We start from the raw sequence: 144,179 nt of genomic DNA, 5'->3' as shown, positions 1-144,179 counted from the left end.
AGTGTTTTGAGTGCATCTAAATGCATCAAAACACCTAATTACATCAAATCTTTCATTAATTTGAGAAATTTAACTCTCTTTGCTTAATTTTATCTTAAAAGAGAAGACCATAATTAAGAGTCTAATTAATCCTCTATTTTTTATTAATTTACACATTTGTTGATGTACAAAGATTAGCATTTTCTTGCTCTATCCATGATGTGCTCAATTGTGTGAATTAATTAGGGATTAATGGTTAATTAGAGTCCTTGATTCGTGTAAAAGAGAGAAAGATTAGTGAAAGAATTAATCTTGGATTAATCTTTAATCACTTTTTTACATAACTCATTAAGGCTAATGAGCAGTTAATGAGTAGATGCTCATGAGTTGTCAATTTGTCCATTTTGGGGGTCATTTATGAAGGGTGTAAGAGGTGTCATTAAAAGGTTGACTTTTTTTATTCCTACTTACCTTTTTGGAAAAATGTCCATATCCCTTTCATTTTAAATTCAAAAAATATCCCCCAAAAAAAGAAATTCGTATTTCCCACTAGACTCTAAAAAAAATAAATTTGAATTTAATATTTTCGTGAAGCTGGTTCATGCCGTGAATCATTTTCTGCAACTTCACGGCCTAAGGGTTCACGCCCTCCTCGGGAACTGCGCCCAAAAAATAATAATCAAATGTGATATTTTACGTGAACCATTTCTTGCAACTTCACGGCCAAAGGGTTCACGTCCTCGAGAACCGTGCAAAAAAAATCAAATCGAATTTAATATTTCTGTGAAGTCCAGTTTTCACAGGGTAAACCATTTTCTACAACTTTACAGCCAAAGGGTTCACGCCCTTGGGAACCGTGCCAAAAAAAAAATCAATCCAAATTTATAAAATCCACTTCATGGAGTGAAAAGGGGTCCGTCGACTTTGGAAAACACCCCCTGTTTGGAGGCCCGTATCTTCTAAACCGTATATCCGATGAAGGCTGCTCATTGGAAAGCTGACATCGAGCTCTTCGACTTTTGGACAAGCCGTACGAAGTCAAAATCAATCATTTTGGCCTCCGACAGCAGTCTCAACATTTGACCAAAAAATCGAGAAAAAAAACCCAAAAACCAGAAAAAAATCACAAAAAACATCGCAACAACGACGACGAGCCATATTTGGCCTACTTTTTGAGGGTCTAAATGACAAAATCATGGACGACTCAGGGAAACAAAATATAGTACTCCAAAAATACTACAACTCCCTCATACAGAGTTTTTCAAAATTCCTTTTAGAACACCTTAAAAAATGTGTTTCGAACCAGGGAAAAAATTCTCAAAATTTTATTTCGTCTTCAGACAGTGATGGAAAATAGGTTTTAGAACTTCCTCTTCCATCTGGGAAGTTACTAGCATATGCTTTTTCCAAAAGATTATCTCAGAGGTTCACGTGCATATAGCGCCTAAGATATTTAGGGCGAACGGACACCCGTTTGACCCAACGAAGAGTACACGAAGCTTCTTGAGGCTGTAAACGGGCTATGGAAGAATATAAAAAGTTTTTAAAAAAAAAACTGTGTTTGCTCATTAAGGAGCATTTAGGCACTTCGACATGGCCATGATAGAGAGATTGCCAAGGAGAGGACTGACCCCAATGGCTGACATCTTCGAGCCATTGAGATCTATGCTGCAAATGTACCTCCCAATACCATTGGCTATGCCTATAACAAGCGTGTCATCGGGTTTTACACCCCCTATCACTTCGATCCCACCGGGCTTTGGTCCCTTACTACCTAACATTCTCGCAAATCCTATAAGTACCAACCCTTTCCTGGATGCCCACACCCTAGACATACTGACTAGTCTAGGAAGGGGGGTAGCCCAAGGACTCAGTGAGTCCTAACAAGAGCACTCACATACGGCCTTAGTGACTCATATAGAAATACGGCCATACAAATTTCTAAAATTATGGGCAAATACGACGGAACAACAGACCTTCTTCAATTCATTCAAAGGTTTGAATAGAGATGTGAATCCTTTGGAAATCCCAACTGTCCCACCAAGGTACATGCGTTAAACCTATGCTTAGAGGGAAAAGCTAGTCAATGGTTCATCACGTTGATACCCGCGAGGTCAAGACCAATTTCAAAACCTTGAAATCAACCTTTATACATAGCTTTTCTAGACAAGGTGATCGGTGGAGTGCAGCAACAGAACTCTATTCAATTGAGTGTCAACCAAATGAATCCATTAGAGATTTTATCCTTCGGATAAAACTCTTGGACTCATGTGAGTCATGGGAAAAATTAAACGATGTTCAATTGAAGAGATGTTTCATGATGGGCTTGAAGAATAACAATTTACACAACTTAATCATTGTATCCAATCCGAAAACATTCGATCAATGTTGTAAAGAAGCAATACATTTAGATGACAACATGCTGGAAGATGATCATGCTACGAGGTATTCCTCATCTAAACCAAGAAAGCAATGGCAAAAGAAAGAATGATCTCGAAATTGACATTCCCCGAACTCTATGTATCCTTGCTTAAAACCTTCCAATCGACATCTATAAGAGAGGATGAGAACCTTCAAAACCTAACATCCTTAATGCCTTTACAAGTGAGGAACAAAATGCCTTGTGTTGAGTGCAATCACTCTACGACCATCCCAATCCCCATTGTACATACAAGACACCTGTTCTTCTATACTGTATATATTCTAAGACCTTTGACCCCACAATACTAAAAGTGTCCCGCTTCATCCACAATTGACTCGAAACCTCCATCTCTCGTGCACTAAACATAAACAGTCCAATGGGTAGAAACTTCTCAGGAAGTAGTTAATCGAACACTTGAGTGTTTCTATTGTTGTGGACCTCACAAGGTGCCAAACTACACAGTTTTGGAATACTTCCATGCCCATAGTCACTGACATCTTGCGACCCATGTGTGAACAATGTGGCATTGAACACATGTTCCAAGATTGCCCAAGACGAGTTGCGTCAATGCAACTCGTCTCACAAAATACAACTCTTAATATCTTAAGTGTACAAAACAGGCAATTGTCCATGGTGCCCTTGAATGTGCTTACACGTTTACAAGCCACAACATGAGAAACAGTCAAAAGGAATGCAAAAGACAGTACCTCAACATGGGTAGAAGAACATGCTTTAAAACAAAACCCAAAACAAAAAAACAAAACCTTCTAAAACTAAGAAAAACAAGGGACAACAAACTATCAAAACCAAGGTTGAATTAAAGGATAGGGAAAAGGAGCCTGTAGAGGACATAATCCCAAAAGAGCCAAAAGCTATACATGATGCAGAAGCATCTATCTCAAAAACCACCACACAAACCATAAAACCCATATGTGCGACACAGGATACAAAAGCCCAAAAGAAAATTCGATTTCGTCGCATGGGTAAATATAATGAAAAACTAACAATCCAAAGAAAGTCAGAAAATGAAACAAGTTCTAGTACATCACTAAGTGAGGATGAAACAAGTTCTTACTCTTCACTCAGTGCATCACATAGACCAATCAAGAAACTAGAACCCACCCAACCACCCCAAATGGATAATAATGATCACATGACATATGCAAAATGCAAAAAGCAAGCTCAAGAAAGCATGCTTAGCTTGGTTGAATGTCTTACGGGGTCACCAGTTGTAATTGAGCCTCATAATGCCAATACTAAAATAGTAACCAAAATACAAAGCCCAGAGGAGTACCGCTTCTCCTTTCAAGAGGAAGACATACTCTCTACAGAAGAGTCATTGGAGATAGATTGCACAAACTATACGCTTGTGAAAGCACGTGAGGAATTCGATAATTCCCTTACAAGATTAAAACAATCTCTCAAAACCTCATTTGGAGGAATGCTCTTCTCTCATTTTTACGAAGCCAGCATAACATCTGTACTTGCACCTTTAAGGGCTCAACCTGTTTTATACCAAGACATAAAGAACTCCATAGAATAGGATTGTGAGAGGATTCACAAGTTTCCAAACAGACCTCATTAAGAATTGTTAGAGGGCCAAGTGTGCCAGTGTACACACTGGGTACTCTTGAAAAAGCTGAGAGCCAAAATGAGGATAAAAGTGAATGGGAGTATGAAACAAAAACAAGATCTAAAGCCAAAACAAAAACTGAAACATCCATGGTTCCTTTGGAAGATTATATCATAGTATGGTTGGATTTCCCTACAGGCAATGATGTTAAGTGCAAACACGCATTGGTTAGCCCTCGAGCTAGTCATAACATCGTTGACAATAGACACTTGTGTGTCATTGGGACAACCTAAACTCATCCCTACAAGAAATAGTCTTGCAAGAGGAGCCAATGGACAAAACATTAAAGTTCTAGGTTACTTTAAATACACTACTCAAACAATCGATGGTGATATGGAATTTACATTCCATGTTACCCTAGATTTCCTTGAGTATGATGTTGTCCTTGGTAAAACTTGGATAGGTGAATCATTGTATTCAATCTCATGAGTTCACGTTTCTCACGACTTACAGTCTCACGGCTTAAGAAACTGTAATTTTACGATTTAAGACTCATCATGGATTAAGCCATATCACGCAATTAACACTTTTCCAACAATATTCAATAACCATTATATATATTTTTAAGCTTATTGCTTACTATTATTTTAGCTAAATTAATGTAGCAGCTGCTCCAGAGTACATATCCATACTCATGCATCGGAGAACATTTACACCAAAGCCTCACCATCGACAACTTCCAAGTACATCTTTGGATGGGGGGGCCATGGTGGACAAAAGCCTGGTCAATGGTACAACCCATCGCCTGGAATTTTCCTTCAAATTACAAACCTCTCTAAATGACGCCACCATCTTCACAAATCAATGATCTTCAATCCTTAGTCAAGATATCTATATTAGCCTTACAAGTCGACGTAATTCTTTCAATCCTCATCAACAAGTGGCTACTTCAACACAGAGCAGTTCAATAAGAGTCTCTATGAATCAAGTCTTGTACTCCATGCATCTTTGCTTCATAAAATATACATAAAAACATAAAAAGCACATGCACAGAAGAAGACAGGAACAGTTCCTAGTCAACAACATTTGACAAGAATCCTTCCACACAAAGGGACATCATCGAAGGCCAATTTCTTCAAATGATGAATGTCGCTTCAATGAATCAAATGAGGAACTGAGAATCACCATCTCGTTTTGATGATTAATTCAACATTCCTCTGGATCCTTCCCTCTCTTCTCTCCCATTATTAACATCTCTTAGCATCCCCACTAACACAAATCACATGTGACATTGCTTATGATTGCCAAAAACAAAGTGAGCAAAAAGCCCAAAAAAACTTTGCTCACAGAAATATACAATCATTCACACCAAACCCCACTCCCCACCCCGTTAGGAATTTCCAATAAACCACTAACCTCTTCATTCATTAACTAGCTTTTCTTATTCCTTTTGGAGAAACAAAGACCATTGAACGTCACTCAAACATCAAAACCATCGACAAAGCTTGTTCATTCTCCCCACACAAAGGTCTTCAACGCGATCACGAGGACATGATTGCCATTAGGAAGGGGGGATAGATCTACTACCATTATCTTACATCAAGGAGTCATGATAGTTACACCAAAGGGTTATACATTCAAGATATGAAGCAATAGTGTCCATAGCTACAACTTGGACAGGTGCCCGTAATGGTGTGACAGAGTATTATGGCAATTCCCACTTCAAGAGCGTGTGGTAGCAAGTTAGGATGAAGTACTAAGTGATGTACTTCATGTTTATATTATGAGAGTAGTCATTGTAATATCATTAGGCCTCGTATGAGCCTAAAGTGCTCGGTTGGCCACAGTTTAAGTGAGTGTGAACACCTATGGCCAGGTATATAAGTGAATTTCTCTCATAACACAACATGCTCTCCCATTGTGCAATTGAGTCTTGGTCTTGCTAATCCTCTTGCTAATATCTCTCCCTTATGCATGCTAGTGAGTGTGTGTGAGTGAAGTGAGATGAGAGGAGGGACGAGTACCCATAGTGCAATGCGACGGTGTGACAACGCTCGCCGGGAAGCACAGTGGAATTGCTTCTCAAGGAGTTGTAGAACTTGGAGACCTCAAGGGTTACAAGATCAGCCATTGGAAAGATCCTCATAACAGTTGCGGTTCACCAGGTAATATCTTTTTGGATGTGTTTCAAGGAGGGTTAGGGTGAGCCTTAACATAGCATAGCTTATCATCCGAGTCCAATGGTCAAATTGAAAGGGTCAAACCGAGAGGTATGAAATTTACTTCTTGATGCTAGACATTGTTCTTCAAAGTAGTTGGAACTTCTCTTAATCTTAGCATAGCTTATCATCCCGAGTCAGATGATGGGCGAACTAAAAGGGTCAATCAAGTTATCAAAGACACCCTTAGGTCTTTGTGTGGACATGAGCTAAAAATATTGTTGAATACCTACATCTGGTAGGATTTTCCCATAATGCCTCTTATCCATGAAGTATTGGTATAAGTCATATCAAAGCTCTATATGGTCAAGATTACCTTACATATTTGCCTTGTTCTGATCCTCTAATTAAGGTAGAAATTTTGAGGTAAATTCTTGATGAAATGGACAATCAGATGTGCAGTCCATTAAGAAAAGATATCAAAGTTACTCTAAGCATTATATAGATCCAAAGAGGTTGAGTCATGATTTTGAAGAAGGTAACATGGTTTTTCTTCGTGTAATACCCAAGTGGAGCAGCTTGTCCTTGGGGAAGTACAAGAAGTTATTGCCCCAAAATATTGTGAACCTGATGTTACCACAAGGAAGATCAGAGATCAGGCTTGTGAGTTGCTTCTTCCTCCACATCTCCAATGTCTTTCATGTCAGCCTACTGAAGAAGTATCATCCAAAACTTAAGCATATTTTAGAGAATGGTCACATCATCATGCCAGCATAAGGACATATGAAGTTATAACCTGAAGAGATCTTGGATGTTCATGAAAACCTCTACGAAATAGGATTCTAAGAGAATGCTTAGTTAAATGGATTTTTTTTCATGTTGAGTGTGCAATTTAGGAAAAAGAGGAAGATCTAGCCAAAGATTATCCTCATTTTATGAGATGAGGACATTTTGATACTTAAGTGGGTGTAATGAAGTAGATTTGGTATGCACATGCACATGGGGAATGGGGCCTAGGAACTTGGCCTTAGGATCATTTACATGTGTACTTTTGGGAGCCTTGGGCTATATTAGGCATAGGGCTCATCAATTTGCACAATACTTTGAGATACTTTCATGAAGTCTTTGTCTAATCTTTGCACAAAACTCTCTATACTTTCCTTCTCTTTGATGTTGGGGAAGAAAAAGGAAAGGTACCAATATCTCTCCATATAACTAGATACAAAGTCCTCGTGTGAAAATATCATGCATCGATCTCTAGAGAACTTTTTCTCTTGGGTGGTCACCAAGTGTTGCACAACATCATATGCCAAATTTGACCAATCCTAACTATATTTGTGCATTTCCTTCAACCACCAAGATCTAGCTATTCACATGAAATGAGAAGTCACTTTCTTCACTTTGTCAAGCTCGCCACAAGGAAAGGCATGAAAATAGGCATCCCAATTATGAATCGAATCCTTGAGTCCCATGGAAGTGACTCTTTCACCCCATCAAATTCAAACAATCTTTGTGCAAGTAAAATGCAAACAATATTTTTGCAAATGGCTCTCCTCTTTTGAGCCATAAACTACCCACATGAGTAGATAGACACCATATACTCAAGAAAATCTTGCACTTTCATCAGTTTCAAAAACCTTGTATGCATAAGTCTATATATCATGGAAAACCTAAATCTTGCTTTTGCATCCATGACCTTTTGACTTTGAACATTACCACCATAATGTTCTATACTCCTTATGTCTTCAAAAGCATATTGTCCTTTGTCTTGACTCTCAATTGATAAAGGCCTTTGATAGGCATTTCCAACCATTGCCCTTGAAGATGAAAAATCTCTGGTTGGCCTTGCTCGAGAGAAGCCTTGTCCTTGTATACCATATATGCTTGAAGAAGGTTTCTTAGTATAAACATTGTTTCTTGCTTGTGTAGCATCAAAATCCTCTTCATCACTATCCTCATCAATTAAGTTCGTAAGATCACTCTCAAGGGTGTTGAGTTGAGACTCACCTCCACTTCCTTGGTTCCAATCACCATTGCTATGAGTAACCTCATAGGAAGAATCATAGCCATCTTGATTGAGTTAAGATTTAACTTCACTTTCATGGATCCAATCATCATCGCTATGTGTGACCTCATAGGAAGAATCATAGCAAACTTGATTCTCATAGGTATAAGCATCTTCCATATCTTCCTAATGGCCTTGAAGATCATACTCATAGTCTTCATCACATAGATCATTATCCATGCATGTTGAATCTTCATGATTATCACTATCCCCATCGGAAGTATCCTCTTCAATGCAATCTTCCTCATTCGTGGTACAACTTCCATTGCAAGTACTATCATTGGTATTATAATCATCTTCATCTCCATAATATCTTTCATCATCCTTACTATCTTAGTCACCCATGACTCCCAAATAGTATACGGGACCCAAAATTGTCCAACTATAACCCCGGTACAAGATTTGATCCAACTAGTGACTCCAAAATCCGATTGACAAGGTTGAAAGCTTATCATGAAGCTTATGGGGTGAGGATTGAAGCCCAATGATTTCTTTTTGAATATCCCTAAGCCCTCTTGACTGAATTAAGGTTTAGCACTCTGCTCTATGCGATCAAAAACTACCAAAACATCAAATAGACCGTATTTGGCTCAAACGGACTCCAAATTTGATGAGCTTTAGTTTTTCATGTCTGTTTTCTACTACACATGAACCCCGATTTGTGTGATCTTTGTTTCATTGGAATGCTCTTGAGGAGTAGATCGAGGATGTATGAAAAAGTTAACTATCCATATTGGCCAAAGTTGCTTTCCCATCAGCTTGATGCATTTATGACTGGGTCAAGGTTTTGTACAATCTACCCCAAAAACAATGCTGTGGAAAATGCCAAAGTTCACCGCCTTTGCAAATTCCGGATTGGGAGTTCTAATGCTTGTTAGAAATTTCTTTAGTAGTGCTATCTAACACTCCAAAACCCTTAAAAACATCCCGCACTGTTTGTGATTGAATTAAGCTTTTCTACACTACTTGCGCATAGTCAAAATTGTCCCACTTGTCTCTCCAATGCATCAAGCTTGACCACAAATGATCTTACCAATGTCAAATAGCATGTATTGACTGAAGATAAGCATTTGGCATTGCATTTTGAAGAAATTTTGGCATGGCCTTTGGCAATTGCTACCGGATCTCAATCCAAAATGTGACCACAAAGAATGCACAAGCATGGGCAATATGCATATACCAAACATTGCAATCCTTTTCACTTTGTTTGTGTCGTTGCTTGCCCCAAATGCAATTACCAAGTTATGCCATGTACCATTCCTTTGCCCAAATGTAATTATCGACGACAAGATGATTGTCAATGAAGTGCATTGAAGCTTGCAAATCTCCCAACCAAGCTCTTCCAACCTCCTTACTCAAGTTTGAAATCAAGAGCAAGGGCTTGGGGCATGTCTTCACCCCCTTGTACCTAGATCCCTTTCTGTATCGCTTTCTCACGGAACTTACGGCATGGAAAGTTCATGAAACACTCCCTCTTGGCCTCTCCTCCAATGCCAAGAGTACTCACACACATCTAGATTTTACAATTAAATATGTAGGAACAATGTGTGTGAGATGTGTAAGCTTCAATTGAAAGATTGTCAAGCTTGCTTACATGTGTGGCACTTATAATTGCATACCCAATCAAAAAATCCAATACAAGAGTTTCATGTTGTTGATGAAGCTCAATAGGTTTCCACTTCCATCTTGCATAGCTCCTACTCCATTGCTTTGTTGATGTCTTTAATTGACTTCTTCAAAGATTCTTGATGCACATTTGAAATGAAATTCTTATGCATTTACGCATAAAGATGCCCAAAATAATTGGAAATTGTTCTCAATGATCATGGATTCATGTAGGATATTCCCAACACATCAAGAAATATATGGAAAGATTAAGGAAATTAAGGGGAATGAGATTATGCAGTGATTTCTATGAAATTCCCAAAACAAACCCTAATCTTGAAGATTTCCCAAAATTCCCATTCTTGTCAATAAGCGCTAATTTCTTTCCCATTGTTGTGTAATGAGGGTATGGATGAGTAGAGGAAAGCCATATGCACTAGTCTAATTCCCTAGATTCCCAAAAGTATGAGTGCAAACCCTAATTTTCAAGCTCATGCAATCTCATGCTTTTGCAACAATTAATCACATGTATTTGTATTGGCTTTCTGTGATGGTGACATTTGTTCATGTATTGGGCTTCTTATATATAGCCTTTGTATTTGTTTTGTGCACGACCACCCTTCAATTTCGAGCACAAAATCATTGTATTTGTATTGGCTCTCTGTGATGGTGACATTTATTCATGTATTGGGCTTCTTGTATATAGCCTTTGTATTTGTTTTGTGCACGACCGCCCTTCGATTTCGAGGACGAAATCATTGTAGGAGGGGATGGTTGGTAATGAAGTAGATTTGGTATGCACATGCACATGGGGGATGGGGCCTTGGAACTTGGGCTTAGAGTCATTTACATGTCTACTTTTGGGGTCCTTGGGCTATATTAGGTATAGGGCTCAAGGAAATTGTATCTTTTTTATCATATTTTACTCTATAGACATCTATGTCTTCTTGGTGCTCATGCTGCCCAAGCTTCCATGTGATGTTCACCCATGTATTGGACTCTATGTAAACAATGTCCCATGTTCTCGAATCCACGTTAACAAGTCATTCTCTTCTTCCTTTCTTTTAGTGGGAGAGAATGTAAGGTTCCTCCTACCCGTGCAAAAATAGAAAATATTAAATAAAAGAAATTTGACCCAAAAATGATAAAATGGTGTGCTGCTGGAGAAGGAAAAAATGTGTAATGAAATGAGCACATGGAGAAATTGATCAAATAAAGTAAAATCCTTTGAAAAATTAAATTTTGACGGGAACCTTGAATTTTTATTAGGTTACATGCCGAGAAAAATTATAAAGGTACACTTGTGCACACGTGTGTGTGTGTGTGTGTGTGTGTGTGTGTGGTACCCCTATGAGAAAGTACTTAAATCACATGTATATGTGTGTGTGTGTGTGTATCCCTATGGCACTTAAATCCCAAAAGAATTTGAAAAATCTAAATCCATAATTAAATTTAGAATGTGGGGTTTACGCTAGGTCTAGGAGCTTGGGCAAAAATATTATTAACACATTAGAAATAAATTAATTAATTAAATAGGCTCAACTTAAGTGTGTGTTCTCTTGGTGGAAATAATAAATTAAATAACCTAAGATTCTAAGGTTTGGGAAAAAACCATGGTTTGAATAAATCAAGTGGAATTGAGGAGGTGGTAAGTGAAAAATGATAAGTGGTAATATGCACATGGTTTTTGTTAGATGGTTTTTGTAAACCATGGATTGGCTAACTAGTAGTTTCTTGCATGAGTGATGTCGGGCTCCCTCAACTCTAGTTGCATTAGTGCATGGTGGGCTCTTGTTTAAGTAAGCCTTAATCTAGCTCCTTTTTCCTGAAGTTATCCCATCTAAAGTGAAGTGCATGATGGTGTCTGTGACTCATGCATGCCAATTTAGGTGAAATCCATACATATGAAGGGACTATCACCTATCTAAAGAAGAGGTTCTTTCTCTCACTTTTACTACATGCCTAGTAGAAGAATCTCATCATTAGCCTTGAAAATATTATTTTATACTTCTGCAGTACTTTTACGATATCTTACACCTAGTAGTACTATCCAAAGTAGTTAGAAAAGGACATTTAAGCCAATTTGGAGAGTGAAAGGGCACTAAATTTCATGCTTGAAGTAGCTATGGATTTTTGAAGGATCAAGAGTGCTTTTTCTCGAACCTATAGTGCAGCAACATCAAGCCAAGCTATTATACAAGTAGGTCTACCTTTTTATATTTTAACTTTTTAAAAATATGTAAGTACATGTCCCTTTCTCGGTGTTTTAAATCATTGTATTTGTGAATTACCATTTATTTAAATATTTGGTTCATAGGACAATAGCTAAACATAGGAAAATGATTTTTTAATTAAAACCTATACACTCTATAGTCTAGATATTACAAAAAGTGACTATATCTCTTTACTATAGTAACTAAAAAGCCTTTAATAAATGGAAGATTAACTTGATGCAAATAAACCCTTACAATTGTATTTTTCTAGTTCTTTGCTTTTCTATAATTTCCAAAAAATAGAAAATTAAGCATTAGTGCTTGTACTTTAACCTTTGATGACCTTTTGATATCCTGAGCTATAAATTGACCTTTCTATAATTAAATAAGCAATCACCCTAAGGTTTTATTTGAGATTTCTTATCACTTTATGAGTGGTATTCGACCTTATGATATAACCTTTGAAGCTTAGCATAGGTGGAAAAATGAGCATTGAACCTTAGTTTAAGTATGGTAATTTTTGATTGGGAGATCTTGGACCATAGTGGCATATACTCATAGCTATATATTTAACCTTAAGAAAGGTTAGAAAAATTCATAGAAATGGTAACCCTTGAGACCATAAATGACTAAATTAAATTGGCATTAAAATAGAAAACTTTATGTGCACACTTATGCACTTAGTTATAGTTGAAGTCATAAGAATTACATAGAAAACCTAGTTTTGAATGAAGGTTCTAAAAATATACGTGATAAGTCCTTACCTAGCATTTAAGGACAATAAATAGAATTGAGGAGATGATATGTAAATTTATATGTATATATGTGCTAATAGTATATTGTGTTTATTCTTAAAAATGGTCATAGATACCTTTTAATGTTGTAAGAAGTAGGTCTTTAACCCTTAAGAAGTGATGGTGAAATAATGAGTTAAATTTACTTAGACTGCAATAAATATGATTCTAACCCTAGAGAAGACTAGTAAATTGTAGAGAGAATGCCATCACTAGTAGGAATTTTCTCCGCACAAAGACTAGAATTATGAAGCAAATTAAGGGTAGAAGTGTCATTGAGAGGGTAGATTTAGAAGAAAATACTGATAAAAGGAAAGGCCCCAATGAAATCCTAGAAGGAATTAGTATTAACCTAGAGAGAGATAAGGGAAAAGTTAGAGAGAAGACAACTAGAGGCCCAGTAAACTAAGGCCAAGAGGAATAGTAGCTTGACTAAATCAAATCAAGGAAGAGCTAGAGTTTAAATTAAGAATTGATAAAGGCTTAAACCATACAAGAGATGATTCAAGAAAAAGTATTTGGTTGAAGCTTAAATAGGATCTATATTAAATTTAGGTGAATCTCTTATTTAGGTGAATCTCTTATAAGATTAGCAAGAAGGCATTTACTTTTCAAGATTACAATGGCAAAAAGGATGCATGGGTAGTACTTGCAAGGCTGAGCCAACTTGATGACTATTTTTTTGGGGGAAATTCTCAAAGAAGGACAAAGTCAAGTGTGCAAGTAACCATTTGATTAGTAGTGGAGCTCTTTAGTGGAATGTCACTAGACAGAGTAGGTGTAAACCTAAGTCAGGAAGCTTTTCATAAGAAAGATTTTCTACCACCATCTTACAAAAAGTAAAGCCAAGTAGTAGTGGGATATCTTTAGGCAACTAAAGGAGAACATATCTACTTATGTAGACAGATTTTGGAAAAGCTTACTACTGCTCTAAGCTTTAGAGAAAGTACGGGAGAAAGAGAAAAGAAGAAAATTTGTAGTAGGGCAAACATTAGAGCCGAAGTGAATATGTTATGCCCTCATTTGCTTAGCACTGCCATATCTTTAGCTATTAATTATGAGAAGAAAAATGGTAGTCCCAAGGAGTTTAAAGTACCAATACGACATTCTGATACCATGAGAAGAATGTGGGGGAGGGATAATGTGCGCTTTTGCCGCACAGGTCGTAGCTGGGGACTTGCCAGACACCGTATGCGAGCCACGAATGGCTACAAGCATACAACCAGGGAAGGAAGCTCAAACAGAATGCCAAAGGGTGTGTCACTCACCGCTTAACTGCTGCCTTGAAGGATTCCCGCGTCGCAGCCATGAAGGAGGAGCCGCCGTCGCCGCTCTACCGCCTCTCCGCCGCCTCGCCGTGCCGCTACACAGTGCGCTCGTTCGCTCTCTCACTCTCTCTCTCTCTCTCTCTCACACACGCAGGAGAAGGAAAACAAGGAGATAAGGCAAGAGCACTCTTCTATTCACAACACATGAGAATGAGGATTTTAGGGTTACATTTGACTCATATAGGTGACTTGGCCGTTCACACTTGGGCGCCCATACATGGCCGGCCGACCCTAACCCTTATCCTACTGATATCCAAGGTGCGCCTCTCATCGGCGATCACCCAATCCCTTCATCCTTAACATATGGTGCCGACAAGCCCGGCCCATGACTCAGAATATTTAAATTAATGACGTAAAATATAGTACGTCGCCATGTCCGCCATGGGTTAACATGCCCCCCTTCCTGATGTAGATTCCGTCCTCGGAAGCTATGGTATGGTAAGCTCAAGAGGGTTGTTGTGGTAGACCGTCTGCAAAACAGGGAAGTAGAGTGAAGGTATGCTAGAATTCAAAAGATATAAAGTGTATAAATTCAAGCATGTGAGACCATAATGGATGTTGCTATGAGAACTTAGTTTAAAAGTCACATGAGTGAGCTAGTGTAGCAAATTAATAGGAGTTTAAAATTATTGAAAGGAATTCAAGAGTTAGCAAGGTGTCACAGGTTAATCAAGGTTTATAACTGGCCTAAGTCAAGGAAAATAACCAAGCTTAATAAATAAACAGATGACCACACTGTGTCTACTCTAAGAACAAGTTAATACCACACGTCTAGGGACACAAGAAACATCACAGTTACAGGAGCCTTTTGCCTCTTTTTTTTTTTTTTAATGCACGTGACAATTTTTACACACAATGGCGACCTTCCTAAGGCAAAACTAACATCGATCCTGGTACCATGTTTAACACAAGGCATTATCCAGGAATCTATTAGCTCACTTTAGGCAAGGCTACCCCCTACCAACCAAGGCATCGGTCTGGAGTAGAATACTCCTCGCCTACCAAGTATCAATAAGGCGATAGGCCAACATTAAAGCACACTAACCCTTGTATTGCCATTTATTGTAGGCTTTTTTTTTTTTAAATCTATTTCTTTTGATCTTTGCTCCTGAACTAAAATGTGTTCTTACATCCTTTCGACAAGGGGTAAAAGCTATGTCCTAGAGGTCAACACACACATGGCCAGGTGTCAAACATTAAGATGGTTTGACCCTAGACCTAAGACAATCGTATTCCAAGGTTAACTAAAGACATCATGCTGCCTAGGAATATTTCCAATAAAGTTAAGCTCATTAATGTTTTACACTAGCATGCAAGCAACTTCAAAAACTAAGTAGTACAATGACAATTTCCATGTGGTCATGCCGTATAGTTTATGAAATTAATTGAACAGAAAAAACGAAAGAGAGTGGGTATGGAAGAATTACACCTGAAATTGGAGATCTCCTTGATTTGATGAGACAGCTTGCAATGTGATGTAGATATATTTTGATGATCGTTGCGGCAGTCTCAAGATATGGAAGCGAACCCACCTCAAACTTTTTAACCTGTACAATCAACTAACAAGCACTATACCTCGAGAGGCACATCAGTGTGAAAATTTCAAGACTCGTTTAAGGAATCTAAACTAGAAAAAACTTGAAAACACTAACCTACCTACCAGTCACCACACTACTACTGAGAATACGGTAAGAGGATGTTGTAGAGTCCTGGCTCTAGTCCTAAGGCTAAGCCTCTATCCGCATCATCCAAACAAATAAAGTCAACCTCAGTAGTGCCATGAGTTTCATCCGTCCATTCATCATTGTCAGATATTTCCTTTTCATTTTCCCATCCACATAAACTCATCAAGAATATAACCATGCGAGGATAGTCATCTTGTGGAAAAGGAAAGCATTGGGCTATCGGGGATATTTCCTCTACGGAGTAGGGGTCAGTCATGGTCAATAGGCGAATTAGCCATTCTAATTCTTCAACATTTTCCTCTCTGGCCAGTACATCTATATGATCCCATTCAGTTTCAATAACAGGATAGCACATGTGAAATATCTGAGAAAGGTACAGATGATACCTCTCATCAAAGGCGGGAGTGGATGAAGTGTATGATGATCGTGCATCTGCCATATCTGCAAACATAGATATAGCATCAGTAGGTTTGTGAGACAGGTCAATCTAGTTCTTGATTGTATACAGATATTTATCCTCTTTTTGTGCTCTTGCTCTTTTTACTATTTTTTTGTTTTTCTTTTCTTTGTTTTTGTTTTTGTTTTTTTTTATTTAAAAATGTATGAAGCTATATATATACATCCCCTTGAATTTGGCAATTACATGGTCAGGGGAGAAGGTTAAGGAGGAAGCATTAGAATGTCGAGCATGAGTACATGCTCCCCCTTTCCTTGGGTAGATCATATTATTTGCAATGATGTTGCAGCCTCTTGGAACCAATTTGTCCAGCGGGTCATAGGTTGTGATGTGGGCAGATAGCTTTTTATGACCCTTGTGGCCACATCCAATTGTAGAGATGGTAGTGTACGCTCCCATTGACGAATGGAGGAAATGGTTTCCGACGATACTATTACAAGGGGAGACGTAGACTCATCAGTTTTTTGTTGGGTGTTGACAAGAGTAGGTGTAGAGCATGTAGAAACTTCTATATCAGCGTGTGCCTGGCATGAGGAGCTAGAAGCTTCATGTGGCTCCCCCCTTCCTGAGCTAGGTGGTAATGATCGATATCGTTTGGGAATCCAAACTAACTCTGGAAGAAGTGGTGTGGAGCACTCTGTTACCTTTCCCTTACCACGATCTTGAATTATCGTTGGGGTGGCAACAATTGGTTTGCAAGGTTTTATAGGTGATGTAGAGGGATTCAGCTTATGTTTAGGGACCCAAATCTGGTCATTTCCCTCATAGTACCCTTGGGCTACTAATAATTTTTTAGGGATCCATCGCGATGTTACATTGCCCTTTCTCGGGTGGGTAGCTGCTTTCCTTTTACGAGGCTTCTTGGTGGCTGAACGAGATTGAGCAGGGGAAGTAGCTGTTAACGAAGCTTTGGGGACCCATTTGTATGTACTCTTTGGCATAGTAAGCGAAGCTTTATGGACCGCCTTGCCTGTTTCCACTCTTGGCGTTGAAGCGTTAGAGGGGTGGCCTACAATCGAAGATGGTTTTGCCACTGGACTTTGTGATTTTTCATTATCTAATATTTGAGTGGATGACTTAGGTGCGGGATTTTGAGCGGTCAGACCTAGTGTTGGTTCTTGCGTTGTGACTTGTCTGGTTGCCCAATCGATATTGCACTTGGTGACCATCATCCATTTGCGCCCTAAGATTACAGTCCCTTCCATGGTGCCAGCAAGCATAACCAAAAAGCTTTGAATTATGGTTCCCTTGTCATAAGCAACCGGAGTGTGCAGAATTCCTGAGACAGGGGTTTTCTTCTTGTTGATTCCTTGGACTTGGATAGAACTCTTGGTTAAAGGTGGTTTTCCCAGTTGACACCACACGCCATATGATAGCAAATTGTGTTGAGCTCCTGTATCCAATAATGTATTATACAGCACCTCCCCGTAAGGACTCTGTAACTCAATTGGGTATCTTAGAGGTGGGTCAGATTCCAGTGCATCCTCCTCTGCTTCCTCGAAAAATACTTGCGTAATTCCCAAGTTGGCTTCTCGTTGTCTCCTAGCACGCTGTTGACGTTCTTTGGCTTCGACTCTTGCTTGTATCTTTTTAAGCTCAGCATGTTCTTTAGCTGCCTTCTTTTGATGGATTGCGTGTAACTCCTCCTGGCTCAGGGGGTCATAGTATCTTTTGAATTTACTCCCATTAAGGAATCCAATGGTTTCAACTCCGTCGAGAGTCTCCACTCTGATGGTACCTTGCGGTGTAATTTCACATACTCTATACGGTCCCTTACCAGCATATTTGAGCTTCTTCTTTTCGTTTCGCACTCCATACATCAGGACTTTATCCCCAACCTTGATGTCCTTGTCCTTTAAATGGCGATCAAACCATTTTTTCCTTCTATCCTTCTCCACAAGGGCATTGTATACAGCCAATTGTCTTTCTTCGTTTAGCCGCTCAAGGATATACAGACGCTCTGCTAAAGGATTACCATCCCATCCCTCTTGAGTAGCAACACGAAGACTAGGAATGACAAATTCCCACGGCATGACTGCTTCTTGGCCATATACCATTTTGAATGGTGTGCAATTAATAGCCACTTTGTACGCAGTACGATAGGCCCATAAAGCTGTCGTAAGCTTTAGATCCCAATCCGTGCGATGAGCTTCAACTGTCTTTGTCAAAATAGAGATTAAAGTCTTGTTGGTACTCTCGGCTTGGCCATTCGCTTGCGGATAATAAGGAGTAGATTTATGATGGGATATCATGAAATTTGTTGTGAGCTCCTTAATCACTTCATTTATAAAATGCGTACCATTGTCGCTCACAAGTTCAAAAGGACAACCGAATCGTGTGATTATATTTTCAAAGAGGAACTTGGCTGTTGTCCTCGCATCTGCCTTACGTGCTGCTTTCGCTTCAGCCCATTTGGTCATATAGTCAGTGGCCACAATAATATAGCGAGATTGTGTGTTTCGGGCCGCTGGACTAATTGGACCTACAAAGTCTAAACCCCACTTTTCAAATGGTTGGTTTACTTTGATCGGATGTAGGGGCATCTGATCTTTCCTCTGGGGTTTCTTATATCGTTGGCATTCATCGCAACCCTTCACAAAGAGTGATGCATCTTGGAACATAGTGGGCCACCAATACCCTGATTGTAAGATCTTTCGCGCAGTTAAGTCTCCTGAGAAGTGACCACCGGCTACGCCCATATGTGCCTCTTGCAAAATGTATAGATATTCATCCTCTCGGGCACAACGCCTAAGAACGTCATCCTTTCCTCTTTTATAAAGAGTCCCTGCTATCAGGCAATAGGGTTCGCATTCTTTGATTAGCTTTCGAGCTAGATCTTTACGAAGCTCCTTGGGTGGAAAGCCATTAACCAAAAAGTTAACAATCTTCTCACTCCATTCAGGCATTGTCTCCACCATAAACAAGGAAGTGTCCGGTAAGTCATCATCAACCCCCGTAGGAGCTTCACCATTAGGTATGCGAGACAAATGATCAGCCATAACATGTTTCTTGCCAGGTCTCACAACAACCGTGAAATCAAATTCAAGAAGAATCAATAGCCATCGTGTGATTCTTCCTGTGGAGCATGGTTTGTTTACCAGATACAACAATGCTTGATGATCCACATAGAAAACAAACTTGGTGGCAAGGAGGTAATAACGAAATTTCCTTACTGCATATATCATTGCCAACCCTTCTCGCTCCGTAGTGGTGTAGTTCATCTCAGCATCGTTCAACTGGCGACTGGCAAAGCTAATGGGGTAGTCTAGCTTGTGTTCTCCAGGTTGAGTTAACACACACCCAATAGCAAAGTTTGATGCATCAATATGCACATGGAAGAGTAAATCCCAGTTAGGCATTCTCAAGATTGGAGCACTCGCCAAGGCCTTCTTTAATAGCTCATAGGCACGGTCACATTCTTCGGTCCAAATAAACTCGATGAGAAGCTTATACAATGGTCGAGCTATCTCGGCGAAGAAGAGAATAAACCTTCGATAATAACCAACGTGGCCCATAAAGCGTTGGACTCCCTTGTAGTTGGTGGGTGGGGGTAATTCCAGAATGACCTTGATTTTACTCTCGTCAGTGGAAATCCCATTTTTGGACACTATATGCCCTAAGATAACTCCGTGTTTAACCCAGAATTGGCATTTGAAAGGATTCAAGGAGATGCGATATAATCTACACCTTTCAAATATTTTTTGTAAACACATCAAGTGCTCGTCCCAAGAGGAATGAACACAAAGATCATCTAAGAAAGCTTCACAGAAGTCCCTTAGATATTCCTTAAAGGCCGTGTTTATCAATCGTTGGAATGTTGCAGGTGCATTGGTCAAGCCAAAAGCCATGACGCGAAAGGCAAACACTCCAAACTCCGTGATAAATGCTGTTTTAGCTTGGTCCTCGACTGCAATTGTGATCTGATTGTAACCCGAGTACCCATCTAAAAAGCTATATGCCTCCTTGCCGGCCACTCTTTCAAGCACATGTTCAGAATACGACAAGGGGTAATGATCCCTTCTGGTGGCTGCATTAACCTTTTTGAGATCAACGCACACTCTGAGTTTCCCATTCTTCTTTGGTACGATGACTATCGGAGAAACCCATTCTGAGTGCTCAATAGGATATATGAATCCACATTTTACCAGCTTTTCAATTTCCTCTTGTACAATCTTTGCGTACTTAGGATTCATTGGGTAGGGACGTTGCTGGACTGGTTTAGCAGTGCTAATCATTGGAATCGTGTGTTGCACCACCGAGGGTGGAACACCCTTCATATCATGATATGTCCAAGCAAATATGTCCTTGAATTCTTTAAGAATCTTCGTAAGTGCAGCTTCTTCCGCCTTGGTGAGGTCTTGAGCAATATAAACTGGTTTAGACTCCTCACCCGGATCTGCTAAGTCTATCTCCTTAACTATCGCAGGGCCATCGTAGACACCGCTACTCCCATTGGTAGGCGTTCGTTGGGCTTTTGTGTAGACTACTTTACGTTCCCCTGTGGTGAATGATTTGAAATGCTCGGGTGCGGGGTGTAAGTCTACTGGTTCCTGTTGTGCCAGACTTTTTTCTTTCAATTCCGCTTCCTTTTGCTGCTGAGCCAACTCTTGGTTTTGTCGCCTTCTTGCAGTACGACTTAGTTTTGGCTTCTCTTCGATTTCTAATTGGGCGACGTCATGAGGTTGCGGAATACACCACATGACACTTTGGAGGTATTGTCCCCAATTATCCGCTATCTTCCGATGAGCATCAATGGCTCCTACATAACTAAGCCATTCTGCAGTGGATCGCTCCTTGTTTATTGCAGTTCGTACCTTAGCTCGATAGCGTTGACGCTTATGTCTCGTTTTCTTCTTACCAAGTTTTTGATTTTTGTTTCTATCAGATTCGAACTCACTTGGTCGATCTTCACTTTCGGATGAACTGCAAGAGGTCACTGTCCTAGGCCTTGAGCACCTTGCTTCCACCTTTGGGTGAATATTTGATTCATTTTTCCCATCAGGCTCAGGGTCAGTTTCTTCTTGAGATTCATACTCAGAGTTGCATTGGTCAGAGTCTTCGCTACTTTCAGTGTCGGTGGAGTTTGCCACGTTCTCGCCATCAGGAGTCAAGTGCATAACACCTATCATGTTTATTGGCACTAACGGTGGCATATCTTGCCCCTCAGGTGTTACCCAACTTATGCCTCTATTTCCCCATGTGTCTATGGTTGCCGCTAGGTGTACCCAATCCACGTTATCCGACTCAGTCATACCCGGTAGGACATCCATATAAGGAGAATCTTTCCCATCATCAGTCTCTTTTTTGCATGTATAGCAATACCTTAATGGGGCGGAGTGAATAGTGGTATCTGATCGATTATCAATGATAACCTTGCTTCCTAAAGGATGTGCACGACCATTCTCAAGGTCAACTCGAATGACAGAGTCCTGGAATTGTAGGTAGACATGGTTTTTCGACCAGTCATGCACCATTTGTGCTTCCCTCATGAAAGGACGTCCTAAGATCATTTGATATGACATAGGATGCTTGGAGAAATCCATTACAATGAAGGTATGTTTTACCTTGTATCCCAGGACCTTGATCTTAAGGTCCCTTAACATTCCAATAGGTTTAGCTATGGTTCCGTTTGCCATCTTAACCACTATGTTTGTGACTTCGAGGTGAGGCCTTCCCATAGATTCCCAACAGTTTTTAGTCACAATGCTCACTCCAGCACCACCATCAAGGATTCCCTTTAGAGTTAATCCCTTGGTAGTAATGGGGAGGGTGGCATTAGATTCGTCACCTTCAAAGTACTGTCCCAACTTGTTCACAGGTATTTCCACGACCGAATCTTCATCAAAGTTGGGTTGTAGATCCCAATGTTCTCCTTCATCTTGAAGCGTGTCGGGTCTATCCATATTTGCAAATTGTGGTAGTCCCGCCTTTAGTTCTCCATTGAGAAATGCCCGAAGAGCTAAGAATAGCTCAGGATCTCCGTATAATTTGGATATGATCGTGGTTCTGATCTCAGAGGACATGAAATCCATTAGCTTGGACACATTCAACGGTACTTTTCGAGACATCGCCCCTTGACTAGGGACTGGTGAAGATGGAATCACTTCCTCTTCGATGGGGTCAGGCATTCCCTCACTAAACATTCTTTCCAGCAAGAAGGGTGTTTGCCCACTTCCGGATGTCCTATCCTCACTTTCTTCCCGAATGATACTCGGTATAGCTAACGGTTTATGGTTCCGGTGAGGCTGAACTTGCGTAGGAAACACTGTGTCTGAAATTTTGACTTTTCTCGGGTTTGGCTCTAGTTCTCTTTGTGTTTCTTCCACCAAACCCCTTAAGTGTTGTACTTGTTCAATCTCCTCAACTGGGTTTAGGTAAGTTCCAATCTTTTTCTTGAGGGTTTTTGGCCCACGTGGCTTGTCTTGGGGAGTCTCAGTCAGTTTGGGTGGTCGAGAGGGCATTAACTGACTTGGTTGTGGGGCCGAGGAAGTTTCCTTCTGTTTTCCCTTATTTATGTACTCGCTTGATTCCCCTTCATTGAGCTCCCGTGTGGGTTCCTCCCTTAAGGTAGTGGCTTTGGTCCCCATGGTTTCTATTGAATCAGAATCGTCTTCAGGATCATTCATATACACGGGGTCGTCTCCTGTCCCTATGTTAGTCTTTGAACTGGGCTTGGAGCTTGTGGCATTAAGCGATCTCTTTCGCCGTGTTTTCTTTTTCTTTGCCTGAGCGATTGATGCAGTATCCCTCTCTCCAAGAATGTAGTTTTGATTTTGAAGCATTGACCGTGTAACTACATTCGCGGGTACAACGGGTGTGGTTCTTCGTGCTTGGTTGGTGACCTCAACCAAATTCAATGGCGTAATCTTGGGTGCATTAGGATTATGTGGACATTGAGCGATCAAATGATCTATGCCACAACGATTACATGTAAGTACCGGCATTCCCGATGTGCCCCCTTGATTTGGTTGCATCTGAGTAGCGATCTTTTGTAACCTATTAGGGCACTCCGCTACACGATGCGGTCCACCACACTCGTAACATTGAAGAGGTGGTCTCCTCGCCATGGTATTAAGGTTTTGCCCTCTTGTGGCAAGAGCAGCCGCTTGATATACAGGCTTGACTTGCCCGAAATGATCCTCCATGTAGTACTGGGGAATCATTTCAAACGTATCAATCCCATATGGAGCAGTGGGGTCTATCTCCTCTTCATAATCCCCACATGCACTATGTGACTCACAACCCATCTGGTTTACAGGGGTAATCCTTGGGTGTGGAGGTTGTGGTCCTAGCACTGGCGGTGGTAATGGCACAGACTGGACTACATTCGGATTCCTTGGAACTATGTGCTGTGATGGTTGCTCGATAGGTTGTGCAGGCATTAGCGCGGGTACTTGAGGTGTGTTTGACCAAGCTAGTGGTGCCTGGTTTGCCAACATTCGCTTAAGTGTTAGGCAATCTTTAGATTGATGGCCATACTTACCACATGCATTGCAATTCCCATTGAATTTGACTCTGAATGTGGGACATTCACTCGTGCTATGTGGTCCTAAGCACACCGAACACCATTGTTGCTCTCTCCTTGGGTACATATGGCTATTCTGAGGAGCTCGATTACCCCTGAAGTATTCTTGGAGAGCCTTAGTAAGGTCGGTCACAGACATTTCAGATATCTTGGGCTCCTTGGCAATTGGTTTTACCGTCATTGGCTCGTGCCCAGATACTTGCGAACTAACGGATTTTGTTTCTGAAGACACCTTTTTACCTGCAATCATCAAGTTGTCTTCTAACTGGATTGCATTGGCAGTGACTGCTTCCCACGTTGTAAGACCTCTAATGACTAGGCCATTGTAAATGTCCTCATGGCACAATCCTCGGATGAATCTATCGAGGAGTTGGTTGTTATTGAAGCGTTCATCGGGAGTGCAGCGAGAATTTAGATGCTTCAATCGACTTATAAAGTCTCTCACTGACTCCCCTTCCTCGCGTTCAGCTTTTTGGAGTTGAGATGCTACCCCCCAAAGCACACCCTCGCGTATGTATTCTTTCAAGAACAATCTCTTGAGAGTGGGGTAGTGAGTGCGCTCTTCAACCCTTAAGGTTCGATACCAATCTCCGGCCTTCCCACTTAAGGTTAAGCCTAAGGCTTTACACTTATGGAGCTCATTGTGCTCTTCCAAGGAATCACACACGTGTTCAAAGACTTCAATGTGCTTCCTAACATCCTCGTTACCACTGAAGTTTTGAGTGAGCTTAGCCACTTGTACTGCCTTGCTTCTAGGTTCTCTCTCAGGCATGCCCCGCATGTTTTCCGCAATGGATCGTCCGATCGTCTGAGCAAATGCTGCGAGATCACCTAAGTGAGCAGGCATAGTTGGTGGAGGCACTTCTGGGATAGCCTGGCTGATAGGAGTTGGCGTTGGTCTGAGTAGGTTGGCAAATGACGTAGGATATGATATGTGGCTAGGCCTAGCTCCTCTTGGATAAGGGTGGTGATAAGGCGGTCGTGGAGCATACGCCATTGGCATACTAGGAGGCGTAGGAGCTACATGGGCATGAGTAGCAATAGGTACATAAGGCCGATAGGCACTACCATGCACTGTTGTAGGTACTGTTCCACTAGGTAGTGGTGTCGTACTAACTACAGTGGTAACAGGTGCACTTTCTGTCATGCTCATCATTGGGATAGGCATTGCGGATTCCCTAATGGAAAGTTGAGCCAAGGTTGGAAAGCTAAAGTTACTACTCGTGGGCTCAACCTGCATTGAGACTCCAGGCGAAACAACATATGAAGGGTCTATGGGACTCACGGAGGGAGTCTCCAATTGTGATAGGGTTGGTTGTTTGGCCTTGCCCGTATCCAAAAATCTCATAGGGCCAGTGGAAACTAGGTTCACTCCCCTATTTTTCCTCTCAATTTGGATAATTCTATGAATCACCTCACATATCATGTGTTGTTGCTCCTCTAGATTAGTGGCGCTAGATGTAGATCGTAGGACTTCTAACCAACCTACATGGTATGTGTAACCCGTGTATAGGTCCGTTAGAGTCTCTGTGTGTAGATCATATTCCCAATTTTCATTGAGAAATGTCCCATCTAGACTTGGTGTGCCAAACGGTTCTCTTGAAGTGGACGCAATGTCACTTCTTATGGATTGGCTTCTAGGGACCTCTACTTTAGGAAGAGCATCGGAATGTGGTAGCTCAGTAGGGCCCTCATTAAACGAAGTGGGTAGAATATCCACATGGACACTCTTTGGGAGGGTAGGGTCTACATAAGATGTGAATGGCGAATCTACTACCCCTCCTTCCTCATTTACTTCGCTTGTCGCATGTTCAGAGCGTGTAGCTCTACTAAAGGTCTCTATTAGACGACTAAACATGCTAGATCCGGGTTGTGGGACCCACACTGGCATGTTTTGGCTTGTCTCCTCAGGGTTCTTGGTAGGGTGTCCTTCCATGGCTTCTGAGTCAGAGGACGAGTCACTATCCACTATTCGTGGATCTTGGGTTGCACTCCCTTGGGTTCCAGCCGAAGGCCAAGATGCCAACGTGGAGGGATGGTGTGAGCCTGCGTAGACTGAAACGCTTTCTAGTGGTTCAGGCTCTAGCACCCGACCAGAGCGTAGATGCATGTGACGTGGGTACCCTACGTGCGTTGGTAACTACCCTTGAAACTCACACAAGTGGTTTCTTAGGTGTTTCGCACCCCGTTTTTACTTGTTTTTGTGTTGTTTTTAACCCGTTTTTGACCCCCTTACTTACGGTCGAACTTGGACTAGGGCGTGTGATAGCTCGAAACGAGCGTATCGTTTAAAGGGTCCTAGTGTGCTTTACAGCACCGTGTTTGCCTATCCAGAGCTCTTGTAGTCCTCAAAACAGTCCGTTTCCTTTGGGGGAAAGGGGCAAAAGCCTATTTGCTTGTGGAGGAAAGGGTGAGGGCTTTATCCCACATGCTCACTTTACTCCTTGGGGAGTGGGCTACATATAGGGCACGACTTCCCATAAGCTCTCACTTGAGAGAAAGCTATGGAGGCTCACTCTCCTATATATATATATCAAAAGACCGAGACCGAGGCCGGGGTCGGGGTCGTGGGTCGTGGGTCAATTGGGGTTCTTTCTTTTCAAAAAATTTTTCTCCAATTAGAAAAGCTTTCCTCTCCACACGTTTGGTTCTTTCTTTGAAAATAAAATTTAATTTTTTCTTTTTTCTTTTTTATAATTTTCTTATTTTTTATTTTCTGTTTTTTTTGTGGGATAAGTTTTCTAGGGTTTCCTTACGGTTCAACCTTGGCCGCGGCGCAGTTCGCACACACAGCACAGATCTGGGGATTCAGAAATCCCTCTCACACGCAGAAACCAGATAACAGAACGTACGCCCACACACGGAGCGAAAATATAACAAAAGAAACAGGAATACAGAAGACAAATTGCAGAAACAGAGATTGAAAACCACAGAAACACCTTAACAGCAACACAGACGCCTTTCCTATAGTGTAGATTAAACTTCACGCAGCAGCCGAGCTGCAAACTGGAGCTTGGTGCAGGGCAACTCCCCGGCAGCGGTGCCAAAAATGTGCGCTTTTGCCGCACAGGTCGTAGCTGGGGACTTGCCAGACACCGTATGCGAGCCACGAATGGCTACAAGCATACTGTGCGCTTTTGCCGCACAGGTCGTAGCTGGGGACTTGCCGGACACCGTATGCGAGCCACGAATGGCTGCAAGCATACAACCAGGGAAGGAAGCTCAAACAGAATGCCAAAGGGTGTGTCACTCACCGCTCAACCGCTGCCTTGAAGGATTCCCGCGTCGTTGCCGTGAAGAAGGAGCCGCCGCCGCCGCTCTACCGCCTCTCCGCCGCCGTGCCGCTACACAGTGCTCGATCGCTCTCTCACTCTCTCTCTCTCTCTCTCACACACGCAGGAGAAGGAAACCAAGAGATAAGGCAAGAGCACTCTTGTATTCACAACACATGAGAATGAGGATTTTAGGGTTACATTTGACTCATATAGGTGACTTGGCCGTTCACACTTGGGCGCCCATACATGGCCGGCCGACCCTAACCCTTATCCTACTGATATCCAAGGTGCGCCTCTCATCGGCGATCACCCAATCCCTTCATCCTTAACATATGGTGCCGACAAGCCCGGCCCATGACTCGGAATATTTAAATTAATGACGTAAAATATAGTATGTCGCAATGTCCGCCATGGGTTAACATGCCCCCCTTCCTGATGTAGATTCCGTCCTCGGAAGCTATGGTATGGTAAGCTCGAGAGGGTTGTTGTGGTAGACCGTCTGCAAAACAGGGAAGTAGAGTGAAGGTATGCTGGAATTCAAAAGATATAAAGTGTATAAATTCAAGCGTGTGAGACCACAATGGATGATGCTATTAGAACTTAGTTTAAGGGTACATGAGTGAGCTAGTGTAGCAAATTAATAGGAGTTTAAAATTATTGAAAGGAATTCAAGAGTTAGCAAGGTGTCAAAGGTTAATCAAGGTTTATAACTGGCCTAAGTCAAGGAAAATAACCAAGCTTAATAAATAAACAGATGACCATACTATGTCTACTCTAAGAACAAGTAGTTACCACGAGCCTAGGGACACAAGAAACATCAGAGTTACAGGAGCCTTTTGCCTTTTTTTTTTTTTTTGCACATGACAATTTTTATACACAATGGCGACCTTCCTAAGGCAAAACTAACATCGATCCTGGTACCATGTTTAACACAAGGCATTATCCAGGAATCTATTAGCTCACTTTAGGCAAGGCTACCCCCTACCAACCAAGGCATCGGTCTGGAGTAGAATACTCCTCGCCTACCAAGTATCAATAAGGCGATAGGCCAACATTAAAGCACATCATAGACTTGTATTGCCATTTATTGTAGGCTTTTTTTTTAAAAAAAAAAGTTTGTTTTGATCTTCGCTCCTGAACTAAAATGTGTTCTTACATCTTTTCGACAAGGGGTAAAATCTATGTCCTAGAGGTCAACACACACACAGCCAGGTGTTCAAACATTAAGATGGTTTGACCCTAGACCTAAGACAATCGTATTCCAAGGTTAACTAAAGACGTCATGCTGCCTAGGAATATTTCCAATAAAGTTAAGCTCATTAATGATTTACACTAGCATGCAAGCAACTTCAAAAACTAAGTAGTACATTGATAATTTCCATGTGGTCATGCATTATAGTTTATGCAATTGATTGAACAGTAAAAACGAAAGAGAGTGGGTATGGAAGAATTACACCTGTAATTGGAGATCTCCTTGATTTGACGAGACAGCTTGCAATTTGATGTAGATATATTTTGATGAACGTTGCGGCAGTCTGTGGACTTGGAAGCGAACCCACCTCAAACTTTTTAACCTGTACAATCAACTAACAAGCACTATACCTCGAGAGGCACATCAGTGTGAAAATTTCAAGACTTGTTTAAGGAATCTAAACTAGAAAAAACTTGGAAACGCTAACCTACCTACCAGTCACCACACTACTACTGAGGATACGGTAAGAGGATGTTGTAGAGTCCTGGCTCTAGCCCTAAGGCTAAGCCTCTATCCGCATCATCCAAATAAATAAAATCAACCTCAGTAGTGCCATGAGTTTCATCCGTCCATTCATCATTGTCAGATATTTCCTTTTCATTTTCCCATCCACATAAACTCATCAAAAATGTAACCATGCGAGGATAGTCATCTTGTGGAAAAGGAAAGCATTGGGCTATCGGGGATATGTCCTCTACGGAGTAGGGGTCGGTCATGGTCAATAGGCAAATTAGCCATTCTAATTCCTCAATATTTTCCTCTCTGGCTAGTACATCTATATGATCCCATTCAGTTTCAATAACAGGATAGCACATGTGAAATATCTGAGAAAGGTACAGATGATACCTCTCATCAAAGGCGGGAGTGGATGAAGTGTATGATGATCGTGCATCTGCCATATCTGCAAACACAGATATAGCATCAGTAGGTTTGTGAGACAGGTCAATCTAGTTCTTGATTGTATACAGATATTTATCCTCTTTTTGTGCTCTTGCTCTTTTTACTATTTTTTGTTTTTCTTTTCTTTGTTTTTGTTTTTTTTTATTTTTTTAAAAATGTATGAAGCTATATATATACATCCCCTTGAATTTGGCAATTACATGGTCAGGGGAGAAGGTTAAGGAGGAAGCATTAGAATGTCGAGCATGAGTACATGCTCCCCCTTTCCTTGGGTAGATCATATTATTTGCAATGATGTTGCAGCCTCTTGGAACCAATTTGTCCAGCGGGTCATAGGTTGTGATGTGGGCAGATAGCTTTTTATGACCCTTGTGGCCACATCCAATTGTAGAGATGGTAGTGTACGCTCCCATTGACGAATGGAGGAAATGGTTTCCGATGATACTATTACAAGGGGAGACGTAGACTCATCGGTTTTTTGTTGGGTGTTGACAAGAGTAGGTGTAGAGCATGTAGAAACTTCTATATGATTGTGTGCCTGGCATGAGGAGCTAGAAGCTTCATGTGGCTCCCCCCTTCCTGAGCTAGGTGGTAATGATCGATATCGTTTGGGAATCCAAACTAACTCTGGAAGAAGTGGTGTGGAGCACTCTGTTACCTTTCCCTTACCACGATCTTGAATTATCGTTGGGGTGGCAACAATTGGTTTGCAAGGTTTTATAGGTGATGTAGAGGGATTCAGCTTATGTTTAGGGACCCAAATCTGGTCATTTCCCTCATAGTACCCTTGAGCTACTAATAATTTTTTAGGGATCCATCGCGATGTTACATTGCCCTTTCTCGGGTGGGTAGCTGCTTTCCTTTTACGAGGCTTCTTGGTGGCTGAACGAGATTGAGCAGGGGAAGTAGCTGTTAACGAAGCTTTGGGGACCCATTTGTATGTACTCTTTGGCATAGTAAGCGAAGCTTTATGGACCGCCTTGCCTGTTTCCACTCTTGGCGTTGAAGCGTTAGAGGGGTGGCCTACAATCGAAGATGGTTTTGCCACTGGACTTTGTGATTTTTCATTATCTAATATTTGAGTGGATGACTTAGGTGCGGGATTTTGAGCGGTCAGACCTAGTGTTGGTTCTTGCGTTGTGACTTGTCTGGTTGCCCAATCGATATTGCACTTGGTGGCCATCATCCATTTGCGCCCTAAGATTACAGTCCCTTCCATGGTACCAGCAGGCATAACCAAAAAGCTTTGAATTATGGTTCCCTTGTCATAAGCAACCGGAGTGTGCAGAATTCCTGAAACAGGGGTTTTCTTCTTGTTGATTCCTTGAACTTGGATAGAACTCTTGGATAAAGGTGGTTTTCCCAGTTGACACCACACGCCATATGATAGCAAATTGTGTTGAGCTCCTGTATCCAATAATGCATTATACAGCACCTCCCCGTAAGGACTCTGTAACTCAATTGGGTATCTTAGAGGTGGGTCAGATTCCAATGCATCCTCCTCTGCTTCCTCGAAAAATACTTGCGTAATTCCCAAGTTGGCTTCTCGTTGTCTCCTAGCACGCTGTTGACGTTCTTTGGCTTCGACTCTTGCTTGTATCTTTTTAAGTTCAGCCTGTTCTTTAGCTGCCTTCTTTTGATGGATTGCGTGTAACTCCTCCTGGCTCAGGGGGTCATAGTATCTTTTGAATTTACTCCCATTAAGGAATCCAATGGTTTCAACTCCGTCGAGAGTCTCCACTCTGATGGTACCTTGCGGTGTAATTTCACATACTCTATATGGTCCCTTACCAGCATATTTGAGCTTCTTCTTTTCGTTTCGCACTCCATACATCAGGACTTTATCCCCAACCTTGATGTCCTTGTCCTTTAGATGGCGATCAAACCATTTTTTCCTTCTATCCTTCTCCACAAGGGCATTGTATACAGCCAATTGTCTTTCTTCGTTTAGTCGCTCAAGGATATACAGACGCTCTGCTAAGGGATTACCATCCCAACCCTCTTGAGTAGCAACACGAAGACTAGGAATGACAAATTCCCACGGCATGACTGCTTCTTGGCCATATACCATTTTGAATGGTGTGCAATTAATAGCCACTTTGTACGCAGTACGATAGGCCCATAAAGCTGTCGTGAGCTTTAGATCCCAATCCGTGCGATGAGCTTCAACTGTCTTTGTCAAAACAGAGATTAATGTCTTGTTTGTACTCTCGGCTTGGCCATTCGCTTGCGGATAATAAGGAGTAGATTTGTGATGGGACATCATGAAATTTGTTGTGAGCTCCTTAATCACGTCATTTATAAAATGCGTTCCATTGTCGCTCACAAGTTCAAAAGGACAACCGAAGCGTGTGATTATATTTTCAAAGAGGAACTTGGCTGTTGTCCTCGCATCTGCCTTACGTGTCGCTTTCGCTTCAGCCCATTTGGTCATATAGTCAGTGGCCACAATAATATAGCGAGATTGTGTGTTTCGGGCCGCTGGGCTAATTGGACCTACAAAGTCTAAACCCCACTTTTCAAATGGTTGGTTTACTTTGATCGGATGTAGGGGCATCTGATCTTTCCTCTGGGGTTTCTTATATCGTTGGCATTCATCGCAACCCTTCACAAAGAGTGATGCATCTTGGAACATAGTGGGCCACCAATACCCTGATTGTAAGATCTTTCGCGCAGTTAAGTCTCCTGAGAAGTGACCACCGGCTACGCCCATATGTGCCTCTTGTAAAATGTATAGATACTCATCTTCTCGGGCACAACGCCTAAGAACGTCATCCTTTCCTCTTTTATAAAGAGTCCCGGCTATCAGGCAATAGGGTTCGCATTCTTTGATCAGCTTCCGAGCTAGATCTTTACGAAGCTCCTTGGGTGGAAAGCCATTAACCAAAAAGTTAACAATTTTCTCACTCCATTCAGGCATTGTCTCCACCATGAACAGGGAAGTGTCAGGTAAGTCATCATCAACCCCCGTAGGAGCCTCACCATTAGGTATGCGAGACAAATGATCAGCCATAACATGTTTCTTGCCAGGTCTCACAACAACCGTGAAATCAAACTCAAGAAGAATCAATAGCCATCGTGTGATTCTTCCTGTGGAGCATGGTTTGTTTACCAGATACAACAATGCTTGATGATCCACATAGAAAACAAACTTGGTGGCAAGGAGGTAATAACGAAATTTCCTTACTGCATATATCATTGCCAACCCTTCTCGCTCCGTAGTGGTGTAGTTCATCTCAGCATCGTTCAACTGGCGACTGGCAAAGCTAATGGGGTAGTCTAGCTTATGTTCTCCAGGTTGAGTTAACACACACCCAATAGCAAAGTTTGATGCATCAATATGCACATGGAAGAGTAAATCCCAGTTAGGCATTCTCAAGATTGGAGCACTCGCCAAGGCCTTCTTTAATAGCTCATAGGCACGGTCACATTCTTCGGTCCAAATAAACTCGATGAGAAGCTTATACAATGGTCGAGCTATCTCGGCGAAGAAGAGAATAAACCTTCGATAATAACCAACGTGGCCCATAAAGCGTTGGACTCCCTTGTAGTTGGTGGGTGGGGGTAATTCCAGAATGACCTTGATTTTACTCTCGTCAGTGGAAATCCCATTTTTGGACACTATATGCCCTAAGATAACTCCGTGTTTAACCCAGAATTGGCATTTGAAAGGATTCAAGGAGATGCGATATAATCTACACCTTTCAAATATTTTTCGTAAACACATCAAGTGCTCGTCCCAAGAGGAATGAACACAAAGATCATCTAAGAAAGCTTCACAGAAGTCCCTTAGATATTCCTTAAAGGCCGTGTTTATCAATCGTTGGAATGTTGCAGGTGCATTGGTCAAGCCAAAAGCCATGACGCGAAAGGCAAACACTCCAAACTCCGTGATAAATGCTGTTTTAGCTTGGTCCTCGACTGCAATTGTGATCTGATTGTAACCCGAGTACCCATCTAAAAAGCTATATGCCTCCTTGCCGGCCACTCTTTCAAGCACATGTTCAGAATACGGCAAGGGGTAATGATCCCTTCTGGTGGCTGCATTAACCTTTTTGAGATCAACGCACACTCTGAGTTTCCCATTCTTCTTTGGCACGATGACTATCGGAGAAACCCATTCTGAGTGCTCAATTGGGTATATGAATCCACATTTTACCAGCTTTTCAATTTCCTCTTGTACAATCTTTGCGTACTTAGGATTCATTGGGTAGGGACGTTGCTGGACTGGTTTAGCAGTACTAATCATTGGAATCGTGTGTTGCACCACCGAGGGTGGAACACCCTTCATATCATGATATGTCCAAGCAAATATGTCCTTGAATTCTTTAAGAAGCTTCGTAAGTGCAGCTTCTTCCGCCTTGGTGAGGTCTTGAGCAATATAAACTGGTTTAGACTCCTCACCCGGATCTGCTAAGTCTATCTCCTTAACTACCACAGGGCCATCGTAGACACCGCTACTCCCATTGGTAGGCGTTCGTTGGGCTTTTGTGTAGACCACTTTACGTTCCCCTGTGGTGAATGATTTGAAATGCTCGGGTGCGGGGTGTAAGTCTACTGGTTCTTGTTGTGCCAGACTTTTTTCTTTCAATTCCGCTTCCTTTTGTTGTTGAGCCAACTCTTGGTTTTGCCGTCTTCTTGCAGTACGACTTAGTTTCGGCTTCTCTTCGATTTCTAATTGGGCGACGTCATGAGGTTGCGGAATACACCACATGACACTTTGGAGGTATTGTCCCCAATTATCCGCTATCTTCCGATGAGCATCAATGGCTCCTACATAACTAAGCCATTCTGCAGTGGATCGCTCCTTGTTTATTGCAGTTCGTACCTTAGCTCGATAGCGTTGGCGCTTATGTCTCGTTTTCTTCTTACCAAGTTTTTGATTTTTGTTTCTATCAGATTCGAACTCACTTGGTCGAACTTCACTTTCGGATGAACTGCAAGAGGTCACTGTCCTAGGCCTTGAGCACCTTGCTTCCACCTTTGGGTGAATATTTGATTCATTTTCCCCATCAGGCTCAGGGTCAGTTTCTTCTTGAGATTCATACTCAGAGTTGCATTGGTCAGAGTCTTCGCTACTTTCAGTGTCGGTGGAGTTTGCCACGTTCTCGCCATCAGGAGTCAAGTGCATAACACCTATCATGTTTATTGGCACTAACGGTGGCATATCTTGCCCCTCAGGTGTTACCCAACTTGTGCCTCTATTTCCCCATGTGTCTATGGTTGCCGCTAGGTGTACCCAATCCACGTTATCCGACTCAGTCATACCCGGTAGGACATCCATATAAGGAGAATCTTTCCCATCATCAGTCTCTTTTTTGCATGTATAGCAATACCTTAATGGGGCAGAGTGAACAGTGGTATCCGATCGATTATCGATGATAACCTTGCTTCCTAAAGGATGTGCACGACCATTCTCAAGATCAACTCGAATGACAGAGTCCTGGAATTGTAGGTAGACATGGTTTTTCGACCAGTCATGTACCATTTGTGCTTCCCTCATGAAAGGACGTCCTAAGATCATTTGATATGACATAGGATGCTTGGAGAAATCCATTACAATGAAGGTATGTTTTACCTTGTATCCTAGGACCTTGATCTTAAGGTCCCTTAACATTCCAATAGGTTTAGCTATGGTTCCGTTTGCCATCTTAACCACTATGTTTGTGACTTCGAGGTGAGGCCTTCCCATAGATTCCCAACAGTTTTTAGTCACAATGCTCACTCCAGCACCACCATCAAGGATTCCCTTTAGAGTTAATCCCTTGGTAGTAATGGGGAGGGTGGCATTAGATTCGTCACCTTCAAAGTACTGTCCCAACTTGTTCACAGGTATTTCCACGACCGAATCTTCATCAAAGTTGGGTTGTAGATCCCAATGCTCCCCTTCATCTTGAAGCGTGTCGGGTCTATCCATATTTGCAAATTGTGGTAGTCCCGCCTTTAGTTCTCCATTGAGAAATGCCCGAAGAGCTAAGAATAGCTCAGGATCTCCGTATAATTTGGATATGATCGTGGTTCTGATCTCAGAGGACATGAAATCCATTAGCTTGGACACATTCAACGGTACTTTTCGAGACATCGCCCCTTGACTAGGGACTGGTGAAGATGGAATCACTTCCTCTTCGATGGGGTCAGGCATTCCCTCACTAAACATTCTTTCCAGCAAGAAGGGTGTTTGCCCACTTCCGGATGTCCTATCCTCACTTTCTTCCCGAATGATACTCGGTATAGCTAACGGTTTATAGTTCCGGTGAGGCTGAACTTGCGTAGGAAACACTGTGTCTGAAATTTTGACTTTTCTCGGGTTTGGCTCTAGTTCTCTTTGTGTTTCTTCCACCAAACCCCTTAAGTGTTGTACTTGTTCAATCTCCTCAACTGGGTTTGGGTAAGTTCCAATCTTTTTCTTGAGGGTTTTTGGCCCACGTGGCTTGTCTTGGGGAGTCTCAGTCAGTTTGGGTGGTCGAGAGGGCATTAACTGACTTGGTTGTGGGGCCGAGGAAGTTTCCTTCTGTTTTCCCTTATTTATGTACTCGCTTGATTCCCCTTCATTGAGCTCCCGTGTGGGTTCCTCCCTTAAGGTAGTGGCTTTGGTCCCCATGGTTTCTATTGAATCAGAATCGTCTTCAGGATCATTCATATACACGGGGTCGTCTCCTGTCCCTATGTTAGTCTTTGAACTGGGCTTGGAGCTTGTGGCATTAAGCGATCTCTTTCGCCGTGTTTTCTTTTTCTTTGCCTGAGCGATTGATGCAGTATCCCTCTCTTCAAGAATGTAGTTTTGATTTTGAAGCATTGACCGTGTAACTACATTCGCGGGTACAATGGGTGTGGTTCTTCGTGCTTGGTTGGTGACCTCAACCAAATTCAATGGCGTAATCTTGGGTGCATTAGGATTATGTGGACATTGAGCGATCAAATGATCTATGCCACAACGATTACATGTAAGTACCGGCATTCCCGATGTGCTCCCTTGATTCGGTTGCATCTGAGTAGCGATCTTTTGTAACCTATTAGGGCACTCCGCTACACGATGCGGTCCACCACACTCGTAACATTGAAGAGGTGGTCTCCTCGCCATGGTATTAAGGTTTTGCCCTCTTGTGGCAAGAGCAGCCGCTTGATATACAGGCTTGACTTGCCCGAAATGATCCTCCATGTAGTACTGGGGAATCATTTCAAACGTATCAATCCCGTATGGAGCAGTGGGGTCTATCTCCTCTTCATAATCCCCACATGCACTATGTGACTCACAACCCATCTGGTTTACAGGGGTAATCCTTGGATATGGAGGTTGTGGTCCTAGCACTGGCGGTGGTAACGGCACAGACTGGACTACATTCGGATTCCTTGGAACTATGTGCTGTGACGGTTGCTCGATAGGTTGTGCAGGCATTAGCGCGGGTACTTGAGGTGTGTTTGACCAAGCTAGTGGTGCCTGGTTTGCCAACATTCGCTTAAGTGTTAGGCAATCTTTAGATTGATGGCCATACTTACCACATGCATTGCAATTCCCATTGAATTTGACTCTGAATGTGGGACATTCACTCGTGCTATGTGGTCCTAAGCACACCGAACACCATTGTTGCTCTCTCCTTGGGTACATATGGCTATTCTGAGGAGCTCGATTACCCCTGAAGTATTCTTGGAGAGCCTTAGTAAGGTCGGTCACAGACATTTCAGATATCTTGGGCTCCTTGGCAATAGGTTTTACCGTCATTGGCTCGTGCCCAGATACTTGCGAACTAACGGATTTTGTTTCTGAAGACACCTTTTTACCTGCAATCATCAAGTTGTCTTCTAACTGGATTGCATTGGCAGTGACTGCTTCCCACGTTGTAAGACCTCTAATGACTAGGCCATTGTAAATGTCCTCGTGGCGCAATCCTCGGATGAATCTATCGAGGAGTTGGTTGTTATTGAAGCGTTCATCGGGAGTACAGCGAGAATTTAGATGCTTCAATCGACTTATAAAGTCTCTCACTGACTCCCCTTCCTCGCGTTCAGCTTTTTGGAGTTGAGATGCTACCCCCCAAAGCACACCCTCGCGTATGTATTCTTTCAAGAACAATCTCTTGAGAGTGGGGTAGTGAGTGCGCTCTTCAACCCTTAAGGTTCGATACCAATCTCCGGCCTTCCCACTCAAGGTTAAGCCTAAGGCTTTACACTTATGCAGCTCATTGTGTTCTTCCAAGGAATCACACACGTGCTCAAAGACTTCAATGTGCTTCCTAACATCCTCGTTACCACTGAAGTTTTGAGTGAGCTTAGCCACTTGTACTGCCTTGCTTCTAGGTTCTCTCTCAGGCATACCCCGCATGTTTTCCGCAATAGATCGTCCGATCGTCTGAGCAAACGCTGCGAGATCACCTAGGTGAGCAGGCATAGTTGGTGGAGGCACTTCTGGGATAGCCTGGCTGATAGGAGTTGGCGTTGGTCTGAGTAGGTTGGCAAATGACGTAGGATATGATATGTGACTAGGCCTAGCTCCCCTTGGATAATGGTTATGATAAGGCGGTCTTGGAGCATACGCCATTGGCATACTAAGAGGCGTAGGAGCTACCTGAGCATGAGTAGCGATAGGTACATAGGGTCGATAGGCACTGGCACGCACTGTTGTAGGTACTGTTCCACTAGGTAGTGGTGTCGTACTAACTACAGCGGCAACAGGTGCACTTTCAGCTATGCTCATCATTGGGGTAGGCATTGCAGATTCCCTAATGGAAAGTTGAGCCAAGGTTGGAAAGCTAAAGTCACTGCTCGTGGGCTCAACCTGCATTGAGACTCCAGGCGAAACAACATATGAAGGGTCTATGGGACTCACCGAGGGAGTCTCCAATTGTGATAGGGTTGGTTGTTTTGCCTTGCCCGTATCCAAAAATCTCATAGGGCCAGTGGAAACTAAGTTCACTCCCCTATTTTGCCTCTCAATTTGGATAATTCTATGAATCACCTCACATATCATGTGTTGTTGCTCCTCTAGATTAGTGGCGCTAGATGTAGATCGTAGGACTTCTAACCAACCTACATGATATGTGTAACCCGTGTATAGGTCCGTTAGAGTCTCTGTGTGTAGATCATATTCCCAATTTTCATTGAGAAATATCCCATCCAGACTTGGTGTGCCAAACGGTTCTCTTGAAGTGGACGCAATGTCACTTCTTATGGATTGGCTCCTAGGGACCTCTACTTTAGGAGGAGCATCGGAATGTGGTAGCTCAGTAGGGCCCTCATTAAACGAAGTGGGTAGAATATCCACATGGACACTCTTTGGGAGGGTAGGGTCTACATAAGATGTGAATGGCGAATCTACTACCCCTCCTTCCTCATTTACTTCGCTTGTCGCATGTTCAGAGCGTGTAGCTCTACTAAAGGTCTCTATTAGACGACTAAACATGCTAGATCCGGGTTGTGGGGCCCACACTGGCATGTTTTGGCTTGTCTCCTCAGGGTTCTTGGTAGGGTGTCCTTCCATGGCTTCTGAGTCAGAGGACGAGTCACTATCCACTATTCGTGGATCTTGGGTTGCACTCCCTTGGGTTCCAGCCGAAGGCCAAGATGCCAACGTGGAGGGATGGTGTGAGCCTGCGTAGACTGAAATGCTTTCTAGTGGTTTCGGCTCTAGCACCCGACCAGAGCGTAGATGCATGTGACGTGGGTACCCTACGTGCGTTGGTAACTACCCTTGAAACTCACACAAGTGGTTTCTTAGGGTATTTTGCACCTCGTTTTTACTTGTTTTTAGATTGTTTTTAACTCGTTTTTGACCCCCTTACTTACGGTCGAACTTGGACTAGGGCGTGTGATAGCTCGAAACGAGCGTATCGTTTAAAGGGTCCTAGTGTGCTTTACAGCACCGTGTTTGCCTATCCAGAGCTCTTGTAGTCCTCAAAACAGTCCGTTTCCTTTGGGGGGAAAGGGGCAAAAGCCTATTTGCTTGTGGAGGAAAGGGTGAGGGCTTTATCCCACATGCTCACTTTACTCCTTGGGGAGTGGGCTACATATAGGGCACGACTTCCCATAAGCTCTCACTTGAGAGAAAGCTATGGAGGCTCACTCTCCTATATATATATATCAAAAGACCGAGACCGAGGCCGGGGTCGTGGGTCGTGGGTCAATTGGGGTTCTTTCTTTTCAAAAAAAAATTTTCCAATTAGAAAAGCTTTCCTCTCCACACGTTTGGTTCTTTCTTTGAAAATAAAATTTAATTTTTTCTTTTTTCTTTTTTATAATTTTCTTATTTTTTATTTTCTGTTTTTTTTTTTTGAGATAAGTTTCCTAGGGTTTCCTTAGGGTTCAGCCTTTGCCGCGGTGCAGTTCGCACACACAGCACAGATCTGGGGATTCAGAAATCCCTCTCACGCGCAGAAACCAGATAACAGAACGTACGCCCACACGCGAAGCAAAAATATAACAAAAGAAACAGGAATACAGAAGACAAATTGCAGAAACAGAAATTGAAAACCACAGAAACACCTCAACAGCAACACAGACGCCTTTCCTACAGTGTAGATTAAACTTCACGCAGTAGCCGAGCTGCAAACTGGAGCTTGGTGCAGGGCAACTCCCCGGCAGCGGCGCCAAAAATGTGCGCTTTTGCCGCACAGGTCGTAGCTGGGGACTTGCCGGACACCGTATGCGAGCCACGAATGGCTGCAAGCATACAACCAGGGAAGGAAGCTCAAACAGAATGCCAAAGGGTGTGTCACTCACCGCTCAACCGCTGCCTTGAAGGATTCCCGCGTCGCAGCCGTGAAGAAGGAGCCGCCGCCGCCGCTCTACCGCCTCTCCGCCGCCGTGCCGCTACACAGTGCTCGATCGCTCTCTCACTCTCTCTCTCTCTCTCTCACACACGCAGGAGAAGGAAACCAAGAGATAAGGCAAGAGCACTCTTGTATTCACAACACATGAGAATGAGGATTTTAGGGTTACATTTGACTCATATAGGTGACTTGGCCGTTCACACTTGGGCGCCCATACATGGCCGGCCGACCCTAACCCTTATCCTACTGATATCCAAGGTGCGCCTCTCATCGGCGATCACCCAATCCCTTCATCCTTAACATATGGTGCCGACAAGCCCGGCCCATGACTCGGAATATTTAAATTAATGACGTAAAATATAGTATGTCGCAATGTCCGCCATGGGTTAACACATACAACCAGGGAAGGAAGCTCAAACAGAATGCCAAAGGGTGTGTCACTCACCGCTTAACTGCTGCCTTGAAGGATTCCCGCGTCGCAGCCGTGAAGGAGGAGCCGCCGTCGCCGCTCTACCGCCTCTCCGCCGCCTCGCCGTGCCGCTACACAGTGCGCTCGTTCGCTCTCTCACTCTCTCTCTCTCTCTCTCTCACACACACACAGGAGAAGGAAAACAAGGAGATAAGGCAAGAGCACTCTTCTATTCACAACACATGAGAATGAGGATTTTAGGGTTACATTTGACTCATATAGGTGACTTGGCCGTTCACACTTGGGCGCCCATACATGGCCGGCCGACCCTAACCCTTATCCTACTGATATCCAAGGTGCGCCTCTCATCGGCGATCACCCAATCTCTTCATCCTTAACATATGGTGCCGACAAGCCCGGCCCATGACTCAGAATATTTAAATTAATGACGTAAAATATAGTACGTCGCCATGTCCGCCATGGGTTAACAGATAACTTGAGCTCCTTGCAAGTAAACACACACACACAAGAGTAGACAAGCACACAAGAGAGATGGATGGCTGAATTTTCTTCTATTCTCTTCTCTACTCTATAACCATAACATAAAGAGATAAGAGTACATACTATAACAGAAATTACTCTCCTACTATAACATATAATAGTCAATCCATAGTGTGAACCCGACTATTTGAGATTGCACTATAACTATGCCATAACTCTTATACACTATAGCTATGTAAAATCATTGGTGGTATATCACCCATAATCTCACCAACCATGCCAATGGCATAAGTGCAGAAGCTACACCCAAGTGGGACATCAATGTCTGCACCACTAGTTGAGCTCAATATCTCAACATGCAAGATGGGCCTCCTTAGCCTATGAGACTCACAAGTTAAACCCATTAGAGATGAATTATAGCACTTATGATAAGGAATTGACTGTTATAGTGCATGCTCTAAATATTTGGAAACACTATTTGATGGGATCAAAATTTCTAATTATTTGGAAACACTACTTGATGGGATCAAAATTTCTAATTATTTGGAAACACTATTTGATGGGATCAAAATTTCTAATTAAGATAGATAAGCAAAGTATAAAGCACTTGCTCTCTTAGCCCCCCTAATCTCATATATCAAATGGACATCATTTATTTAGAGTTTTTAGCCCATGATTGAGTATCAACTTGGGAGAGAAAATGTAGTGGTTGGTTGATGCTCTTAGTATCAGGCCTAGTATTACCATATTTATGCCATTTTAAGAGTGAACCATTTGAAGCTATGAAAGAGACATATGCAAACGATGGAGATTTCTCTGAGGTTTGGGTTAGTATGTAAATGGTTGGAACCCTAAAGGTGACTATTCCCTCAACATGACAGTTATCTCTTTTATGAAAAGAAATTGTGTATAATGTAACCATTTAGACGTATGGTCATGGAAGAGGTGCATCAACCTATGTATATGGGACATAGAGGTGTTTGGTCCACTCTTCAAGTTGTTAGCAAAGAATTCTATTGGCCTTATATAAAGAAAGATATTACTCAATTGTAGTCAAATGCATGGTATGCCAAAATCTTAAGAGCTACAAGGGCAAGACTCATGGACTTTTAATGCCTTTACCCATACCTACTGAGTCTTGGGAACAAATATCTATGGATTTTATTATAGGCTTACCTACTACGGCTGGTCAAAATGATATGATTTGGAAAATAGTGGACCCACCTAAGTAAGAAAGCATATTTTATTCCATGCAAGAAGACTTTATCATCCCAACAAGCCACGAAGATGTTTATTAAACACATTTTTGTACATCACGGCTTGCCAAAAGTGATCGTATCTGACAGAGATTCTAAATTTTGTAGTCACTTTTGGAGAACTTTGTTTGAGAATTTAGGCACTAAGTTGGATTTCACAATTGCATTTCATCCAGAAGCTTGTGGTCACTGAAGTGACCAATAGTACAATACTCAATTTACTTAGAGCAAATACATCATCTCAACTAAAACTTTGGGATCATTAAATTCACCTTCTACAGTTCGCTTATAATCATAGTCTTGGATAAGCACCATTTGAGATTTTTTTAAACCTATTTTGGCTACAAGGCTTTCACATAGGATCTACGTGGCGTTATGTGATTTCACTATTGATTTTGATTCTATTCTTCGAGAGGTGCATACGGCTATTCATATTCCGCACAATAAGGTTATGCTAAACAAGCACACAAGAAACGTAAAGACATATCTTATCTGCACATATATCAAACAACATACAATTAAGATCAATTAAAATCCAAGCAAGAGGGAATGTTGCATGTGACATGTATTCTCTCTCTCTCTCTCTCTCTCTCTCTCTCTCTCTCTCTCTCTCTCTCTCTGTGGTGCACTGGGGATGCCTAGTGTGTCAATGGCATTTAGCTTGATATGATTTGTTGAGCGAGTCCAAATAATTTTGTATTCACATGATAGTAATTGGTTGTGAGTGAGTCAAACAAATTGCTATCACATGCTAGTATTATTTTGTTGAGTGATTTCAATTTAATTGTAACCTATCATTGTGATTACAAATTTAACTGTGACCTAACATTTAATTGTGAGCTAACATTGTGATTACTCTCTCTCTCTCTCTCTCTCTCTCTCTCTCTCTCTCTCTCTCTCTCGTGCACTGGGGATGCCTAGTGTGTCAATGGCATTTAGCTTGATATGATTTGTTGAGCGAGTCCAAATAATTTTGTATTCACATGATAGTAATTGGTTGTGAGTGAGTCAAACAAATTGCTATCACATGCTAGTATTATTTTGTTGAGTGATTTCAAATAAATTGTAACCTAACATTGTGATTACAATTTAACTGTGATCTAACATTGTGATTGCAATTTCATTATTTTTAATTTTTTTTGTCAAGTGTAAGGTTTAATTTTTTGGGCATACTCCCTAGCAACGACACCATTTTTTAACTAAATTAGAGCACTATTCTTGGTTTTAAAAAAATTAGTTGTCATTGGGGACTTCCAATTATGGCACTTGTTATTGCAATGGTGTTGGGTTGTTACCTCCTTGCTCCCCATCCTTATGTTGTCTACCAAGGAAGGCCTCTTAGATCTAGGGAAGCTTGGACATTTTACCAAGAATAGTGCTGTAATTTAGTTTAAAAATGGTGTCTTTGCTAGGGAGTATGACCAAAAAATTAGTTGTCATTGGGGACTTCCAATTATGGCACTTGTTATTGCAATGGTGTTGGGCCGTTACCTCCTTGCTCCCCATCCTTATGTTGTCACCAAGCAAGGCCTAAGATCTAGGGAAGCGTGGCCTCTTGCACCAAGAATGATAGAAGAGGAAAGCAAGCATCTATCTAAACACCTCTCTCACACAAGCAAATGGAAACTCACTATCTCACTCTAGTAAACTAAAGATGGAGTAGCGACCTCAAGCTATGCCTCCAATGCTACCCCCAAAACTTAAGGAATTGATCCCGCACTATAAATTGAATCCTTATATTTAGGTCCCAAGGTCAAAAAAGAACCGTACCTCAAATTGAAACCATGCCATCCATTGCTAAACTAAAGACAGAATGGCAACCTAAATCCATACATCTGATGCCTGCCTTAAAGATTGGGTTTTGCAAAAAATGGTATTCCTCCTCAGATTTCATTCTAAGCACCATAGTCCACTATGTATGTTCGACATCTTATTGACATAAACCAATCAAAAACACAATTTATCTTTAAGCTATATATTTCGCACGTTTTCTATTTTATTCATGTGCACATTGTGGTTGAGGTGACTATTGAGGGGATAATTCATAGCTAATGGATATTTTCCTTGAAAGGTTTATGAAAACGATAAAAAGGTTTGTAAGATAAAAAGTACACATGTATATGTTTGATTTTATTCATGTGCAAAAAAGGAGGATGGAAAGATGTTTTTTTAAAATGAAAACAACATCATGGCTTAGAAAAAGTTTTGGAAAAAAAGGTATTCCTTCTAAGCAATGTAGTCCTCTATATATGTTTGAACTTCTTATTGCCATGCTACCATAAAGTAGTCAAAAACACAATTTGTCTTTAAGGTGTATAATTTGCATGTGTTCTATTTAGTTCGTGTGCACATTGTGGGTTAATAATGGAATGATTTTTAGCTAATTGGTATTTTCTTATGAAAACACAAAGGATTTGTAAGATAGTAAGCAAGGCTAGATTTAAACATGACTAAAGATTCTTTGGTGCAAGATTTACAAGTGCACACCTCAATATATCTTGCTCTACACAATGAGGTTGACAATGGGATTGTTCAAGGTAAGGGACTCACCAATAAAATTAACAAATTTGTAAATGATGCAAGAAGGGTCTTCAAAACAAGGCAAGGAAATTGGCTATACCCATCCGACCTTGGAAATATATTTCACTCACAAAGTTCGCTAATGTCCTTGCACATTGAGGCAGCTCATCACCACTTATGAGAGGGAGTAAAGCAAGAGAGATGATTTTATGTGCAAATGATACACAGTTGGTCTACATTTTGAAACATGTTCTCTTGTTGGCAAAGCAAGAGAGGTGATTTTGTTGCCCACCTGTTAAAAAGCAAAGCCTAGGTACAAAGAAATTTGCAAACAAGCCCCATGCCATGACAAGTAGCATCCCAATGAGTATGTGTTTCATTTATGAAAAAACCATTTGAGGATAAGCCCACTGATCTCTAAATTGGGTGTCACAATAGATTGGATGTAAATATTTGTACAAAAGATGGCCCCCCCTTCACCCACTATCATAGGCACTTCATTTGGGCATTCACTTTTACACAATGGCTGCTATCTTGAAATAAGAAGCAAGGCCTTGCACCCCAAAAAGGTATGGCTAGAACAAGCTCCCATCCACCCAAAACTAGACCCTAATTTTATACATTTGGACATCTAGGAATTTCTATGCTGACTAACAGATAACCATGTGGGCATCATCTGTTGGCATGAGCACATAGTAATGCTGAAGCTCCACCCCAAAAATTTGACACAACCCAATCACACCAGCAAAATTACCATCAATAGATTTGGCTACTTGCTTGCCAATTGCAAGAAATACACAATATTTTCGACTAAACTCGTTTCATCGCCCACATGTACAGGCTCTTTCTCATCTTTTCATTGCATGATCACTCTGATATTACTTGCTATCAAATCCTTGCAAAGAAAAAAGAACAAAAGCCAAAAGTGAATCATCAATCAAGAAGCTTATACATATGGCCATATGCCTAACCATCAAGCTCATTTTTTGATTCAAGCTTCTCCACACTATTGTTCCAATTTAGTCCAAGCTTCCTCATCACCTCTTGCAACCGGCCAGGATTTGTAAGGTATAAATATCCAACCTGCAAAACAGAAAAAGATATTCAAACATATTAGACTTTCTTTCTTTCTTTATTTTTAAGGATTGAGAATTAGAAGAGACATTCAAGACATAAACACACAAAGTTCCAAATTATAACACCTCGAATTTGTCCAACAAAGATACAAAAACCTAAATATGTCATGTCTATTGGGCTGGGGCACACTGGAGTTTGGGTTTGAAAACATGAGAAGCACAAGGTTTAGGTCAAATTGTACCCTCGTAATGGGATCTGCCAAGACCTAAGTACAAGAGTTTTGGCCAGCAAACAAACAGGGCAAAACACAACACAGCCCAAGTGCATGAAAGATCTGACCAGTTGAGAGCAGCTTTGGACCAGGTTTGGTCAGCCAAAACAGCCCAAGCAAGGCAACCAAAGTTTAGAGAGGACCAGCCCACTTTGGTAGCAAGTTCAGCTTTGAATTTAGCAGAAATAGCTGGATTTGGACAATATGTAAAAGAGGGAATCCCCTCCATTTTCCCAACACTCATCTTTTCCAGCTCCATGGCAACCTTGGGTGCAGCAGCCCCGATCCAAGAGTGAAGCAGCCTGAACTGCAGCAGAGACTAGCAAAGCACCTGTAACATGCTACCTAACTGCGCAAGACTTAAGATGAGATTAACCGAATTAATCACAGATGCTTGACCAATATGGTAGACAAGAGAGAGATTTGACCTAATCTACTATGCATCAATATATGAATGCACTTACAATGAATAGAAAAGTAAAACCCTAGAATGGGGCGCTTTCCTGATAATGATGCTGATGATGCAACTCACGGTATGTAGGTCTATTTACAGTATATTATGGGTTGGTTGGCTGCCAACCTAAAATTATAATAAAAAGTGTCCAATAATAAAAACCATGGCCCTCTATACTGGCTAAATGGTAATAAATGGTAAGGACATGTCCTCGTCACACCATCAGAAGGTGTGCACGTGACAGCAACACAACTAACACATGCAGCCAATTCCGAGGCAAGATCTCACATGTTTTTGCTCTATTCCCAACCTGAAAGTTCCTGAAAGCATGTGAGTTGAATATGACACAGCTTTTACCTTGCAAGGGAGATTCCTACAAGCCATTTGGGACCCACACTTTGGCATGTGGATAAATAACAATTCCTTGCTGTTATCTAACCGTGCTCAATCACTGCTTTACAGGCCAGGAAAGGAGAACCACATTGTGAACTCCTCCAAGGTCATGAGTTCTGATGCAAGATATTTGTACTAAGGTTCTCCTACAATATGGTGTCTCTAGGTTGCTTCACGCTGATTCTAAGGCTGAATTCTGTGCACCTGGGCTGTTGAATGAACGGATGGCAAATGAGAGAAGGGGCCTTCATAGGCAAGTTTGCTCCCTTGGCCAGTCAGCCTGCTGTCAGCCAGCCACCACAACCAACCAAATAGGCATGTTTCTCATTGTCAGCTGCCAGACTGGGCCTTGGGCAATTGGCTCGAGTTGTGATAACTTTGCCCAAAACTTGTCCAAACCTCTCCAAACTGGTCGTTGTTGGTCCTCCAACTCCACTGTACACAATCCTCCCTCTGGATTACTAAAGTTGCTGCATTTACTCCAGCCTGATACTCAAATGCCTCTCGGTCCGAAATCCCTTCATACATGTAAATCATATCTAAATCCTCGTGCAAACCCATCATCATAGTCTCTCCCCCCTTTGTGCCAATAGGGCTCACGAAGCATTGTCCTCTGCTAATCACTAACACCCTAGTGTTCCCTTGGTAGACACGACACATGCATATCAATGTATGTATTTGGACACATGCACACAGATACCACATTCATATTTATCACAATTTCAAACGCTTGAAAATATGAAAGCTTATGCTTGCAAACACGGTTGAGTTTGAATAAAACCTTCTGTAAACAACATGTACAAATGCAATTACAGATTTCACTCACTAGTGTTTCTAAAGATGAAGCTCTGCAGTACACAGCAGTCCCGGCACGTTTTGTTGCTCTTTTGTGGTTTGTCTGCACATTCTTTCCCCAACGAACTATATCCCTGGTGAAGCAAAGGCCAAAACTCAGCCAGGAGAGAGAGAACTATTTGCAAGGAAAATAAATATACAAACTAAGATATCGCACCTCTCTTCTTCTGAGAGGAAGTCATCTTTCAACAATGTCTTGAGAAAGACATCCTGCGATGGCATAAGATCCTAAAATGAGTATAAATCTAGAATAGGTGCCTTTTATTTGCTTTGTAAGACTCGGTTCCTTTATATTACCTGTGCTTCGCAGCAAACCAAACCCATTACAAGAGTATTATACTTGTCGATGCTTTGTGGAGGTGTTAAAAAATGGCACCGCACATACAGCTGCAGACCTTCATATGACATCAACAAAGATGAGCAAATGACTTGAAAATTACAAATAAACCCAAATCCATCATCAGGCACTTCTTTCTTCTATGTCCAGAAAGATTAGACATACACATACATAAACACAGCCACAAGTATACACACATAAAAACAGCCACAAGTATGCAAGCTCATGTTCATCATCAAACATTCAAGTAAGATTAAAATGTTGCAAATAACTTTCAAAAAGTACAAGATTGACTTCATCTCAAGTGGTTCTAAGCAGTGTTAATGTTATCCAAATGACATCATTAAGAAGAACGTGGTAAGCACCTCATATATGCAGTCACCTAGATATGCCAATGATGCTGCATTATATGATGCTCTTGGTCGTGGCACGGAGGGAGCATCAGGGAGCCACATACAACATCCCTGCACATCACCCTCTTCTTTACCTGCACTCGAGTTAGAGCAATCCATCAAAATCCAAAACACAAAAAATCCTAAACCAAAACTTTATTCATGGCAGCAAATTCAGAGATTCCAAATGGTAAAACTCTAGAGGTAAAGAAGTGTAAAGTTTCTGTGACATGGGAAAAAATCGGTCGACCGGACCTTATGCTTGCTAATTGAAATCTTTCGGGATAGCAAAATATAGCTATGTCAGAAACCCACAAAAAAAAAACATCAAAATAAAAAATCACGATGATGCCAAATCAGCTTTCCTTGCCATCTGCTTTCATGAAGGTGATAATGAAATAACAAATACAAAGAAAAAGGTCAGGGGGATTGAAGTTTTCTTTCCCTGTATATTTGCACCTATTTACTCCAATCGGTGCAGCTGCACCTACAATGACTCAATGAGCCACAATGACCCTCCTATGGCTATCCCTTTTCACGTCATTTCAACCTTCATTCCTCATCTTAAGATGATTCCTTAACAAATCGCCAATGGCAATAATTCATTACTCGTTATTACCTAACTTTAAACTACGGGAGTTCATAAATAGTTTATGAACCACATCTATTGGTAACTGGTTACTGGCCTTCTCCAGAATGTGAAAAAACTTGCACACTTGGCACAGGCACCTTACCTTAAGAATTATCACATGATATGATAAAGTCACATACACATGCAATAAATGCACTCAATAGCAAACAACCCTTTAGATGGCACAAATAAAACTATAATAAGTGGTGTAAACCTTACACCAATCACTCTTTTTTGGTCCTATTAGACCTGATGTCACCCCTACTCCCTCATTCTGAGCCTTAACTACTTTTTTATGAGCCTTGTAATTTTGGTCCTTAAAAATATCCAACTTTGAAACCTTAAATATTAAATATTTTATAAATTTTTGGATGCAAAAATGCCTAGTTTTGGTTTTCCCTTCAACAATTGCTTGAAATACATATTGTGACAAGAGACTTCGACCTCATTGACTAAAGAAGTCATCTCCTTGCTTGGCCTTGGGCTCACTCAAAGGCCATTGAAACCCTGGAATGCACAGGTCTTCCCATGTAGTTTGGGGTGTTTCATACACCACACAAAATGCACAAGCTTCTGTATAGATTCAGGTGCCCCCTATATGCCTCATCCATGCAGTTTGCATGCATTATGTGTACACAATTGTCTTCAACATGCCATATTAAACTTATGTTACTCAAACTAGAAAAAGAGTGGCGTACTTAACATACCTTATCTTCTTAGCACTTTCCATACTCCTATCGAACACATAATGTACAAATAGTACCTAACATTAAATATGTGTATGTGTGTGTGTGTAACGTTAGGTACTATATGTACATTACGTGTTTGATACGAGGAAGTGTGTATTACTATCTATGTATGTATGTACAACACACACACACACGCACGCACGCACATATATATATATATATATATATATATATATATATATATATATATATATATATATATATATATACATATATATATACACATATGTGTGTGTGTATACACGTGTGTGTGTGTGTGTGTGTGTGTGTGTGTGTGTGTATATACACACACACACACATATATGTGTGTATATGTATACACATGTGTGTGCACTGTGTATGTATATATATATATATGTGTGTGTGTGTGTGTGTGTGTGTGTACATACATGTATGTATGTATGTTATATATACATACATACACATACCGTACGTACGCATGTATATGTTGGAGTATGCACAAGCGAATTTTGAAAGCGTAGACAAAACAAGAGAGAGAGGAGAGAGCAAAGGAAAGAGAGCCTGTGGACAAGATCACCTTTTATAATAGCAAGAAGCTTTACAATAGCAATAGCCAACAAGAGGACTGTTGCATTGTGCTTGGAATGGTTGACTACGAGTGAATATGAGAAGCCCCTTTTATAGTGCAGTGTGGGAGCTGGCCGATAGCTCCACGACCTACAAAAAAGAGAGAAAAAGCATAAAAGCCCATAAAATAGGCAGTCCCATAACACTGAGATGCACAATTATGACACCCCCTCTGCAGCTCATAGTGTGCAAGAATTTGAAGAAGATAAGCTGATGAAGATGCAACCATGAACCCTCCAATACTACAGATACCGGAATCACCTCGGAGAGAGCACCCACCAACCTGTTTCCTCGAAACAAAATGCCACCACGAACAGCAAGGATGATGAGCCGCTGGACACACCACACCCATAATCCCCAACAGTCGACTGTGAACACATCACGTTCCACAAAGCCTCGAACAATGAACTCAGAACAGATCTTGTCCATAATCTCTGTTACACCAAAGATAACCATGTCCTGCCAGAATTTTACTGCTTGGAACTCCAACTTGCACCAGATAATGGAGCTACTACCTGCCCCCTCTCCCGCCCACAAGCCTCCTTTGGCTGGAAGCACATGGGAGAAACTGCATGTATACTAGAGAAGTACACCATCTCGGTCCACCCGAGCCGGAAGCGCCCTGGGAGCCCTAGATGTGTTATTGGAAGTATCTGAGTCACTGTCATGTGTCGTGTCTTTGTCCTTCTTTTGAGATGAAGACTTGCCCTTAGTCTTGTCCTTCTTCTTAGACAGATGTCCCCTCTTCCCACATGAGAAGCAACGACTCCAACCTTTCTTTTGTACTGAAGTAAGTGACTGATCTGAATTGTTAAGAGACACCTTCATCTTACCCTGAGAAACGAGGACGGACTCTTCTTCCAAGAGAAGGGAGCTAAGATCATCAAAATCCAGTTGAGTGGTTCTGACCTGGCACCGCAAAGCTCGAGAAACCACATCATACTCTGGGGGAAGCTTAGTGAGGATAAGTGCAGCCAATTGAGCAGAGGACAAAGCAGCACCCATCGCCAGTAATTGGTCATGGATAACTTTGGCCTTCATCAGAAAGGACTTCATAGAACTGCCAGTAGGAAATAACAAACCGTAGAGTTTCCCTTGCAATGGGCATAGCTCGTTCCGTCCAACTTGTCATCCTTGTTCGTACAAGGGGGAGCCATATTCAACAAAGTACACAAATCTTGGCACTCCAAGACTCCTCTCGACGAGCACTCTCCAACGAAGCGAGGCACCAGGACCAATCAGTCCCCTCTCAAATCAGAGAGAGAAAGAGACTCGACAACAGCGAAACTGTCACGTGCATCCCGCACGTAGACATATCTGTACAGAAGGTGCAGGACCTGGGATGGTAAACTGGTCCATGTGAGCCCACTCCAGGACGAGTCCATAAGGGATCCATCCCAGTCGTCTGAAGTCAGGTGTGCATTGTCCTGCACAGGAGTCCAAGGTCAGGTGTGCACTGTCCTGCACATGAAACAGTGCCAGTCCGCGCTGTGAGTCTCCCTCGGGAATGATGTCAGTGATTATGTGTATCTGGTATGGTACTGGATGCCAGATCATTGAGTAGGTAGTTAGGGTTTGCTTTTAGGAAAAGGGGCCAGCCCATAGGGCTACCCCAAGTCTTAGTGTGGGCATGGGGATGGTGTGAAACCACCCCCATGAGGGCCAGGAAGGCCCTGGCTGAACCCACCAGCCATGGAGGGGCTGTAGGACAGCCCTAAGGGCAGGCTAGGGGAAGCCTACAGGCTGTACAGCTAGTTGTGGCTGTAAGGGCAAGTACGGGGCAGCCCATACAAGCTACCCAATCCCCAAAACGGTCTAAAACAGTGCCCAGCCCTATCCTAAATCAGGCGCCTGATGCCCAGCCAGGAAGAGATGCGCAGCATTTATATTATTTTATTCAGCATTAATACTGACTATTCAGTCGTGGGGCAAGAATAGAACTGGCCGCTCACCGATGCGAGTAATATTGCAATTGGCAGTGTGTTACAACAGAATGGTCATCCAGTAGCTTACATGTCTCGTAAGTTACTTCCCGCAGAGAAAAACTACTCAATCTACGATCGTGAACTCCTAGCAGTTATACAAGCCTTGAAACATTGAAAACATTTTCTTTATGGCCGTGACTTTGAGGTTCGCACTAAGCATCAAGCATTACGCTGGATTCAGACAATGCCAAGTGCACAGTGGAGTGATCGACAACACCGCTGGAGTCGGATATTCCAGCAATTCGGTGGTATGATTGAGTACCTTCCAGGAAAGGCCAATCCAGTGGCCGATGCTTTGAGCAGGAAGGGACAAGTGACTTCGATTCGGACCACTAGACTCGATCTTGTTGGTACAGGACTAGATGACATGAAGCACACGTACGCGGATTCCGAGGAATTCGGTACACAATGGAAACAGGCATTGGAAGCTACAGGACTAGGCCACTTTCTAATACGCGATGGTTGGCTTTTCTACAAAGGCCAACTATGTGTCATGAAGTCGTTCAGGGCAGCGCTTCTCCATGATGCCCATGATGCCATTACTGGTGGTCATAGGGGCATGAATTCGACTCTGGAGAAATTGGAACGGCAATATTATTAGCCAAAGATGAGGCGAGATGTGTTTACATATATATAACGCTGTGATATTTGTCCAAAGGTGAAAGCTCCTCGTGTGGAAAGAAGATAGGGTTGTTACAGCCCTTGCCAATTCTTGAGGGTCCTTTCCAAGATATTTCAATGGACTTTGTTACGAATCTATCTCCCAGTCCGAGTAAGCATAATACACAGTGCTTAACTATTGTTGATAGATTTAGCAAATTTGTTATGCTTATTCCTTGCAGGGCCAATGTGACCGCCGAGGATGTTGCCTAGTTGTTCATTCGGCATTGGTACCCGATTGGCGGGATTCCTAGGAACATAGTGTCAGACCGTGATGCCAAGTTTACCAGTCATTTTTGGAAGGCATTGTTTGATAACTTCGGTACTAAATTGAATTTTTCCAGTGCATTCCACCCACAGACGGATGGCCAGACAGAGATATACAACCAGTTGGCCTTTGATGTGCTGAAGTATTATATCCACGATTAGCAAGCTATTGGCAGGACTCCATATGAGGTAGCATTTGGAAGACCTTTCCAGTCATTGTTGACCAAGACCTCGTCTTCAGTACCTGAAGCGAACAGAGTGACGGAGTCTTACTAGGAGATTTTAGAGTCAATAAAAGACAGATTGGCTAAAGCGCAAGAGGCCTACACTCGACAGGCCAATAAAGACCGAAGGGATATAAAGTTTTCGGAAGGGGATTGGGTTTATCTTCGGATTATGAAGCAAAGGTTGAAACAAGTGAGCAAGCGATGCCCAAAGTTGTCTTTCAGGAGCTTCGGATCTTTTCCCATCCAGAAGAAGATTAATGAGGTGTCTATGCAGTTAAAGCTACCTCCAAGTTGGACTATGCACGATGTGTTTCATGTCAGTTGGTTAAAGCCATATGCAAGTCCAATCCCTTCAAAAGTCAAAGACGAAGCGGAACCAGATATTGTTGATGAAGTAGAAGTTATGGTTTTAGAACAAATCCTTCTGCACCGTTTCAAGCATGGCTCAGGCGGAAGACAAAGACAGTTCCTCACGAAGTTTCAGGACCGAGGAACCCACGAAGCAATATGGCTCGACAAAGAGTTTTTCGAAGACTATCCGGCGTTATTGACGGATTATTTGGAGGCTATGCAGCTTCCGTCAAGTTAAGCAGAAGGGGATGTCACGTGCATCCCGCACTTGGATGCCACATAGACATATCTGTACAGAAGGTGCAGGACTTGGGATGGTAAACTGGTCCCATGTGAGCCCAGTCCGGGACGAGTCAGCCAAGGATCCATCCCAGTCGTCCGAGGTCAGGTGTGCATTGTCCTAGACAGGAGTCCAAGGTCAAGTGTGCGTTGTCCTGCACATGAAACAGTGCCAGTCCGCGTAGTGAGTCTCCCTCTGGAATGATGTCAGTGATTCTATGTATCTGGTATGGTACTAGATGCCAGATCATTGAGTAGGTAGTTAGGGTTTGCTTTTAGGAAAAGGGGCCAGCCCATAGGGCTACCCCAAGTCTTAGTGTGGGCATGGGGATAGAGTGAAACCACCCCCATGAGGGCCAGGAAGGCCCTGGCTGAACCCACCAGCCATGGAGGGGCTGTAGGACAGCCCTAAGGGCAGGCTAGGGGAAGCCTACAGGCTGTACAGCCAGTTATGGCTGTAAGGGCAGGTATGGGGCAGCCCATACAGGCTGCTCAGTCCCCAAAATGGTCTAAAACAGTGCCCAACCCTATCCTAAATCAGGCGCCTGCTGCTCAGCCAGCCAGGAAGAGATGCGCAACATTTATATTATTTTATTCAGCATTAATACTGAATATTCAGTCGTGGGCAAGAAAAGAACTGGCCGCCTGGTTTTAGTACTGGCCGACTGCTTTATCGTATAAGTATAAATAGGAGAGCCACAATCCCATTGTGTTATCTCATAGTTCACCAAGAGCCAAGGCAAACAAGGGCCAAAAAAGCCAAGGAGTTGCTAACGCAAAGGGGTGAAGGACTGCAAGTCAAGGGCAGAGATTTCTTAGCCAAGAAAGGTCAAGATTTCTGTATTTTCTTTTCAGATTTACATCATTCTAATAATGCAAATACACCATTCGTGGTGGGGGCCCTACAGAGGGTATTTGAGACCCAATATTGTGTCCTCTCCTCTCCCTCTCTCTCTCTCTCTATTTTCTACACATCTTCATTCAGTTTGTGCGTTAATTCCGTCGAGAAAAGTGTGCTGATTTCTGAGCATTGAAGTTACCGATCTCCCCCCGAAGCTTCCGCATGTTACAGAAACAGTCCACCAAAACTCACCGGAAACACCACACCCAACCGGAGGCAGGAGAAGCCGGGGAAGAAGCAGAGATGTCAGGGCCGCTTGTCAGGATGCAGCACACGCAAGAAAACACCTTCCACTGCAGTCCACACTGTAAAAACAGCCTGCAGATCTCACACAGCTGCTGTGAATGCTTGTAGAAGCAAAAAAAACAGCCAACATAAGCTTGCAATAGATTCTTGGAAACCAAGCACAGGAGCAAGGCAGCCTTAAAAGGAAAACGAAGATGTGAGAAGCCTCCGGGAGAAGGAAAATGCAGCCACCAGGTTGAACTCCAGAAAACGCAGCCACTGTCCAGAAAAATGCAGCTACTGTTGTGAAATCCAGGAAACGCAGCGAAGGGGAAGGATCAAACTTGTCAGATGATGGCAGCCGGGTACCTAAGAGACTAATACCATGTTGGAGTAACAACTGTTGTTGGCTTGCAAAACAGCTGGCCGACCAGCTCATATGAGGGATATATAAGGGAACACTCTTTCTCCTCATATTTCATTTCATTCTTGCATATATGCTGGAGGTCATTGGTTGTTGCAATAGTCTCTTATGCTTGTAAGCACCTACGGGCTTCCCTCGTGCTCATTTTCAGCAATAATCAACTATTCTCAGCCTTCTACACTTTGACAGTTGACTACAACCTGTGTTTGCTCTTTCTCTCATGGTATCAAAGCCAAACACTGATCTTTTGCTGTTGGAGGCTGAAGCTCTCTTCTAGGTGCTGAGGACACGGTTCCTAAGAGATTTGTTTTCTCTATTTCTCTTTTCCCACCCTCCCTCCCTTTCTTCTCTCTCTCCTCTTGCTGTGCACAACTTGAGAGGAGGCTTTTTGCTTCTTCTTTTTTATACAATCCTCTTTATTTACAGAAGGTTTCTTGTCAGAGGACATGGCTTCAAGAGATTTCCCTACTGTTGCTCCTTCTCCAATTGATACTCCAGCACCTTCACTGCCAAGATCCCCTGCTCCCGCTCCTCAGGTGGTTCCTCTTCCCAATCTTTCTTCTCTAAGTTTCTCTCATCCAACTCTTGCTCCCACCCCTACCCACATACCATCCTACAATCCTCCCCAAGTTAGTGACTCCATGAAGCTTACAGCAACTAACTATCATATTTGGTCTTTCTACACTCAATTATTGCTAGAAGAAGCCGGTGTGTGGATGTCCATTTCCACACCTCACTTGGACAACCTTGCTTTGAGAAGCATATTGGATGCTCGGGCCCGTCTTATCATCATCCATTGCATGACTCCGTCTATACAGGCACAGTTTATCTCTACTCGGAGTAATGCTCATCAGATGTGGACAGAGATCCAGAGGAGGTATGGGAGAGTTTCGAAAGTGAAGGTTGCCAAACTGGAGTCCGATCTCGAGAAGCTTACGATCAATGAGTCCGATAACATGGTTGAGAAGATTGGAGAATTCACCCGTATCAAGCTGCAACGTGAGGAGTACGGGAGCACAATCAACAATCCTATCCATAAACTTCTTGGTAAATTGCCGACTTCCTTTGATTCTTTTAGGAATAATATTTACTTCCGTGATTCTCTTCCCCTTTTGAGGAAGTCATGAGTTATCTCCACGACAAGTGCAAGCTTCGCAGAAAAGGCAAGTTGGAGTTTGCTTTAGTTGCCTCTGACAAGGGCAAAGGCAAAGGTGGAAAAGGAAACTCCAACAACAACAACAAAAACAAAGGCAAAGGCAAGGGTAAAGAGAATTCAAAAGAGTCCAAGGAGAAAAGCGATGAATGTGATTACTATGGTAAGACATGTCATACTGAGGCTCGCTGCTTTGCTCGTCGCGATAGCTCTCGATCAGCTAAAGCCAAGTATAAAGCCCAAGATGCTTCCAAAGCATCTGACAAGGACAACACCAAAGACAAGGACAAGGACAAAGTTTCAGAGGGATCTACCAAATTTGCATACATGGCAGTCTCACAGATTCATCCACTTCTTCACAGAGGATTCACTTCTCGTGATCATAGAGATGACTTCTCCAGAAGAGGTTAGTGCCACACCTGAAGCTGTGGAATGGGTTGGTGATAGTGGTGCTTTTGCCCACATGACCAATCAAGCCCATATCTTGGAGGACTACCAGACTCTCTTCTTCAGTTCGCATCGGTGACAACTTCTCGCTACCTGTCACCGGTGTTGGTAGTGCTTCTTTGGGTTCCTCTGCCACCTTACATGATGTTTTATATGTACCACGGATTTTCCAAAAATCTGTTTTCAATGTACAAAGCATCCCAAAAGGGACTTGGTGTGCACTTTGATGATGAGGTCATTGAAGTGATTGACAGGAAGACTCTCTCAGTTGTTGCCAATGGATTCCATGATGGGGGTCTCTACAAGACCACCGACTTTTCTTCCGAGATCCCTCGCACTGACTCACGTATTCATCAGCTTTTCTCCCCCTTGATGGCCTTGATTTCTAAGGCAGATAATTCTCTGTGGCATTCTCGCTTCAGTCGTGTACTGAGACTGCTCCCAACAGGAAAGACAATATATACATATTTAGAACACTTAATTTAACTGTTATTAAACAATGGAAACAACATCAGCAACACAAAAACTGGAAATACTGAAAATACTGAAAATACAAATGACACCAGCACGGGGCCGGAAAGGGCCGGCCCCCCCCCTCAAAACTTTTTGTATTTCTTGGAGTATTTATATTTGTACAAGTGTCACGGGCCTGACACGTCAGATTTCTCCACAAGGGAGTGAAAACAACCAAAAATGAACGGGTTTAAGTCGATGAAGAGGTGTTGGGCAGAGTAGCCCCAGATCACACGCTCATTCCCACCTTCACTGGGTGGACACTTGCCTTTCACAGGTCTTTCGGGACCGTGCACCAACAGGCACGCCCGTACTGACGCAGGCCAAGGAGTACACCGTGGAGGGAACGTGGCCTGGTTCTCCCCAATGAGCTTTGCTCCCAAATTCCCTGGTGAGTTTAACCTTCACTGGTTCTCAGAAGTTCTGAGAGCGCGGTTAACAACACCACACAGGGAAATACACTAGCCACACCAGGAAGAATTTTCCTGAACATGGCCAGCATATACATGCCGTGCTCCTGCACAACACAACTTAAAGCATTTCCTGAATTTAAATTAGGAATTTTCATATTTATTCAAATGAGAAAAAGAATAAGAGAGCACCTGGTACGGTGAGTACAATAAAGATACAACCGGTACTATTTGTAACAGGTACAATCAAGCACTTTAGGTTCTTCACAAGTGTGCAAGTACAACCAACCAGGTACTATGCAGATACCTGTACTTGCAGTAGGTACAGTAGGTACACCAAGGCAGCCAACAGGTACTGTAGGTAGATCAGGGGCAGCCAGCAGGTACTGTAGGTACTCCAGGGGCAGCCAGCAGGTACTGTAGGTACTGTACTTGTAGTAGGTACAGTAAGTACACCAAGGCAGCCAGCAGGTACTGTAGGTACTCCAGGGGCAGCCAGCATGAAAGAGTGCACAGAGCGGAAGCAGAGTGGCTCTAGAATGTGCTGAACAGAGAGTGCAAGAGAGAGAGAGATATGGAGCAAACTATGCTGAATATACTGAACCAAAACAGTCCCAAGCAAGAGACATTGTTAGTCTCATAAGTGAGGGAGCAAAATATGTACAAGACTGAATGAGAAATGAGAGGCCAGCACCCACTATTTATAGTGGGGAAGTGCTGGCCGACTGGAGCTCATAAACAAGCCGACTGGAGCTGTTGGACATGGCCGACTGGAAAAATGCTAGAATGGCTGGGAAAAATGTCATGTACACAGTGTGTATCTACCGTGTGCTACACGCACGCAAGACTAGTTTCGAGGCTTGGGGAAGCTTGGAGCTAGGCAGGCTGATTGACGAGCTGAGTTAGGGATATACTAACGGGCGGGCACCCAAGTATGGACGGGCGGGCGTCCAAGTGTGGACGCCCGATGACCGGCCAAGAGCCTATAAAAGGGTGGCCAAGGTTAGTTATTGAGATATAGAGAGTCTCGCGAGTTTGTGAAAGCTCTATGGTCTTGGAGCCTGGATCTAGTGCAGACGTGCACCTGCTTTACACAGCCGAGGCCGGCAGCAATCTCGAGGCCCGCGACGGTAGCTTCGTGGCGGTACGGGACGTCGCGAGGAGGAGATTGGTCGGTACGTCAACCTAGTTAGCTCAGCTCGTGGCTCGGAGGGGACAGCCAAGTCTGTGGGCTTGCCCACGGCTGTCATGGTTGGGAGGTGAGTCAGGCCTGCACCCCCTTGTTTGTTTGTTCGTTTTTTTGCAGGATTCGAGTCTCGTACCAAGAACGATCACGAGGAGATCCGTGGGGATTTGACAGTGGTATCAGAGCTGACCTCGTGAACGAGCAAGTCGGTAGGTAGAGAAGATGAGGTCGAAGAAAGGTATGTGTTAAAAAAGCTTGCTGTTTTTTCTGTGCATATTGCTGTTTTCAGAATAGTATGTGTTTTTCTTCATCAAAGAAACCCATGTTGATGGGAGGTGGTAGTCTAAGAAGGGTTGTTTGCTTTGCAAAGAAGAGGAAAGGGCCAGGCCAGGCCAGGCAGGCGCCCAGGCCCATGAGGCCTTATGGCCAGGCCTACGCGGGGGTGGCACAGACCACCTGTGCGCACACAGGCACCGGCAGGAAAGCTAGCGCCGGCAACACTTGACGACAACAGCCGATGGCAGGCTGGCGTGGCGCCGGCAGGAAAGCTAGCGGAAGTAGCTGCGCAGGTGACGACAGCAGTACACCGACGGCTAATCCAGGAGGGATGAGAAAAAAAAAACAAGGAAAGCACTCGTTTTTTTTTGGGCTTTCGTTTTTTTTTTTGGTTAAAATTTTTTTTAAAAAAGTTTAAAAACCCCTCCTCTAAGGTTTCAAGGTGTTTTATTTTTTTTTAAGAAAATAGAATATATATTCATATATATATATATATATATATATATATATATATATATAAACACAAAAGCAAAAGCTAAAGATAGCTTTTGGGGATTTTAGCTTTTGGGGAAACCTTTATAAACCCCCTTAAGTGGGCTTCAGCCTTCTTGCCACACATCTCTCAAGTTTTCAAGCTCTCAAGCTCTCAAGTTCCCTTGCACTTTTATTGTGCAAAGATCGAATTTTTCTTAAGTGGGTTTCAAGATTGTTTTTCCGAGTCATTGCCAGGAGAACTACCTCCTGAGAGGCCAGAAGATCATGCCATAGATCTGATTCTTGGTAGTACTCCACCGAATAGACCGCCGTACCGTGTTAGTGCAGCCCAACAAGAAGAGATTATGAGTCAGGTGCACGAGCTTTTGAATAAAGGGTTGATACAGCCTAGCTCATCACCCTTTTGCTTACCTGTGCTCTTGGTGCAGAGGAAGGATGGTTCTTGGCGCATGTGTATTGATTACAGGGCACTAAACAAGAACACCATCAAGAATCGATTTCCCATACCGAGGATCGATGACATCTTGGACCGCTTACAGGGCTCCACAGTTTTTAGTCGAATTGACTTGAAAAGCGGGTATCATCAGATACGCATTAGACCCGAGGATGTGCATAAGACAGCATTCCGAACCACGTTTGGGTTGTATGAGTTCTTGGTTATGCCCTTTGGTTTGACAAATGCGCCTGCCACATTTAACAGAATGATGGACAGGATTTTCAGACCTCATAGAGAGTTTGTGGGCACATTCTTTGATGATATGATTGTGCATTCACAAACTGAGGAAGAACATAGAAGGCATTTGGCCATTGTGTTTGCAGAACTCAGAAACCATAGGTTGGTTGTTAATGGCAAGAAGAGCGAATTCTTTTTGCAAGAGATACATTTCTTGGGGCATATTGTGTCTGCGCATGGAGTCCGTATGGATCCAGCAAAGGTGGAAGCAATACTTAATTGGCCAGCTTTGAGGACCGTGCATGATGTACGCAATTTTCTAGGATTGTGTTCCTATTACAGGCGTTACATACGGCACTTTGCTGAAATTTCTTCGCCTCTTCATGCTTTGACAAAGAAGGCAACTCCGTTTAGATGGGCTGATCGGGAAATTACAGCATTCAAAAAGCTCAAAGAAAAGCTTACTTCGGACCCAGTATTGGTGTTATCGGACCTCCGAAAGGCTTTTGTTGTCCAGTGTGATGCATGTGGAAGTAGCATTGGTGCAGTTCTCATGCAAGAGGGACATGTCATAGCCTATAAGAGTAGAATATTTCAAGATGCTGAGAAGCATTTACAGGTTTATGAGAAAGAGATGTTGACTTTGAAAGGTTGTATGATCAGATGTCTGAGGGTCCGCGGCATGAGTACTATACTCTTAGAGATGGGTTTTTATTGATGCATGGCAGACTGTGTGTTACCAGGCCATTGCGACTCAAGGTTATGATTGAAAGTCATGCTCCACCGTATGCGGGTCATAGAGGTATTGACGCCACGGTCAAAGCAGTGGAGACTTTCTTTTATTGGCCAACCTTGAGAAGAGATGTTGATGCCTTTGTGAGGCAATGCATCGTATGTCAGAAGGTAAAGTTTGACCGTCAAAAGACACCAGGGTTATTACAGCCTTTACCTATTCCAGATAGACCTTGGGAGAGCATTGCCATGGATTTTGTATTTGATCTTCCACGGACACAAACGGGAAATGATGGCATCTGGACTATCATATGCAGGTTCAGTAAGCAAGCTCATTTCATTCCCGTGCGTAAGACGATCAAAGTGGATCATATGGTGAAGTTGTTCATGGCGAACATCTTCAAGTATCATGGCTTGCCTACGTCTATAATTAGTGACCGTGATCCACGGATGACGAGTTTGTTCTGGAGAGGGTTGTTTGACAACATGGGTACAACTCTCAAGTTTTCATCATCGTTTCATCCACAGACAGATGGTCAGTCAGAAAAGGCTAACTCTACAGTATTGGATCTTCTCAAGTGTTATGTGTCAGAGCACAAGCAACAATGGGAAAAGTATCTTCCTTTGGTGGAGTTTGCATATAACAACACTATACATACCTCGACAGGCAAGGCGCCTTTTGAGATTGTAGAAGGGGGGAAGAAAGTACCACCCATTTTGCATACAAAGGATAAGATCTTTGAGGCTGATCAGTATGTGAAGAGTCTGGATGAAGCTTATCGGAGAGTTAAGTTGGCACTCCAGAAAACTCAACAGAAGCAAAAGAAAGCTGCAGACCGTCACAGACGTGATTTACAGTTTGCATTGGGTGATTGGGTTCTTTTGCGCTTTGAAAAGGCTAGACTCAAGAAGATGAAGGGTACAGAGCGCTTATTCCCTAAATTGAGCATGCGTTATTATGGGCCTTTTCAGGTTTTGGAAAAGATTGGTGAGGTAATCTATCATTTGAAGTTACCAGATCACTAGAGGATTCACAATGCTTTTCACGTGAGTCTTCTTAGACCTTTCCGTGGGGATGTGCCTGAGGATGTATCAGATGAGGCTCAGCCGGAAGTTGAGGAACTTGATGAGGTTCTGATTCCAGAGCAGATACTGGCACATAAAGAAAGGAAGGTACGAGGTAAAGTTTCCCGTCGCTATCTTGTGAAGTTCAAGAACTATTCACCGATGGATGCGAAGTGGATGGAGGAAGGTGACTTAACAGATTCACCTCAGGTTTTGCAGCTTTATCTCGATGCCTTTGAGTTAGAGCCGACTCTTGTTGTGGCTCATTCAGGTTCAGCAGAGCATGGGTCTGGAGCATTACCTGATGCTCAAGAGGGGGGTAGCACCTCCACTCCCTTGATACAGACAGGCTCAGATGACATCTAAAGGTCGCTTGGTGCAGTTTTTATCTCACCCGAAGGTACTGAGGCTGACAGTACATCTGTTTATGGGACTTCTATGATATATGTGTACTAGTCACATGAGATTTTGTGGATATGTATGGTTCACAGTGGTATACAACTTGGACTATTACTACGCCATTGGTTTGCAGTGAATGTTGATACATGTGCATGGCTTAGAGAGATTGGGACGCTGATCTTGCCATACTGTATATTTCACTTTGGATATTTTGATGCATCACCAGAATGCAATCGAGGACGCTTGCCATTTTTCAAGAGGGGGGTATGTCATGGCCCTGTGAAAATGGAACAGCACAAGTGTGGGCATGGTGATTGCAGAGTCAGAATATTGAATGATTCACATGAGGGGGTGCTCGGACAGAGTTAAAGATGTGTGGACATCCCTAGGTGTGAAGGGGGGGAACTAGAACATTAAACTTTTAATGTTTATTAAAGTTGCCCCTAGGCCTAAGTGGCCCCTAGGGACTTTTAAAGTTTGGGGACCCTAGGATTTTTATGGGGAGGAGGCCACTCCACTTTTGGAGTGTGTGCTTCTCTCTCCTCCCTCTCTCTCTTATTTTTGGGAAAAGGAGTCGTGGAGCTTTCATGCGTTGTTGGGATGCGTGGAAAAGCTGAAGAGAAACTGGTCGACTGCTGAAGGCTGGTTTGCTGCTGTTTTTTTCTCTGTACCAACCAGCCGTACAGCTCTGTACGGACAGGTTGTAGTAAGTACAGGCTGCGCTGAGTGTTCTCTGCACCACGAGAGTGGGCGGCGGCTGTAACAGAAGGCTGCAGTTGCTGGTACAGCCTGTGCAGACAGGTACAACACTGTACGGCTGCTGTACAGTGTACGGACAGTCCAGGTACAACACTGTACTGCTGCTGGCGGCGCAGGACATTTTCTGGACAGACTGACTGCGCAGGTTCAGGCGAGTCCAGGTGCTGGCTGCAGGCAGCGTGTGCAAGTACAACTCCTGGCACGTATCCCGAGGTAGTACAGACAGGTACGGGGCTGTTTTTCAGATCTGTACAGTCAAGACAGCATAGAAGTGAACACAAGGAGGAGGGTACAGACAAGTACGTGCATGCGTGTGAAGCAGGGTTGTGGAAACAAGTGCCTGCAAGTACAGATTGGTACCGTTGCTTCCTCCAGTGCTGATTCACGAGCTGATTTTAGTAAGCTCCTCATCTGTTCATCTATCTCTCTTTCTACTGCTTGATGTCTGTTGCAGATATGAGCTATCTGGCCCCTTGTGAGAGGAGGGGTATGGCAGATTGACAAGGGTTGAGACAGAGTTTGGACAGTACATGTATGTATGAGCTGAGATGTTGAATCATGTACTTGAGTTATGCCAGATGTATGCTCATGGCTGCCCTGCTTAGTGTCTTGGCTGATCAGAGAGAGGCACAGTGTGTTATTTTGAGACACAGATCTGTGTGCATAGATCCTCTGTGCTAAGAGGTATTGTGGGCCGTCAGATTGGACATACAATTGTAATCTCTTGGCTGATTTTTGTTGTACTCAGCCATTCATATTTTTGGAATTGAATAAAGAAATACAGCAAGGGGCGCCAAGCTTTGGGGCCAACAGGTGTCGCCTTGTTTTCAGATTTGGGCACTCTAGCTCCAATCTGTTTTGTTTTCACATCTAGACTACAAGTGGATGGGTGACTGCTAGTCTACCGCACTCTGGTTTCTATCAGAGGCCGGTTTCAGAGTACTCTCAGCTCACACTACCGATGACCGAATTATTAAAAGGTCGTGGACGTAAGTCAAATTAGCCTATCACTTGGAATAACGATTTGGATATGGCCTTCAGACTTTTGAAAGATAAAGTCAAGGAAGCACCTATATTAGCATTACCTGATCCTAGTCGGCCTTATGTTCTTGAAACTGATGCCAGTGACTATGCTATCGGGACTGCTCTATTTCAAGATGGTAGACCGGTTGCTTTTGAAAGTAAAAAGCTAGACGACACTCAATCTCGTTGGCCAACCCTTGAGAAGGAGCTTTATGCTATGATTCATACTCTCAAGGTTTGGAGACATTATTTATATGGCTCCAAGTTTGTGGTATTGACTGATCATCAGTCAATCAAGTATGTGTGTGATGCGGATGATTTGAGAGGAAGGAAAGCTCGTTGGACGGAGTTAATGCAAGATTTTGATTTTGAGATCCGTTATCGGAAAGGGTCCATGAATAGTGTTGCAGATGCGCTTAGTCGAATTCGAGAGGTGAATACTTTGTCGTTCACCGAGATTTCTACTGACTTATTTGAGTCATTGAGAGGGCTTTGCAGGACTGATAGTTTTGGCAGAAGATCCAGGATGGGAGCTCATTGATTGACCAAGACTCAATGACTGAGCAGTCTACCATTCAAGCTGCAAGAGGCGAGTGGATGATTCGGAATGGTTTACTATTCCGTAATGACAAAATTTGTGTACCACAATTCCCGGACATTAGGTCCAAGATTCTTAAGGAGTGTCACGACGCCCCTTCTGCTGGACACCCTGGGATACACAGGACGTTATCATTAGTGAAACACACTTTTTATTGGCCAAAGATGACACGGTATGTAAAAGGTTATGTTCTCAAGTGTCAAATTTGTCAAGCAAATAAAGCTGAACGCTTGGAAAAGTATTTCCATGGATTTTATTACCGGATTGCCAAGAGCACATCACGGCTACGATTCTATTTGGGTTGTGATAGATCGCTTGACAAAAATGGCTAGATTGTTACCGACCCGGAAGACTATTACAGCTACGCAATTAGCACGGTAGTTTATCGAGCAATTGTTTAGACTGTACGGGTTACCGCAGGACATAGTCAGTGATAGGGACTCTAAGTTTACGAGTGACTTTTGGAAACTTGTTTTTGAGAAGTTGGAAACAACTTTGAATTTGAGTTCCTCTGATCATCCTCAATCTGATGGCCAGACTGAAAGAGTGAATCAGATTTTGGAGGATATGCTTCGAGCATATGTATCCAAAAGACAGAGTTCATGGGAGGATTATCTTCCTATGTTAGAATTTGCATATAACAGTACTAAGCATACGAGTACAAGGTTTACTCCTTTCATGCTTATGTATGGTTTTCAACCTAGATCACCTGTTACAGTAGGATTCTCAGGACTTCAGCATGATGCAGCACGTAATTTTTTGCAAGATATGCAGGAAATGTTACAAGTTGCGAAGGAATCTATTAGAAGTGCTCAAGACCGAGACAGGTTTTATTCTAATAGACATCGTTCACCCAGAGAGTTCTCTGAAGGAACGATTGTGTATTTGCGAGTTCCGAAAGATTCCGAGACTTTACGGACAGGTCGATCTCCGAAATTATCCCCTAGATACTATGGACCATTTCGTATTACACGACGGATTGGTTCAGTTGCATATGAATTGGATTTGCCTTCTCATGTGAAAGTTCATCCTGTATTTCATGTCAGTAGTCTTAAGGAAGTACTGGGTGGAGCAGATCAGTTAGTTACTCCTCAAGAAATTATAGATGTCGAGGACATGACATTTGTTCCGCACGAACCTGAAAAGATTCTTGGATTTCAGAAAGAAGATTGCGTAATACGCTTATCACACGGAATACAAGATCAAGTGGAAGGATCGTGTTGAGGAGGACGATACATAGGAGACATTGACTACTCTTCAGAGAGATTACCCTGGCTTTTTAGTGAGCTCAAGAGTGAGCTCTTAGAGGAAGGGGAGTACGTCATGTGCACAGCGTGTATCTACCGGGTGCTACACGCACGCAAGACTAGTTTCGAGGCTTGGGGAAGCTTGGAGCTAGGCAGGCTGATTGACGAGCTGAGTTAGGGATATACTAACGGGCGGGCACTCAAGTATGGATGGGCGGGCGCCCAAGTGTGGACGCCCAATGACCGACCAAGAGCCTATAAAAGGGTGGCCAAGGTTAGTTATTGAGATATAGAGAGTCTCGCGAGTTTGTGAGAGCTCTATGGTCTTGGAGCCTAGATCTAGTGCAGACGGGCACCTGCTTTATGCAGCCGAGGCCGGCAGCAATCTCGAGCATAGTTACCACGGAACGGAAACGTTCCGGGAACGTCGGATGCTGGAACAGGAGCGGGAACGGGAACGGGAGCGGATCGGGAACGTCGGGGAACGCCAGGTCATATGACATGTCAGCATATGACATAAAATGACAAAACATTTAAAATATCCAAGATTAAACGTTAAAGTCTTAAACATTAAAAATTTGAAGAGTCCAGACTCCAAATAGAAACTGAAAAGAAAGTACATCGCATGTGGATATATAGAAACTGAAAAAGAAAGTACATCGCATGACAAGTACAAAACTAGCCTCAAGGGCCAAGGTAACTGGTGAGTCAAAGACTAGTCATCAGCAAGTGGGATCTCATCCTCCTGTCCAGGCTGTCCCTCAATCTGCTCATCCTCATGCTGCTCCACATCATCCTCTCCCTCTGGCTGATCCTCACCATCATTGTCATCAAGATCAAGGCAAAATCCAATAAATGGCTCTGGAGTACACTCAGCCCTGAACTTGTTAAGCAAACGCAAGTTCGCATTAACAAATACAAGGTCATTTGCCTTCTGGACACCAAGCCTGTTCCTCTTCTTGCTTGCAATGTTCCCAAAACTGCTCCATAAGCGCTCACATGGCGAGGAGCTAGCACCCTGGCTAAGCACTCGAATGGCCAATCTTTGCAGCAATGGTGTATCTGCCCCATAATCCTCACACAACCGTGCACTGGATATCTTGAACCTATCATTTTGTGCATCCTGCAAAGCGAAGAGGCCTCTCTTTTGTCGATAGAAGGAAAGGTCTTCACGAACCCCCCTCCTATCATCTGCACTGGGTACAAGCTTCCTCAAGATATCCTCCCAACCCTGCACAACCTCTGCATCTGTCTCTTGTCCTTTGCCTTGAAATTCTGGATCCACCACAAATGCAGCAGCCTCTAATGCAGAGTGATACTCTGTCCACCTGCCTGTCGCAAGACGAGATAGCTCCTGTCTCCTACCCCCATCCAAAGTCTGTAGAGATAGGATTCTCTCAATCATCCTGTCCATCCCCTCGTACACCTTGCCAATGCAAGGCTCATCTCCATCAAGAAGCCTCAACATAAGAATGATTGGCCGCACAACCTGCAACAATACCTCAACAGTGTCCCAAAAAGTGTCATCAAGAACTATGGACCTGCATCGAATACCTGCCACTGAGGTACGCTCTCGCCATGCATCCCACTCCTCACAAACTACAAGCTGCCTCAAATGATTCTTCACTTCAAAAAGACGCTTTAGCATAAGGAAATTATATGCAAAGCGTGTATCTGAATACTTTAAGAGATTCTTTGGGGATCTCTGTCGAAATACAGCCAAAATGTAGTAGTGGCGAGTGATAAATGAAACAATGTGATTGCCCATTTCAATAAAAGGCTCCACCCACTGCATCTTACCAATATCTTTGAGGAGATTGTTGAGCCCATGTGACATGCAAGGAGTGAAGCAAATATGTGGGTACCTATCCTCAATGATCCTCCCTGCTGCCCTGTTTGAGTTCTCTCCATCAGAAACAAATTGGATGACATTATTGGGACCCACGTAATCAATGGCTTCACTCCAAATATTTGCCAATCTCTCTGCAGTTTTGCCCGCCTCTGAATTGTCAATAGCTTTAATAAAAAAGCTACATCCTCTGGAGTACGCAAGGATACCCTGAATGGAGCGGCTCCTAGTGTCACTCCAACCATCACCCATGATAGTGACGCCACATCTACGCCATACATCCTGAATGGGTCCCAAGGCATCCTCTATGGCCGTCCTCTTTGTGGCTAGAAGTGTAGTACGCAATGCCTCGGATGAGGGTGGAGCATAGCCAGGTCCGAAAGAAGCAATCTCCTTCACCATATCTACAAAGTATGGGTTGCAGGCCTTTACCAAAGGAACATCTGCAGCATAAAAAAACCGTGCCACTGATGCATCTACTTGTGCCCTCCTCCCAGGGTGCCATGATGCCACAAGACTAGCCTGCACTGGACCTCATGAAGCCTGGGTCTGGGAAGCATTTGTTCCATGTGCGGATGGCTATGGAGCAGCCCCAAATAATGGGGTAGATGCACTCGCTGAAGATGCCGCGCCTGCAGGTGTAGCTGATGATGATGTACCTCGAGGATCAAGAACAGAGGGCCGACTCCCTGCTGCATCAAGTCTATCTGCAAGTGCCTGCAATCGTATGATATCTGCTCCTGACACTGTAGGGCAAACAGAAATGCCTTTGCCTCTAACCCCCAACAAATGGGCTCGCACACGATCCGTGCCTCCAGTCTTAATGGATCCACAAAAGTGGCACTTCCACTTGCGTGACCCTCCTCCTCTTGCACTATCATATCTGGACACAAGATCCACCTCATTCCACCAAGGGGATCTGTTTTCTGCATCTATGCCACGAGGAGGTGCCATTGAAATTGATAAATGGCTGAAAATTAAAAAAACATGCAAAATGCCCTTGCATGAGACATAAGTAAAGTGTCCACAAAGTGGAAAAAAACGCAGCAAACTAGAATCTCCCAAATCCAATGTTCATTGCGTCAAATTTTAAATCTTACCTGCTCAAGACTCGAGTGCCACCCGAGCAAAAGAAGGGGCCAACTTGCCAAGGCCCAAGAGGAGGGCCCAAGAGGAGGTAGGGAGAGTGTGGGGCAGCCAAGGCTCAAGGTAGGGAGAGTGTGGGGCAGCCAAGAGGAAGGGTGGGGTAGTAGGTGGAATGGAGAGTGTGGGGCAGCCAAGGGGGCAGCCAAGAGGAAGGGTGGAGTGGTAGGGAGAGCACTCAAGCAGCAGGCTCAGCCAACAAAACAGGCGCAGCAGCGAATTGAAACCGTACGCTGGATAAAAACCGCCGCCACCGACTTCGCGAAAATGCGCACTTTTCGGAACGCCCGGAACGGGCGTTCCGCCCTAGCGTTCCGGCATTCCGACAACCGTTCCGCCACGTTCCCCGGCAAGTACGCCGTTCCGGCTCCCGTTTCCGCGTTCCGGGCACGCGTTGAGCTTCGGAGCGGCGTTCCGGCATTCCAGGAAGGCGGAACGCCGTTCCGCGGTAACTATGATCTCGAGGCCCGCAAGGGTAGCTTCGTGGCGGTATGGGACATCGCGAGGAGGAGATTGGTCGGTACATCAACCTAGTTAGCTCAGCTCGTGGCTCGGAGGGGACAACCAAGTCTGTGGGCTTGCCCACGGCTGTCATGGTTGGGAGGTGAGTCAAGCATGCACCCCCTTGTTTGTTTGTTCGTTTTTTTGCAGGATTCGAGTCTCGTACCAAGAACGATCACGAGGAGATCCGTGGGGATTTGACAAAAAATCCCAGAAAAATAGTAAAAAGGGGTGGCCAGCCCACAAGCAAGGGCCATACAAAAGGGGACCAAATGGGCACCATAAAAGAGCAAAAACTGGGGATGAAAGTGCTAACACAGCAGGCGTGGACAGCAAGTACACAAGGAGCAGGTACAGGCAATGGACAGCAGGTACAGGCGATGGAGAGTAGGCGGGTACATGCGATGGAGAGTAGGCAGGTCCAACCAGCTATCTTCAAGCGAAAGACAGCCGTGAGGAGGCAAAGGAGAAAGAAGAACCACCAACCCACCACGTGGGGAAATTTAAAGAAATGTTCCATGCAAAAGAAAGGCTTATCCAAGGTTATAATACCTTAATACAAAATTTATGGCACCCACACTAGGAAGTAAATGTCCAGCCCAACTTTAAGTGTGTGTGAACACATTAGCTTATAACAAATTAAGGTTTACTCTAGTTTATGGATTTCACCTTTTAAAAAGGGGAAAATGAATATACTTATCACCTGTTCACACGCCACACCACCAAGTCAGCAAACAGCATTCCACGGTACGCTGAGGGCGTCCCCGTCCAATGTACTGGCACGGTATAACAAGCAGACACACGCAAACAAGTCATGCAAAATCAAATTTATGCATGCAGACATAAATGCATGTGCACAAATAGTGGATGAAATCTCCCTTTCATGAAACTTGTACAAGAGGTTCCTGTCGAGCACAAAATTGGCACGACAAATATAAATAAATATGTCATGGTCTCCCTATGGAGTGACAGTCCCATAGGTAAGACACCATCCTGGCTATACACGGGTGGCACCAACAGGCTCCCGTCCATACAGTACGAAGCAAATCACACACGGGTGACATGAAACTGGTTCCCATCCATGTGACGCAACAGTGGTCGCACACGGGTGGTACTGATTTGGCTCCGGTCCATGTGACACCATAAAACTGGCCCTTTCACATGGGACACTAGCCTGGCCCCATGTGAACATGGCACAAATCTGGCCGCTCTATGGAGTGACAATCCCATAGAAGTGGCTCCAAAAATGGAGATGGCCCAAATGGTGACATCCCCCCGGGCTTCTAAACAGTTGACCTCAACTGAAAGCCTCAAGATATGCCTGTAGAAGCTGAGGGTAGTCAGCAAAATAATCCTCATCTACCCACTTTGCGTCAATTGGTAAATAATTTTTAAATTTCACAAGGTATCTCCTGGAAAGCTTCCCATGGGGTAACTTTCTCTCCTTGTGAAATACAATCTGCTCTGGCTGAAGGATCTCCTCAAGCTCATCAACTTCTGGCAGATCTTCTGTGACAGGCTCGTATGGATCTGGCCCCACATACTTCCGCAAAAGACTCACATGAAAAGCATTGTGAATCTTCCAATGGCTGGGTAAAGCAAGCCTGAAGGACACTTCATTGATCTTGTCAATCACTTGGAAAGGTCTATAATATCGAGTAGAAAGCTTTGGATATGATCCCTCTCGTCCTGGCCTCTTCCGAAGCCTAGCTTTCTCAAATTTCAGCAATACCCAATCACCTTCCTTGACTTGCATGTCTCTCCTATGCTTGTCAGCAGCCTTTTATGTTTATCTTGTGACCGCGCAATGGCTGTCCACACCTGAGCAAAGGCTACATCCAAGTCACGCACATTTTCATCAGCTGCAAAAATCTCATCCTTTGTACGAAGGATGGGTGGTGGCAAGACCACTCTGCCATATATAATCTCAAACGGGGCCTTTCCCGTGGAGGCATGAACTGTGTTGTTGTAGGCAAACTCTACAAGTGAAAGATATTTCTCCATGCAGTCTTTTGATCTGCCACATAACACTTCAACAGATCCAACACGGCTGAATTTGCGGCTTCACTTTGGCCATCCGTTTGGAGATGATAAGCTGATGAAAACTCAAGTTTAGTGCCCATGTTATCAAATAAAGCCCTCCAGAGAAGGCTCGTAGTCCTGGGGTCTCTATCCCCAACAATGGACTTAGGCATACCATGATGCTTGAAGATGTTAGCAAGAAAAAGCTTCACCATATGATCAACTTTAATGGTTTTCTTGACGGGCAAGAAATGAGCTTGCTTGCTAAACCTGTCCACAATGGTCCTAATAGCATCATTCCCATGCTGGGATCTAGGCAAGTCCATAATAAAGTCCTTAGTAATACTTTCCCATGGTTGCGAGGGAATAGGTAATGGCTGAAGTAAACCTGAAGGCTTTTGCCCGTCAAATTTTACCTTTTGGCAAGTAAGACATGCACGTACATATGCCTCAATGTCTTTACGCATGCTTGGCCAAAAGAAATCTCTCTCAATCATGCGCGTAGTAGGCATGATATCTCTATGACCAGCATAAGGTGGAGCGTGACATTCCTCCATAACCTTTGGACGCATTTCCTTCACCACACATAAGCAGTTATTGTAACTCGCGGCGGTGAGTGCCCGGGGGACTAGGGCCTTTGACACACTTGTTGATACCATCAATGCATATTAAAACATTTAAACATGGCCACAGCCTTAACACATATCCATCATCACTTTGCATAAAACATAAAGCAGGACAAAACATCCACAAATGCTGAAAATGGAGCTTGCACGTGTGACACCGCATAGAGGCCGGAATGGGCCGACCCCCCCCCCTTGGAGTATTTTATTACCCAAGGAGAACAATATCATGTACAAGCTTTGAGGGCCTTACTCTCCCCACGGGAGATGCTGGATTATCCATATACAAATGCCATAACACAGCCCAACACGAGGCAACCAAGCCGGAACATAGGATGTAGAAATGCCGAGCCAACAATATAATCCATATACCTCCGTGTGGGTACTGATTCTTCCCCAAAAACCACAGGTCTTCATGCAATAGAGAGGGTACAGCAAGTACAACTCTCCATTCAGTCGGTACAGCAGGTACAGTGGCTGGTACAGCTGGTACAGTGGCTGGTACAGTCGGTACAACAAGTACAAATGTTGGTACAGCAGGTACAGTGGTTGGTACATCAAGTATAGTGGCTGGTACAGTCGGTACGGTGGCTGGTACAACAGGTACAGCAAGTACAGTGGCTGGTACATCAAGTACGATGGCTGGTACAGCCAGTACGGTGGCTGGTACAGCAGGTACAGCAAGTACAAATGCTGGTACAACACATACAATGGCTAGAAATCATAATAAATGATTGAATACCCTTGCCTTTAGTATTTCTTCGCGATGGAAGCCTCCAAAACAGTCCCCAACAGCCGGTATTCTTCATGGGCAGCCTTCAAGAGAGAGAGAAAGAGAGTAGCCATCATTAGGGAAGCCTTCAACGGTGGTAGAGGCTAGTGTGCAGCAAGAGAGCCTCTATTAATGAAGAGAGAGGGCTCCAATTTATAGATTTGGGCCTCCCATGAGCTAAAATGGCAAGAGAAGGCTACAATGACAAGTGGAGAGCCACACAATAGCTGAAGTGACAAGTGTGAGGCCACTTGTCTCACTTTGGTCCACTTTCTTGCCACATGTCCCAATCTAAGAGATGGGTCCTTCCATAATCTTTACCTCTAAAAATATCCCAACTAGTAGACATTCTGTCATAGGCACTTTGCCAACTCTTGGTATCTGCTCAATTCCAGATGTAATGACGCGAACAGAATTTCCATCAGAGTCGGGCCAAAAATAGCAACTCTCCTAAATTTTAGGAGTGTGGTCCTTTGTATTCTAGGATAATCCCCCATTCCCAAAGCTTGTACTTTCCAAATATTTAAACATCCTGGAGTCCACCAGACCCCTTTCAGACTGGGAAATGTCCAGACTGGTGACATCCTCCCCAACTTCTTAAAAGTTGTCCGCAACTTTAAGCTTCAAGCCATATATTCAAGATATAATCATGTCCCATCGATTGGGCGAGACGAGACAGTCTCAAAAAATCCAATATAACTGAAGAATCCATGTCCCAAAGAAATGGGCGAGACTAAATAAGTCTCCATAATACCAATATCAAAATCATGTCCCAAGATAAATGGGTGAGACAAAACAGTCCCATAAGTCCAGATAGCATAATCCATGCCAATGCATATGAAATTCAACATTTAGAAAACAATGGTATGTCGATGTAGATCACCAAGGAGCTGCCTTGACGCCCGGCCCGACTTCAGTGCCCATATTCTCTACCATTGGCTCTATGTTCTACCAAGCAAGGTAGCAACATCTTGAAGAGCACTTAGGACAAGAGAAATACTACACAGGGCGGCTAAACAAGGAGTCCTGAAAACAATCACTCGCAGGCATAGATAACCTGGTGTTCCATACGCATTTCTGCTACACATAGTTTATAGGCATTTCGGCCACCAACTCACACTACCCTCTCAAGTGCCCATGTTCCCTTCCATCTGCTCTCTATTGTTCCAACCACACATGGTAGAAACAATCTTCAAGAGAGCACGTAGGACAAGAGAACACTACACAGGGTATGTTGTGCTTGTCACTACCCTTTGAAGTGCCCATGTTCCCTTCCATCTACTCTCTATTGTTCCACCCTCACATGGTAGAAACAATCTTCAAGAGAGCAGGTAGGACAAGAGAACACTACACAGGGTATGTGAATCATGAGTTCCATAAGTCCAATGCAATCCCAAATAAAGGGAGCCAAAAAGAATAATCCATCCCAGTAAAAGGGAGCCATAAACATAATCCATAAACCTGAGGATGGATCCAAATTCCTAGAAAAGAAGTCCAGGAATCCATACACCTGTATACCATAATCCTTGTATACCATAACTCTTACCACATACTCCGTGCTAACCACACACCTTGGAGTAAAGGTGGACTTTATCCATAAAAGCATCATATCCATGAGATATCCAAAGATTTCTTCTCTATAAACTCGGACAGATTCGTCCATAAAAATTGCTTGTGAAGCCCAATATCTATATAAATCTCGTCCAAGAAAGAAATCTCCATAGATATATTTCATCCCAATAAAGGGAGCCATGAAAAGAATTCATCCCATTAAAGGGAGCCATAAACAATGTTTCCCTGAAACCATCTCAAGGCAAACAACAACACCTTTCTCCTTGCATAGCTATACAAGGGTTAGTGAACATCAAAAACACTTCATAGTAAATAGCCAAAGCACCAACTTTGCAAACTCAAAGTATACTTAGCTTTTCTTTGCCAGGTTGGTCATGAAGCCAAAAGAAATATCTCCTCACCATATCCTTAAGATATCCCGAGATATATCTCCATATAGCTTGCCTTTAAGCTTGATAATATAATCCGCAATATCCATATGGAAAGAGTGCTAAACGTGTGCACATAAAGCCAACTCCATACTTCCAAGATAAATTTTGTGAATTCATAAATCCTTAGATCAACAAGCTGTCAACTGCTCATGCTCTTGCTTCATAAGCTATGAAGCGGCTAGCCATGCTTAACAGCAATGATGGTAAGTGTGGTCCCCACTTGAGATCTTTTCTCTTCCTTATTGATAGAAGGAAGCCTCCGCTTCCAAGAAGCCTATGCTCTGATACCAATGTAACTCGCGGCGGTGAGTGCCCGGGGGACTAGGGCCTTTGACACACTTGTTGATACCATCAATGCATATTAAAACATTTAAACATGGCCACAGCCTTAACACATATCCATCATCACTTTGCATAAAACATAAAGCAGGACAAAACATCCACAAATGCTGAAAATGGAGCTTGCACGTGTGACACCGCATAGAGGCCGGAATGGGCCGACCCCCCCCCTTGGAGTATTTTATTACCCAAGGAGAACAATATCATGTACAAGCTTTGAGGGCCTTACTCTCCCCACGGGAGATGCCGGATTATCCATATACAAATGCCATAACACAGCCCAACACGAGGCAACCAAGCCGGAACATAGGATGTAGAAATGCCGAGCCAACAATATAATCCATATACCTCCGTGTGGGTACTGATTCTTCCCCAAAAACCACGGGTCTTCATGCAATAGAGAGGGTACAGCAAGTACAACTCTCCATTCAGTCGGTACAGCAGGTACAGTGGCTGGTACAGCCGGTACAGTGGCTGGTACAGCCGGTACAGCAAGTACAAATGTTGGTACAGTGGTTGGTACATCAAGTATAGTGGCTGGTACAGTCGGTACGGTGGCTGGTACAACAGGTACAGCAAGTACAGTGGCTGGTACATCAAGTACGATGGCTGGTACAGCCAGTACGGTGGCTGGTACAGCAGGTACAGCAAGTACAAATGCTGGTACAACACATACAATGGCTAGAAATCATAATAAATGATTGAATACCCTTGCCTTTAGTATTTCTTCGCGATGGAAGCCTCCAAAACAGTCCCCAACAGCCGGTATTCTTCATGGGCAGCCTTCAAGAGAGAGAGAAAGAGAGTAGCCATCATTAGGGAAGCCTTCAACGGTGGTAGAGGCTAGTGTGCAGCAAGAGAGCCTCTATTAATGAAGAGAGAGGGCTCCAATTTATAGATTTGGGCCTCCCATGAGCTAAAATGGCAAGAGAAGGCTACAATGACAAGTGGAGAGCCACACAATAGCTGAAGTGACAAGTGTGAGGCCACTTGTCTCACTTTGGTCCACTTTCTTGCCACATGTCCCAATCTAAGAGATGGGTCCTTCCATAATCTTTACCTCTAAAAATATCCCAACTAGTAGACATTCTGTCATAGGCACTTTGCCAACTCTTGGTATCTGCTCAATTCCAGATGTAATGACGCGAACAAAATTTCCATCAGAGTCGGGCCAAAAATAGCAACTCTCCTAAATTTTAGGAGTGTGGTCCTTTGTATTCTAGGATAATCCCCCATTCCCAAAGCTTGTACTTTCCAAATATTTAAACATCCTGGAGTCCACCAGACCCCTTTCAGACTGGGAAATGTCCAGACTGGTGACAGTTATCCTTCATAAGATAACCCTCTTTGATCACATAAGAGGCATGCGAGTGACCAGCCATCAAATCAGTCCATATATGGCAAAAATCAGCATCCAAATGATACAAATCTCGCATGGCAGATAAGTTGCCATGAGAGGCCACTGAAACTGCAGCCACACAAGGCCTTGGGACAGCCATCACGTGGTAAAGAACCCATGCACGAGGAAGAGCCCAATGAATTGAGGGCTGAGTTGGAGCACATGAAGAGGCTCTTGCAGGCAAAAGAGCAAGAGCTGAAATTCTTGCATGAGGACTCCCATGTACAAAGTGTCATAGAAGCCAAGAAAGCAGATGCTATGGTGGACATGACTTTTGAGTCTATGGCTCGAGAAGTGGGTAAGCTCGAGAAGTGGGTAAGAAGCCAAGGGAGCTGGCACTCTCTTATCTTATCCGCAAGGGTGACCTTAAAGAGGGAGAGAATGGACAGCTTATGTTCAAGAATCCACCCCGTTTGCAGCATGGAGACCCAGCCTCTCAAAGGTTGAGATCATACTTGCATAAAGAAGAAGTATCGGTCACCTCTCGCCATGCATCTACTCCTCAAGGCCCAGGAGGAAACAGATTTATGCATGCTCAAGGCCATTTGGATTCTAGGTATGTACATCATGGGGACAGTGGTCGGCATGCAAGCCAAAAGACCTTGCCTATTGAGTTGTCTCGTGGCGAGACAAGGCATTTCTCAGCGAGGTCACATGCAGTGGGGCCACAAGAATCAAAGACCCATGTCACTTTGGCTAGTGGAACACCTATCATTGCCCATGAAGCTCATGCAGACAGAGCTGCCCCGTTGGATAAGAGGAAGAGAAAAAGAGAAGAACATGTACCTCATCCCAAGAAGCTCAAGGAGTTCAAGGCAAGGGACAAGTCCGTGAAATTTGATGCCTTTCATGGAGAATATGATGCCTCTAAAGTGCTAGCTTTTGTGGCATAGTTTGATATTGCTTTTAGTGATGAGGACTTCACTGAGAAGTCCAAAATTCGTCATGCAAGCATGTTCTTGAAGGAGACAGCTGCCCATTGGTGGATCACTGAAAAGACCACCAAAGACCCCATTTGCACTTGGAAAGAGTTTAAGGACAGATTTTATGCCCAATTCTCACCACCTAATGCGGAGCAAACTCTCACCCAAAAGTGGGATAGACTTGAGCAAAAAGATAATGAAAGTGTGCAGCAGTATGTCAATAAGTTTTGGAAAGTGTTGCTTGAGGTAACTCCCTTTATGCAAATCGCTGAGGATGAAAGAAAGAGGAAGTTTCGCTCCGGATTGCAACCAGCTTATTGTTCGGGCATTGAATTGCACCCGAAACACACTTTGCAACAGCTTATAGCCTCTGCTCTTGCTACGGAGCAATTGGTGCTCAAAATTAAGCAAGATCAAGGGGGTTCTAAGGGCAAAGATAAGGCTGTCCCAAACCTGCAAAAAGGTGGACAGCCACCTAAAAAGAGCTTCCGGGAGATCCAAAAGGGAGGTAAAGCTGAAAATACCTGATCTAAGGATCATGGGCCGAAGAAGAACAAATTTGGCTTGACCCCCGAGCAAAGGGAGCAATATGCCAAGGAGGGGAAATGTTTTTCTTGTGGCAGCAAAGAGCATATGTTTAGACAATGCCCTAACCGTAAACCAAAGCATGAGGACAAGCAAATCAAGGCAAATGTGCATGCAGTTTCCGATGTGCAGGGAAACACAAAGCATGATGGAAAAGAGTGGATGGTATGCAACGCATGGGATCAAATCAAGGATCAGTCCGCCCTATTTATGTTTGATGATTGTGCAACAGATAACTTCATCTCTATTCAGATGGCAGCCGCCTTGGTATTGAGGTTGAGGACATGGGGCCTCAAATTGAAGCAAAAGCTGCCTTTGTTGGTAAAGAGGTACAGGTTACCCCACTTATAGAGAAGCTGCGCATACATATCCAGGGTTACCTTGATCATGAGCATTTCTTGGTTGCACCACTTAATGGATGTGATGTATTGCTTGGCAAGCCATGGCATCATAGGCTTGAGCCCCGCAAAGAGTACAAGACAAACAGGATTTCCTTTATGCATAGAGGCCGCATGCATGTTATTGATGCTGGCAAGGAAGGAGATTCTATCCCGCTTGTATCTCACATCCAGATTAATAAAGCAATGAAAAAGAGTCTTTCTGCATACTTGGTTTTTGTTCGTGATAGCATTGAACAAGTCATCAAAATGTGGATGTTTTGACTCAGGATAGGCTGAATTTTCTTCATGCATATAAAGATTGTTTTGCTGATGCATTGCCAGGTGAACTACCTCCTCAAAGGCCCGAGGATCATCGCATAGATCTTGTGCCAGGCAGTTCTCCACCTAACAAACCCGCATACCGTGTGAGTGCCGCACAACAAGAAGAGATCATGAAGCAGGTTAATGAGCTTTTAGAGAAAGGTTTGGTTCAGCCAAGTTCCTCACCTTATTGCTCTCCCGTGCTTCTTATTCAAAAGAAAGACGGGTCATTCCGCATGTGTGTGGACTATAGAGCTAAATAAGCTCACCATCAAGAATAGATTTCCAATCCCGCGTATTGATGACATTTTGGATAAGCTTGATGGCTCGGCTTATTTCAACCGTATTGATTTGAAGAGTGGTTATCACCAGATACGAGTGGTGCCACAGGATGTCCACAAAACTGCATTCAAGACAGCTTTTGGATTATATGAATTTTTGGTGATGCCTTTTGGTCTCACCAATGCCCCAGCCACATTCAATCGTATGATGGATAGGATATTCCGACCCCATCTAAAATTCACAGGTGTATTCTTTGATGACATCTTGGTTTTCTCCAAGAATGAGCAAGAGCATAGAACTCATTTGGCCACAGTGTTTGAAGAGTTGCGGAAGCATAAACTCTTCATTAATGCCAAGAAAAGTGAGTTCTTTCTTTCAGAGATACACTATTTGGGTCACATTGTATCCAAGGATGGAGTAAGAATGGATCCTGCCAAGATAGAAATCATTCGGAATTGGCCAGAGTTGCAAAATGTACATCAAGTATGTAGTTTTCTGGGATTATGTTTATACTATAGTGTTTCATAAGGCATTTTGCTATGATAGCCACCCCTCTACATGATCTCACGAAGAAGAAAGCCACTTTTAAATGGACTTCAAAGGAGCAGGATGCCTTCCTGCAACTCAAGCATGCTATCATATGTGGACCCGTATTGATTGTTCCCGACTTGCAAAGGTCATTCATAGTGGAATGTGATGCTTGTGGCGATTGTATAGAGGCTGTCCTAAATCAAGAAGGTCATGCAGTTGCATATGAGAGCCGTTGATTGCATGATCCAAGCTTCATATGGATATCTATGAGAAAGAGCTCTTGGCTGTAGTTCATGCCTTAAAGATATGGAAACATTATCTTCTTGGGACTGAATTTGTAGTCAAGACAGATCATCAAAGCTTGAGATACTTTCTATCTCAAGCAAAGCTTTCGGAGAAGCAGATGAGAATGGCAAACTTTCTTTCCATGTTTCATTTTTAGATTGTACATACTCCGGGAAAGAAAAATGTGGTGGCAGATGCATTATCCAGGTGTATGCACTGTCATAGACTCTCTCCAGAGGCTTATGCCTTCCATGCAATGCATCGGAATCCCGTGAAGCACTTGATTGGCCCCTCAAATTCGGCACTTCCAATGGGTTGCCCTAGCTGTTCATTGAATTAAGTGTTCGTGCTAGCTTCCGATCTCAAAACTCCGTGTCTCCACGTAAGTGTTCGTGCTAGCTTCCGATCTCAAAACTCCGTGTCTCCACTTGAGAAAGAGAGACGACCGGGCTCTGATACCAATGAGACTGCTCCCAACAGGAGGCCTACAGATCGAAAGACAATATATACATATTTAGAACACTTAATTTAACTGTTATTAAACAATGGAAACAACATCAGCAACACAGAAACTGAAAATACTGAAAATACAAATGACACCAACACTGGGGCCGGAAAGGGCCGGCCCCCCCCCTCAAAACTTTTTGTATTTCTTGGAGTATGTATATTTGTACATGCAATGCTCCTGTTAGAAGTCATCTCTTGTCTAGTTTTATACACCAGGGCTCTTGTTGTGGGTGTGCCCGCCCTTATGAGGTGTTTTATCATTTTTCCCCACTCTCCGCATTTTTCCCCTATTTTTCCTTTTTTTTTTGTGGCTTGGGAGGCAGCCCTGAGTTGGCAAGAGGATCCATTTGCTGGCCGACTACATCAGGATGTGTGTACTGGAGCTGGCCGACTGTACTTGACAAGTCGTGGACCCTCAGTGCTGGCCGACTGGCTGCATATGCTGGTCGTGTAGATTCAGCACCAGTCGGCTGCCTGTAGCACAGGCCGACTGGTATATGGGGGCATATAAATAGGCCCCCATACCACTTGTGTATCATACCCGGGATCTTCTTGTGTATATAGAGCATAATTACACGCCTACATCTCTCTCCCTTGTGCTGTATTTTTCTGCATGCGTTTTGCTCTTGTGTTCCCAGATCTGGTCATCATCTCCGCTGCGTATTCTAACATGGTATCAGAGCCCTAGGCTCTAGATAGTTCTTGGGATTTGTGTGAGCAAGAGGGGGACTGTTGTGTGGTTGATTGGTGGACTGTTTTGGACTATTCGGGAAGAGGAGAAGCAAGAGGACGGCGGGCTGATTTGCTGGACAGCCACTTGCAGGTATTAGTTCTTCTTTGTTCCCACCCACCCACCCTTTTCAGAGTACATCCCCGCAATGGCAGATCTGTTTGAGATGGCCGAGAGGCATGTAAAGATCCCATCACTCCCCACGTTCTCGGTGGACCGTCAGTTAGACGGGAGCAACTACGGCATATGGAAGGTCATGATGGAATCTGTTCTGGAGTCTTACGACCTTGCTGATTTCGTCGTTGTTGGGGTTCCACGGCCGGAAGTAGAGGAAGGGGAGTTACCGTCTGTAATATGCGGAAGCTTCGGAGAAGGATCGGTACTTCAAAACTCAGAAAACAGCACTCTTTTCGCGACGGAATTAACGCACAAACTGAAAGACGATGTGCAGAAAAATAGAGAGAAAAGGGGGAGATGGAGAGGACACGGTATTGGGTCCCAATTACCCTCTGTAGGGCCCCCACCACGGATGGTGTATTTGCTTTATTAGAATGATGTAAATCTGAAAACAAATACAAAGTACTTGACCTTTTCTTGGCTGGAAAACCTGCCCTTGACCTTCAGTCCTTCACCCCTTTGCTTTAGCAATGTTCTTGGCTGTCCTGGCCCTTGTTTGCTTGGAGCTCTTGGTGAATTATGAGATGACTACAATGAATTCTTGACTGGGCTTTTATACCCCCTTCAGCATCCAGTCGGCCAGCTAATAATATCCCCACGACTAGGTATGTTCAATAAAGTGTTTTCACACTCTATACCATGCTGTCCAGCCTGCGCATGCTTCTGGGGCAACATCCTGGCTGCTGGGCATGCTGCGCAGAGGTGTGGGACTGCCCCTACACCTGGCCTACCTGCTGATTAGGGCTTCTGACCCAATCGGCTGCCTGTCCAGCAGCAGTACAACTGGCCGACAGCCCCTCCAGCCCATGCCTTGGCTGGTGGGCAGATCTTGGGCTCTCCTGGCCCCTTGGGGGTGGTTCTACACCTCCCCCATGCCCATACTACAAGTGCAAGTGCAAGTTCTTCTCACTGGGGTAGCCCTATGGGCTGGCCCCATCTCTACATGCAAACCTACATGCCTACAGATGTCTGGCATCCAGTTGCAAACCAGATACACAGCACATCTGACATCATTCCAGAGGGAGACTCACAGCGCGGACTGGCACTGCTTCATGTGCAGGACAATGCACACCTGACCTTGGACTCATGTGCAGGACGATGCACACCTGACCTCGGACGACTGAGATGGATCCCTGGCTGACTCGTCCCGGACTGGGCTCACATGGGACCAGTTCACCATCCCACGTCCTGCACCTTCTGTACAGAAATGTCTACGTGGCATCCAAGTGCGGGATGCACGTGACATCCCCTTCTGCTTAACTTGACGGAAGCTGCATAGCCTCCAAATAATCCGTCAATAATGCCGGATAGTCTTCGAAAAATTCTTTGTCGAGCCATACCGCTTCATGAGTTCCTCGGTCCTGAAACTTCGTGAGAAACTGTCGTAGTCTTCGGCCTGAGCCATGCTTGAAACGGTGCAGAAGGATCTGTTCTGGAACCATTACTTCTGCTTCATCAATGATGTCTGGTTCCGCTTCGTCTTTGACCTCTGAAGGGGGTGGACCTACATATGGCTTTAACCAACTGACATGAAATACATCGTGCATAGTCCAACTCGGAGGTAGCTTTAACTGCATAGACACCTCATTAATCTTTTTCCGGATGGGGAATGGTCCGAAGCTCCTGAAAGACAACTTTGGGCATCGCTTGCCCACCTGCTTCAATCTTTGCTTCATAATCCGAAGATACACCCAATCTCCTTCCGAAAACTTCATGTCCCTTCGGTCTTTATTGGCCTGTCGAGTGTAGGCCTCTTGCGCTTTAGCCAATCTGTCTTTAACGGACTCTAGGATCTCCTGGTAAGACTCCGTCACTCTGTTCGCCTCCAGTACTAAAGACGAAGTCCTGGTTAAGAACGACTGGAAAGGCCTTCCAAACGCTGCCTCATAGGGAGTCCTGCCAATAGCTGAAGAAAAAGAGTCATTCAAAACAGCTTGAACCAAAGGCAAAAACGATTCCCACTTACCTTGCTGATCGTGGACATAACACTTCAGCACATCAAAGGCCAACTGGTTGTATATCTCTGTCTGGCCATCTGTCTGTGGATGGAATGCACTGGAAAAATTCAACTTAGTACCAAAATTATCAAACAATGCCCTCCAAAAATGAATGGTAAACTTGGCATCTCGGTCTGACACTATGGTCCTAGGAATCCCACCAATCGGGTACCAATGCCGAATGAATAGCTGGGCAACATCCTCGGCGGTCACATTGGCCCTGCAAGGAATAAGCATAACAAATTTGCTGAACCTATCAACAATAGTGAAACATTGTGTATTACGCTTACTCGGACTGGGAGGCAGATTTGTGACAAAGTCCATCGAAATGTCTTGGAAAGGACCCTCAGGAATTGGCAAAGGCTGTAACAACCCTATCTTCTTTCCACGAGGAGCTTTCACCTTTTGACAAATGTCACAACGTTGTACATATGTAAACACATCACGCCTCATCTTTGGCCAATAGTATTGCCGTTCTAATTTCTCCAGAGTCGAATTCATGCCCCTATGACCACCTGTAATGGCGTCATGGGCATCATGGAGAAGAGCTGCCCGGAATGATTTCATGACATACAGTCGGCCTTTGTAGTAAAGCCCACCATCGCGTATCAGAAAATGGCATGGTCCTGTGGCATCCAATGCCTGTTCCCACTGCGTACCGAATTCCTCGGAATCCGCGTACGTGTGCTTCATTGCTTCTAGTCCTGTACCAACAAGGTCAAGTCTAGTGGTCTGAATCGCAGATACTTGTCCCTTCCTGCTCAAAGCATCGGCCACTGGATTGGCCTTTCCTGGAAGGTACTCAATCATGCCACCGAACTGCTGGAATATCTGACTCCAGCGGTGTTGGCGATCACTCCACTGTGCACTTGGCATCGTCTGAATCCAACGCAATGCCTGATGGTCAGTGCGAACCTCGAAGTCACGGCCATACAGGAAATGTTTCCAATGTTTCAAGGCCTGTATAACTGCTAGGAGTTCACGATCATAGACTGAATAGTTCTTTTCGGCGGGCAGTAACTTACGAGACATGTAAGCTACTGGATGACCATTCTGTTGCAATACACCTCCAATTGCGATGTTACTCGCATCGATGATCACCTGAAATGGTTCGTCCCACGAGGCAAGGGCTCAACAAGGCGCTTCTGACAAAGCCACCTTGAGGTTCTGGAATGCCTCCAACGCTCGTGGAGTCATTCGAATCTTTTGCCTCCTTGTTTTCACTCCCTTTAGCAGATCGGTGATGTCTGCCGAGAGATCAGAAAACTTGTCAATGTGGGTGGAATATGCCTGGCATATACCCACAAATGATCTAATGTCATAAGCAGTCTGAGGTACTTCCCAGTTAACAATCTCGACCACTTTAGCCGGATCAAGTCGAATGCCTTCGGCACTAATTATATATCCCAAGTAATGTACCTGGAACAGATAAAATTCTGACTTCTTTTCATTGATATAGAGCTCGTTGCTTTCCAACAACTTAAGGACTTTCTCCACATCAATGTCATGCTGCTCAACTGTAGCTGAAAATATGAGTATGTCGTCCAGAAATATGAACACACACACTCCAATCAACTCCCGGAAAATACGCATCATCATGCGGTTAAATGTAGCTGGGACGTTCGTCAATCCAAATGGCATAACCACAAATTCATAGTGGGCCCGTTCTGTACGGAAAGCTGTCTTGGGGATGTCCCCCTCAACAATCCGAACCTGGTGGTACCCACTCTTTAAATCCAGTTTGGAGAACACCTTAGCTCTATTCAGCCTCTCGAGGATATACTCAATGCGAGGCATCGAGAATCGGCTCTTGATAGTCAGCTTGTTGAGTGCACGATAATCGACACACAACCGAGAAGACCCATCTTTCTTCTTGACAAATAAGATCGGTGCTGCAAATGGCGACACGCTGGGGCGGATGAAGCCAGCTTGCAACAATTCTTGGAGTTGGCGGTCCAACTCCGATTCCATTGCCTTAGAAAGGCGATACGGAAACTTGCTCGGGGGTTCCGAGCCTGGGAGGAGGTCAATCTTGTGATCCTCCGGTTTGGACGGGGGAAGCTGGGGAGGGAGACTGTCCCGAAGAAAAATCTTCTGGAACTTTTCATGGAGAACCGAGTACTTCTCGGAAGCACTGGCCACCGTCTGGGCTGTCTGGATGTAAATCATCGCACACTGTGCGCCTTTCCTGACTGCTCGCTTAGCTTGCAAGTGGCTTATGAGTGGAAAGTTTGGAATACCTGGCTCACATTTAATGGTCACCGGGGTGTTTGACACATTCCGATCAATCTGGAACGTGTGCTTGTCCCACTTGACATCAGGAAGAAACTTGTGAAACCACTGGATACCCAAAATTATGTCTGCTCCTACAAGAGGGGCAACCATAAAGTCACGCACAAACTCTATGCCCTGAATCACTAATTTAGCACCCAGAGCTTCATACTTGACGCTCGTTGTCATACCTGTGCTAAATCCCTCAACCTGTTTGTCCACCGGAGTCAGCTCGAAGCGGGCACGCCTAGCGGCCTCTTCCGTGATCACATCCTCCGTGCTGCCACTGTCAAACAAGACAACGACTCTCTGGCCACCTATGTAGCCAAAGGACTTGAGCAATTCGTTGCGCTCATACTCCTGGTCATGGGCGCCCTTCTGCTTATCTTCGAGCTCTCGGCTAATAATTGCTCCAACTGAAGCACCGGGGGTTGAAAAACTAGGGGTAGCCGCTGGGGTCTGTGTGGGAGCTGTGCTCACCACCGAAGCTGTGGAGGCGGCGGCGGCCTTTGGAGGCTTCTTCGGACAATCCCGAGAAGTATGTCCTTTTGTGTGACAAAAGTAACATCTACCCTCCTTCCTGTACTGAGAAAGCTCCTCAGCACTCAACTTGCCACTTGTCTTGCCTGCCTCCGCTTTTTGGTCTGGAGTAAGCTTAGACGCATTGTTCGAGTTCTTGGAGCCAGAGACTCCCGGGCTCTGTCCTGGGGAAGACCCCGTCTGGTTCTGGCTTTTGCCCCCCGAGGCGTTAGCCTTGGGAGAAGCCGACTGGGAAGTCTTGGGCTTGCCACCATTGTGTTTCATTTCTGCACTCTGCGCAAGCGAGAGTGCGTCCTCAAAGGTGGCTGGCCTAAACATACGCACCTCCCATTGGATTTGCGTGTCCAGGCCATACAAAAACTGCCCTTTCTTGTCCGAATCAGATAAGCCTAATTGTAGACACAAGGTCGAAATTTTATTGGCAAACTGAAGGACTGGTTGCGCGTTCTGACGCGCACCCCTGAACTCGTCTTCGAGTCACTCAAGGTAGTGGGGCGGTAAAAACCGCTGCTTAAGGTCACGGACGAACTCGTCCCACCCATAAGCTGCCATACCTGCTCTGGTGTGGGCATGAGCCCACTGAGTCCACCAAGGAATGGCCTCACCTTCCAAGTACCAACTGGCTAAGATCACTTTGTCAATATCTATTTTCCTAACTGCGACAAAGTAAGCTTCAAATTGATGTAACCATGAATACAGAGTAGTGGGATCGAGTTTACCATTATACTTACTGAAATTCATTTTCTCGGGAAAATGATTCGAGGGCGCCGCCGGTGTCAATCTGGCGTCCAAAGCTCTGAGGTAACGCTCGTGTTCCACTCGTCGCATGGCGTCGTCTTCTCGTTGTCGAATCTCCAATGCACGCATCTGCATCTCAAGCAAGGAGCTTGGCTGCGGCTGTGACCCTGCGAGAGGGTCCCTGTGACGAGGATCTGGTATCTGGGATACGGAAGGAGAGGGAGGAGGAGATGGAAAACGCGACGCTGGAGAGCGAGAACGCTCCTCCAGAGCCAAAATCCGCGCCTTCTGTTCATCCAACTTGGTTGTCTGGTCTGCGATTGCTCGCATCATCTGCTAGAACATGTCTTGTACACTCACGCCGGGTGCCCTCGTTGGGCTGCCTGGTGCACTCTGGTCCCATGGTTCTGGTTCTCTCTCGTCGCCAAAGTTCGCCATAGCGGGAAAATGCAATTCCTTTCCGGAACGCAATCTGACCATCCACTATCTGTGTGGGAGACTTCCGGAGGCTTCCGGAGGCTAAAAACCAACCGTCCTTCGAGGGACAGGAGTCCCTCCGAAAGGGGTAGTCCACCGGCGTCTAAAAACCAACCACACGAGCGAAAAAATTTTCTGGTTTTCTTTGCTGAATCTTTGTCCTTGAAGTGAGCTCTGATACCACTGTAATATGCGGAAGCTTCGGAGAAGGATCGGTACTTCAAAACTCAGAAAACAGCACTCTTTTCGCGACGGAATTAACGCACAAACTGAAAGACGATGTGCAGAAAAATAGAGAGAAAAGGGGGAGATGGAGAGGACACGGTATTGGGTCCCAATTACCCTCTGTAGGGCCCCCACCACGGATGGTGTATTTGCTTTATTAGAATGATGTAAATCTGAAAACAAATCCAAAGTACTTGACCTTTTCTTGGCTGGAAAACCTGCCCTTGACCTTCCGTCCTTCACCCCTTTGCTTTAGCAATGTTCTTGGCTGTCCTGGCCCTTGTTTGCTTGGAGCTCTTGGTGAATTATGAGATGACTACAATGAATTCTTGGCTGGGCTTTTATACCCCCTTCAGCATCCAGTCGGCCAGCTAATAATATCCCCACGACTAGGTATTTTCAATAAAGTGTTTTCACACTCTATACCATGCTGTCCAGCCTGCGCATGCTTCTGGGACAGCATCCTGGCTGCTGGGCATGCTGCGCAGAGGTGTGGGACTGCCCCTACACCTGGCCTACCTGCTGATTAGGGCTTCTGACCCAATCGGCTGCCTGTCCAGCAGCAGTACAACTGGCCGACAGCCCCTCCAGCCCATGCCTTGGCTGGTGGGCAAATCTTGGGCTCTCCTGGCCCCTTGGGGGTGGTTCTACACCTCCCCCATGCCCATACTACAAGTGCAAGTGCAAGTTCTTCTCACTGGGGTAGCCCTATGGGCTGGCCCCATCTCTACATGCAAACCTACATGCCTACAGATGTCTGGCATCCAGTTGCAAACCAGATACACAGCACATCTGACATCATTCCAGAGGGAGACTCACAGCGCGGACTGGCACTGCTTCATGTGCAGGACAATGCACACCTGACCTTGGACTCATGTGCAGGACGATGCACACCTGACCTCGGACGACTGAGATGGATCCCTGGCTGACTCGTCCCAGACTGGGCTCACATGGGACCAATTCACCATCCCAGGTCCTGCACCTTCTGTACAGAAATGTCTACGTGGCATCCAAGTGCGGGATGCACGTGACACCGTCAACCCGAAAGGACCGGGAGACTCAAACACAGATGTGGGATCGTGTCAACGCCAGGGTCCGTTCGTTTATCTTTCTCAACTGCACACCGCAGGTAATCAATCATGTAAAGCATATGACGCTGGCCAGAGGTATATGGCAGCATTTGGCCTCACTTTACAACAGGGTATCGCCCATGAAGAGGATTTCCTTGAAAAAACAGATGCGGGTTATGAGCCCTGCAAAGTCGTCGACGATGCGGGAGCATATTAACAAGCTGCAGGCTCTTCAGCAGGAAGTTCTTCAGGCTAGGAAAGAGATATCGTCAGAGGACATGGCCATAACGTTGCTGTCACACTTGCCCTCTTCGTACTCAGCATTTTACTCGTCTTTGATTACCAGTGGCAGGCTCAGCACCATCACGTGGGAGGAGCTTGTGCCAATGGTCCTGGACCAGGAGGAACGATTCACGAACCCTCCTCAGGGTGGAGGTTCGGAGGCCTTAACTGGCCAAAGGTCGAAAGGCCGTAACACGGGCAAAGGGAAGGCTTCGTCGGAGAAATCTTCTGAGAAGAAGTCCGTTACTGACCGCGAGAAACTAAAGGCAGAGAGGACCTGTAATGATTGTGGCGAGAAAGGCCACTATTGGAGACAGTGTCCCAAGCGGAAGACCGAGAAGGGTGAAGATTCCTCAGCAGCAATCATGAAGACTCCGGCTTTTGTGCACCTGGAGGTGGTGGACACCGATGTTTCATTTTCTTTCCCGTTCCGGTTTACAAGATCTCTGCAAGCTTTCTGGTCATATTCTTACTGGGGATACATCCACTATCCGAGTTCACAATGAGGGCAGGATGGAGATAGTTCCCGATGGCAGAGGGGGGAAGCATTCCTCCCAGGTGTTGTATGTTCCGGCACTTGGTTTTCATATGTTGTCAGTGCATCAGGTTTGCAAGACTGGCGTACGGGTGGAGTTTGATGAGCATTTTGTTGCTCTCCGAGATAAAGCAACAGGCCAGGTGGTTTGGGAAGGCGGAGTGAAGAATGGAGTTTACAAGCTTTCAGCACTCTCTCTCCCAGGTCCTCAGGTTTGTGATGAGTGGCAGTCTGGTAATGGCCACTTAAGTGTGGCTACGCTGAAGGTGCAGGGTTTCCGGGACCAAATGGTGGATAGCTTGCCAGTAGATGGCAGCAGTTGGCAGGAACTCTCCAGTACTGATGTTGGTGGTTCTTGTGTTCGTGAGTCAGAGGAAACTGAACAGGTCACTTATGCTCTGATGTCTTGTAGTATTCGGGACAAAGAACCTCCAGGAGATGAGGATGTTATTTCCACGGGGACCTTTTGGAAAGCCAGGCAGGTGGCACTTGATTACTTGCAGAAGGAGGTGGTTTCTCCAGGCTTTGTGGTTCCAGATTCAGAGGGGGTGGTTGACAGGTTTCAAAAGGCCTTGCGTGGTCTTCAGCAGGTTCCAGGACTTGGCTTTGCACCGTACCAGGTGTTGATCCTTGTGAGCAGTGTGATGCCTCTTTGACTCGGAAGCAGAATGGTTCATTGATTTGGTTGATGGACACCAGATTGGACGGGAGCTTCCTGATGAGGCAGTTGAGCTCATTGTGGTTTCTGCGGCATGTGAAGGATAATGAACTCTTGTACACAGGAGGGAGATTGATGGATGGAGTCCGACTCCACGGTTGGAGTGACTCAGTTTGGGGAGGAGATCCGGACACAAGGAGATCTACTTCAGGCCCAAGAGCAGTTTTACGCAGCAGTAAGAGGCAGTCATCTTTTGCCTTGTCGCGGACAGAGGTAGAGTACCGGGCTGTTTGAGATGCTGCTTGTGAGGTGGTGAGGATGCAGAGGTTGCATTGCAGGATTGGGCTTCCACTGGAAGAACCCATTGTTGTATCTCACACTGTCTCATGAGACATTAGGTTATGGCTAGCTCTCCCATGTTTTATTTGAGAGCAATTTCTATGATCATGACCCCAACCATAGTCTGGCACGCTTCACCTCCCAGTTATTCTCTGCTAGGTCAATTACTCGGGCCATGTCCTCCAGTCCCAATCAAATTATGTCCATCCATCCTAATCCAAGAAGTACTACAGGCATGATATAAAACTTTCCTTCCCAAGGGGTTATTCCCAATGTGAAACATAGTAGTGAAAGCCTATACATGTGGTTTGGAACGAGTTCACTCCTTCCACCTGCACTTTTGTGGGAGTCACGTTGAGGGCGTCCCCGTCCATTGTATTGGCACGGCATAACAGGCAGACACACGCAAACAAGTCATGCAAAAACAAATTTATGCATGCAGGCATAAATGCATGTGCACAAATAGTGGATGAAATCTCCCTTTCATGAAACTTGTACAAGAGGTTCTTGTCAGGCACAAAACTGGCGCGACAAATATAAATAAATATGTCTTGGTCTTCCTATGGAGTGACAGTCCCATAGGTAAGACACCATCCTGGCTATACACGGGTGGCACCAACAGGCTCCCGTCCATACAGCACGAAGCAAATCACACACGGGTGACATGAAACTGGTTCCCGTCCATGTGACGCAGCAGTGGTCGCACATGGGTGGCACTGATCTGGCTCCCGTCCATGTGACACCATAAAACAAGCCCTTTCACATGGGACACTAGCCTGGTCCCATGTGAACATGGCACAAATCTGGCCGCTCTATGGAGTGACACTCCTATAGAAGTGGCTCCAAAAATGGAGATGGACCAAATGGTGACATGTACCCATTGCTACCTTACAAAAGTTCCATTCTCAGCAGGTTATCAACAGACCACCTCAGCTCAGGTCTCTTTCACACATTTGCTTATCTTGCATGACGGGCAAGCATCATTGAGATGCATTTCCAGAGGAGGCCACTTATCAAGAAACCTGAAGACGAGAGCTTATACATGCAGATCTTGCTGAGCCCATGGAGGTTGAGTCTCTTGGAGGGGCTCGATATTTTCTTCTTGTGGATGATTTCACTAGCAAAGTCTAGGTATGTTTTCTGGCTTGCAAGTCAGATGCTTTTGCCAGTTTCAGAACTTGGATCGCGATGGTGGAAAATCAGTCTGGAGGTCCAGTTTCATTTCTCCGGACTGATAATAGCGGTGAGTTTGTGCCAATGAAGTGATAGCTCAAGTGGTGAAGGCGTTTGCCTAGGACCAAGAGGTCCTGGGTTCAAAACCCCCCTTGGTGCTTCCTCGGCGGCATCGCCTACGAGCGGGCACCTACAGCCAGTCAAAAATCAGTACCTACGGGAGGATCTTGGCCCTAAGGCCAATCAGAAAAAAAAAAGTGGTGAGTTTGTTCCGTTTGATGACTTCCTTGTGTCGGAGGGAATTCACCGACAAACAACAACTCCTTACACTCCTCAGCATAACCACAACACCCAAGGGGAATGGTAAGTCTTGTGAGTCGGGTGCTACTTGGGGCACACCAAGAAAGGCTTTCAGTCAACGGTTCCAAGTAAGGATGATCCTCCAAGGAGTGGAGTGAGAGTGTTAGACTCAATACAACAAAAGAAGGCCAAGAAAGTGTTCAAGGACGGGCATGAAAAAAAACGAACAAGATGGAACAGATGCATAGATCTTCATCATATTTGGAGTGGAATTGGAGAATAGGACAAGGTTTTCAATGAAAAGGTTGCTAAAAAGGGAAGGATGACACGTGAATAGACAACGAAATGATAGTAGTCATCCAAGAACAAAAGCTGGAATCCCATCATCAAGTTTAGCAGAGGGGATGCCATGTACAAGACATGTACATGTTAATCCGAGTATTGACCCTTGAATGGCAACAAATGAAAGATCAGATCTAGAACCAGATAGAGGAGTTCTTAAGCTTTATTGGCATGGAAAGATGCGGTGGAAGGACCAGGAAGGCTGTCAACCAGCATTGATTGAGTTTAATCTTGTCGACTGAAACAAGACTGCTTATGGATCCAAGGTTGTAGCCAACAGCAAATCGGCCAGTCCACCCATGTTTCCCAAGGCCTATTTGAGACAATCGCTTAGCTCATTAGACACATTCAATTCTCCATGGACTGGGTCATTGATTTAGGAATTAGATTAGGGTTTCTACCTTTTCTAAGGCAACCTATGGCTGTAAGACTTGTACTTCCTTTTGTACATTATGAATATACTAAAACTCAACTATCTATGGCTGTAAGACTTGTACTTCCTTTTGTACATTATGAATATACTGAAACTCAACTATCTCTTCTCTATCTTCTATATGCATTTTGCATCAAGCATGTTCCAGGATGGTGTTTAGGGCTAATAGAAGACTCCCAGAGCTTGTGCATGTGACAACCAGTCCGCGAAACCTTCACAAAGCTGTTTTTTGGGCAGCAATTTAAGTAGGCCTTCTTTCCAAGAATATGGCAACTTTCCAATAGACCAGCAATAAAGAGAATGGGCTATTTTAGAACATTCCAAAATGCGTGAAAGGACTCTACAATAAGTCTATCCCATCCTTGGGACTTCCACTTACCCTAAGTTTTGAGAGCATCATCCATTTCTTCATCAATAAAAGATGCATCGCCTCATGCAGTGTGACTATAGGCTGAACATACTGCAAGAGTTCATGACATGCATGGAATACTTCCTCAAAAGCAAGCTGAGGGGCAACAAACATGTCTGCAAAATAGTGATGATAAACACCACCAAGTTGTGATTTTTGCTACATGTCCAAGTTCCACCAGATAGTTTAACTCTTGCAATAGAGTGCTTTTGTTTGGATGTGTGCAAATATTTTAAAAAAAAAGATTTGGAAGAACATCCTTTGTCAAGAAGCGGCTTTTGTCGAGCTCGAGTTTGAACAAGTGAGCTCAAGTTTGCCACTTGTTCAACTTGCGAGCGTCATTTTGGTCAAGACAATGTTTGGCATGTACCATATTCTGGTGCTTTTTCAACTGTCAAAGGTCGCTCTCTTTCACACACACCACCACTGAAATAAATACGCAAGCATGCGCGTGCGTGCGCACACACCCCATGTACACACACACGGGTTTTGAAAGCCTGAGGGGCACAAAGGCAAACCTTGGGATAGACGAGTCAGGGCAGGGATCTTCAATTGGGCGGAGCTGTTGGTGGGCGCATCTTTGCTGGGTGCTGCGAGATGCTGCTGCTGTTGTTTTCGCTGTTGTGGGCCACGGCTCCACGGCCAAGACAGAGCCTTTGAAGGCGAGAAAGTTGAGGAGGCCAAGGCCGATGGCATCTCCTTTCACCTCACAAACAAGACCGCTGTGCAGACGTAAAAGAACAAGCAGAGGGTATGGTGATACTCTATATAATATAGTATATTGTTTGTTATTAAAAATAAAATAATGCATCATCATATCATATAAGTATTACTTTGTATAAATAGATCCAAATTATACATATAATAAATATATTTATATTTATATTTATATATATATCCCATAAGTATATATATATATTTATTACATATTAACCATGGAAAACCAAGGCACACTAAGAGGAGAGAAAAAAGAAACCTTGGATTTTTTTGGAAAAAATCCCTTCAATTGACCCCTTGTATTCCGATTGACCCTTTGTATTCCGGCTTCCATTCCTGCGTTTCGCTTCTTAATGTCTTTTACATACCGCAACAACGCACGGGTTGAGTACTAGTAATATCTATTTTCCTTCACCCTTAGGAAGGTGTTTAAAAAATCACACAATTGAACCATCTCTGTTCGAAGGCAATGCCATCATAACCAAACTTCTTCTCTTCAGGGAGAGAGTCATGCAAATTAATAGCTGTTTAAACTTTCCTAAACAGGAAGATTTTTCCCATAACCTCTAACCTACAGAATGGAGATTTTTTTTATATCAAGACTTTAGCACTAGATTAGGCTAATGGGAAGACTATTTCAATGGAACTAGTTATTTTTTAATGGCAGATGAAATATATTTCAGTGGCTTATAAGTATTTCGGTGGAACGAGTTACTTAATGGTGGATGAAAAAATATATCGGTGGGTTATTGACTCAAATTGCTAACACATGTGGCAAAGACCATTCACAATATATACTCATTTGCTAGCACAACAATAGGCTTTTGATGTAAAGGAGACCCAACTCTCACTTAAGATATAGCATAAGCCAATGCTTTGTGAAGAGCAAAACCAAAGTTTTTAGAGTGAATAAAAGCTTAGCAAGAGATAGTCATAAATTAAGGTCGCATTTCCAAACCATGCATGTTACTCTTGTAGCACCACTATGGGCTAGTACGCTAGTAACTAGTGTGCATGAGCAGCACACTAGTATGCTAGTAACTAGTGTGCATGGGTAGTAATTCTATTGCAAGTGATGAATTGAAGGGCTCCATTTGCTAATGCAAATTGCTTTCAAATTTTGGACACAAAGAAACATCTTCTTCTTACCCCCATGAGCCTTTTCTTTAGCTTCTTCCTTAGTGACTACACTTCAGTGATGATGTGATGACTATTATGCATAGGTCCTTAAAGCTAACTATGGTGGCCAACCACCCTAATGGGAGAGATTTGGTAATAGAGATGAAAAACAAGGACTCTAGCTTATGGGTTGGTAATGTGTATGGATAGCATAGTGCAGAGCAAAAGGGGGGAACTGTGGGACTGGTTAGGTATTTCTTCTCAAGCCTCGATTCTCATGTGTGACTTTAGTATGGTTGAGAAGCACAAGGATAGGTAGGGACGGAATATTATACTCATGGGATCTAAGGGAAAAAATGGAAAGAACTTGTAGCAAAAAAATAAAATAAAATAAAATAAATTTAGGAGACTAGAAGGACACTTATTTTAGCCTCCAAAATAGCTCATCTAGTGTTGATAGAGTCTATTTTGGGAATTGTTCATGTCAAGAACCTTCTTGCTCTCTAGCAAGGAACCATCGTGCTAGTGGTTAGACCACTTGTCTTGGATCATGGAAGTCCCTATTGGAGAGGCTAAAGAGGCCAAGAGGTGTGTCAATCCCTCTTGTTTAAGCCCTTCCTCTACTCTCAAATCAATTAAGTAATCCTTTTAAAAGGCAATGGTTAAGCTATAAACTTCTTCACAACATAAACCATCAACAAACCCTCTCTCTCTATGGTTGTATAATTCTTCTCTGGCTCATCTAGTGTAACAAACTAGGAAATCTATGTTCTTTTCTTCTAGTTGAGTTATATGAATCCTATGGCATAAGTCAATGCATTAATGTGCACATGGAAGGACAATATCCCATCTTGGTGCTCTCAGAATTACAGTTGAGGCTAGAGCTTAATTTAGCTTATGGAACGCTTCCTCACATTACTTTTTCCATATGAAGCAAACCAATATGGCATATAGAGGTCTATCTATGGATACTTGGTTGTATCCATAAAATCCATCTAAGAAGCCATAAGCTTCTTTTTTTGCCACCCTTTCAAGCACATGAAGGGTCGTAACTCGCATTTCCAAACAAGATGTTTCCTTCACTGTAGGGATACCTATCAACTATATGACTTCGGGCCATTGAACGATTCTCATGTTTAGTATAAGGCAATGGGTGATGATCCCTTATCATGGCAGCATTTAACTTTTTTAAGTTCACACATACATGGAACTTGTCATTCTTTTTTAGTACTATAACCATTTGGTGATACGCAATCTGTGTACTGAATCTCATATATGAAACCTGGTACAATAGGTCTGTCAACTTCTTCCTTAATGGTCTTGGACTAGGTTTCATTGCACGTGTAAGGCTTTTGTTTAATTGACCTTGCACCGTCCAGTCATCCACTAGTGGAATCATATGTTGATAGACTTTTGGTGAAATCCAAGTAACTCTAAGTGAAGACATCTTTGTATTCTTTGAGTAACTCCATTAATTCAGTCTCCTCATCAAGGGTTTAAGTCACTAGAGATCGAAACCTTTTTGCACTCTTCCCCTCGTACTACTAGGTCAATCTTTTTGGCATCTTCTGGTCCATCATAAGACACCCCCATTTATTCAGTTTCTCCCTTTTTTGGTGTTGGTGTGCACATGTTTCTATTCTCAATCTTATAGTTCCTATAATGTGAAGGGACTTGTCTCTAGACCTTCTCTTGGTCACACTATCATTGGACCTCACTTCTTGAGATTCTCCCTTGATTTGTCCCTCATGTATAGCTTTCTTTGTCTTCTCTGTCCAGACTTAGAAGTCCTTTTAGAGTCAATTGACGTTGAATCAATGAGATTTTATTTTGCTAAAGTTTTAGCAATTTCACGATCTATTTTTAAAACACTATGACTTGGTCTCTTCATTAGATCCATCCAATTGAAACAGAACTCCTCAGTAGCTCTCAAGGCTTCGACATAATACAATTATGTCAAATTAGAACAGAACTCCTTAGTAGCTCTCAAAGCTTCGACATAATGCAATTAGTGATCTTCATCCTCCTTGAGACTAGACGTGTCTCTCATTCTGACGACATGCATTGGATTTTTTAGTCCCTCAAGGAAGCTTCTCTACTTTCAAGGAATTCTTTGAGGAGTTCCTAGTGTTCTTCTAACACCTCCTAGTGCTCTTCCTCATTGTCTACCGGCCTTTGGGCACAACTTGGCCTAAAGCTTGCACTAAAACCTCCAAGTTGTACAACTTTGCATTTCCTAGAAGTTGTTTCTTCATGGTTTTCAATTGGTTAAAATCCTTTTGGTTTTCATAGGAGTTGTTTCTTCGTGGTTTTCAATTGGTTTAACTCTTTTTAAATCTACAAGTGTGGAAGATATAGTAAGTATAGGAACAATGTCATTTCCTTTATCATCACAGAATTGAGTTCCCATGGTTCCGGGACATGTGTCCATTGTAGCCAAAAGATGCATCCATTTTTCCTCCTCTTTAAGATCTGACAATGAAGCAATGGATGTTTCTTTATCATCCTCGCACCTTTTACATCCATGCTCATTCACATGACATAAGTTTAAGCTCTCCAGGAGTGCTGTTGTACTAGACCCTAAGTCATTGGTCACATCTCTATAAGAGTGGTTATGTCATGACACCTGGAGAAGGAACTCTAATTCTCAATCACAAAAATTAGAGCATAACATATACTTGTACAAATTAAAAGCATAAATCTTAATAGACAAAGTGAGATGGAGAATAGAGTAGAGGTCACCGTTGACACAAGGTTGGGTTGAATCTCCCTTGGGATGCATGTAGCCCTTGTACCACTCACCCATATTTATATGTATTAGAAAAGGCTTGATTTTCAAAAAGATAAGCACAAGTGCTTTTTAAGTTTATAAGCATAAATCTCTACAAAATATAGCAAGTAATAATATAAAGTCTTGGGCCTACCAACAAAAGTATAAAATACAATTCGGTATGTACGAAGGTATGAGGCCTAAGTCTGTCTAGCTTGATACGCAGTCAATGTCTTTTTGTAAGCAATAAAGTAAGCATGTTTGCTAAATCTATAGACTATAGTCTAAATCATATCATTCTTGTTAGAAGTCAAAGGAAAACCAATAATAAAATCAATACTTATTTGTTCCCATGGTTCAGTAGGAATAGGCAAAGGCATAAGCAAACCAAATCTCTTTCCTTTATAACTCTTAACCTTTTGGCAGACAACACATTTAGAAACAAATTTAGCAACATCTTTATGTCGTACAGTAGGCCAAAAGAAATCTCTAGCAACTATTTGCAAGTAGACGATGCTCCTCTGACCAACAAAAGGTGGTTGATGAGATTCTTCATGCTCCTCTGACCAACAAAAGGTGGTTGATGAGATTTTTCATGCCTAAATGGTTTAGTAATGCATAATCTCTTTTGGAAGAAAAAAGAAAACCATCATCAAAAGAATAATCGGAATAAGGTAAGCAATCATTATCCTTTATCTTGTTGTATGCATTAGAAAAATGAGAATCATTTTCATATGTTCACTTCATATTATTAAAAGAAATGCCTTCAATAGTAGATATATTAGTAATGGTAGATCTCTTACTTAAAGCATCAGAACAACATTTTCACTTCCAAGTGTATATTGAATAGCTAGCTGAAAACTTTGAATAAAAGATGCCTAAATATATCTATCTGATATTAAGGGTTGTGAAAGAAAATGTTTAATACTTTGCTGACCAGTTTTAATGATAAACTCAGAACCCACGAGGTAGAAGTTTTAACTTTTCAATGCATGAACAATAGAAATCAATTCTTTATCATTAGTACTATACTTAAGTTCAGATGGTTTCAATTTTCTACTTTCAAAAGCAATTGGATGATTATCTTGTATAAGCATATCACCAAAACTATGTCCACTAGCATCAGTTATTACGACAACAAAGAATGGTCTAAGGAAATCAGGTAGTGTTAATATAGGTGCATGGCTAAGTGCGTACTTAAGTGTATTAAAAGATTTTTCATGCATGTCAGTCCAAAGAAAAACTTTAGTCTTTCATTAATCGGATGAGTAAAAGATGATAATCGGATGATCATCTTGCATAAGCAAAACACCAAAACCATGTCCACTAGCATCAGTTTACTACCACAAAGAATGGTATAAGGAAATCAAGTAGTGTTAATATAGGTGCATGGGTAAGTGCGTACTTAAGTGCATTGAAATATTTTTCATCCATGTCAGTCCAAAGAAAAACTTTAGTCTTTTTCACTAATTTAGTCAAGAAATGTGCTTTATAAGCAAAAAAATAACAAATCTTCTATAATAAGAACATAAACCAAGAAAAGACCTCAACTCATGAATGTCCTTTGGTCTAGGCCCTGATCTAATGGTCTCTATCTTTTTAGAATCGACACGAATTCCTTCTACAGACACAATATGTCCAAGGTATTCAATTTATTTTTAAAAGAATTCACTCTTGTGTGGGCTGGCACAGAGTTGATTTTCTTTCAAAAGATTGAATACTATTTCTAAATGTTTATTGTGCTCATCTTTGTCTTTGCTAAAAACCAAGATGTCATCAAAGAAAATAACTACAAAATTTTGGTGCTTCATGAATATACAGTTCATCATACGACTAAATGAAACATGTGCACACCAACACCAAAAAAGGGAGAATTCAAAGAAATGGGGGTGTCTTATGATGGACCAGAAGATGCCAGAAAGATTGACCTAGTAGTATGAGGGGAAGAGTCTAAAAAGGTTTCGATTTCTCTAGTGACTTAAACCCTTGATGAGGAGACTGAATTAATGGAGTTACTCAGAGAATACAAAGATGTATTCACTTAGAGTTACTTAGATTTCACCAAAAGTCTATCAACATATGATTCCACTAGTGGATGAGTGGACGGTGCAAGGTCAATTAAACAAAAGCCTTACACGTGCAATGAAACCTAGTCCAAGAACATTAAGGAAGAAGTTGACAGACTTATTGTACCAGGTTTCATATATGAGATTCAGTACACAGATTGCATATTACCAAATGGTTATAGTACTAAAAAAGAATGACAAGTTCCATGTATGTGTGAACTTAAAAAAGGCAAATGCTGCCATGGTAAGGGATCATCACCCATTGCCTTATACTAAACATGAGAATCATTCGGCCCGAAGTCATATAGTTGATAGGTATCCCTACAGTGAAGGAAACATCTTGTTGGAAATGCTAGTTATTACGACCCTTCATGTGCTTGAAAGGGTGGCAAAAAAAGAAGCTTATGGCTTCTTAGATGGATTTTATGGATACAACCAAGTATCCATAGATAGACCTCTATATGCCATATTGGTTTGCTTCGTATGGAAAAAGTAATGTGAGGAAGCGTTCCATAAGCTAAATTAAGCTCTAACCTCAACTGTAATTCTGAGAGCACCAAGATGGGATATTGTCCTTCCATGTGCACATTGATGCATTGACTTATGCCATAGGATTCATATTAACTCAACTAGAAGAAAAGAACATAGATTTCCTAGTTTGTTTATGCTCTTAAATTGAATGCTACTCCTTCAAAGTATAAAATCAAAACTATTTTTCAAGGAACAAAGTATAATTGCACAAACTAAGTGAAAGATGTTGTTTTATCTATTACACCATATAATCAACCTTGCACATTTCTAGTTATACCTTTGCATTCCATATGATGTTATTCTTAGAATGCCATGGAGACATGAGCATAAACCTCATATTTATTATCATTCCCATGTCATATCTTTTTAATTCAATGGTAAGATTGTAAGGAATACGAGAATCTAGTCAATGTGCACTCATTAGCCATACCTAAGCTAAGTGAGACATGAGGAAAAAGGAAAAGACTTATCTAGTCATGGTGAATGAGGTTTTTGCCTCTAAACCAACCATTCATTTTATAATTTTTGGATTGTTTTATAAATGAGTTGCCTCCTGGATTACCTAATTCTAAACCAAAAGACCATAGGATAGACATTATCCCTAGTAGTATTATGCTTTGTAGAGCTCCTTATAGATTAAAGTTTCTAAAGCAAAACTCAATCTTATAGTTCCTATAATGTGAAGGGACTTGTCTCTAGACCTTCTCTTGGTCACTATCATTGGACCTCACTTCTTGAGATTCTCCCTTGATTTGTCCCTCATGTATAGCTTTCTTTTGTCTTCTTTGTCCAGACTTAGAAGTCCTTTTAGAGTCAATTGAGGTTGAATCAATGAGATTTTATTTTGCTAAAGTTTTAGCAATTTCACGATTTATTTTTAAAACACTATGTCTTAATTTCTTTTCATTATATCCATCCAATCGGAACAGAACTCCTCGGTAGCTCTCAAGGCTTTGACATAATACAATTATGTCAAATTAGAACAGAACTCCTTAGTAGCTCTCAAAGCTTTGACATAATGCAATTAGTGATCTCATCCTCTTTGAGACTAGACGAGTCTCTCATTCTGACGACATGCATTGGATTTTTTAGTCCCTCAAGGAAGCTTCTCTATTTTCAAGGAATTCTTTGAGGAGTTCCTAGTGTTCTTCTAACACCTCCTAGTGCTCTTCCTCATTGTCTACCGACCTTTAGGCACAACTTGGCTTAAAGCTTGCACTAAAACCTCTAAGTTGTACAGCTTTGCATTTCCTAGAAGTTGTTTCTTCATGGTTTTCAATTGGTTTAAATCCTTTTGGTTTTCATAGGAGTTGTTTCTTCATGGTTTTCAATTGGTTTAACTCTTTTTAGTTCTACAAGTGCGGAAGATACAGTACGTATAGGAACAATGTCATTTGCTTTATCATCACAGAATTGAGTTCCCATGGTCCCAGGACACGTGTCCATTGTAGCCAAAAGATGCATCACAGAATTGAGTTCCCATGGTTCTAGGACACGTGTCCATTGTAGCCAAAAGATGCATCCATTTTTCCTCCTCTTTAAGATCTGACAATGAAGTAATGGATGTTTCTTGAGATAAGATATATATCTAAGAAAATTAAGTATTGTGCTATTTGTTACTTTAGCTTGTCCATAAGATTTCTAGATGAAAAGAAGTAGAGAAATCAAGTTTTCTTTCAAGATTATTAAATAAAGTAGTCCAAAAACCACTACAAAACTTTTTATCTCTATTAGAAACAATAATCTTTGGTAAACCATGATGTACAAACACTTGTTTAATAAACATATGTGGAGCTTGATACGCAGTCAATGTCTTTTTGTAAGCAATAAAGTAAGCCTGTTTGCTAAATCTATAGGCTATAGTCTAAATCATATCATTCTTGTTAGAAGTCAAAGGAAAACCAGTAATAAAATCCATACTTATTTGTTCCCATGGTTCATTAGGAATAGGCAAAGGCATAAGCAAACCAAATCTCTTTCCTTTATAACTCTTAACCTTTTGGCAAACAACACATTTAGAATAAAACTTAGCAACATCTTTACGTACAGTAGGCCAAAAGAAATCTCTAGCAACTATTTGCAAGTAGATGATGCTCCTTTGACCAACAAAAGGTGGTTGATGAGATTCTTCATGCCTAAATGGTATGCATAATCTCTTTTGGAAGAAAAGAAAACCATCATCAAAAGAATAATCAGAATAAGGTAAGCAATCTTTATCCTTTATCTTGTTGTATGCATTAGAAAAATCATAATCATTTTCATATGTTCACTTCATATTATTAAAAGAAATGCCTTCAATAGTAGATATATTAGTAATGGTAGATCTCTTACTTAAAGCATCAGAACAACATTTTCACTTCCAAGTGTATATTGAATAGCTAGCTGAAAACTTTGAATAAAAGATGCCTAAATATGTCTATCTGATATTAAGGGTTGTGAAAGAAAATGTTTAATACTTTGCTGACCAGTTTTTATGATAAACTCAGAACCCAGGAGGTAAAAGTTTTAGCTTTTCAATGCATGAACAATAGCAATAAATTCTTTATCATTAGTACTATACTTAAGTTTAGATGGTTTCAATTTTCTATTTTCAAAAGCAATTGGATGATTATCTTGTATAAGCATATCACCAAAACCATGTCCACTAGCATCAGTTATTACTACCACAAAGAATGGTCTAAGGAAATCAGGTAGTGTTAATATAGGTGCATGGCTAAGTGCGTACTTAAGTACATTAAAAGATTTTTCATGCATGTCAGTCCAAAGAAAAACTTTAGTCTTTCATTAATCGGATGAGTAAAAGATGATAATCGGATGATCATCTTGCATAAGCACAACACCAAAACCATGTCCACTAGCATCAGTTTACTACCACAAAGAATGATATAAGGAAATCAAGTAGTGTTAATATAGGTGCATGGGTAAGTGCGTACTTAAGTGCATTAAAATATTTTTCATGCATGTCAGTCCCAAACAAAAACTTTAGTCTTTTTCAATAATTTAGTCAAGAAATGTGCTTTATAAGCAAAAAAATAACAAATCTTCTATAATAAGAACATAAACCAAGAAAAGACAACTCATGAATATCCTTTGGTCTAGGCCCTGATCTAATGGTCTCTATCTTTTTAGAATCGACACGAATTCCTTCTACAGACACAATATGTCTAAGGTATTCAATTTCTTTTTAAAAGAATTCACTCTTGTGTGGGCTGGCACACAGAGTTGATTTTCTTTCAAAAGATTGAATACTGTTTCTAAATGTTTCTTGTGCTCATCTCTGTCTTTGCTAAAAACCAAGATGTCATCAAAGAAAAAAACTAGAAAATTTTGGTGGTTCATGAATATACAGTTCATCATACGACTAAATGTAGTCGGTGCATTAGTAAGTCCAAAAGGCATTACCAAAAAATCATAATGATCTTTTTGTGTGCAAAAAACTGTCTTACAAACATCTTCTTAAGCCATTCTAACCTAATGAGAGCCTGAATTAAGGGAGAACTAAGGTCAATCTCAGAAAATACTTTGGCTCCTCTCAATTTATCTAAGAGATTATCCACACGTGGGATAGGATATCTATTCTTGACAGTATGCTTATTTAAATCTCGGTAGTCAATACACATGCGAAACATTCCATTCTTATTTTTGACAAGAAGAACATGTGCTCCATATGGTCAACTACTAATAAGTTTCCTATCAAATAGGTCCTCAATCTGAGACTAGATTTCCTTTTGCTCTAGAAACTTTACTCTATAAGGAGCTCTACAAAGCATAATACTACTAGGGATAATGTCTATCCTATGGTCTTTTGGTCTAGAATTAGGTAATCCAGGAGGCAACTCATTCATAAAACAATCCAAAAATTGTGAAATGAATGGTTGGTTTTTAGAGGCAAAAACCTCATTAACCATGACTAGACAAGTCTTTTCCTTTTTCCTCATGGCTCGCTTAGCTTAGGTATGGCTAATGAGTGCACATTGACTAGATTATCGTATTCCTTACAATCTTACCATTGAATTAAAAAGATATGACTTGGGAATGTAATAAATATGAGGTTTATGCTCATGTCTCCATGGCATTCTAAGAATAACATCATATGGAATGCAAAGGTATAACTAGAAATGTGCAAGGTTGATTATATGGTGTAATAGATAAAACAACATCTTTCACTTAGTTTTTGCAATTATACTTTGTTCCTTGAAAAAAAGTTTTGATTTTATACTTTGAAGGAGTAGCATTCAATTTAAGAGCATAAACAAACTAGGAAATCTATGTTCTTTTCTTCTAGTTGAGCTAATATGAATCCTATGGCATAAGTCAATGCATCAATGTGCACATGAAAGGACAATATCCCATCTTGGTGCTCTCAGAATTACAGTTGAGGTTAGAGCTTAATTTAGCTTATGGAACGCTTCCTCACATTACTTTTTCCATATGCAGCAAACCAATATGGCATATAGAGGTCTATCTATGGATACTTGGTTGTATCCATAAAATCCAATTAAGAAGCCATAAGCTTCTTTTTTTTGCCACCCTTTCAAGCACATGAAGGGTCGTAAATAACTGGCATTTCCAACAAGATGTTTCCTTCACTGTAGGGATACCTATCAACTATATGACTTCGGGCCATTGAACGATTCTCATGTTTAGTATAAGGTAATGGGTGATTATCCCCCTTATCATGGCAGCATTTACCTTTTTTAAATTCACACATACATGGAACTTGTCATTCTTTTTTAGTAATATAACAATTTGGTGATACGCAATCTGTGTACTGAATCTCATATATGAAACCTGGTACAATAGGTCTGTCAACTTCTTCCTTAATGGTCTTGGACTAGATTTCATTGCACGTGTAAGGCTTTTGTTTAACTGACCTTGCATCGTCCACTCGTCCAGTAGTGGAATCATATGTTGATAGACTTTTGGTGAAATCTAAGTAACTCTAAGTGAATACATCTTTGTATTCTTTGAGTAACTCAATTAATTGATTCTCCTCATCAAGGGTTTAAGTCACTAGAGAGATCAAAACCTTTTTGGACTCTTCCCCTCGTACTACTAGGTCAATCTTTTTGGCATCTTCTGGTCCATCATAAGACACCCCCTTTTCTTTGGTTTCTCCCTTTTTCGGTGTTGGTGTGCACATGTTTCTATTCTCAATCTCATAGTTCCTATAATGTGAAGGGACTTGTCTCTAGACCTTCTCTTGGTCACACTATCATTGGACCTCACTTCTTGAGATTCTCCCTTGATTTGTCCCTCGTGTATAGCTTTCTTTTATCTTCTCTCTCTAGACTTAGAAGTCCTTTTAGAGTCAATTGACGTTGAATCAATGAGATTTTATTTTGCTAAAGTTTTAGCAATTTCACGATCTATTTTTAAAACACTATGACATGGTTTCTTCATTAGACCCATCTAATTGGAACAGAACTCCTCCAGTAGCTCTCAAGGCTTCGACATAATACAATTATGTCAAATTAGAATAGAACTCCTTAGTAGCTCTCAAAGCTTCAACATAATGCAATTAGTGATCTTCATCCTCCTTGAGACTAGACGAGTCTCTTATTCTGACGATATGCATTGGATTTTTTACTCCCTCAAGAAAGCTTCTCTACTTTCAAGGAATTCTTTGAGGAGTTCCTAGTGTTCTTCTAACACCTCCTAGTGCTCTTGCTCATTGTCTACCGACCTTTAGGCACAACTTGGCTTAAAGCTTGCACTAAAACCTCTAAGTTGTACAACTTTGCATCTCCTAGAAGTTGTTTCTTCATGGGTTTCAATTGGTTTAAATCCTTTTTGTTTTCGTAGGAGTTGTTTCGTCGTGGTTTTCAATTGGTTTAACTCTTTTTAGTTCTACAAGTGCGGAAGATACAGTACATATAGGAACAATGTCATTTCCTTTATCATCATAGAATTGATTTCCCATGGTTCCAGGACACGTGTCCATTGTAGCCAAAAGATGCATCCATTTTTCCTCCTCTTTAAGATCTGACAATGAAGCAATGGATGTTTCTTTATCATCCTCACACCTTTTACATCCATGCTCATTCACATGACATAAGTTTAAGCTCTCCAAGCGTGCTTTCGTACTAGACCCTAAGTCATTGGTCACATCTCTATAAGAGTGGTTATGTCGTGACACTCGGAGAAGGAACTCTAATTCTCAATCACAAAAATTAGAGCAATATATATACTTGCACAAATTAAAAGCATAAATCTTAATAAACAAAGTGAGATGGAGAATAGAGTAGAGGTCACCGTTGACACAAGGTTGGGTTGAATCTCCCTTGGGATGCATGTAGCCCTTGTACTACTTACCCATATTTATATGTATTAGAAAAGGCTTGAATAGCAAGTAATAATATAAAGTCTTGGGCCTACTAAAAGTATAAAATACAATTCGGTATGTACAAAGGTATGAGGCCTAAGTCTTACAAAAATATTGATGCCTAAATATGAAATCATAAAATGTATTCACATGTCTTCCAAAATATTCCATAGTGGTCCATCACATGTTCCACTAGCATTAACACATAATCCGTCACTCATTCATCGCCTACATCCAAAATAATATTAGTCATTGCACATAGTTGATTAAAACATTAATCATGATCATATCATACCAGTGCACACAGCTGATTAAACACATTAATGCTGGTAAATGATATAAATAAAAGGCACAAATAATTGGCATTCCCATAGAGGTTATGACTAACATTCCCTCTTACTCGGGTTGCAATTGACCTCAATTGTGTGGATGGTAAGAGTGGATGAGATTTTGGTAAGAACGGAAAAATTTTTTTGGCATCCATTTGGCATCTTCAATAGGATGGTTCTTGAAAGTCACAAGATACTTAACATAAGTGTTGCATGTGCATGTAGTGGTGGTCTCATGGTCAATAATAATAGACTCAGGCACAAGGTGTTCTTCTTCATCTATCAATTGAGGAAGTTGTTGTAATGTAGGATGACAAGGTAGAGGTCCTCTTAAAGGTCTCAAAAGACTAATATAAAAAGAATTATGAATATGCCAATTAGAAGGTAGCTCTAACTTATATGTACTGTCATTGATCTTTGCAATTATCTTGAAATGTCCATAAAATTCAAAAGCTAACTTAACTACAGGATTGGTCTCTACAGATTTAAGTTTCCTTTTCTCAATATAAAGAAGCACATAATCACCTTCTTCTCAAAGATAGCATGTTTGCGCTTATGATTTGTGTACTTCATGTATTTTTCTTGAGTTTTTTTTATATTCAATTTTACGAGCTCATGGATTTGGTCAAAGTCTCCTAACAAAAGAGTCAGCAGTATCGATAGAATGTGAAAGTCTATTTGTAGGAGTAGGCAAAGCCTTACCATATACTATCTCAAATGGTGCTTTCTTAATAGTAATGTGAGGACAATTATTATATACAAATTGTAAAATATGCAAATACTTATCCCACTTCTTAGGTTGAGATAAGATATATACCTAAGAAAATTAAGTATTGTGCTATTTGTTACTTTAGCTTGTCCATAAGATTTCTAGATGAGAAGAAGTAGAGAAATCAAGTTTTCTTTCAAGATTATTAAATAAAGTAGTCCAAAAACCACTAAAAAACTTTTTATCTCTATTAGAAACAGTAATCTTTGGTAAACCATGATGTACAAACACTTGTTTAATAAATATATGTGCAGCTTGATATGCAATCAATGTCTTTTTGTAAGCAATAAAGTAAGGCTGTTTGCTAAATCTATAGACTATAGTCTAAATCATATCATTCTTGTTAGAAGTCAAAGGAAAACCAGTAATAAAATCCATACTTATTTGTTCCCATGGTTCATTAGGAATAGGCAAAGGCATAAGCAAACCAAATCTCTTTTCTTTATAACTCAACCTTTTAGCAAACAACACATTTAGAAACAAACTTAGCAACATCTTTACGTACAGTAGGCCAAAAGAAATCTTTAGCAACTATTTACAAGTAGATGATGCTCCTTTGACCAACAAAAGGTGGTTGATGAGATTCTTCATGCTCCTCTGACCAACAAAAGGTGGTTGATGAGATTCTTCATGCTGCCTAAATGGTTTAGTAATGCATAATCTCTTTTGGAAGAAAAGAAAACCATCATCAAAAGAATAATCAGAATAAGGTAAGCAATCATTATCCTTTATCTTGTTGTATGCATTAGAAAAATCATAATCATTTTCAAATGTTCACTTCATATTATTAAAAGAAATGCCTTCAATAGTAGATATATTAGTAATGGTAGATCTCTTACTTAAAGCATCATGATAACATTTTCACTTCCAAGTGTATATTGAATAGCTAGCTGAAAACTTTGAATAAAAGATACCTAAATATGTCTATCTAATATTAAGGGTTGTGAAAGAAAATGTTTAATACTTTGCTGACCAGTTTTAATGATAAACTCAGAACCCAGGAAGTAAAAGTTTTAACTTTTCAATGCATGAACAATAGCAATCAATTCTTTATCATTAGTACTATACTTAAGTTCAGATGGTTTCAATTTTCTACTTTCAAAAGCAATTGGATGATTATCTTGTATAAGCATATCACCAAATCCATGTCCACTAGCATCAATTATTACTACCACAAAGAATGGTCTAAGGAAATCAGGTAGTGTTAATATAGGTGCATGGCTACGTACTTAAGTATTAAAAGATTTTTCATGCATGTTAGTCCAAAGAAAAACTTTAGTCTTTCATTAATCGGATGAGTAAAATATGATAATCGGATGATCATCTTGCATAAGCACAACACCAAAACCATGTCCACTAGTATCAGTTTACTACCACAAAGAATGGTATAAGGAAATCAAGTAGTGTTAATATAGGTGCATGGGTAAGTGCGTACTTAAGTGCATTAAAATATTTTTCATGCATGTCAGTCCAAAGAAAGACTTTAGTCTTTTTCAATAATTCAGTCAAGAAATGTGCTCTATAAGCAAAAAAATAACAAATCTTCTATAATAAGAACATAAACCAAGAAAAGACCTCAACTCATGAATGTCCTTTGGTCTAGGCCCTGATCTAATGGTCTCTATCTTTTTAGAATCGACACGAATTCCTTCTATAGACACAATATATCCAAGGTATTCAATTTCTTTTTAAAAGAATTCACTCTTGTGTGGGCTGGCACAGAGTTGATTTTCTTTCAAAAGATTGAATATTGTTTCTAAATGTTTCTTGTGCTCATCTTTGTCTTTGCTAAAAACCAAGATGTCATCAAAGAAAATAACTACAAAATTTTAGTGCCTTATGAATATACAGTTCATCTTACGACTAAATGTAACCGGTGCATTTGTAAGTCCAAAAGGCATTACTAAAAAATCATAACGATCTGTTTGTGTGCAAAAAACTGTCAAAACCTTTTTGGATTCTTCCCCTCGTACTACTAGGTCAATCTTTTTGGAATCTTCTGTCATAAGACACCCCCATTTCTTTGGTTTCTCCGTTTTTTGGTGTTGGTGTGCACATGTTTCTATTCTTAATCCTATAGTTCCTATAATGTGAAGGGACTTGTCTCTAGACCTTCTCTTGGTCACACTATCATTGGACCTCACTTCTTGAGATTCTCCCTCAATTTGTCCCTCATGTATAGCTTTCTTTTGTCTTCTTCTTTGTCCAGACTTAGAAGTCCTTTTAGAGAATTGAGGTTGAATCAATGAGATTTATTTTGCTAAAGTTTTAGCAATTTCACAATCTCTTTTTAAAACACTATGACTTGGTTTCTTTATTAGATCCATCCAATTGGAACTGTGAACTCCTCAGTAGCTCTCAAGGCTTCGACATAATACAATTATGTCAAATTAGAACAGAACTCCTTAGTAGCTCTCAAAGCTTCGACATAATGCAATTAGTGATCTTCATCCTCCTTGAGATTAGATGAGTCTCTCATTCTTCTGACATGCATTGGATTTTTTAGTCCTTCAGGGAAGCCTCTCTACTTTCAAGGAATTCTTTGAGAAGTTCCTAGTGTTCGTCTAACACCTCCTAGTGCTCTTCCTCCTTGAGACTAGACGAGTCTCTCATTCTGACGACATGCATTGGATTTTTTAGTCCCTCAAGGAAGCTTCTCTACTTTTGAGGAATTCTTTGAGGAGTTCCTAGTGTTCTTCTAACACCTCCTAGTGCTCTTCCTCATTGTCTACCGACCTTTAGGCACAACTTGGCTTAAAGCTTGCACTAAAACCTCTAAGTTGTACAACTTTGCATTTCCTAGAAGTTGTTTCTTCATGGTTTTCAATTGGTTTAAATCCTTTTGGTTTTCGTAGAAAATGTTTCTTCGTGGTTTTCAATTGGTTTAAATCCTTTTGGTTTTTGTAGGAAATGTTTCTTCGTGGTTTTCAATTGGTTTAACTCTTTTTAGCTCTACAAGTGTGGAAGATACAGTACATATAGGAACAATGTCATTTCCTTTATCATCATAGAATTGAGTTCCCATGGTTCCAGGACACGTGTCTATTGTAGCCAAAAGATGCATCCAATTTTCCTCCTCTTTAAGATCTGACAAACTAAAGCAATGGATGTTTCTTCATCATCCTCACACCTTTTACATCCATGCTCATTCACATGACATAAGTTTAAGCTCTCCAGGAGTGCTGTTGTACTAGACCCTAAGTCATTGGTCACATCTCTATAAGAGTGGTTATGTCATGACACCTGGAGAAGGAACTCTAATTCTCAATCACAAAAATTAGAGCATAACATATACTTGCACAAATTAAAAGCATAAATCTTAATAAACAAAGTGAGATGGAGAATAGAGTAGAGGTCACCGTTGACACAAGGTTGGGTTGAATCTCCCTTGGGATGCATGTAGCCCTTGTACCACTCACCCATATTTATATGTATTAGAAAAGGCTTGATTTTCAAAAAGATAAGCACAAGTGCTTTTTAAGTTTATAAGCATAAATCTCTACAAAAATATAGCAAGTAATAATATAAAGTCTTGGACCTACCAAAAGTATAAAATACAATTCGGTATGTACAAAGGTACGAGACTTAGAGTCTTACAAAAATATTGATGCCTAAATATGAAATCATAAAATGTATTCACATATCTTCCAAAATATCCCATAGTGGTCCATCACATGTTCCACTCGCATTAACACATAATCTGTTACTCATTCATTGCCTACATCCAAAATAATATTAGTCATTGCACATAGTTGATTAAACACATTAATCATGATCATATCATACTAGTGCACACAGCTGATTAAACACATTAATCCTGGTAAATGATATAAATAAAAGGCACAAAGGCAGGGCATTCCCATATAGGTTATGACTAACATTCCGTCTTACTCGGGTTGCAATTGACCTCAGTTGTGTGGATGGTAAGAGTGGATGAGATTTTGGTAAGAACAGAAAAACTTAATTTTGGCATCCATTTTGCATCTTCAATAGGATGGTTCTTGAAAGTCACAAGATACTTAACATAAGTGTTGCATGTGCATGTAGTGGTGGTCTCATGGTCAATAATAGACTTAGGCACAAGATGTTCTTCTTCATCTATCAATTGAGGAAGTTGTTGTAATGTAGGATGACAAGGTAGAGGTCCTCTTAAGGTCTCAAAAGACTAATATAAAAAGAATTATGAATATGCCAATTAGAAGGTAGCCCTAACTTATATGCATTGTCATTGATCTTTGCAATTATCTTGAAATGTCCATAAAATTCAAAAGCTAACTTATCTATAAGATTGGTCTCTACAGATTTAAGTCTCCTTTTCTCGATATAAAGAAGCACATAATCATCTTCTTCTCAAAGATAGCATGTTTGCGCTTATGATTTGTGTACTTCATGTATTTCTCTTGAGTTTTTTTATATTCAATTTTACTAGCTCATGGATTTGGTCAAAGTCTCCTAACAAAAGAGTCAGCAGTATTGATAGAATGTGAAAGTCTATTTGTAGGAGTAGGCAAAGCCTTACCATATACTATCTCAAATGGTGCTTTCTTAATAGTAATGTGAGGACAATTATTATATACAAATTGTAAAATATGCAAATACTTATCCCACTTATTAGGCTGAGATAAGATATATATCTAAGAAAATTAGGTATTGTGCTATTTGTTACTTTAGCTTGTCCCCATAAGATTTCTGGATGAAAAGAAGTAGAGAAATCAAGTTTTCTTTCAAGATTATTAAATAAAGTAGTCCAAAAACCACTACAAAACTTTTTATCTCTATTAGAAACAGTAGTCTTTTGGTAAACCATGATGTACAAACACTTGTTTAATAAACATATGTGTAGCTTGATATGCAGTCAATGTCTTTTTGTAAGCAATAAAGTAAGCATGTTTGCTAAATCTATAGACTATAGTCTAAATCATATCATTCTTGTTAGAAGTCCTTTCGGCAAACAACACATTTAGAAACAAACTTAGCAAAATCTTTACGTACAGTAGGCCAAAAGAAATCTCTAGCAACTATTTGCAAGTAGATGATGCTCCTCTGACCAACAAAAGGTGGTTGATGAGATTCTTCATGCTCCTTTGACCAACAAAAGGTGTTGATGAGATTCTTCATGCGTGCCTAAATGGTTTAGTAACGCATAATCTCTTTTGGAAGAAAAGAAAACTATCATCGAAAGAATAATCGGATTAAGGTAAGCAATCATTGTCCTTTATCTTGTTATATGCATTGGAAAAATCAGAATCATTTTCATATGTTCACTTCATATTATTAAAAGAAATGCCTTCAATAGTAGATATATTAGTAATGGTAGATCTCTTACTTAAAGCATCAGAACAACATTTTCACTTCCAAGTGTATATTGAATAGCTAGCTGAAAACTTTGAATAAAAGATGCCTAAATATGTCTATCTGATATTAAGGGTTGTGAAAGAAAATGTTTAATACTTTGCTGACGAGTTTTGATAAACTCAGAAAACAGGAGGTAAAAGTTTTAACTTTTCAATGCATGAACAATAGCAATCAATTCTTTAAGTTCAGATGGTTTCAATTTTCTACTTTCAAAAGCAATTGGATGATTATCTTGTATAAGCATATCACCAAAACATGTCCACTAGCATCAGTTATTACTACCACAAAGAATGGTCTAAGGAAATCAGGTAGTGTTAATATAGGTGCATGGCTAAGTGTGTACTTAAGTGTATTAAAAGAATTTTCATGCATGTCAGTCCAGAGAAAAACTTTAGTCTTTCATTAATCGGATGATTAAAAGATGATGATCAAATGATCATCTTGCATAAGAAAAACACCAAAACCATGTCCACTAGCATCAGTTTACTACCACAAAGAATGGTATAAGGAAATCAAGTAGTGTTAATATAGGTGCATGGGTAAGTGCGTACTTAAGTGCATTAAAATATTTTTCATGCATGTCTCATGGCTCGCGTAGCTTAGGTATGGCTAATGAGTGCACATTGACTAGATTCTCGTATTCCTTACAATCTTACCATTGAATTAAAAAGATATGACATGGGAATGATAATAAATATGAGGTTTATGCTCATGTCTTCATGGCATTCTAAGAATAACATTATATGGAATGCAAAGGTATAACTAGAAATGTACAAGGTTGATTATATGGTGTAATAGATAAAACAACATCTTTCACTTATTTTGTGCAATTAAACTTTGTTCCTTGAAAAATAGTTTTGATTTTATACTTTGAAGGAGTAGCATTCAATTTAAGAGCATAAACAAACTAGGAAATCTATGTTCTTTTCTTCTAGTTGAGTTAATATGAATCCTATGGCATAAGTCAATGCATCAATGTGCACATGGAAGAACAAGATCCCATCTTGGTGCTCTCAGAATTACAGTTGAGGTTAGAGCTTAATTTAGCTTATGGAACTCTTCTTTACATTACTTTTTCTATATGAAGCAAACCAATATGGCATATAGAGGTCTATCTATGGATACTTGGTTGTATCCATAAAATCCATCTAAGAAGCCATAAGCTTCTTTTTTTGCCACCCTTTCAAGCACATGAAGGGTCGTAAAATAACTCGCATTTCCAACAAGATGTTTCCTTACCTATCAACTATATGACTTCGGGCCATTGAACGATTCTCATGTTTAGTATGAGGCAATGGGTGATGATCCCTTATCATGGCAGCATTTACCTTTTTTAAGTTCACACATACATGGAACTTGTCATTCTTTTTTAGTACTATAACCATTTGGTGATACGCAATCTGTGTACTGAATCTCATATATGAAACCTGGTACAATAAGTCTGTCAACTTGTTCCTTAATGGTCTTGGACTAGGTTTCATTGCACGTTGTCGTGCCACGGCACGTCTATGGTGTGAAACCATGCATGTGAGGCCATTAAATGCAAATCCAGATGCATGGGATTAAGTGCCTGTGTACATATGGGATGTATGGCGTGTGGAGGGTTTTGCTTTTGAGGGCGTCGCCAGGTGTATAGGTGAAATGGTTTGGCTTTGAGCTTGTTGGCCTGTCGGGTGAGAGGTCAGATGATGGAGATAATATCCGCTGCTCGGATGTTTGGTATGTGTGGGCACTTGAAGCTTTATTGAAGTGTGTATGGAAGGAAGGGCAGAAAAAAATAACGAGGGGCTATGTTGCCTTGGGTATTTAGTGTGAAATGGAAAAACTGGTGGCTTTAATAAAATAAATGATGGAAAATATGGCCACTTATAAGATAATCACGTGGGAGATAAACACAGCGGCCAGCGCATATTTCTGGAAGCCGGCCAGCGTGATGTTCTAGAGGGTGGCGAGCTGGCGCTGCGGGAGGGGAGGACAGTGCTAAGAAAAAGAGAAAAGCTAGGGGGGGGCTATCTGGTTTTTGGGGAGTATAGGGTGGAGCAAATAGGCGGGGAAGACAAGCGGGCCGCCTTAGTCGACACAACTGACAGGCTGGGGCGCAGCGGTAGACAAAAAGCCAAGGGAGGCTCTGGTGCGTGAAGGCAAGTTGCAGTTGCAAGTCGGGCTGGCGTAAGGGGCCTTCTAGGTGGTGGTCAAAGTCAGCCACAGCACGAGAGACACGAAGGAGCTTCTCTGGTGGGTACGGAGGGCGCTGCAGCTGCTGCAGAAGTTAAGAGGCCGCCTTGTGTGTGGGAGAAGGCTGAGCTGAAGTTGCAGAGGGGGTTCGTGTGTGATAAAGAGGGACGGCCGCTGGGCACGTGAAGGAAGCCGTGTGTGTGACAGGAAGAGAGGAGTAGCGCAGCTGCAGGTATACAGAGAAGAATCGCCTTGTGGGGGCATACACAGAGAAGACGTCGCCTCGTAGCCAGGCGCAGAAGGGAGCCGTTTAGAGGAGGGAACACTGCCAGACCAGTTTTTTTTTGAGCTATTTAAACTGGCTTCACCAGGCATCAGATTGCAGGCACGACAATGTACATAACAAAGTTGGTGTGAGCATGATTTTGCTTTTGTATGCTGTGGGACCCACATGCTCTATGTCTTTGAAGTGGAGGCTAGCTATTGGCCGCTGTGACTCTTGGGATTGTTTTCAGCAGCTAGCAACATAGTTCCAAAAGATGTCCTGGACGACCTACGTCTGGTTGGGATGAGTTGAAAGCAATCTCAAAGGAATATGATTATGACAAGGGTTTTGACATTTGTTGGCTGCACATGTGTGTGAAGCTTGGAATCTAACTCTTGGCAAATATTGTTGATGTGTCTATGATCCAAGGAATGCAAAGTGAATGCATAAGCATTGAAGGCTCAGTATTGTGAATATGATGTGATGGTTCATAAAGCTGAGGTCCTATATTATGACATGTTATGATGATGTCAGCCTTGTCTTTGATATAAACTATGGTGCCAATGCTGGCCGTGAATCTTGGATGTATATACCTATGAGATGTTTTCCTGGGGTTTGATGTGTTGAGTTTTATGAATCAAGCTATGTTAATGCCAGTTTTTGGCTTGGATCATGAGGCTTTCGTTTGCTTTGACTACCCATGTATGGTTGAGTCTTTAATTTATGATGGTTCTAGCTTTTGCTGGTGATGTCCCTTGAAGTTCAACCACTTACTCTCACAGCCAGAAGCCTCGCGCTTTCCCAGCGACACCGCCCACGTCACGACAGCTTTGGTGAACCCGACGTGAAATCACTGGGGTGAGAGTACGTGGAGATGGCTAGCAAAATGGAGCATTTATATGCAGAAATGAAAGAGCTTGAAGAGTGGTTCAGGAAGATTGAAGAAGAAAAGCGAATTCAAGAAGCGGTGGAAATTGCGGTGCAATTGGTATATAACAGGGTCAATATATTTGATGGTTACGATCCAGAAAGCTATCTAAGGTGTTACGAGACAGAGATGAAGAATCAAGGGGTTCCAGAAAACATGATGATTGCATCTTTTGCATACCTTGTAAGTCCTGATTTAAAAGATGAAGTGCTGGAACTAGCAGAGTATCACTCCAAACGATGGAGTGATTTTGCAGATGCACTTATTTATGCGAGTTCCAGGTATAATGTGAGCTGTGATAGTGTTCCAGCAACAATCCGAGCCAATTTAGAAGCGGTTGTCGATGCATGTCTTATGGAGGACAATCAATTGCTATTCAAGGCTGATATAGAGATTGTGGAGGCTGTTTATGCTAAATTGGGACTGCAAAAAGCCATTAGTGAGCAACAAGGCCTTCACAGTGCCAAAAGGGATGCTTTGCTACAGCCTCATAAAGATGCAATGGGTGAACTCTGCAAGTATAATCTGTCTTCCTTGTTTGAAGGTGCAGACATACAGGGTCCTATGATCATACCAAATGATGTGTGTATGCCTATGCTTGAGGAGACACTTGATTCAGAGAGCTTCAGGACAGGTGCTCAAGACCCAATACACGAGGAAGAGGACATCGCTAATAGTTTCCTCTTGGGCTGTGAAGCATGTAAGCTGTGTAAACTTGAGGATTCTCATGACGAAAGTGCTAATTTGAAGGGTATTCCTCAGGTGTCGTATCATATGTGTGAAGAACAGCAGGAACCAATGCTTCTTGCTGAAAGCATGATTGCAGAGTTTGAAGATCTAAGACAAGAAGAAGATGCTATCATTACTGCATTCTTATCTAGTTATGATGCTTATAAGCAGGATGATGTACATGAATATGCAGACGGGCCACAAGTATGTGTGATTGATTTAGAGGGGGTGAGTGATATGGGTGATTCCAACAGTGATGTTGCTTCTGAAGCTGGTTGCCAAGGTTCTTTGGATTTGAGTTATTCTGGAATGCTAACAGGGTGTTCCAACAATAAACAGGGTGATGCTATGTCATCAGTGTCAGGGTTACCTTGCAACCACATTTGTGAGCAACAATCTCGAGCTTGGAAGCCTGTTTATGATGATGATTTGGAGAGGGAAATTGAATCTGTCTTTTTGAATCATACAGGGTTCAATGACATACAGATTCAAGGGTACTCGGGTGAGGGACCCATAAATCTAAGCCCATCTGCAGACAGGTATCAAGAAATACTGGGAGATAACATGCAGGATATGCAAAGTGTGGTCACAGAGCCTCATGAGGCTGCATATGAGCAACCAAATGGATATTTGCATCTATCTAATTCACATCACATTCTCATTATCTCTATTCAGATCACATCCATCTATTCAATCATCATCTGTGTCAGATTCCTCCCAAGACCCTAAAGATGTCCAGTATCTTCCCCCTGTAATCAATTTTTCTCTTCAGAATAATAAAAGATCTTGTTTCTACCTATTTTGGCTTAGAGAAAGAAAATGTTCTAGAGAGAGGTTATTCACATTTTAGATATTTTGGATGAAAAAATATCTCTTCTTATTAAACTAAATTCCCCCGAAACAGAAGTTCAAAAAGATTTTCAGAAGGTACATTAGAAATAATTTATAATCTATTCAAAAGGCCTTATCCTAAAAGGGTCCAGATTTTTTAAAAATTTTAAATTAAGGTTCTAAGGGGCCAATCAGATTCATCCAAATGTATGGAGGAGATAAATTGAAGAAATAAAGAAAATCCCCCCAAAAATGAGTAAATACTCACATAAGATGAAGAGTGGACTAAGGACCAAAGGAAATACTAAAAAAATAAATTTTTGACACCTCAAGAGTGGGGATTCCCCCTCATGAAGGAGGTGCCTATTTCACATGTGTGGTGGAGTTTTAAATTCTCAAATATTGAGATATTTCATCTCTCCTCTCTCCTAATTCAAGTCTAGTTCCAAAAAGTAAGCTAAATTGACCCAAAAACGGTAAAAAATTGACCAAATTGATCTGAAAATTTCTAGAATTAGTTTGCTTGGTTAGAAGCTCACTTTTTCCTATAAATAGAAGCCTCCCCCTTTGTAGAAGCTTAATAGTGTTTTATGCACTGTTACTCTACTCCACCCAGAGCCAAAAATAGTGAATTTATTGATAATTTATTAGTTTTTGACCTTTCCCTCTTCAAAAGAATTAGTGGCCACTCTTGTTGCAAACAAGAGTAGATCCCTCAAACCATCAAGCCAAAGGAAAGCTCACAGAAATTCAAGTAGGCTAGAAATCCTACTTTTTCTTTATTCCTTTTAATGGTTTTCTAATTTTTATTTTCTTTAAAACAAAAAATGATGTTATGCCTTGTTCGAAAGGCTTTCCCCCTCTCTTCATTCTAAAATTCAGCCTTTCTTTATCCTAGATAAGTAATCAAATTGTTAGAATTAAACTTTTCATATTGTTTCTCTTTTAAAAGTGAAATTTGATTAGTTTAGAATGCTTTAAACCATTTGGGATAATTTTTAAGTAACTTGAGGATAGGAAAAATTGAAAAATGGTTAGTCATACAATGGAGGTTTTGGTAAAATTTTCTTAAATTTTGTGAAATAAGTTTTATCTTTTATTATTCAAAAAGAGTAATCCCCACCTTTTGTGTATTCTAAAAGTGTTATTTTCATTCTAGGCATAGAAAAATGCATAGTAGAAATATTTTTATCATAAAAGTGTTATTTCCATTAAAATTTAAATTCTATGCATAGAAAGATGCATATTGGTTATGTTTTTATTATAAAAGAGTGATTTTCATTAGATTTAAATTCTATGCATAGAAAGATGCATATTAGATATTTTTTTATTATAAAAATAGAATTTTCATTAGAATTAAATTCTATGCATAGAAAGATGCATATTGGAAATAAATTTTTTATTATAAAAGTGTTACTTTCACCAATATTGATTCTTATGCATAAGATGATGCATTAAAGAGTTTTTTTAATTATAAAAGTGTTACTTTCACCAGTATTGATTCTTATGCATAAAATGATGCATAAAAGAAATGTTTTTATTATAAAAGTGTTACTTTCACCAATATTGATTTTCATGCGTAAAATGATGCATAAAAGAATTTTTTTAATTATAAAAGTATTTCTTTTATCAAAATTGATTTTTATGCATAAATAGATGCATAAAAGAATTTTTTTAAATTATAAAAGTGTTACTTTTATCAATATTGATTTTTTATGCATAAAAGATTTTTTTAAATTATAAAAGTTTTACTTTCATCAATATTGATTTTCATGCATAAAATGATGCATAAAAGATTTTTTTTAAATAAAAGTGTTACTTTCATCAAAATTGATTTTTTTACATAAATAGATGCATAAAAGGATTTTCTTTTATATAAAAGTGTTATTTCCATAGAAGTTGGATTTTATGCATAAATAGATGCATACAGAATTTTTATATCAAAATAAGAGTTCTCTTTAGTCCTATGTTTAAATCCCATGAATATTGGTAAATGAATAAGTAAATACTCTGTGAGAGAAAATTCTACCGTTTCATATTCTCTAGGATAGTAATGAGAAAATTCAGAAAAACTATCGAGGTCGAAATTTTAGATAAATGATTAATTTATTCCTCATAGGAATTCATGATTAGTTTTAAATTCAGTTAAGCAAAATACTCAATGAATGAAATTCACTAAAGTGGATGAAATTCAGTAAAGTGGTAATTGAAATATTACCCTTCGAGAAAGATAGTTCAGGGAGAACCTTTTGAGACAAACCCTGAATCAGACTATGACCAAGACATAACTCCTTCGTCAGTTTCAAGAAAAGACGATGTGACCAGTTCAGGAAAATTCACTCAAATCACCACCGAATCTGAAATCAAGTTAAGACCCTTTGATTCGGATGTGAGGATCAAGGTTACAGAATTCAGAAAATATTGTTGGAATTCAGACCTGCGATCTAGAAGTATTGGGATATGGATTTAAGATATACTCATTATATTCAATTTTTAAGAAAATCAAAACTGAAAACTTGCATAGAAACCCTGTTTTCTTAAAGGACTATCTTACGCTAGAATGCTAGAGGGAGCATTTGGTATATGTGTTTTTCTAAGGGAAGTTTGGTTGCAACAGCTGGCGGGAGTGTTCAAAGGACGACTCACGTGGCAAAAACCTACCCAGGTCTTGACCAACCTTGGTATGGTGAAAAATGGTGTGCTTCTGGTACGATGGGCGAGGGCCGATGAAGCGGTCCCTGAGTGAAGTGCTAGGACACCTAAGGAGGATCCTGGTGGGTTCTGACCAGGTGATGCACCGGCTCGCGGTGCTTAGGACACCCATGCGTATGTCGTGGAAGATATATATGTATGATGACGAAAAATTATTGTAATCTGTTTACAGGATCTCATTGTTGACCAGCTGGTCTCGATGGAGAGTCCATAGTGATACATGTTTTTGAGAAACAAGGAACTGGATGGAACTTTTAAGTTATGATATCTGTAACCAATAATTGTTTATCAATGGATTGTTTTATAATTTAAAGTTTAAAGAGGAGTGTGTGGTATCTGTATTCTAAAGCAAAAGTTAAGAAAGGCATTCAATTATGGGTGGGTGAGTACTTGTCTGGTTCTACCAATTCCATTGGTTGGGCGGTGGCTAACCCATGGGCCGGATGGGGTTAGGCTGGAATCAGTAGAGTTTTAATAATAAAATTGATTAATAGGAATACGCTTAGAACTCAAATAGTTAAATAATAACTTGAAGACTTCTCAAATGATTAGATCAACGACTGTGCTTGATTCAATTAGGAAAAAAGCATTGATTCCTTCAAGATAAGTCTGTAATAGTTTTCCTTCTATCTGGTTTAATCAAATGAAGGTTAGTTTTGTATCTTGACCTCGTTAGAAAAATTTGTTAAGAAAATAAATGGTGGAATCGTCTCCGTTTTTCGGGCATGGAAAATTTTCCCGGTTTTGGTTTTCGGAATGACTACCAGCTTAGTCTCGTGCTGCTCGGACATTCGAGGGGGCGAGGCTCCGAGTGAGAAACCTTGCCCCGTGCATGAGGGAGCTGCTTCAACTGCCTGCTATATCGGGAATCCAGTGCGTGGAGGGGGCAGTTGGGATCTCACAATTGGTATCAGAGCGCTGCTGTAAATTTACGTAACAGCAACAGAAATTGCTTAAAATTTTTAAAGTAAATCTGGGAAATAATGTTTTCACTTTATAGATGGATACCCCGAATCTATAGATGGATACCCCGAATCTATCTGGCATTCTTGAACTCTCCTAGAGTCAGGATATGATAGCCTTTGCATTCGAGCACCTCATCAACTCTGCTACGACTCGAGTAAGCAGAGTGAGACTCGCACGTCATTTTGAGAGTCTATCTGGCATTCTTGAACTCTATAGATGGATACCCCGAATCTATTTGGCAATCTATGTGGCATTCTTGAACTCTCCTAGAGTCAGGATATGATAGCCTTTGCATTTGAGCACCTCATCAACTCTGCTACGACGTGAGTAAGCAGAGTGAGACTCGCACATCATTTTGAGAGTCTTTACTTTCTTGATCCTATTGAACGACGTCGGTATATGTGGTTCCTTAGCCATGATTCTGATAAGGCTAGGGCTTGTTCAACATGTACAACTCTTTGATCATTCACCTAGGACTTCAGAATTTCATGCCGGGTTTTTAGGCTTCTTAGCCGTTTATTCCTAGAAGTGGAATTACAGCACCTCTTTCTGTAATGAATTGTGTGTACCATGGTATGTCTCCTTTGGACTTTTGCTTCTTTATGCATACGCGATTGAGGCAGTGATTTTGGGAGCCGTGATGCTCTATGTATATATCAAAAACTTTTGATAATAAACGATGTTTTGTAAAAAAATTCTAAATTATTTTCATGATTGTGAATATGGTTGATAAAATTATCAGAGTAAATCTTGTTTCATGAAGTATGATGAAATAATTATCTGTTTAAAGAATAAATCACAAAAATTAAATAATCATAAATGTGTTAGTTAAGTTGACAAAAATCTCGTTTTGTCAGAATCATGAGGCGTGTGGCCCGTGTAAGGCAACCGGATCCTCTAACCGATGACGAAGAGTTAGATTACGATGTTCGAAAAGCCCCTTGCACAGATCCCAACTTGGTCTCTTCAAGGGTGAAGGGGAGCAGTTAGGTGAAGTAGTGGAGAAGTGGATTGAGGTTATGGAAGAATACTTTGATGTAACTGGCTACAATGAGAGAAGCAAGATGGCTCTCACCAGGTTAAAGATTGTGGAAACAGCCAGGGTTGCTTGGAGGAATCACTGTGAGACTAATCATCTCGACCGGAATACCTAGACGACCTGGACCGATCTTAAAGCTTACCTCAGAAAGAGGTTTTGTTCTCCGAACTTCCTTGAAACTAAAATGAATGAGTTCTTGGAACTAAAGCAGGATAGCCGGACAATTGAAGAGTACCATCAACCTTTTGCCCTTCTCCTCAAATATTCCCCGCAATTGGATGAAGAGTAGCTGATGGCCAGATTCATTCGAGGAATGAACAAGCAATTGGACACCTTATTGAAGAATGCCAAACCAGTCTCAATGGCCGAAGCTATAAGAATGGCAAAGGACTTTGCCAAAGCCTTTGTTGTTAAGGTCCCGCGGAAGCTGCACCCTCTAGCTTTAAAAGATTCCAAACCCCGGGAAGTACTTCAAACTTTCCTCCCCCAGAGAGGCAGCAAGGCCCAAATAAGAATCAGGATACTGGGAGATTCAGAAGTGAAGGAAGACCCTTCCCACCAGAACACTTTCTCAGGAGCCCCACCTCTTTCAAGGATTCAGAGGGATGAGCTCAGAAGTGAGAACCGGTGTTTTGGATGTCAGGGTTTTGGTCACCAGCTCAAAAACTGCCCGACTCCTACCATGTCAAGGGGACAGGGAAGTCAAGGATCGAGAGTGCAGAGACCAGCCCCTTCCTACTATCAGTCAAATCAAGGTCCATCTCATCAAAATTAGGGCAATCCGAGGAGAACTCTAGCTCAGCCATCTGCCTCTATCCAGTGTAGCCTTAGAACTCCTTCCTAGAACTGGGGCAACCAAAGAGAAAGAGTTCCGCCTCAGACTGCAGCAACCAGAGTAGTCACAATAGGAGAAGTAGTGGAAGAGGAAAGAGGATAGATCTATACAGCAATTGAAAACAAAGGGCCAAATCGCCAATTCTTCGTCATTCATACTCCAGCTGAGTATGAGTGTAAGCCTTTTAAGCTTTTGATTAATTCAGGCAGTACTCATTCTTTCATTTCCCCAGGATGCTTGCGTAAGCTAGTCTTAGAACAAAAATTAGGAAAACCTATGTAAGTTGAATTGGCCAGTGGGAAGATTCTTTTCACTCACCTTGAGAGATAGATCGTATTTAGTTCAATCTAGATTGGAATTTAACTGACTCTCAATTCAGAGTTATACCTTTGGGAGTTTTTGACGGGATCCTTGGAATGGATTGGCTCCACAAAAATCAAGCTGACATTCACTGTCATAATGGAACCATTTCCTTTTGTGACCTTCACAGAAATAAAGTTCAAGGTGTAAGATTCCTCCCCCAACCCCTTTTTGATGTCTAGTATCTTCCCCTGTAATCAATCCCTCTTCAGAAATATAACTGTTTTAGCCTAGAGAGAGAAAATTATTCTAGAGAGAGAATATTCAGATTATGAATATTTTTGGATAGAAAAAAAACTCATCTTATTAAAATAAGTTCCCCTGAAACAGAAATTCAAAAAGAATTTTCCAATGTGCAATTGAAATTAATTGGAAATAGGTATAAAGAACCTTAGTCTAAGGGTCTAGATTTTTAGAAATTTTTGGATTATGGTCCAATTAAGGTTCCTATGGGCCAATAGCATCAATCCATGTGTAGGGAGGAGATAAATCCAAATTGTAAAAGAAGATACCCAAAAATGAGTAAATGCTCACATAAGATGAAGAGTTGAAAATGTACAAGGTTTATTAGTAAAAAACTATGAGCAATAAAATTTTGACACATATGTAAGGAAGGAGAGTTCTTTAAAGAAGGTGCATATTTCACATAAGATGAAGAGTTGAAAATGTACAAGGTTTATTAGTAAAAAACTATGAGCAATAAAATTTTGACACATATGTAAGGAAGGGGAGTTCTTTAAAGAAGGTGCATATTTCACATAAGATGAAGAGTTGAAAATGTACAAGGTTTATTAGTAAAAAAATTATGAACAATAGAATTTTGACACATATGTAAGGAAGGGGAGTTCTTTAAAGGAGGTGCATATTTCACATGCTTGAATGAGTTTTAAACTAAAAAATAATGTGATATTTTTATCTCTCATCTCTCTTGAACCAAACCAAATCAAAATGGAACCAAATTGAATCAAAAAGTAACCAAACTAGATCCAAATCTAGTCCAAATTCAACCAAACTGACTTGGAAAATTCTAGAATCAGTTTGTTTGGTTAGGAGCTCAATTTTTCCTATAAATAGAAGCCTTCCCTTGTTGAAAAAAATATAGTGTCTTATGCATTGTTACTCTACTCTACCTAAGCCAAGAACTGTGAATTCTTTAATAATTCACTAGTTTTTGATACTTCTCTCTTTCTTCAATCCCCATTGGTGGCTCCATCAACATACTAAACCAATTGATTGGTTGGGGGCCTCTACCGTGATCAAAGATTCAAGCAAATTATAAGATAAGTATAGTGAATTTTGATCTTTTCTATAATTTCTCAATGATTCTCTCTTCTCAACCCCTCTCAAGCTTGAGAAGCTTAATTGATATGGTTTTTGAAATGCTATTGAAGTTAATTAATGATAGTAAAGAATTACATAAAATTCTACTTATATTTAATTCTAATGGTCTTTCTCTCTCTCACTTAAGAAATGGTTATACTCATGACCCTTTTCAATCCAAATGAAGCTTTTCATAAGGCTTTTCCTTAATCCAAGATTAAGCTATGCTTGAGGCCAAATTAATGGCTTTTTTCTATGCTTTTAGTTTATGTATATTGATGATTCAATTAATGGCTTTTTTCTATGCTTGAGGCCAAATTGATGGCTTTTTTCTATGCTTTTAGTTTATGTATATTGATTCAATCCATTATGGATTGATGATCCAATTAGAGACCATTCTAATTATTTCCTTAATGATAAGCCTTATCCCTTAGAAAAAATTGAGATTTATCAGTCATAGTAGCGGAGCTATGGCAAAATTTTTATAGAAATTATGCATAAAATAATTTCATTCAAAGCATAAAAAGAGGACTTCCTACCATATTCTAGGAACTATCATCCTAGATTAATTAAAAGAATTTTATTATGCATGGAGATGTGGATGTATGCATGTGGATGTATGCATGTAGATGTAGATGTATGGATGTGAGTGTAAATGTGGAGGTGGATGTATGCATGGAGATGTGGATGTATGCATGTAGAAGTAGATGTATAGATGAGGATGTAAATGGAGATGTGGACGGATGCATGTAGATGTAGATGTATAGATGTGGATGTGAATGGAGATGTGGATGTATGGATGTAGATGTATAGATGAGGATGTAAATGGAGATGAGGATGGATGCATATAGATGTAGATGTATAGATGTAGATGTGAATGGAGATGTGGATGTATGCATGTAGAGGTAGATGTATAGATGTAGATGTGGATGTGGAGGTGGATGGATGCATGTAGATGTAGATGTATAGATGTAGATGTGAATGGAGATGTGGATGTATGCATGTAGATGTAGATGTATAGATGGGGATGTGAATGGAGATGTGGATGTATGGATGTAGATGTATAGATGTGGATGTGAATGGAGTTGTGGATGTATGCATGTAGATGTAGGTGTATAGACGTATAGATGTAGATGTATAGATGTGGATGTGAATGTGGAGGTGGATGTATGCATGTAGATGTAAATGTATGGATGTGAATGTGAATGTGGATGTGGATGTATGCATGGAGTTGTGGATGTATGCATGTAGATATGAATGTCTGCATGTAGATGTGGATGTATGGATGTGAATGTGGATATGGAATGTGGAATAAGTAAGGTGGGTTGATGAGGGATAATGTGGAAAAATGAGAAAATATAGAAACTGTATTTGTAAACTGTTTGTAAATGCTGTTTGTAAATGATTGTTTTATGTCAAGAATGCTGGGGGGAGCATTTTGACCGTCTTGTGATTAAGGTCGTGATGATAAAGTTGCAACTGCTGACGGAGAGTCAATGAAGGACGTCTCGCGTAGCAAGGTCGACCGAGGTCTTGACCAGCCTCGGTGTGATTAAAATGGTGAGCTTCCGGTACGGTGGATGAGGGTGGATGAGGGGCCAAGGAAGTGGCCTATGAGTGAAGCGCTAGGTCACCTGCGAAGGATCCTAGAGGGTGCTAACCATACGGTGCTCGGGCTCTGGGTCGCCTAGGATACCCACGCGTGCGTCGAGGAAGATATTGGAACAAGAGTAGGAGTTGTTTTCTGAAATCGGGCATGGATCTGGTTGATTGACCTTACTGGTCTTCAATGGATGAGTCCATGGCTCTTTATATGGATCTGTTGGTTGATCTTGCTGATCTTCAACGAGAGTCCATCTTGATAAGAGATTATATTGCCGAGTATTATGGGCTAGGGATTAGGAAACGGCCCCTGTGTGGACAGGTGGTGAGCGTCCTAGTTGCCAATGATGCCATAGATACTCTGATGAAGGAATGATGGGAAAATTAAGAATCAACCGGATAAATTGGAAGATTGTGATCAGTGATACTATGGTTTTATTAAAGGATTGTTTTAAACTGGTTGAATCTGTGAAAAGGCAATTTCATATTGGGTGTGTGAGTGGTGTGACTAGTTTTATTTTTGCATGAACATCCGGCTAGGGGGCCTTGGAACTCTTTTCCTTGGTACCCGGGACAAAACCTAACCAAATTCTTAATTGGATCCCATCACTACAGTGGTTGGGCGGTTGGCTAACCCATGGGACTGGATGGGGTTAGGCTGGACTGATGGATCCGTAAATCGAGACTCAAACTTTTGTTTTTACGATAGATAAAATAAATCCCGGACAGTAACTGTTCTATAGATAGGAATCAACGGCTGTGCCTCTTGAATGGGGAAAAAAGCATTGATCCCAATGATCCAAGTGCAAGTTTCTTCCTTGATCTGACCAAGTATCTTATAGATGTAATTGGATCAGCTCGATCAGAAATGATCTTGACTACGTTAGAGTAAAAAGTTATCCTGGTGGAATCGTCCGTGCTTTCCGGTAAAGGAAGTTTTTCCGGGTTCGGTTTTGGAACAATCGACGGATTAGTCTCTTATCTGGATATCCGTGGGTGAGGCCCCGAATGTGGGACCCCTGTCCCGCGCGAGAAGTGCTACATCCGCTGCTAGTATCCCGAATCTATTGCTCGGTGGGAACAGGGATCTTACACAAGGAATCGAAATTTCAGGATCCCCAAGTTTGCAATTAGTAAAAGCTTTTAAGTTACTAAAAGGAGTTAGAAAGAAGCAGCTCATTTATGTTGTCAAAATGAATCCAATAGACTCAAAGTTAAAAGCTAAAGAACTTGAATGGTTAAGTGATTATGATGATTTATTCCCAGCAGACCTAACAGAGATGCCTCCAATTCAGGAAGTAGATCATGTGATAGAATTGACCCCCGGAGCTCAGCCCCAGTAGCCCTACGCACGTACAAAATACCAGTTTGTGAAGCCATCAAACTCAAGGAACATCGTAGACAGCTGTTAGAACAAGGGTTTGTAAGACCCAGTGTTTCACCTTGGGGTGCGCCAGTTCTCTTTCAGAAAAAGAAAGATGGAACGATAAGACTCTGTGTGGACTACAGAGGCCTCAATCAGCTGACAGTTAAGAATAAGTATCCTATCCCCAAATATGATGAGCTTCTCAACAGGCTAAGTGGAGCCCAGATCTTCACCAAGTTAGATCTCAAATCATGGTATTATCAGATCAGGATTAATGAGCAAGATATCCCTAAGACAGCCATCAATACTCGGTATGGGCATTATGAATTCACAGTCATGCCGTTTGGATTGACAAATGCCCCAGCTACATTCAATCGTTTAATGCAGGACATTCTCAGAGAATACTTGGATTGACAAATGCCTCAGCTACATTCGATCGCTTAATGGAGGACATTCTCAGAGAATACTTGGATGATTTTGTTCTTGTTTTCTTTGATGATATTTTGATTTACTCAAAGAATGTAGCTGACCATGAAGCTCATGTCAGAAAAGTTCTTGAGATTCTAAGGAAGCACCAACTCTTTGCAAAAAAGAGCAAATGCACTTTCTCTGCCGGACCATGTTGAATACTTGGGCTTTCTGGTATCCAAAGATGGAATTTCTCCAGATTCCGCTAAAGTCCAAGTAGTCATAGATTGGCCTGAACCAAAAACAGTGAAAGAAGTCAGGGGATTCTTGGGATTGACTGGTTGGTATAGAATTTTTATACCAAAGTATGCTCTCATAGCTTCCCCCCTGACAAATCTTCTCAAGAAGAATATTCCGTTTCAATGGTTTGCCAGGTGCCGGAGTGCTTTTGTAACCAATCCCATTCTAAAGCTGTCGGATTTCTCTCTACCCTTTGAGGTAGTAAAACTGATGCCAGTGGTTTTGCCCTAGGAGGTGCTCTCATGCAGAAAGGTCATGCAGTGGCCTATGAATCCCAAAAACTCAAAACGCATGAGAGAAATTACGTTGTCCACGACCTGGAACTACTTTCAGTAGTATATGCTTTGAAGTTGTGGAGACATTACCTACTGGGTCAAAGATTCACTTTGATGAGATAGATCATCAGAGCTTAAAGTGGATCTTCACTCAGAAGGATCTCAACATGCGCCAAAGAAGGTGGATGCAGACCCAACAAGAATTTGATTTTGAAATCAAGTACTGCCCAGGCAAAGAAAATGTGATAGCAGATGAGCAGAAAAGCCTCCTTGCTTGCAATTATTATAGTGTCAAATCCTTTTGATTATTGAAGTACGAGAGAAGATCATGTAGGATAGATTCTTTGGCCCTATTACTACCCTACTTGCAGGAAAGCAAAACTCCACAGGAGTTGAATCGAGTTCAGGGTAAAGCTTGGATGATGGAATTATGTATTATAATCGCAGGCTATGTATTCCCAATGATAAAGGAACTAAGGGTCAAATTTTGAATGAAGCCCATCACAGCCTTATTGTAGGACATCCAGGTCTCATCAAAACCTACATGTCTATGAAGAAAAGCTACTTTTGGCCTGGTCTAAAAAAGGATGTGCTTAATCATGTAAGTCAATGTCTGATCTGTCAGAAAGTCAAGGCTGAGAGAGTAAAAATGCCTGGGAAGTTACATCCATTAGACATCCCCCAAATGAAGTGGGAATGTATGAGTATGGATTTTATTACTGGATTACCTTCAGTGCAATCAGGTTACAACTCCATCTTCATGGTAGTTGATAGACTAACCAAAGTTGCCCATCTGATTCCAGTAAAAGAAACCTACACTGCAGTGGATGTGGCGAGAGTGTTCCTCAAGGAAATCTTCAGATTGCATGGCCTACCCAAGAGAATACTAAGTGATCGAGATCCCAAGTTCACGTCAAGATTCTGGAGTGAATTTTTCGAAGCAGTAGGAACTTTCTTGGATCTCAGCACAGCTTACCACCTCGAGACCGATGATCAATCAGAAAGGGTAAACCAAGTAATCTAAGATATACTTCGGTCATGCTGTGGCAGGTAACCCAAGAAGTGACTTAGTTATCTGCACCTAGTCGAGTTTGTCTATAATGTTTCTTATCATCGAAGTATTGGGATGAGCCCTTTCAAAGCTCTATATGGACAAGATTGCTTAATTCCATTAACTTGGTCCGACGACCCATTGATTAGGGTCGAGATGTCCAGACAGATGCTTGACGACATGGAGCAGCAGATTTAGTCAATTCGTAAAGATATAAAAGCTGCCCAGGATAGACAGAAGCCGTATGCAGATAAGAAGAGGTCAGACAGAAAATTCAAAGAAGCAGATATGGTCTTCATTCGAGTACGCCCCAAAAGAAGTTCTCTATCTCTTGGGAAGTACAAGAATTTACCCCCCAGATATTGTGGGCCATATCTGATTACAACAAAGAAAGTAGGTGACTTAGCCTACAAGCTTCTTCTGCCTCCTCATCTCAAAGTACACAATGTATTTCATGTCAGCCTTCTTAAAAAGTATATACCAAGCCCGAATCATGTGCTTGATGATGAAATCTTAACTTCTTCAACCCAAGGGCAGATAGAACTCCAACCTGAAGAAATCCTTGATGTTCGAGAAAAGGTTCTCAGGAATAGAATTCTGAGAGAATTATTGGGGGTTAAATGAAAGTTCTATCCTTTTGAAGATGCCACCTCGGAGAAAGAAGCCGAATTGTTTGTAGGATTACCCCCAGTTTGCAAGATGAGGACATCTCGCGTTTTTCAAGTGGGAGAGAATGTAAGATTCCTCCCCAGCCCCTCAAGATGTCCAGTATCTTTCCCCTGTAATCAATTCCCTCTTCAAAATAATAAAAGATCTTGTTTTTACCTATTTTGGCTTAGAGAGAGAAAATGTTCTAGAGAGAGGTTATTCAGATTTTAGATATTTTTTGGATGGAAAAATATCTCTTCTTATTAAAACAAATTCCCCCAAAACAGAAGTTCACAACAAAAAGATTTTCAGAAGGTGCATTAGAAATAAATGATAATCTGTTCAAAAGGCCTTATCCTAAGGGTCCAGATTTTCTGAGAAAATTTTAAATTAAGGTTCTGAGAGGCCAATCAGATTCATCAAAATGTATGGAGGAGATAAATTGAAGAAATAAAGAAAATCCCCGCAAAAATGAGTAAATACTCACATAAGATGAAGAGTGGACTAAGGACCAAAGGAAATACTAAAAAAATGAATTTTTGACACCTCAAGAGTGGGGATTCCCCCTCAAGAAGGAGGCACCTATTTCACATGTGTGGTGGAGTTTTAAATTCTCAAATATTGAGACATTTCATCTCTCCTCTCTTCTAATTCAAGTCTAGTTCCAAAAAGTAAGCTAAACTGACACAAAAATGGTTAAAAATTGACCAAATTGGAAAATTCTAGAATTAGTTTGCTTGGTTAGAAGCTCACTTTTTCCTATAAATAGAAGCCTCCCCCTTTGTAGAAGCTTAATAGTGTTTTATGCACTGTTACTCTACTCCACCCTAGAGCAAAAAACAGTGAATTTATTGATAATTCATTAGTTTTTGACCTTTCCCTCTTCAAAAGAATTGGTGGCCACTCTTGTTGCAAACAAGAGTAGATCCCTCAAACCATCAAGTCAAAGGAAAGCTCACATAAATTCAAGTAAGCTAGAAATCCTACTTTTTCTTTATTCCTTTTAATGGTTTTCTAATTTTTGTTTTCTTTAAAATGAAAAAAATGATGTTATGCCTTGTTGGAAAGGCTTTCCCCCTCTCTTCATTCTAAAATTCAGCCTTTCTTTATCCTAGATAAGTAATCAAATTGTTAGAATTACACTTTTCATATTGTTTCTCTTTTAAAAGTGGAATTTGATTAGTTTAGAATGTTTTAAACCATTTGGGATATTTTTTAAGTAACTTGAGGATAGAAAAAATTAAAAAATGGTCAGCCATACAAAGGAGGTTATGGCAAAGTTTTCTTAAATTTTGTGAAATAAGTTTTATCTTTTATTATTCAAAAAGAGTAATCCCCACCATTTGTGTATTCTAAAAGTGTTATTTTCATTCTAGGCATAGAAAAATGCATAGTAGAAATATTTTTATCATAAAAGTGTTATTTCCATTAAAATTTAAATTCTATGCATAGAAAGATGCATATTGGTTATGTTTTTATTATAAAAGAGTGATTTTCATTAGATTTAAATTCTATGCATAGAAAGATGCATATTGGATATTTTATTATTATAAAAGTGTGATTTCAATTAGAATTAAATTCTATGCATAGAAAGATGCATATTGGAAATAAATTTTTTATTATAAAAGTGTTACTTTCACCAATATTGATTCTTATGCATAAAATGATGCATAAAGGAATGTTTTTATTATAAAAGTATTACTTTCACCAATATTGATTTTTATGCATAAAATGATGCATAAAAGAAATTTTTTAAATTATAAAAGTGTTACTTTCATCAAAATTAATTTTTATGCATAAATAGATGCATAAAAGAAATTTTTAATTATAAAAGTGTTACTTTCATCAATATTGATTTTTATGCATAAAAGAATTTTTTTAAATTATAAAAGTGTTACTTTCATTAATATTGATTTTCATGCATAAAAGAATTTTTTTAATAAAAGTGTTACTTTCATCAAAATTGATTTTTTTACATAAATAGATGTATAAAAGGATTTTCTTTTATATAAAAGTTTCATCAAAATTGATTTTTTTACATAAATAGATGTATAAAAGGATTTTCTTTTATATAAAAGTTTTATTTACATAGAAGTTGGATTTTATGCATAAATAGATGCATACAGAATTTTTATATCAAAATAAGAGTTCTCTTTAATCCTATGTTTAAAACCCATGAATATTGGTAAATGAATAAGTAAATACTCTGTGAGAGAAAATTCTATCGTTTCATATTCTCTAGGATAGTAATGAGAAAATTCAGAAAAACTATCGAAGTCGAAATTTTAGATAAATGATTAATTTATTCCTCATAGGAATTCATGATTAGTTTTAAATTCAGTTAAGCAAAATACTCAATGAATGAAATTCAGTAAAGTAGTAATTGAAATATTACCCTTCGAAAAAGATAGTTCATGGAGAACCTTTCCAGACTCAAACCATGAATCAGACTATGACCAAGACATAACTCCTTCGTTAATTTCGAAAAGACGATGTGACCAGTTCAAGAAAATTCACTCAAATCACCCACATAATCTGAAATCAAGTTAAGACCCTTTGATTCGGATATGAGGATCAAGGTTACAGAATTCAAAAAATTCTGTTGGAATTCAGACTTGTGATCTAGAAGTTTTGGGATATGGATTTAAGATATACTCATTATATTCAAAAGAAAATCAAAACTGAAAACTTGCATAGAAACCTTGTTTTCTTAAAGGACTGTCTTATGCCAGAATGCTGGGGAGCATTTGGTATATGTATTTTTCTAAGGGAAGTTCGGTTGCAATAGGTGGTGGGGAGTGTTCAAAGGATGGCTCATGCGGCAAAAACCTACCCAGGTCTTGACCAGCCTTGGTATAGTGAAAAATGGTGTGCTTCCGGCACGATGGGCGAGGGCCGACGAAGCGGTCCTCCCTAAGTGAAGTGCTAGGACACCTGAGGAGGATCCTGGAGAGTTCTGACCAAGCAATGCAGGGCTCGCAATGCTTAGGACACCCATGCGTATGTCGTGGAAGATATATATGTATGATGACGAAAAATTATTGTAATCTGCTACTGGATCTCGTTTGCTGACCAGCTGGTCTCGATGGAGAGTCCAAAGTGATACCTATTTTTGAGAAACAAGGAACTGGATGGAAATTTTGAGTTATGATATCTGTAACCAATAATTATTTGTCAATGGATTGTTTTATAAGTTAAAGTTTAAAGAGGAGTGTGTGCGTATGTATTCTAAAGCAAAAGTTAAGAAAGGCATTCAATTATGGGTGGGTGAGTACTTGTCTGGTTCTACCAATTCTAGTGGTTGGGCGGTGGCTAACCCATGGGCCAGATGGGGTTAGGCTGGAATCAGTAGAGTTTTAATGATAAAATTGATTAATAGGAATACGCTTAGAACTTGAATAGTTAAATAATAACCTGAGGACTTCTCAAATGAATAGATCAACGGTTGTGCCTGATTCAATAAGGAAAAAAGTGTTCCTGCCCCGCGCATGAGGGAGCTGCTTCTGCTGCCTGCTATATCGAGAATCCGGTGCACGGAGGGGGCAGTTGGGATCTCACAGTTGGTATCAGAGTGCTGTTGTAAATTTACATAACAGAAGCAATAGAAATTGCTTAAAGGACGCACCAACTCTTTGCAAAAAAGAGCAAATGCACTTTCTCTGCCGACCATGTTGAATACTTGGGCTTTCTTGTATCCAAAGATGGAATTTCTCTAGATTCCGTGCTAAAGTCCAAGCAGTCATAGATTGGCCTGAACCAAAAATAGTGAAAGAAGTCAAGGGATTCTTGGGATTATTGACTGGTTTGGTATAGAATTTTTATACCAAAGTATGCTCTCATAGCTTCCCCCCTGACAAATCTTCTCAAGAAGAATATTTCGTTTCAATGGTCTGCCAGGTGCCAGAGTGCTTTTGATAAGATGAAGACCGCCTTGGTAACCAATCCCGTTCTGAAGCTGCCGGATTTCTCTCTACCCTTTGAGGTAGTAAAACTGATGCCAGTGGTTTTGCCCTAGGAGGTGCTCTCATGCAGGAAGTTCATGCAGTGGCTTATGAATCCCGAAAACTCAGAACGCATGAGAGAAATTATGTTATCCCCACGATGTGGAAGTACTTTCAGTAGTATATGCCCTAAAGTTGTGGAGACATTACCTACTGGGTCAAAGATTCACTTTGATGAACAGATCATCAGAGCTTAAAGTGGATCTTCACTTAGAAGGATCTCAACATGTGCCAAAGAAGGTGGATGCAGACCCTGTAGGAATTTGATTTTGAGATCAATTATCGCCCAGGTAAAGAAAATGTGGTAGCAGATGCCCTCAGCAGAAAAGCCTCCTTGCTTGCAATTACTGTAGTGTCAAATCCTTTGATTATTGAAGCAAGAGAGAAGATCATGCAGGATAGATTCTTTGGCCCTATTGCTACCCTACTTATGCAGGAAAGCAAAACTCCATAGGAGTTGAACCGAGTTCAAGTGTATAGCCTGGATGATGGAATTTTGTATTATAATCGCAGGCTATGCATTCCCAATGATGAGGGAACTAAGGGTCAAATTTTGAATGAAACCCATCACAGCCTTATTGCAGGACATCTAGGTTTCATCAAAACCTACATGTCTGCGAAGAAAAGCTACTTTTGGCTTGGTCTAAAAAAGGATGTGCTTAATCATGTACGTCAATGTCTGACCTGTCAGAAAGTCAAGGCCGAGAGAGTAAAAATGCCTGGGAAGTTACATCCATTAGACATCCCCCAAATGAAGTGGGAATGTATGAGTATGGATTTTATTACTGGATTACCTTCAGTGCAATCAGGTGACAACTCCATCTTTGTGGTAGTTGATAGACTAACCAAAGTTGCCCATCTGATTCCAGTAAAAGAAACCTACACTGCATTGGGATGTGGCCAGAGTGTTCCTCAAGGAAATCTTCAGATTGCATGGCCTACCCAAGAGAATAGTAAGTGATCGAGATCCCAAGTTCACGTCAAGATTCATTGATGATTAGGGTCAAGATGTCCAGACAGATGCTTGACAACATGGAGCAGCAGATGCAGTCAATTCGCGAAGATATAAAAGCTGCCTAGGATAGACAGAAGCAGTATGCAGATAAGAAGAGGTCAGACAAAAAATTCAAAGAAGAAGATATGGTCTTCATTCGAGTAGTACATCCTAAAAGAAGTTCTCTATCTCTTGGGAAGTACAAGAATTTACTCCCCAGATATTGTGGGCCATATCTGATTACAAAGAAAGCAGGTGACTTAGCCTACGAGCTTCTTCTACCTCCTCATCTCAAAGTACATAATGTATTTCATGTCAGCCTTCTTAAAAAGTATATACCAAGCCCGAATCATGTGCTTGATGGATGAAATTTTAACTTCTTCAACCCAAGGACAGATGGAACTCCAACCTGAAGAAATCCTTAATGTTCGAGAAAAGGTTCTCAAGAATAGAATTCTGAGAGAATTATTGATTAAATGGAAGTTCTATCCTTTTGAAGATGCCACCTGGGAGAAAGAAGCCAAACTGTTGCAGGATTACTCCCAGTTTGCGAGATGAGGACATCTCGCAATTTTCAAGTGGGAGAGAATGTAAGATTCCTCCCCAGCCCCTCAAGATGTCCAGTATCTTCCCCTTGTAATCAATTCCCTCTTCAGAATAATAAAAGATCTTGTTTCTACCTATTTTGGCTTAGAGAAAGAAAATGTTCTAGAGAGAGGTTATTCAGATTTTAGATATTTTTGGATGGAAAAATATCTCTTCTTATTAAAATAAATTCCCCCAAAACAGAAGTTCAAAAAGATTTTCAGAAGGTGCATTAGAAATAAATGATAATCTGTTCAAAAGGCCTTATCCTAGGGCTCCAGATTTTTTAAAAATTTTAAATTAAGGTTCTGAGGGGCCAATCAGATTCATCCAAATGTATGGAGGAGATAAATTGAAGAAATAAAGAAAATCCCCCCAAAAATGAGTAAATACTCACATAAGATGAAAAGTGGACTAAGGACCAAAGAAAATACTAAAAAAATGAATTTTTGACACCTCAAGAGTGGGGATTCCCCCTCATGAAGGAGGCGCCTATTTCACATGTGTGGTGGAGTTTTAAATTCTCAAATATTGAGATATTTCATCTCTCCTCTCTCCTAATTCAAATCTAGTTCCAAAAAGTAAGCTAAACTGACCCAAAAATGGTCAAAAATTGACCAAACTGATCTGTAAAATTCTAGAATCAGTTTGCTTGGTTAGAAGCTCACTTTTTTCTATAAATAGAAGCCTCCCCCTTTGTAGAAGCTTAATAGTGTTTTATGCACAGTTACTCTACTCCACCCTAGAGCCAAAAACAGTGAATTTATTGATAATTCATAAGTTTTTGACCTTTCCCTCTTCAAAAGAATTGGTGGCCACTCTTGTTGCAAACAAGAGTAGATCCCTCAAACCATCAAGCCAAAGGAAAGCTCACAGAAATTCAAGTAAGCTAGAAATCCTACTTTTTCTTTATTCTTTTTAATGGTTTTCTAATTTTTATTTTCTTTAAAATGAAAAAATGATGTTATGCCTTGTTGGAAAGGCTTTCCCCCTCTCTTCATTCTAAAATTCAGCCTTTCTTTATCCTAGATAAGTAATCAAATTGTTAGAATTAAACTTTTCATATTGTTTCTCTTTTAAAAGTGAAATTTGATTAGTTTAGAATGTTTTAAACCATTTGGGATAATTTTTAAGTAACTTGAGAATATAAAAAATTAAAAAATGGTCAGCCATACAAAGGAGATTGTGGTAAAATTTTCTTAAATTTTGTGAAATAAGTTTTATCTTTTATTATTCAAAAAGAGTAATCCCCACCATTTGTGTATTCTAAAAAGTGCTATTTTCATTCTAGGCATAGAAAAATGCATAGTAGAAATATTTTTATTATAAAAGTGTTATTTTCATTAAAATTTAAATTCTATTCATAGAAAGATGCATATTGGTTATGTTTTTATTATAAAAGAGTGATTTTTATTAGATTTAAATTCTATTCATAGAAAGATGCATATTGGATATTTTTTTATTATAAAAGTGTGATTTTCATTAGAATTAAATTCTATGCATAGAAAGATGCATATTGGAAATAATTTTTTTATTATAAAAGTGTTACTTTAACCAATATTGATTCTTATGCATAAAATGATGCATAAAAGAATTTTTTTATTATAAAAGTGTTACTTTCACCAATATTGATTTTTATGCATAAAAGAATTTTTTTATTATAAAAGTGTTACTTTCACCAATATTGATTTTTATGCATAAAAGATTTTTTTTAAATTATAAAAGTGTTACTTTCATCAAAATTGATTTTTATGCATAAATAGATGCATAAAAGAATTTATTATTATTATTAAAGTGTTACTTTCATCAATATTGATTTTTATGCATAAAAGAAAATTTTTTAATTATAAAAGTGTTACTTTCATCAATATTTATTTTCATGCATAAAATGATGCATAAAAGAATTTTTTTTTATAAAAGTGCTACTTTCATCAAAATTAATTTTTTTATATAAATAGATGCATTTTCTTTTATATAAAAGTGTTATTTCCATAGAAGTTGGATTTTATGCATAAATAGATGCATACAGAATTTTTATATCAAAATAAGAGTTCTCTTTAATCCTATATTTAAATCCCTTGAATATTGGTAAATGAATAAGTAAATACTTTGTGAGAGAAAATTCTACCGTTTCATATTCTCTAGGATAGTAATGAGAAATTTTAGAAAAACTATCGAGGTCGAAATTTTAGATAAATGATTAATTCATTCCTCATAGGAATTCATGATTAGTTTTAAATTCAATTAAGCAAAATACTCAATGAATGAAATTCAGTAAAGTAGTAATTGAAATATTATCCTTCGAGAAAGATAGTTTAGGGAGAACCTTTCCAGACTCAAACCCTGAATCAGACTATGACCAAGACATAACTCCTTCATCAGTTTCAAGAAAAGACGATGTGACTTGCTCAAGAAAATTCACTCAAATCATCCATCGAATCTGAAATCAAGTTAAGACCCTTTGATTCGGATCTGAGGATCAAGGTTACAGAATTCAAAAAATTCTGTTAGAAATCCAGACTTGCGATCTAGAAGTATTGGGATATGGATTTAAGATATACTCATTATATTTAAAAGAAAATCAAAACTGAAAACTTGCATAGAAACCTTGTTTTCTTAAAGGACTGTCTTACGCAAGAATGCTGGAGGGAGCATTTGGTATATGTGTTTTTCTAAGGGATGTTCGGTTGCAACAGCTGGCGGGGAGTGTTCAAAGGATGGCTCACGCGGAAAAAACCTACCCAAGTTTGACCAGCCTTGGTATGGTGAAAAATGGTGTGGTTCCGGTACGATGGGCAAGGGCTGACAAAGCGGTCCATGAAGGAAGTGCTTGGACACCTAAGGAGGATCGTGGAGGGTTCTGACCAGGCGATGCACGGGCTCGCGGTGCTTAGGACACCCATGCGTATGTCGTGGAAGATATATATGTATGATGACAAAAAATTATTGTAATCTGTACTGGATCTCGTTGGGTCTTGATGGAGAGTCCAAAGTGATACCTGTTTTTGAGAAACAAGGAACTGGATGGAAATTTTGAGTTATGACATCTGTAACCAATAGTCAATGGATTGTTTTATAAGTTAAAGTTTAAAGAGCAGTGTGTGCATATCTGTATTCTAAAGAAAAAGTTAAGAAAGGCATTCAATTATGGGTGGGTGAGTACTTGTCTAGTTCTACCAATTCCAGTGGTTGGGTGGTGGCTAACCCATGGGCCAGATGGACTGGAATCAGTAGAGTTTTAATAATAAAATTGATTAATAGAAATACGCTTAGAACTCGAATAGTTAAATAATAACCTGAAGACTTCTCAAATGAATAGATCAATGACTGTGCCTGATTCAATTAGGAAAAACGCATTGATTCCTTCAAGATAAGTCTGTAATAGTTTTCCTTCTATCTGGTTTAATCAGATGAAGGCTAGTTCAGTATCTTGACCTCGTTAGAAAAATTCGTTAAGAAAATAAATGGTGGAATCGTCCCCGTTTTTCGGGCACAGGAAATTTTCCCGGTTTCTGTTTTCGGAATGACCACCAGCTTCTTCTATTCACAAAATTTAAACATAGAATTTAAGAGGATTCTAATTTTTGATATAAAGATTATTTATGCATCTATTTATGTATAATTAATTTTAAGAAAAATAACACTTTTGAAATAAAATTAAATAGTTCCACAAAATTTAAGAAAATTTTACCATAGCCTCCTTTGTATGGCTGACCATTTCTCAATTTTAGGATTCAATTTATGACTTGGATTAATCCAATTTGAATTCTAATATCTCTAATCTACTCCATTTTCTAAAAATTAAGAGAGTAAACAATGAAAGGAGTTTAATCAATCATTTAATTAAACTTTCTAGGATTAAGAAGGGATGAATTGTAAAGAAGAGAAGGGGGTGGCCTTTCCATCAAGGCATAGTATCAGATTTTAATTCAAACATTTTCAAATCATAAAATTTAAGAAAACCATAGATTTAAAATTCATAGTAAGTAAGAATTAAGCTTACATGGAGTTTATAAGCTTTCCTTTGGCTTGAGGGATTGAGGGTTCTACTCTTGTTTGCAGCAAGAGTGGCCACCAGTTCTTTTGGAGAGGATTTAGTCAAAAACAATTGAATTATCAAGTGAATTCAATGTATTTGACTCTGTGGAGGAGTAGAGTAACAGTGCATAAAGACTATTTACCTTTTTTAAAGGAGGAGGCTTCTATTTATAGGATAAAGTGAGCCTCTAACCAAGCAAACTGATTCTAGAATTTTCCAGATCAGTTTGGTCACTTTTTGAGGTCAGTTTAGCTTACTTTTTGGATCTAGTTGAAACAGGAGAGAGGAGAGATGAAAATATTTACAGTGCATAAACACTATTTATCTTTTTTAAAGGAGGAGGCTTATATTTATAGGAAAAAGTGAGCCTCTAACCAAGCAAATTGATTCTAGAATTTTCCAGATCAGTTTGGTCACTTTTTGACCATTTTTAGGTCAGTTTAGCTTACTTTTTGGATCTAGTTGAAACAGGAGAGAGGAGAGATAAAAATATCTCATTATTTGTAAGTTTAAAACTCATCCACACACGTGAAATAGGTGCCTCTTTCATGAGGGGAATTCCCCACAGTGAGGTGTCAAAATTGCATCATTTCTTCTAAATATCTCTCCTTTTTTAACTAATAAACCTGGTCCTTAGTCAACTCTTTATCTTATGTGAGTATTTACTCACTTTTGGGGGATTTTCTTTTATTCTTTAATTTATCTCCTCCCTACATTTGGATTAATCTTATTGGTCCATAGGAACCTTAATCCAAATTTCTCAAAAAATCTGGACCCTTAGACTAAGGTCCTTTTTACCTATTTTTAATTTATTCCAATTGCACACTGGAAAGTTCTTTTTGAATTTCTGTTTCAGGGGAAATTATTTTATTAAAGAAGAGATATTTTTCTATCCAAAGATATCTAGAAGCTGAATTATCTCTCTCTAGAATATTTTCTCTCTCTAGGCCAAAACAGATAGAAACAAGATCTGTTATTATTCTGAAAAGGGGATTGATTACAAGGGGAGAATCTGGACATGTTGAGGGCTGGGGGAGGAATCTTACATCCTACCCCACTAAAAAAACATGAGACGTCCTCATCTCGCACGTGGAGTATGATCTCTTTCATCATCATCTTCTTCTTCAATCACTTCCAGCGTTACTGCCTTGGAAGTGGATGACCGATTTAGAAACAAAACTCTTTGACTTCCCCTATTCTAAGGCAGAGGTCTTGCATTACTTTGGTTTGAAACTGCGGGTTGGTTAGAGAGTCTACCTCTGGGATTTCCCTGATTTTGGCGCGGATAGAAACCTGATTACTCTGGAAGGAAGGAGATGGAGTCTGGAATCTTGATCCCCCTTCCCTGAAAACCTTGATCCAAAAGGAGTTGGACAATTCATACTGCGATGTCCAATTCGGGAAAAGGACATTTCTTCCATTCTGGAACTTCCCATATCCTGGGCTTGACCCTGATATCTCTTAGGCAATGGAAGGTTGGAATCACCTTCTGGAACTAAAAACCTTTTGAAAGGTGATGGTGCTGGCTTTGGTGGGACCTTGACATTAAAGGCCTTAGAGAAATCCATCGCCATCCGCACTGCTTCGGCCATGGAAACTGGCTTGGCGTTCTTCACCAAAATATTCAAAGGTTCATTCAGTCCTCGAATGAACCTGGCCAATCAGCTGTTCTTCATTCAACGGTAGCGAGTATTTGAGAAGGAGAGCGAACGCTTGGTGATATACTTCAATAGTTCTTCTCCCCTGGGTTAGCTCTAAGAATTCGTTCATCTTTGTTTTTAAAAAGCCGGAAGGACAGAACCTCGTCCTTAGGTAAATTTTAAGATCATTCCATGTCTAGGTATTCCGATCCAGATGGTTTGTCTCGCAGTGGTTTCTCCAAGCCACTCTAGCTATTTCTACTATCTTCAGCCTTGCAAGAGCCATTTTGCTCTTCTCGTTGTACCCGATGACATCAAAGTACTCTTCCATTGCTTCGATCCACTTCTCCACAACCTCGCTTAAGTTTTCCCCTTCACCCTTGAAAGGTCGAGGCTATGAACTATGAACAGTTTTACGAACATCCAAGTCAAGCTCTTTCTCATCGAGTTGGGGGTTATCATTTCTACCACGAGACAACCTCGATCCATGCTCCTATCAATACAAAAATTCTTGTTAAGTCCCTTTATTTATGATTCAATTCCGATTTTAGATTCAACTGATTCTGGGGTTCTTTAGATTGGTCAGTTCGTCACATAATCATGGGATAAAGATATTCATGTAGAACTCATTATCGGATAACAATTCATTCAAAACATCTCATTCATATCTTTAACAATTCATTCAAAACATCTCATTCATATCTTTAACACAATAATGGTCCATTAGACCAAAATTTCCATCTGAATAGTCCTCCATGAGGATTTCAATTATAAAGATTTTTTTATTTTTTATTTTTTTGTCATCCCTTAACTTGATCCACTGGGTCAAGTGTTAATAGTAGCAATTTGTCAGCACAATCCACTAATCTCATAGTGATTTGATGAAGTCATTATCGTCATTCCAGTTATGAACATCATCATAGGGACTCGTCCCATTTATCCTCATTGTGGTTTTGTTTAGTTTATTACATTTAAACCAAAATTCAAGAATCATCATTTTGCAATTAGAATCCAAATCAATTTATCAGTTCTCAACCAGAATTTTAAAATCATATCAACCACATTCGAATTCATCATCTGGATAGCATTTTTGCTTATAATTTCAAGATCTTAGATTTACTCATATATACTGCCAGTAAAGAGCTGTAGTTATACCCTCGGTATATACGGGTAGTCACGGTCCTTGGAATTATAAGGTAAATATCATCATGTCTAGGCCTCAAGCAAGTCAGGGATTCCATATAA

At 41.2% G+C, this 144,179-nt stretch overlaps 1 protein-coding gene across 1 annotated transcript; it reads right to left on the bottom strand.

Annotated features, from left to right (window-relative positions):
- Nucleotides 1–45,419: 45,419 nt before the first annotated feature.
- Nucleotides 45,420–94,683, bottom strand: LOC147611347 (uncharacterized). The gene is made up of 8 exons (XM_086784417.1): nucleotides 94,403–94,683; nucleotides 70,920–70,992; nucleotides 50,379–50,518; nucleotides 48,451–48,555; nucleotides 48,029–48,126; nucleotides 47,889–47,941; nucleotides 47,703–47,805; nucleotides 45,420–45,764 (listed from the first exon to the last, which is right to left on the bottom strand). The coding sequence occupies exons 1-8, from the start codon at nucleotides 94,578–94,580 to the stop codon at nucleotides 45,648–45,650; spliced, it is 867 nt and encodes a 288-aa protein (XP_086640543.1). The 5' UTR covers nucleotides 94,581–94,683; the 3' UTR covers nucleotides 45,420–45,647.
- Nucleotides 94,684–144,179: the final 49,496 nt, after the last annotated feature.

Source organism: Cibotium barometz, chromosome 47 (genome assembly GCF_041138505.1).
Source record: "Cibotium barometz isolate CiBa-2024 chromosome 47, ASM4113850v1, whole genome shotgun sequence".
NCBI classification, from domain to species: Eukaryota; Viridiplantae; Streptophyta; class Polypodiopsida; order Cyatheales; family Cibotiaceae; genus Cibotium; species Cibotium barometz.
Note: the sequence above shows the minus strand (reverse complement) of the source record. Positions and strands in the feature narration are given on the sequence as shown.

What these genes read in the sequence shown, in the direction of transcription:
- LOC147611347 (XM_086784417.1), bottom strand. Translation starts at nt 94,580, where the DNA reads ATGCCATCGGCCTTGGCCTCCTCAACTTTCTCGCCTTCAAAGGCTCTG. An exon ending in TGGTTTGCTGCGAAGCACAG is followed by an intron (nt 47,942 to 48,028) that starts GTAATATAAAGG and finishes ATGCCATCGCAG; the next exon opens with GATGTCTTTCTCAAGACATT. An exon ending in CTTCATCTTTAGAAACACTA is followed by an intron (nt 45,765 to 47,702) that starts GTGAGTGAAATC and finishes TCTGTTTTGCAG; the next exon opens with GTTGGATATTTATACCTTAC.